Source organism: Paramisgurnus dabryanus, chromosome 1, assembly GCF_030506205.2.
Source record: "Paramisgurnus dabryanus chromosome 1, PD_genome_1.1, whole genome shotgun sequence".
Lineage (NCBI taxonomy): Eukaryota > Metazoa > Chordata > Actinopteri > Cypriniformes > Cobitidae > Paramisgurnus > Paramisgurnus dabryanus.
Window position 1 is genome coordinate 25498934 of NC_133337.1, and position 144179 is coordinate 25643112.

Sequence of the window (144179 nt, forward strand, 5' to 3'; positions counted from 1 at the left end):
ATGTTTATCATCCTCGTTTAATGTTTGTTAATGAAGTTGAGAGAATAAACTGATCTGAGAGTTTTTAGACACACGTGCGTTTAGTTTGCTGAAGTTTCCGTGGATGTGAGAGGGAGAGTGGATGTGTTAAACATAAAGGGACACTTCACCCATTTGCATTAAGCTTGGAACCCCAGTCATGTTTTTGAATGGTCATGCATCATTTCCTCAGTTGCCGCTGAGACAGGAGAAATACAGATTTCAGTGTTGAACTTCCTTTATTCTATAATGTAAAACTCATCATTTTACATCAATGAAAGAAGGAAGTCTTATATCTTTGTTGAGGGGGTGAGACTACAAACACCCCTTATCTCGGGCAAATAGGCACCAAATTCTAAATGTATGTTACATTTCGAATACAAATATGACACACTTTCAATAAAGATTACTGTTTCTACGGGTGAAATGCTCCTTAAACGGCTGGTGATGGCACAGTGGATAAGATACGCACCTGTGGTGTGAGAGACCCGGGTTTGAATTCACTGTGACACACCATTGTGTCCCTGAGCAAGACACTTAACCCCTAGTTCCTCCAGAGGCGTGTGACCTCTGACATATATAGCAATTGTAAGTCACTTTGGATAACAGCTTCAGATAAATGTAAATATAAACTCACATGATATTTGTGTTTCTGTGATGTTTATTATTGTTGTCTTGTAAAGTTTACATCTGATGATGTTTTGTTAAGTGAAGGTTTGATGTTATTTTATGAAGCTTCACTCACCATTGTAGCAGATGAATCTCATGTTCGTATTACAGCTCTGATGATGCCATGATCCATCTCTCATATAAACACAATCAACTGGACCATTTGAGCCTCCATTAGACCAGTTTGTATATTTCACAGGATCACCCAGAGACCACTTCCATTCATGAACACTTGATCTCATCAGTCCAATCCAGACAAATACATCATTACTGCTCATCAGCAGACTGTGATTTATCCTCTTCATCAGTTGATTCATGTCGTTCATGTTGTTGACTGTGGCCAGATCTGTGTATTTTTCTCTGCAGTATCTCTGAGCTTCAGTCCAGTTCTTCTTCATGTTTATGTGGTGATAGCGGCGCTGAATGCATTCAGATAATGAACAGAGAGCTATGAAAGAAAGAGTTTGAGTCAAATCTCATGAGATTATAAAACAAACATAAAACCACAAACACAAACTCACCGATGAGAAGAATGCTGAAATATAAAGTTTGAGCCATTTCTGAAAAACAAACACATTGAAAACATCAGATGTTGATTTATTCTGTTTGTTCATAATTCTGATCATCACAATAAATTCATTCATTTAAATGTCTAAACTATTTTAATGTGTAGTAAATAAAGATGAAAATCTGATATTAAAGCTGTTAAATGAAGCTAAAAGTTAACATCTCTTCAGTAACTCTTCATCAATTCTTTATAAAGTTTCATTAATAGTCATTAAACATTAATACACAATCCTTATAAAACACTGTGATATCATAAATATTATTTTAATAGGAATGAAACAATAAATAAATAAAGTTCATACTTTTGAGTTTGTGTGTTTCTCTCCTGAATCTTCTGTTTCTCTGTCTGTGTGTTTATCAGTATGTCATTGTATAATATCTGTGAATCATTTTCATATTTCAGTTCCTTGTTGATGTATTTTTCCACATACCCTTACGTTTCCTTGTTTTTAATGTAATTATAAATAACTCAACAGACAGAAATGAGGCACCAGTTCAGTCCCTGTTTTTGCATATTAACATGAGTGCCAGCCAAATGTCAGTTATATAACTTTATATATTTAACATTATTTCTGTATTCAATTCTTAAACATTAGCACTATTTCATTATAAAGTCAATGATTTTATTTCAGAGACAGTAATGTTGTTTTTATAATATCACACTTATTGATCTATCACAGTATAAATGAGTCTTCATACATGGACATACAGTAAATACTTTTGTAGGAATAATCGTCTCAAAGATATAAAGTTTGGGGGTCTTTGGCATCATGGCTGATTGTTGTCTACTGAAGTCTCACCTACAGGTGTTTTTTGTCAGAAAATTCAAAGGGGTTTTTGGATGCAGGATAAGTGTGGATTTCCTGGAAAGATATCCTTAAAATTCACTTTTTAGACAAACTTCATTTGAATCTCTTGCACACTAAACACAATGTGATGCCCAGATGTTGATTTCATTGTTAGTGTCAATTTTACCTTCACTCTGAATAAGAAATAAGAATATTGGTGATGCCCCGGCAAACATCACCCCATAATCTTTTAATTCTTTAATTGTGTGTGCGGCTACTTCTTATTGAACCCCAGAAAACATTCATTAATAGACAGATGCATTGTTCTCCCCTCCATTATCATCTACAAAGCTCTCAAAAACCATCTTGCTGCAATTGTTCCTTCAAAAAAAAAAAAGTCTGCTGTAGCCGTCTATGCTGTCGTGTATGATGATTCGTCACGTTCAAACAATGTAAAGATAAAGATAGCCTACATGATAGAAAGGTTATTAAAAAAATCCTCAACTCCAATAGAAACTTTAACATCAGCTCTAGATGCAGATCAACACCTTGTGCTTTTAAATATTGTAGGAGCGGACATCGTACACATATTAGAGCCTTTGATCAACCAAAACACTAACTCTCTGGGACAGGCCTGTAGGAAGGCAGAAAGGAAATGGAAAAAAGACAAACTACAAATTTCTCATGGCATTTTAAAATGGATATAATTGTTAAAGGGACATTACACTTTTGTTGAAAATATGCTTATTTTCCATCTCCCCTGGAGTAAAACATTTCAGTTTTACCGTTTTGGAATACATTCAGCCGATCTCCGAGTCTGGCGCTAGCACTTTCAGCATAGCTTAGCACAATTCATTGAATCTGATCAGACCATTAGCATCGTGCTAAAAAAATAACCAAAGAGTTTTGATACTTTCCTATTTAAAACTTGACTCTTCTGTAGTTACATTGTGTACTAAAATCGACAGAAAATTAAAAGTTGCAATTTTCTAGGCATATATGGCTGTAGGACTATACTCTCATTCTGGCGTAATAATCAGTGACTTTGCTGCTGTAACATGGCTGCAGGAGGCGTAGTGATATAACACACTGCCTGAAAATAGTCCACTGCTATTGAAGTAACCAACCATTGCATCTAAAAAATACAATGGCGGCCGGTGACACATGACGCGCATCTCGTCAAAACATGTATTTAGTCCGTCATGTGTGTGGTTCGTCATGTCAAAATATGTGTTTGGCACATCATGTGAACCTATGTTCATTACAGGTGATGTCAAAATACTTGCCTACTGCAGATGCTTTGAATGGGTTTATGATAAAAGAGACGCTCACGTTTGCCAAATATACATTTAATCTTTTGTGTAATCAGAGTTTAGTGTTACTGTAAGTTAGTGTCTTGCGAGTATTTTGTGAGCGTTTCTTTTATCTTTTTTAGACACATATGCAGGTTCACATGACGCAACAAACACATATTTTGACATGACGAGACACGCATATAACACGCAAAACACATATTTGAATTTGCGCCCCTCAGAAGAGAACTCACCAACCGCCACTGTTTCCACATAATGGAAATGTAATGCTTTTAGATACAGCGGGTAAAAGAAATATTGAACACATTAAAATTTTTTCTGTTAACATATTTCTAAATGTGCTAATGACATGAAATTTTCACCAGATGTTGGCCACAACCCATACAATCCACTCATTTAAAAAAATTAAACCATAGACGTCAATAATTTAAGTTATGGGGTGGCTCAGTGGGTAGCAAGTCAAGTGGCGTTTCTGTGTGGAGTTTGCATGTTCCCCTGTGTCAGCGTTTGTTTACTCACATGGGCCAAAAACATGCAAGTTAAATTAATTGGAAATACCTAATTTATTTTTGAGTTATTTTTGACCCATAATGGGTAAATATTGGACAGAACACACTGCTGGGTTAAAAATGACCCGGTGAACTGCTGGGTTATTATACTTCATGGTTGCATAACAGCAACCCAGCATTTGCGTCTTTTTTTTAACCCACCATGAGGTCATTTTTAACCCAGCAGTGTGTCCAATATTTATCCACCATGGGTCAAAATAACAAAGCCAGTTTTAGAGTGCACCCTTCTTAACTTATGTATGTGGATCAACTTGTTTATGGAATAACCAGTTCTCATACGAATATAGCCATAGATGCTGGAATGGCATGAAGAATAAATTAATAAATAAAGTTAATCATGTAAAAAAAGTTTATCATGTAAAATGACACAGGATGTACAAAGAAAAAGATGTGCAAAAGGTATGGAAAGCCAAGTAAAAAAAAGCAATCCAGACTCTTGTCAGTGAAAATAATAACAGCTGGTTCAGTCCCAGATGTTTTCAATACTTATTTTACCCGCTGTATGTTTGTACTGGTAGATTAAAGGGATAGTCCGTTGAAAAAAATCTAAATTCTGTTATCAAATACTCACATTGTTCCCAACCTGTGTGAGTTTCTTAATTTTGTTGAACACGAGAGAAGATGTTTTGATATAAAAAAGGTAAAGCACACAGTACGCATTGACTTCTATACTATTTGTGTCATGATCTCAGTCTTTGGTTTTGTGTTTTTCTTGTGTCTGTGTGTTTGTGTTTTGACAGTTTGTCACTTGGGCGCTCCTCCTCCCGCTTCATTTCTTTAACCTGCGTCCCACACCTGATGATCATTTTCTCCCCTTCGCTTTGCTTTTTAGTTCTCTACCTCCCTCTGTTCCTTGTGAGTTCGCTATGTTATGTGCTACGTCATTTGATTCATGTCAAGTCTTGTTTTAGTTCTTTAGTCTAGTTTTCTTTTTCGTAGTTTTATTTTGTCATCTGTGCGCTCTGCTGTTGCTCTGTGTTGCCTGGAGTGCTCTGTGTGTGTTCTCTGTCTTCAGGATTACTTCATCTGCTTCGGACAATCTCTCCGCCTGTTCAGAACTGTCGCTGTCCAGCGGTGTAAGCTGACCCTCCTCCGCTCCGTGTTACAGAACTCTACAGACTTCATTGGTGTCTTCACCCTGTCTATGTACAGCGGGCACCTCTTCTAGATTCCAAGCAGTGGATATTTCACCCTGTCTTTGCACAGCGGACCTCTCACCCTGTCACCAAGCAGTGGATCTCTTCCTGTCTTCTATCAGCATTCTTGCTCTCTCTCCTTATTAAGTCCAACAAATCTTTTCATCTGCAATTGGATCCGTGTTTGTGTTTCCTGACAATTTTTTTTTACTACTATGGAAGTTACTGTCAACCTTGTGCTTATTGTTGAGAGTTTCCGAACAGTCCGCCCAACAAAAAAAAAATATTACTATCCTCATTTTGCCAGACACGGAGCAACTTTAAAACTATGGGAAAGTGAGGAAGGTTCTTTAGTTTCTGTTTGTGTTGGAAACCCACGTCTGTCAACTACCCACCAACACTGCTGTAACCTGTGTACACGTGATGTACAATTTACACTTGAATAGACAAAGTTAAATGCTGGGACTGACCCCAAAACTGTTCAGGAACAACTCAGACAGAGGGATACAGACTGAAGAGTTTATTAACAGCACTGAGGTAATGGCAGTATGATGAAGACGCAATGCTTCATCAGATATTGTAGTACAGATTCAGTGGAGATCTCTGAGAAGATGGAGAGACGGTGAAGAGCTCACAGCTCATGATGAAGGGAAGTAATTAAACTTCATAAAAAAAGAAGAACAGAGTTCCATTTATTTATTTATTAGCATAGCAGGAAAAACAAATACTATAAAAATTAATGGGTAACATCAGCTGTTTTTATACCTCCATTTATCGAAATATATTTTGTGTTCAATGTTCTCTCAGACTATTTTGTGTATTTTAGAAACATTTTTGAGAAGACATGCCCTGCCTCTGGTTTGGTAACAATGGAAAGTCTGTGTCAGAGATTAAAAAAATCAGAATAAACTGAACGAATCTAAAGAGAAGAATCAAAGGAATCTAAACTCATTTGATTCACTTAAGATAAAGAAATAAATCTCATTAAACTCTGATATGAGCTCATAATCTTTATTAATCACACATAAAACAGAACAGAAGTGACATCTGATGAGTAAATATCATGAACTTTAACCCACTCCCAAAATATAACTAACACATTCATTTCATATAATTCAACTGTTTTAAAGAAGCATAAAAAAAGATCAAGCGTGTCAGGAGATTAACATAGAAAATAACATTTATAATAATAATAATTATTATTATTATTTATAGTGCATACATGAAGGAAATCAAAGTGCTACAGGTACACAAGTAAAAACAATACATCATAAAAACAATCAAGAGGAGCATTTAAAATAACATTTGGGGCTCTATCTTACACCTGGCGCAAGTGTCTTTTGCTAGTTTTCACCCTGCACAATTATCATTTTCACGATTAGAGCCACATTGTTTAAATAGCAAATGCATCTGCTTCACCTGTAGCCTGGTAAGTAAATAAATGCTTTGCTTTAAACAAATGCATCTGTTTTTAAATGTTTTTAAATGCTACCTCACAGATTTACTATATATGATGACTCTGTACCTGTGGATATGGTGAGATGAGAAACATTTTTAAGTAATGCTTAAAAAAGAAAAACTCATGACGCTGTCCAAGTGCTGAAACGTGCGAAGAGACGTTTGTAAATTATTTTTCTCCTGTTTGTTACAAATAAAGTATTTTTAGAGTACAAACCTTTTCTTACATGTTAATTATGTTTTGATGATATTGGATAGCCATACATTTAAATCAATTAAAAGCCTGCTTTTTCACTTCCATGACTAACAGAAAATGGCTTTTAAAGGTTTTAATAAAAAATAACAATTTCAATATTAAAACTGCAAGCAGTGAAGGAAGGACCCTCGCACACATGACACCGCCACGCCGTGGCATAAGAATTAAAGGTAACAGTAGTAAATAGGCATTTAAGCATGTAAACATAGGTGAACCATTTAAAAGGATAGTAATGTGCCACATTTCCTGTTGCTAATTACAAATGACAGCAAGGTCAGTAGCATTGTGTAAGATAGCGTGAGAGAGAGAGAGACAGAGAGAGAGAGAGAGAGAGAGAGAGAGACTAAGGGCTCTATCTTACACCCGGCGCAATGCAGCGCAATGCGCGACGCAAGTGTCTTTCGCTAGTTTCCATCCCAATTTTCACGTTTAGCGCCGCGTTGTTTAAATAGCAAATGCATTTGCGCCCCCTTTTGCGCCCATGGGCGTTCTGGTCTGAAAACAAGGTGTGTTCAGGCGCATTGTTGGCGCGTTGCTATTTTGAGGCAACTAAAATAGACTACGCCATTGACCAACAAAAACCTGCGCAATGTGTTTTACGTTATTTAAAGAGCGCATTAGTAAAATGCGCCTATAAACGGGAGGACAACGCGGTTTTGCTTATCACAAAGTACATGAATGCGCAACAGCACAAAAATGCTTGAATGTAAGGATTGAATGTAAAAGATTATTATTGAGTCTCTTGGACATAAATGAGGAGTAATTATGAGACGTTAGAAGGCGCAAAGAGCTGCTTCACCTGCAGCCTGGTAAGTAAATAAATGCTTTGCTTTAAACAAATGCGTCTGTTTTTAAATGTTTTTTTTAAATGCTACCTCACGGATTTATTGTATATGATGACTCTGTACCTGCGGATATGGTGAGATGAGAAACATTTTTAAGTAATGCTTAAAAAAAACTCTTTGCTAAAAAAACGCTCTCCAAAGTGCTGAAACGTGTGGAGAGCCGTTTGTAAATTCTTTATCTCCTGTTTGTTACAAATAAAGTATTTTTAGAGTACAAACCTTATCTTACATACTTGTAAATTATGTTTTGATGATATTGGATAGCCATTTATTTAAAGCAATTACAAGCCTGCTTTTTACTTCCATGACAAAAAGAAAAAGGGTTTAATAAAAAAAAACAATTTCAATAGAAGTGAAAAACAAGACAATTATTTAACATTAATCTTAAACTGGGGATCTTCTTCCTCCGCTTAGTTTTTCAGTTTACAAAGTTCGTCATCTAAATAGGGATTAGACATAGCTCCAGAGCAACTTGCTTTTAAAGGGGACGAGAGCTGAGTCTCTCATTGGTTTACTGCACGTTACGCCCAAAATACTCCCATAACAATAGGATCTACCCTTTTCGACCATGCGCTCGGCGCACAAACCATTTTCCCTTCGTTAAATTAGCAAAAGTGGATTCGGACACGCCCATTTAGACGTTGCGCTGTGCGCTTTAGACAATGCGCTTAGATCGTTAAAATAGGGCCCTATATGTAAATATTGGTACGTAGATGTGTTCTGTCCAAGACTCTTATTGATCATGTCAAATGTAGGGCAGATCTGACATTAAATAATCAGTGTTAAACATGTCACTTCCTGTTGACAGCTGGTGGCGCTATAACGACAAGTGACTTTTGACATGTAAATGTGTTCAGGTCAGGACTCTTAGCAATCATGTGAACTTTGTGACAGATCGGACACTGTATGCTAAGTTCCAGAAACCTGTTTTATAGCGAAACCTCAAATTTGGGGGCCGGAACAGACACAAATTTTAACAAAGAATCAAATCCTTCGCAATTTAGCATCACAAAGGCCATAAGATGAGACTCACCAAATATGATAATGATCCGACAAAAACTGTAGGAGGAGTTAGTTAAAGTATGACTGCTGAAAATGAGAAAAACTGAGCCAAAATCTGAGAAAAAATTAAAAATAGCTGACTTCCTGTTTGGTTTAGGGCATTGCTCCAAGATACTTTTTTGTCGGGCTTGTAATAATACATGAGCATACTGAAATTCGTACATTAAACACAGTCCAAGCGCTGCTTCGTTGAATATTTGAAAGTGGCAATAAAACATGTCCCTTCAGGTTGCCAGCTGGTGGCACTATGACTATAAATAAAAATGGGTATGTAGATGTGTTCAGGTCAGGACTCTTAGCAATCATGTGAAATTTGGGACAGATCGGACATTGTATGCCTGAGTTCCAGCAAGTTCCTGTTTCATTACAAAACATCAAACTTTGTCAGGCCAGAACCGACACAATTTTTTACGTAGAGTCAAATCCTTCATAATTTAGCATCACAAGAGATGACACTCACCAAATATGAAGATGATCCGACGAAAACTCTAGGAGGAGTTCATTAAAGCATGACGCCTGGAAATGACAAAAACTGCGCCCAAATCACAAAAATAACTCAGAATAGCTGACTTCCTGTTTCCTGTTAAAAGAGACTTTTTTGTAGGTCTTGTCATGATACAGAAGCGTACCGAATTTCGTATTTGCAGGTCAAACACAGTCCGAGGGCTGCTTCGTTGAAAATTTGTAGGTGGCGCTATAGAGACATTTTCCCATGCCTAATTCCAAATCTTACAACACATGTAAATTTTCATCAATCTTGACATCTGTGCAAAATTTCATAAGTTTTCGAGCATGTTTAGGCCCTCTAAAGTCCCGCTGAATCTGGAGAATAATAATAATCATAATAATAACAACTCCTTGAAGAACAATAGGGTCCTCATACCCCGGTGTGCTCGGGCCCTAACATGTGAAAAACAACACAATTATTTAACATTAATATTAAACTTGGGATCTTCTTCCTCCACTTAGTTTTTCAGTTTACAAAGTCCGTCATCTAAACAGGGATTAGACATAGCGCCAGCACAACTGGCTTTTAAAGGGGTTTATTGCACATTACGCCCAAAATACTCCCATTACTCATTAAAAAAATAGGACCAACCCTTTTCGACCATGTGCACAAACCAATTTTCCCGTCGTTAAATTAGCAAAAGTGGATTCGGACAAGCCCATTTAGACAATGGGCTGTGCGCTTTAGACAATGCACTTAGATTGTTAAAATAGGGCCCTTTGTATACATAAATTTATTCTGAAATAAGGCATAATGTTGTATTTAATCTGTAAAATGTTTATAAATGGACCCTACTGCTATAGAACAAAACTAAACTAAATGAAAACCACAAAAAATAACATAGAACAAATAGGAAGTGATGAACACAAATTATTTGATTATTTTCTGATGCAGATGAAGTTGAGTTGTTGAGATTGAGAAAGGCTGATCCAGCGATGATCTCCTCCAGACTGAACCGCTCCAGATTTCACATTAGGGTCACAGTCGTCCACTGCGGTTTCATTCCCTGGAGCCCAATTCTGATAGCAGACCATCTCTCCATTCACCCAGAACCAAAGACCAACAGCACAGGAGTGACGTAACCCCATCCATACGGCGTCAGTAGAGGACTGATGAATCACTTTAGTCACCATAAACTGAATCTCCTCTGAATCAACTGAAACCAGATCCACATGATTCTCTCTGCAGTATCTCAGAGCTTCAGACCAGCTCAGATTCATCTGGATCAATATCAGATTATCTGAACACACAACAAACACAAACTACACATCAGATCAAAACATACATACACAACAAACACTGAACTGAGATCATTGTAATAATGAACAAACTTCTATGAGGGTAAAATAACATCAAAAAGATTTGCATGCGCAGGATCATATTTGTGAGAGTTTACGTGACATTGCAAGCATAAAATAAATTTGCGTGCGCAAAACCAATTTTGTGCAGGTGTAAATCAAGTTGCAAGCGTAAGAAAACAAGTTTTGCATCATTGTACTGTTAATCCTAAGTGTAATTCATGTCTTGTAAAACTGAAACTTCATATTTACACTAAGGTTGTTTTCACATATGTTGGTGCGCACCGTGGTGCGACCTCGGAGCGCACCAAATTACATTGTATAATTTTTCAGTTAGTGCGGTCTGTGTTCACATATATTTATATTTTACTTTACTCGAAATGCCGCACTGCACACCATGTGACAACGGTCAGCGCTGTCATTGGTCTCTGACAGCTCTTACTGTCTCATGACCACCCCCACGTTTCCACGACAACCAGCTTGACAGGGAGAGCGCAGCTATCAAGATGTGGAGATAAACATTGTACGTCTTTGCGAAGTTTCTTTGCTTTAACGTGAAATTGCGTAGCTGTTCTATTAAAGCCTTTCTCACGGAGCCGTTTGCCAAAAGCCCGTAATGTCACTATTTGTGTGTGGAGGACAGCTATGCATTTATAAATCATCAGCTCAAACGTAAAGGAGACAGCGAATCTCTATGCAACGGACCAGGATTGGCTTGTTTGTTGTTAACCCACAATATAACACCCGGCTCACGTCACAACGAAAGCCCAGTGGCTCAAACATGTGGAGAACTTCCTGTATTTGGTTCGGCCCGAGGTCCAGCAGTGTTCACACGACAGGTGGGTCGCCCCAGAGTTCGGCAACAGCCGCTCCGAGACCACCTGTTTAGAGCGGTCTCGGAGCGGCTGTTTAGTGCGCACCCGAGTGCGGCTGTTGTGTTCACACTGACCCAAACGCACCGTACTCGGAGCGACACGTCATTTGGGCCGACCTAAACAGTGTATATGTGAAAACACCCTAAATAAGTATGAACTGTATGCATCTGACCTCAGTTTTTCCGCGCTTACACTTTTGGCACGGTTTTTGCACTGAAATACTGCCAAAAGCATTGCAGGTCTGCAAACAGTGGTGTGCAATGAAAAACACACGTTCATGAACGGCAAATATGAATTAATCGTGCAGAATCTGTCTCTGTGTGTAAAATAAACCAGTTGTGAATGACTTGTAGCATACGAAGGAAAACTATTTCCTGAAATAACCCAACATCTACTGGTCCCTGGGAAGGCGGGGCTATGAAATGAGGCTCCTGATGAATCATTGTTTTCTCTATTCTGATTGGTTCAATATAACGCCCGTAGTTCTCTCAGTATCGTCCACGAGGCTAATTCATTTTGGCGGGTGTTAATAAAAACTAACTAGCCAGTTTGGCCGGTGATGCATGAGGCATTGTATGCAAGATACATAAAGCTCCGTTCTCGGTCATTTATCCCTCTGGCAGTACTTCCTACATTTCCCATGAACACTGTGCCGTAATGCTACGTGATGATGTTTAATACGCTGCGCGCAGTTTGTAGCGAAACCAGCGCGAGAAACCACAGAAACGAACTGAGCGTGTCCACCAGAAAACTTAAGGAAGAAGGAGAACGAACGGGCAGAGCAGGGAGGATAGACTAAAAGACAGCGTGTCGCCACACCCCTTTCCTGGGGCATGTGATCCAGTGTAAATCTTTCGTGCCCAGGTGTAAATCTCAAGTTAAAATTTTAGTAGTTAACTAGTGTATTCCTTTACAAAGATAATAGCAGCAAAAACAGATCTATATTTAATGTAGTTACCCAATTTACGCTTGTAAAGCAACGAAACATTCGCACTGATGTGTGCACGCATGTATCCATGTCCTCGTGCGTCTTTGCGTTCATCCGCGAGCGCAACTGCATTCAAAAGGGGACGCCACGCGAATGAGTAATGATGAAAACATGACGAGAAGTAAGTTTCTAAAGAATAATGCTAATCTTATTTTGACTCGATCATTATTCTCCTGTAGAAGGGCATCAGAAATGTTTTGTGCAAAGCAGGGAAAGGGAAGCCGAAAGGAGAGATGATGAGTTTATGGGAGGTAAGACAAATTACATCCTCACCCTGTCAAGTCTCAAACATTAGAGAAAAAATCTCAGGAAAACCTGTTGTCAAGTCTATGGGATTGCATTGTTGCTGAGAAAATCAACAGATGTATGTGTTATACTGTTCTATATTTTCAGATATGAAAGTAATATTTAGTTTACTAATATATAACTCAAGATTAATATGTGCCATATTATTATGGTCTAAGATGGAGTATATGGATGTATTCATTAATTTTGTTATGTAGCGTTTTTAACAATTATTCATCATACCAAAGCAGCTTCAAATAAAATAGAAACAAAGAAAACAGAGAAAGAACAACAAAGCATGGCAGTTTTTTAGTATAGACCAGAATGGAGTATTTGGTGCTACATTGAGTCATTTCATTTCTTATTAAGTAATGTTATAAATAGTAGGCTACTCCTTGCCATATTATTATGGTCTAGGATGGAGTATGTGGATGTATTCATTATTTTTAGTAGAATAGTGTAGCATATAATTCCAAATTCAAACTATATTCTAGTTAACGTATTTCCTTCAGAAAAATCAAACAACAACAGAAGTAACAAAATCGCTACAGTTATGAATGAAGCCATATTAATGTGAGCAGTTTTACTGTAATGTATAAACAAAATTTCTAAGTAAAAACTAGCAGCAGTCTCCTAGTAAGCAAGACAAAGCAAAGGTTGAGAAAAAAGAACTGGCGTTGAACCAATCAGAATAGAGAAAACATCAGGAGCCTCATTTCATAGCCCCGCCTTCCCACCCGCGCTTGCAAACTCAAATCAGTGAGAGAATCGTGACAAAACTGCCAACGCAGAGGGACCAGTAGATCTTGGGTTATTTCAGGAAACAGTTTTCCTCCGTATGCAACAAGTCATTTACAACTGTTTTATTTTAAAGAGACAGATTCTGCGCGATTAATTCATATTGCCGTTCATGAACGTGTGTTTTTCATTGGACACCACTGTTTGCAGACCTGCAATGCTTTTGAAAGTATTTCAGCGCAAAAACCGTGCCAAAAGTGTAAGCGCGGAAAAACTGAGGTCAGATGAACTGAGGTTCATACTTATTTAGTTTAAATATGAAGTTTCAGTTTTACAAGACATGAATTACACTTACGATTAACAGTACAATGATGCAAAACTTGTTTTCTTACGCTTGCAACTTGATTTACACCTTCACAAAACTGTTTTTTTACATGCAAATTTATTTTACACTTGCAATGTTAATTACATTCTTACAAATTTTATCCTGCACATGCTAAATTACCTTTATAAACTTCTGTCATCAAACACATTGACTTTTATTACTCACCTTCATGACACACAAAGGTCAGATAGAAACTGCAACTCAAATCATGCATTTGTCCCTGCTCTTTCATTTTGACTGCTGTACAATCTTCAGAACTACCATTATTATTAGGTTGATTAAGACCCCAGTATCTAAATGTGGAGTCGCTCTCATCTGACCACTCCCATGAGTCTCTGAACAGACCAATCCAGACTTCAGATATGTTTGTGTCATTCATGATCTTCTGAATCTGTTGATTCTCAGTCTGATTCCTCACACTGGTCAGATCAGTATGATGCTGTCTGCAGAAACTCTGAGCGTCTCTCCATGATACTGAAGAACCATCAATGATGAATCCTTTACTGCTCTCTGTTTAAGAAAATAAAGATTAATTCATGATTTACTTTGACTCTTAATACACTTACAGTATAGATGTAAATCTACAGAAACTCTTATTTATTAAACTCTTGATTCATTACAAAACTCTTTCAATGTTTGTTAATGAAGTTGAGAGAATAAACTGATCTGAGTGTTTTGTAGTTTGCTGTAGTTTACAGAGAAGTGAATGTGTCAAACATAATCTCACATGATATGCGTGTTTCTGTGATGTTTATTATTGTTGTCTTGTAAAGTTTACATCTGATGATGTTTTGTTGAATGAAGGTTTGATGTTATTTTATGAAGCTTCACTCACCATTATAGCAGATGAATCTCATGTTCAAATTACAGTCCTGATGATGCCATGATCCATCTCTCATATAAACACAATCATCTGGACCATTTGAGCCTCCATTAGACCAGTTTGTATATTTCACAGGATCACCCAGAGACCACTTCCATTTATGAACACTTGATCTATGCAGTCCAATCCAGACAAATACATCATTACTGCTCATCAGCAGGCTGTTATCCACACTCTTCATCAGTTGACTCAGCTCATTGATGTTGTTGACTGTGGCCAGATCTGTGTAGTTTTCTCTGCAGTATCTCTGAGCTTCAGTCCAGTTCATCGTCATGTTTATGTGGTGATAGCGGCGCTGAATGCATTCAGATAATGAACAGAGAGCTATGAAAGAAAGAGTTTGAGTCAAATCTCATGAGATTATAAAGCATGAATTTGCATGTACGTCGTGGTTTGAAGGCCTTACGGTCTGACTTAAAGGTAGGCTGATAAAGAAAAGATGGTGTATCATTTGTGTCTATCTGTGCTATCTGAGGCAGTTCACACTCAAGTTTCCCATATGTTTACAAAAGACAATTTTTTACCTCATTATTCATTCGACGATTGTTGGATATGTGATTGACAATAGAACAAAAATAAACTGTCACGGTGTGTTATACACCGAAAAAGGAAAACTAAAGACGAACCCAAACGCAAGGAATGTATGAAAATAAACTATGTATTTAATTAAACAGAACAAAACAGACCCACGTGGAGGTAAACAGAACATGAAATAATAACACTGTGGTGGAACACAGATACAGAAACAACTGGAACAGATCTCGACACGAAGCACATGAACACAGAGTTTTCAACAACAATGAACGCGCACACGACAGAGAACAAGAGGATAAAGACTACACATCAATGGGGAACAGGTGAACATAATTAATTACGTAAGACACGAGTACATAAGGGAGCAGGGTAAAAGTGACGAGACACTGGGAACACGTGACACAGATACATAATGTGAAAAACACGTGTTCCCACTTAGACCACAATGCTGCCATGACCTTGCCCTCGGAACATAGACCTGAACCTATACTAAGGTCTGGCAAGATCACGACAGCGACAAGACACTGGGAACATGTGGAAGCAACACACACAATGTGAATCCACATGTCCCAACACAGAACATAATACTGTCATGGTCCTGTCAGATGCACTCAGACATAAATCTAACACAGATGTCTGACAAGACCATGACATAAACAACAGTATCTCATATGTGTTACTGGGGTCCATGACAGACCATTAAAGATTAAAAGAATATTTTATATTAAGTCAAATTAAGAAATTTTGGACCCGGGACAGGGTCCTAGGGTTGAAGGGGTTAACATCGTAGGACTGTGGTGAGCGGCAAAATGAAAAATAACACACAAGGTGTGTAAGTATAGGGACAAGTTAGTGTCGTCCCTACACTAAAACACCTTCTGTGTTATTATTCATTGTGCCACCCACCACGGTCCTGCAACATTAGATCAGAAATGTCTTGTCTGCAAGTGTTCATTTATCACAAAAGAGTTCGAGTAACCAACTCATTTAAATTTCACTAATTGTAACTGCGATATTTGATTTAAAAAAAAAAAAACTTCGTTACAGGTTTATTACCGCTAAAAGTAGTGGAATTACAGCAACGGAATTACTTTGTAACCGTTACTCCCCTCACTGTTTTTAACACAACTTGTGTTGTCCCTTTCATTTATTTTAACATGAAATAACACCTTAAATGGCATGACACACACAATGTGTTAAAAATTAACACATCATTTTTTGCAGTGTATCTGACCTACGTCCTTACTCATGTAAGAAAGGAGCCTTTGCTTACATAGGGCCAGTTCAATGGGACAAGTTAGATCAGCAAATTAAAGTTATTCCTAGTTTGAATACTTTTAAAAGGAGCATCAAATCTTGGTTACTAGATAGGGCTGCAGAATAGACATGATAATTTTATTTTCTATTCATAAATGAGAAATTGTTTTTATGTTTTGTTATTGTTTATGTGTCTTGGCCTGAGGACCACAATGGAAATAATCTTGGACTTTCTTGTGTTTTTATCCTCAATTGTATTTGATGTCTTTTTTGTGGTTATGTGTAAGACAATGTGGTCGATACAATTAAATAAATTCAATTAAATTCAACCATAAAACCACAAACACAAACTCACCGATGAGAAGAACGCTGAAATACAAAGTTTGAGCCATTTCTGAAAAACAAACACATTGAAAACATCAGATGTTGATTCATTCTGTTTGTATAAATGTATTCATTTAAATGTCTAAACTATTTTAATGTGTAGTAAATAAAGATGAGAATCTGATATTAAAGCTGTTAAATGAAGCTAAAAGTGAACATCTCTTCAGTAACTCTTCATCAATTCTTTATAAAGTTTCATTAATAGTCATTAAACATTAATACACAATCCTTATAAAACACTGTGATATCATAAATATTATTTTAATAGGAATGAAACAATAAATAAATAAAGTTCTTACTTTTGAGTTTGTGTGTTTCTCTCCTGAATCTTCTGTTTCTCTGTCTAAGTGTTTATCAGTATGTCATTATTTTATATCTGTGAATAATTTTCATATTTCAGTTCCTTGTTGATGTATTTTTCCACATACCCTTACATTTCCTTGTTTTTACTGTAATTATAAATAACTCAACAGACAGAAATGAGGCACCAGTTCAGTCCCTGTTTTTGCATATTTATGCTGCGTTCCAGGCAACCCGTAACCCGTAACTCACGAGTTCAAAACCACGCCTCACGACTCTGAACTGGGAGTACATTGATCTAGTACGAGTTCACGGGTGGGAAGTCACGGGTTTGACTGCCGTTCCAGTGCACTTTCACCGGTAGAAGGTTGTAAAAACACGAGTTACGGGCTGCCTGGAACGCATAAGGTCGTGAGTCGTGGTTTTGAAGTCGTAACTCACGGGTTTAAAAACCTGCCTGGAACGCACCATAACATGAGTGCCAGCCAAATGTCAGTTATATAACTTTATATATTTAACATTTTTTTCTTTATTCAATTCTTAAACATTAGCACTATTTCATTTTAAAGTAAATTATTTTATTTCAGAGACAATAATGTTGTTTTGATAATATCACACTTATTGATCTATCACAGTATAAATGAGTCTTCATACATGGACATACAGTAAATACTGTTGTAGTAATAATCGTCTCAAAGAGATAAAGTTTGGGGGTCTTTGGCATCATGGCTGATTGTTCTCTACTGAAGTCTCACGAACAGGTGTGTTTTTTTTCAGGAAATTCAAAGGGGTTTTTGGATGCAGGATGAGTGTGGATTTCCTGGAAAGATATCATAAAAATGCACTTTTTAGACAAACTTCATTTGAATGAGGAAGAGAGCTGAATGTGTGAACACAGTATGAAACTTTACACCACGCGTACACTACATGCTAAATACTCATAAATGTGTTTTATTTCCTCATCTCTTGCACACTAAACACATAATGTGATGCCCAGATGTTGATTTCATTGTTAGTGTCAATTTTACCTTCACTCTGAATAAGAAATAAGATTGGTGATACCCCGGCAAACATCACCCCATAATCTTTGAATTCTTTAATTGTGTGTGCGGCAACTTCTTATTGAACCCCAGAAAACATTCATAAATAGACAGATGCACTGTTCTCCCCTCCATGCAGTGAACTCTTGAAGTTAATCCATTTTTGCCAGCAGCATCTACAAAGCTCCCAAAAACCATCTTGCTGCAATTGTTCCTTCAAGAAAACAACTTTATCGATCTGCTCTGAGGCTTGAAAGGTTTAAGGTTTATTTGAGGGATAAGCAAAAGGTAATACACAGGAGAGCAGACATGGGCAAAACAGGTACATATCAATCAAAAAAACAGGTAAAGATCAGAAACCAGAGAACATGGAATACAGGCATCAACTGTCTTCGCAATGACCGAGAGTTAGAGAGCAGGGCTTAAATAGTTAAGATAATGAGTGGCAGTTGTTTCAGTAATCAGTTTGTTGCAGGGGGTTATGGGCAATTAATTCCTGTGGGTAGGTAAAGCCTCTAAAGGCCAGCAAAAGGAGCCCGTACCCCTACGAGTGGCTTCCAGACACTTCTAAAACAACAGTCCAGGCAGGTGGTGGAGTGGAGGCGGATCTGGGGGAGGGAAGGTGGGCCAAGCCCATGTAGAGACACAGGGCCTGAAGACCAGAGCTGCAACAGCAAAACAGGAGGCCAGGGAGGAGTCGGCAGAACCAGAGATCAGGGCGGAACAGGAAACCTGGATGGAGACAGGGACAAAGAACATGGAGTGGCCTCTTTGTCCACGTTAGAGAGTTCAGAGATTTCAGGATTAGCTATCCTGGGCAAGGCGGACGGTTCAGGGGTGACTATCTTGGCTGACCTCAGAGGTGTCAAGTAACGAAGTACAAATACTTCGTTACCTTACTTAAGTAGATATTTTGGTTATCTATACTTTACTGGAGTAATTATTTTTCAGACGAATTTTTACTTCTACTCCTTACATTTTCACGCAATTATCTGTAGTTTCTACTCCTTACATTTTAAAAATCGCCTTTTTACTCCTATTTCATTTCCCTTTGTTTTCATTCCAGCTTGTCATCCTTAAAAAAACACATATCTTGATAATTGCGTCATCCGGATAAAAGCGATTGTGGTTAGAAAAGAGTATAAACATACACCATTCCGTCACCCTATTGCAGGGGTCGGCAAGTAACTTTGGCCGAGGGCCAATATTTTTTTTAGCCAGTAGATGGCGGGCCAACTGCTGTTGGCACACTTACGTCTTATTTTGAATTAGCCTAGTATAGGCTATCTGATCTTTTGTCAAGAAATATTGTCTTTATTTCCTATTTAAAATACGAAAGACGGCATTAAAAATGGCTAAAAACATGGTTATGGGTCTGTGTATCATTCATTCGTTCGTTTTTTTAAATTAAAAACAAAAATGAAAAAATTAACCACCACGGGTTTTCTGATTGTGTGCTCAGATAAAAAATTAATTACTGGATTAGACAATTTTTTTATTTAACACCTTTATAGGCATAATATATAAATGAAATCATTTTAAACAGATCAAGTACTATTAGTGGTAACATTACAGGCATTTATGCTCTCATGAAAGACTCTTACAGTCCGACTTTTGAACTGTATTCCTTTTTTTATTAATATTTATCCGGGACACACACATACACACCTAAGGTTTAAGGAGGTCTCCGCTTTTTGTCCAGCTCCGACAAGGTTCTATTCAGTAAACCGCTTAAAATACACTCTGTGTTCACCCGCTTTATTTCCCGACCTGACGGGTCCGCAAAACTTAACGTTAGATCTCGTTCCCAGAATCTCAAATTCAATGTCTCTAACGAAAAAAGAGAGATGAAGTAGCCTATAACAATTATAAATGTTATACAAAAATTGTGTTCGTGCCAATATAAATATTATTTTAACATTGTATTGTTAGCAGAGAAAAAATGTCACCGAAAAAATAATGAAATATAAATAATAAATTAAATAGGAAGAAGCCTCTCACTCAAACCGAAACCATTGGTTGCAGAGTTGCTGTTCAAACAAATTGCTGAAAATCCTCCTTTGCCAAATTTATTTTTAAAAGGAGGTAAAGATCAAAGAACTATGCGTTAGGAAAATTAATAATGGCTTTATTTTAATAGACATGTAAAACCATATTTTGGCGGATTACTTTCATTTTTTAACGAATTTACCTGCCCATTTAGTCTTAATAATTAACGGTAAACGAACTTGACTTGCTGTCGAACCTAAGGTCGGGCTCGAGCCCCAAGTTCAAGTAACAGAACAGTACAGTAGATTCCTTTAAAATCTACGTTAAAAGTGTAATAGTTAAAATATTACTGCAGTAAAAGAGTTTATTTTATCATATTTTGTGTAGTGGTTTCTAATTGCCTGCAATTACTTTTCAGTAATTTGCAATGTCACGGAGTTTAACGTCTTCACGCGTGACGCATTGACATGATTTACGAGGTAAATTTGCAAATGATTCATGAAGTCAAACCTCTGCAATTATTTGATTGATTGTGTTTTAGAAGTATGTTCAAAATCTAATGACAGTTATGATCGCGGATGCGCTGGTAGAGAAAGAGAACGAGAAAGAGCGGCCGGTTAAGATTAAACTAGCTATTATACGCATTTTTTTCAGGACATTCTTGCGAGCCGGTGGCAACTTGTCCACGACGCAAATATTTTTTTATCAGGTAATACATATTATTTGTCACTGTGTTATACGCGAATAAATAATAATGAAAAAAGTTCAAAAGTCGGACTGTAAGCGAATGAGACTTACCGGAAAGGTTTCTATTCAAACCCTTATTAAAACCCTTATTAAAATGTAATCTGTTAGTACCTGATCTGTTTAAATTTATTTCATTGGTCTGCTAAGGTGTTCAATTAAAATTTGTCCGAACCCGTTTTCATTCATTTTTGTTATTTTTGATCTGAGCGCACATTCAGAAAACGAGTTGTTTGATTTTAGTTCAGGAAATAAATAATAGAAAAACAAGTCGTTTTTCTTTCTTTCTTTTTTTTTGGTTTTGATTTGAAAAAACGAATGAAGGAATGATACACAGGGCCATTTTTGTAAACTGTTATTTTAAAATAAAAAAGTGTGATTAAAAAAAAAAAAAAAAAAAACGGATTTCAAATTAATCCGACGGGCCAGAAAATATTACTGGCGGGCCACTTTTGGCCCGCGGGCCGCCTGTTGCCGACCCCTGCCCTATTGGTTTGTATGCGATCCCCACGCCCCCACCTCACTGCAGATGATCAAAAGTTTGTTCGATAGCGCTGCACAGATAAACATAAAAGTACAGCGAGAGTGATTAAAAAAAATGCAGAGCAATCCCCTTTCATGATGCTTTGATATCATCCGCCATTTGCTTGTACAGGAACACACGTCAAAATTGACATCTGTTGTATTGTATATGCTAATAACTACACTTAATAATTTTTTGCATTAACAAAACCTACTTAGCTGAATGCTGTTAAATCAATCAAATGCATATCCATACCAACATTTGTTTTTGTTAATAGACATCAGCTGTTTTCTTAAAGATGACTTTTAATTTACCTACAAGAAAGACATTTATTAATTCTCCAAAATTACTTGGATTTATACTGACATGTAAGATAAGCTTTGTCACATTAAGCTACACATTAGCTACACAAGTACAGATGCAGAAATATAATATATAATTGCATATTTGTATAATTGTAGTTTGTGTTGTCAAAATACAATTAAAAATGATAACAATAGCATATTTCTATTCTCACACATACTATAGTTGTGTCTGATATTGTTGTTCCCTTTCAAAAGCTACTTTTAATGCTGGCTAAGTCCTGTGTTTGTTCTCGCGCTATGCCAAAGGACAACACACACACTTACTGTTTTGTGTTTTTGGAGGAGGAGCATGCGGTCACGGCATTACAGTCTGCTGAGTGCGAGCATTGTGAATTATTCACAATAAAAATGCTTAGTGCTTGCCGTGATGATTTTCTGACCGCACCGTCAAATTTAAGATTTATTTCTTTGCGTGATCCCGAAGCGCACTCCGGTGTTTCTTTGGTTCATGTGGGGGATAATTATAATGATGACGTTGATGATATCTCTCTCGGTTCTGCGGACTTTGATAAACCAGCCTCCGAGCGTTCCAGGTTGCAGATTGACTGGCCTCGCGAGCCAGAGAACACCAAACAAAGCAAACTAGGGGATAGGTTTCTATCTAGTGACAAAGGGGAGAGGACGAAACATGAGCCTCTACCCTTCTTTGAGGATATCCATGGTGAATTAGATAAATCATGGGAAAGACCATACTCATTGCATGTTTTCATGCCTACAACGTCAATTTATTCAAATCATGGGTGTGAAGACGCGTGGATATACCAAGATGCCACAGGTGTAAGAGACGTTCGCGAGTTCTCTCTCGCCTGGCCTCATTAAAGAAGCCTACCCTGCCCACGAAGCCGAGTAAAATAACTTCAGCTCTCGTGGGCAAAGCTTATCAAGCTGCAGGTCAGGCTGGTGCTGCGCTGCATTCTATGGCGATAGTACAGGCATACCAGGCTGATCTGTTAAAGAATTTGAGTGCAGGCGAGACGATAGACATAGAGACATTTGACGAGTTGCGTAGGACTACAGATCTGTCTCGTGTCATTAAATAAACGGCTCGCGCTATCGGCAGTTCTATGTCTGCTCTGGTAGCACAGAGATAGCCTGGCTCCGCCCTCCTACGTGCTTCCGCTTAATTTTCATTTCGCTTTAGCAGTACGTCTGGGATTGCTATAGATGGGGGTGGCTAAGAACGATGACGTTGAGGCCGTGCGTCAGTTTGAGTTGTAGTTCAGTAATGGCAGCGGAGAAAGACGTGAGAAAAGCTATTCGGTCCGTTGTTGCAAAACTGCCGAATATACAGAAGTTAAAGCTGGAGCAAGAACCAGGTTTGCTAAGTTTTGTTTGTCTGATTATTCTGACTTGTTGTTTCCGGACGGTTTCGGTGCATGATATACGTCACGACCACACGTTAACGATTGGCTTTGGCAGATCCTGAGTGACTCTGGGCAGATCCAATAGTTTTAAACTTCAACAATGGACCCTCCTTAACGGAAGTAACGCTTTGCAATGTAGCGTGGCCAGACTCTCTGTACAAATGAAATGAATGTACGAGAGTCTGGTTGGACCAGGCTAGCACAGAGAGGCATTTATGGCTAAATCTGTCAGGCATAAACGAGAAGGATAAAAACTTTTCTTTTAGATGCCCCTGTTTCCCCATTAGGTTTATTTGGTGACGCGGTTGACTCCGTTGTCAGGAAATTCACTAAAGTTAAAAAGCATGAGGGAATATTCAAACAGTTTTTGCCTCGCCATACGCAAGGGGAGGGACTGTCAATCACGGTCACCCGACCTCTTCTTGGTCTTTCAAAGCCGAGGAACATTAAAAAGGATAGCGTAGTGAATCTTGTTTCCCCACTAAGAGCTTGGGGATCGACTCGTCACACTCAGCAGCCCTAAGGGAGGACCTCAGCACTTTCATGTATAAATAAAACAATCCTGACGGTTCCACTCTTTACAGTAGGGCTCGCCGGCAGGGCGGGGCATATCATATTACATCAAATCCCTCCATCCCGCTGCCTTTACGAAGCCTCTCCACATCCGCCGCCTCTGGGCTTGCTGGGGGCGGCGGTTTCCAACGTAATGTTAAAGACCCCCCGTGCAGGGTTTTTTAGCATTCCCCCAAGAGGAAATAATAAAATTAATACCATTATCAGAGAGTCTTGCAGCGTGGAAACTCCTGCTAGGTGTTTCTGCTTGGGTAACAAGCACAGTACACATAGGATACATAATCCAATTTATTCGTCATCCTCCGCACTTCAATGGCATGATATTCACTTCCGTGAGACCGGAATGAAGGCACATACCGTTGCAAGAAATACAAACTCTACTGATGAAAGGGGCCATAGAACATGTTGCCCTTTCAGAGAGAAGGTCAGGCTTTTACAGCAGATACTTCCTGGTTCTTACAGTCGTCCTAGCTTTATCACCCCGCACATACACAAAATGTATGGATGCAGCACTGGCTCCATTGAGACTCCGGGGCATCCGCATTTTAAATTACATGGATGATTGGCTAATACTAGCAAAATCGCGAGAGATGGCGCTCTTTCTCATCTGATTTCCCCATAGCGCTTAGCAGCACAGCATCTCCTTCCGCTTTTTCAGGTAACAAGGTTACACTCAAGTAACCTCTCAATTCTGTACTAAGAGTGGCACCCCACATCATAAAAACTCTCAAATATCTCATTATATTATTTAAAGTTTATTTTCACAGACAGGTCTTAAGTCTAGTCCTTGACTGAAATGCTTGTTTGAGCTGTCCTAGATTGAAAACTACTTGATCTGACATTATCTTAAAATATAATAGTGTCATTGTTTTGTATTTTTCTGTTCCACATCATATTTATAAAAGCTACTTAGATGTCCTAATTTAACTAAGCCTAATCCTGGTTTAATTTAAACCTGTTAGTGAAACCAGACCAAAGTGTTTGTCAGTAGTCATCATGGCTCCCTCTGCTCATTCATCCTACCACCAGGTGGCACCCTCTTCACCAACCAGACATTAGACACTCGATCTCTCTGCTTCTACTTCACTTCCTGTTTGTTTTCTATAAAACTGGTTTTATCTCATCATCACATTGTGAAGCATTGCCAGGTGTAACTTTCTTTAACAAGGTATTCTGTGTTTATAGTTCCTGTTCCTTGTTATGACCTGTTTGCCTGTTCATTGGATATTGTTTATGAATTACCCTTTTGTCTTGTTTGTAGTGATGGCGAAGTGAAGCTTTCTTAAAGCAGTGAAGCTTTCAACCCAATTGTCTCGGAAAAAGGTTCATTACTCGAAGCTTTTCACAACATAGCTCGATGAGGACCTCTGCTGGTAAAAAGCGCTGTATCACAGAATGTTCCACAACCAAACAACGTATGAATTAATGTATTGATAAATTAAGGATAGATTAATAAATAAATGAATCAATATATTAAATACATGACCAAAGCATGTTCCATTGCATACGCATGGTAACAAAAATGTAATTAAGCTACTGTAACCGTCTTATTTCTAAGTGTGAGCTCATAAAATGGACATTATAATTGTTGTTGAATGAGCAATGCTTAAAGTGTAAATGACAGATGAAAATGAGAATGATATTGCTTGAAGAAATGCATACATCAAATGTAAACTCACTATACAGTAATCGATTCCGTGTAACGCAATACTCCATTACAAACCACGTCAGTTCATTCTTGTTTCATTTCCATTTTCCCTTTGTTCTGTCCTGAATGTTCTGGCATTTGGTTTCCGTGATACCAGGGAGAGACGGACAGGTAAGATTGTCACGCAAAGTACATTATACACAAGGAGTGAAGACGCTTTTGTTTATTGTTATTTTCCTTTAGTTAGCTTAGAAGGCTTAAAAATAGATAGTATGTATGTATACGCCGTCGTGGCTACGCCGTAGGAAGTACCCACAACTATAATGAGCCCTTAAAGATCCAGAAATAAATCTCATTAAACTCTGATATAAGCTCATAATCTTTATTAATCACACATGAAACAGAACAGAAGTGACATCTGATGAGTAAATATCATGAATTTTATCCCACTCCAAAAATATTACTAACACATTTGTTTCATATAATTCAACAGTTATTAAAGAAACAAAAGAAACATATTGTATCAGGAGATTGAAATATATATATATATATATATATATATATATATATATATATATATATATATATATATATATATATATATATATATATGTGTATGTATATACAACTTTGATATAAATATTCTTATATATTCTAAAAAAAATAAGTCATAACCTTAATATGTCAGAAAAGTACAGTAAATACAGTCCAGTAAGGTTGTCTTTAGGTTGATTGGGGCACTTATAACATTCATCTCAATGCCTGAATTTACCCTACATTTAGCCAACATGATCCCATAGAAAGTCGTGTTATGGTAAAGAAAAACTATTAATTAATTTGTGTCCATGGCACGAAATTTAGCTTTTTCGTGTCACTTGCACAAATTTTTATAAATAGTTTTTTGTATCTGTGGCACGACTTTATTTTTCGTGTCGTTTTATGTATTTTTTCCTCATTGTTTTTTCCCAGATCTTTCTCCTGTCTCAAGGAAAACTGAGGAAATGATGCACGACCATTCAAACACATGACTGGGGTTCTAACATTTAAATGTCTAAAAAATTTTAATGTGTAGTAAATAAAGATGAGAATCTGATATTAAAGCTGTTAAATAAAGAAAGTAAATTAAAGTTCTTACTTTTGAGTTTGTGTGTTTATCTCCTGAATCTTCTGTTTATCTGTCTGTGTGTTTATCAGTATGTCATTATTATATTATATCTCATCATCATTTTCATATTTTAGTTCCTTGATGTTTTAATACACATACTTTTTGCATGTTATTACTGTAATGACAGATATGAGACTCAAGTTCATACCCACTATTTGCATATTAACATCAGTGTCAGCCAATGTAAGTTATACTGCCTTATACATTTATTATTATTACTCTATTCAAATCTTTAACTTTTGGCACTATTTTATTATGAAGTGAATTATTTTATTTCAGAGACAATAATGTAGTTTTCATAATATCACACTTATTGATCTATCACAGGATAAATGAGTCTTATAAAAACAATAATTGACTTTGCTTTGTGTCGTTCCACAATATTTATTTATTTATTTTGAACATGTAAATGCAATTTCAAAATAAAAAATGGAAAGGAAAAAAAAGAGAAAACAAAACACATGGTAACAAAAATAAAAACTTGTAGATATAAAACAACTCAATTCACATGTCCAAAAGGGAGTAGGAAGAAGTAAAACTTATGTACTCCTACCCCTTTAAATCCCTACTTTACTTTTTTTCTAAATGTATAATCTGTAAATCTTCATGTTCACATACAAATATTACACATACACAATATTATTTATACACATATAAGTTATTACAAATACACTCAAATTATTATTAACACCCAATGTCTTTATACCTCTGAAATATAATTTCTTTACACATCTTTTTAAAATCTAATATGTTTGTACATTGTTTTAATTCATTATTTAATTTATTCCACAATTTGACATCACTGACAGATAAACAAAAACTTTTCCTTGTAGTTCGAAAACTGGGAGTCTTAAAATTTGACATTCCCCTTAACCCATAACCCCCCTCTTTTTCAAAAAACCTTATCTGTATATTGCCTGGCAATAACTTTTTTTCTAGCCTTGAACATAAATACAGCTGTTTGAAATTCAACCAGATCAATTAGTTTTAATGCTTTAGACCAGTGGTCTCCAACATGGTGCCCGTGGGCACCAGGTTGCCCACACAGAGTCTGTGAGGTGCCCGCCAAAGCACATTCTTCTAATAGTCTCAATTGTAATATTTATTTATTACATATTTTTATATTAGCTTGGCTTCTTTTATGTGTTTACATATAAAACAATAATAAAACAATTTAAAAAGTAAAATAAATAAAACCAACAAGTAAAACTAAAAATTTTTAGTAGACTATATCAAAAAGTACCCCTTCAGATTGTTTTATCCATTGTGGTAGCCCTTGCTCACAAAAAGGTTGGAGACCCCTGCTTTAGACTATAAAAATAATGAGTTGGTATGCTCCAAATATCCTGTGTTATGAATTGTTCTTATTGCTCTTTTTTGTAGTATAAATAATTTATGCAATGAATTTTGATATGTGTTTCCCCAAACCTCTACACAATATATTAAATGCGGTAACACCAGTGAACAATACAAAATGTATCGTGATCTGTAATTTAGAATGTACTTAGCTTTAGCCAAGATTGAAATACTTCTAGACAGTTTTGGATATATTTTATGTGAGATTTCCAGCGGATCTTGTCATCAATAATCACTCCAAGAAATTTTGTTTCATGGACCCTTTCGATGTCCACATTATCGATCTTTAGCTGACATTGCTTGATTGAATTACTATTGCCAAATATCATAAATTTAGTTTTGCTGAAGTTTAATCATAACTTATTTATATCAAACCACTGTTTTATTTTTTTTATTCTAAAGTGATTGTGTCTACAAATTTCAGTAGATCAGATACCTTACATATATCATTTATGTAGAGAATGAATAATTTTGGTCCTAGTACTGACACCTGGGGGACACCACACTTAACCCTAAGAGCCCTAAGGTCATTTTTACAATGTATTGTCCGTCTGGTTTTATTTTCTTAAAAAGCTTGTAAAACATCAACCCTGTTGTGCACAGACAATCTACAAACATCATGATGACGCACACATGCGTGATGATGCACACAAACAGAAAGCATCAGTGGACATTGTAGCATTGAGCTAGTGGCAAACCCGACAGAAAAATTTATAAATTATGGACATCAAGTGGATAAATCTAGAATGTAAGAGTTTGGATGCATTGCTGAACAACTCCGAAAAGAGGGACAAGTTTCAGGCTGGATAGAAAACCTTTTGTAAAAGCTAGAAAGACACCAAATATATCCCCGTGATGGCTAACTCCTCAGCTATTAGCAGAAAAACCGGTAAGAAGCTACGTTTTACGGTTATTAAATTATTTAAATATGAATCAGAGGTGCCGTTTTCAATCGTCGACGATTGATTAGGTTTCTGAGGGTTAACATCCAAACAATCAGATGCATAATCTCCCAACTTCACAAATTGTTTCCTATCTTTTAAATAACTGCTTAACCAGTTCAACACTACCCCCTAATCCCTAGCCTTTCCAGTTTATTGATTAATATTTCATGATTAATTGTATAAAACGCTTTTTTTGAAATCAATGAATACCCCAACTCCATATTTCTTTTTGTCTGTAGAATTAGTCATTTCTTCAATAAGTTCAGTTAATGCTAGTGATGTTGACCTTTATTGTGGCAATAAAGAAACTGGCCTATAATTTGTGAAGTGGTGTTTGTCTCCAGATTTGTATAGAGGTATTACTTTTGCTATTTTCATTTTTGTAGGAAGGTGACCTGTTTGAAATGACAAATTAAAGATGTAAGTTAATGGTTTTGAAATCCCCTCAATTACATTCTTTACTATCTTCATATCTATTTCATTACAATCATCTTGGGTGTGCATTATTTTCAGTTTGATTACACAGTTACACTTGCGTAAGAAACACATATGTTTATTTAGGTAGGCTAAATAGATGATTTCTGCATATCGTTTAATTTACATTCTCTTCCTATTTGCACTGACAGTTATCACACATAAGGATATTTTAATGTAAGAGATTGGGGATTCACATTTAATAACTGTCTATCAATGTATTTCTGAGGTGAAATCATTGTGAATTTCAGTGAAATGCATATGGACATAACATAAGCTGCCTAAGTAACTATATACTTTCTCACCTTCTTACTTCTGACGTCTTTAAAAATATAAATCATATATCCATCTATAAAAAAGAATATATGCAACAATGAGCAAGTTTGTTCAAAGTTTTAATTCACTGTGATTAAATGTACTTTAAATACAATGTTACCAAAGACAGTGTGCAGCAGAGGAGGCAGACTAGATCAGAGCGCAACAGTAAGTTAGGCCAGTGTTTCCCAATCTTGGTCCTTGAGACCCCCCTCCCAGAAAGTTTTAGATGTCTCCACACCTGATTTAACTCATCAGCTTGTTAGGGAGACATGTTTACCATTTTTCAAGTAGGCTGATAAGTTGAATCAATTGTTTTAAATTAGGTGACATCTGGGTCATTCTACAAAAAAGGTGGAAATGCTTGTCCCTTGCTTTTGCAGACCCCTTAATCATTTAACCCAATTTTTTTGACCCAATAATCCCATAATGATATATATTTAATAAATATAGACTGTCCTTAAAATGATGAGAGAGTTTATTTATTTAATTTTCTTTTTTTCCTTTTTTAAACTTTTTTTTAAATGTCTGGTCCTGAAAATGGACTCTATGCACGGCGGTGCTTGACGTATTTCCGGTGAAATCTCAGGATGCTGGACTACTTCCGCCAGTCATAGAGCTCGATATTCAGGAACGTTGGTTGCCAAAATAGCCAAAATAACACTGCAAATTTTGTTGATGGTTGTTTAATTTACATAGAAATAACTTATACTTCACATTTAATACCATAATGACATTTAAACGTATGAAAGTATATTTTTTTAAACGGGAGAACCGAACTTCTAGCCACCACTGGTGTGTGTCATAGTGTTTACAGCATTAGACTCAAGCATGACAACTTCTACACTGCTAACCTGTATCTGCATTAACACTAGTTTTAGATAGAAATTGCACTGATAACAGTGCTATTCATCTGTTGTTTATATACTTATGAATTTTGTATAAATGTTATCATCAGTACTAGCGAAGATAACATCTGTGGTTATACAAAAAAACAGTAAAAAACGTGTATTTTGCGCATTTATGTATGCTTTATTAATAACAAATGCAAAAGACAAATAGAAAATTCATATCAATAACAACAAGAATAACTTCAGAGAAAAATAAAACACACACACAACAAACTAAATACACGGGGTATTAAAATAAACAAACAGCACAAGAAATAAACAAATAATGGAATAGATTTCTTAAATGGACTTTACCATAGTCAATAGTTCTTTTTGCGTTGTTATTTATATCCTATTAAGTTCCAAGATATGACTCAAAAATATCCAAGTAAAAATGTTTTGACAATCGACGTGAATATACAAAAAAAAAAGGTATTAAACGTCACATTTAATATAAGTCCTGCTGCAGTTCGTGTTGCTTTTTCCTCATATAGCAGTGAGATTTAATTTACGTCTTTTAATTTACCTGACACTTTAAGATAACATTACAAAGACATTAATCCTGAATCATAAAAACAGCACAATGTAAGCTCTGCTAGTATGATGAACATATCATAATGATTACAGAGATAAGACGACTTGCAACCTTTCTCGAGTTTGCACATCTGGACAATTCTTCACACATCACAGGTTGTAAATTTGGGTAAATCCAGCAAACAACGAGTAAATTTAGCGATTCTGCCGTCACTCCGCTTTAAAGGGCCCATGTCACAGGACTTTTTTAAGATGTCAAATACATCTTTGGTGTCCCCAGAGCACATGTGTGAAGTTTTAGCTCAAAATACCATATAAATAATTTATTATAGCATGTTAAAATTGCCACTTTGTAGGTGTGTGCAAAAATGTGCCGTTTTGGGTGTGTCCTCTAAAATGCACATGTGCAGATCAAGTGCAAACACTGATCACAATGATGGTGGTTTGTTGAATTAAAACTCAATTGTTCTGTGAATTATTTTCTCTCTGCACTAAATGGCAGTGCTGTGGTTGGATTAAGGGGTTGGATTATTATAATAAGAGCTCTTTATGACATCATAAGGAGAGCCAAATTTCAACGACCTATTTTTTCATGTGCTTGTAGAGAGTGGTTTACCAAAACTAAGTTACTGGGTTGATCTTTTTCAAATTTTCTAGGTTGATAGCATCACTAGGGACCCAATCATAGCACTTAAACATGGAAAACATCAGATTTTCATGTCATGGCCCCTTTAAATCTCCCGTACCGGAAACTGAAGAGCAGCCTTGAGTCAAACGCGGAAGTTAAGCGTGCATAGAGTCCATTGCCCTATCCCTTTGATCATACATGGAAGTTTAACTGTGTACTTATTCTTCAAAACCATGTTTTTTAAAAAACAAATCTAATTTACATGTACCTTTAACCCTGTATGAATTTACTACAACACTGAATGGTAAAAATACACTATTAATATGAATAATATCAAATACATATTTTCCCCCAAATTTATGTCATTGGTGTTGCCCTACCCAAAGCACTTTTATTTTGAAACAATGCATCAGCTCTTTCAAGTTTTTCATGGGTCAAGAGGTCAGTGGAAGAAGTGCAGTGGAGGAAGGCAAAAGGTTTTTGAGATGTCTTACCTTATTTGTCTAAAATATCATGATATATCTAAGAATTTTGAGATAAGATTTTTTGGATGTCATTAGTTTTACTCTTTTTTTTATAGCTGGGAGTGTTAAGATCTTTACATAAAAACCCATTATACTGAATAAGTATGTGATTGTTACATCTCTGATGAAATAGCACATGGCTAATGGCAGCCATTTTTTTCTGTAAATTGTCATTGGTGTTACCGTCATTAGTGTTACTTCTCTTATGAGTACTTCCTTAGCACTATTCCTTTAACTGACCAACATAAAAGCATAAAAACAAAACAAGATGGAAAATGTTATGAAAGTTTTATCATATTCATTATCTATTATTATATTCTAATTTTGTCATTGGTGTTACATTGTGCCACGTTTTGGTGTTATGAATGTATTTTCTTGTACTTTCTAGTAATATTTTGTTGTTGATATGGGATGTAAGACATTGTTGATATTTCAGTCTTTGCATCAAAGCCTTTTTGGTTGAATATTTTTTAATATTTAGTTGGTTTTAAAGAAAAAGTCAAACTGAGAATCAAATAATTTCATACAATGCTGGGTAATGATGAAGAATTTAATTAAACAAATATTAATAATCATTTTTTTGTCTTGCTGTTATCATTCCTCTCCTCAACCTTTAACTAAATACACAAGCCGTAATGAGAAAAAATATTTAGTATCAACATTAATGTTGTTTAAATCACAGGTAACAACAATGACAAATAAATGACTCATTGATTTTTTATTAAAATATATTAAAAAGTTAAAAATAGATTAAGCTCCCTGTTTTGCGGATTCATAGATTTGAAGTTAATAAATGCTATTAAAGAAGTCTTGGGTATGTTGAAAGAAGTTCATTTAAGCAAATTTCCATCACCCAAATTCCACCTTTTCCGTAGAATGACCCATCTAAAACTTTCTGTCAGGGGGGCCTCAAGGACCAGGATTGGGAAGCACTGGGATAGACGTTAGCCAGTCAGATAATATATCAGTTGACGCTCATTAACAGTATTTAAATCACATAACTATAAATATACACTTACAGTAATAATGGAGGCACTGTAATAATAAAGAAACTTTGAAAAATTCAGCATATTAATTTGCCTTCAACTCGCATCTCTCATTCATTTTCACTGAAGTATGTGGGACAGGGGCGTAGCCAGTAATGGGCCAGGGCGGCACTGGCCCGCCCACATAACTCCCTGGCCCGCCCAGGCAAGTTTAAACAAAATACATTTTTAGTTTATTTTTATTATTCACGTGTATTTAATAAAATATATTAACATAAACCGGATTTATTGTTGACTGGTGTGTGTTTAATTTGCTTTCTAAATAAAATGGAATTGTTGAAGCAAGTTGTAGGAAGCTTCCGAAACGTAATTGGTTGCTTGGTTGCTAGGAGTTCTGACAGATAGACTCTGTGGGGGGCGGCGGCCGGCGGGCTCTGGCAGTCTGCCAGCTAACTTTGCTAACTGCTTTTTTAGCTAATATTAACATTGCCACAATAATGGCTAAAGTTTCTTTAATGTGTTATTTAAAAAAGCAAGATTTGATGACGAAGATACGCCACTGCCTCCATCTACCGAGTCTTACCAGCCCAGTTCTTCAGACGCTGGTGGCGCCGGCTGCCGCTTGCTTCCTGGCGGCAGTTCCAGTGCTCTCTCCCGGTCAGTCTGACACAGGTTACCCGCCGATCTAACTGCAATTGATGAACCACCTTCACAACCCAATTTGCATCCATGAGTTACTACCCGCCTCAACAACCTTTTGTTTTTTGAAAAAGAACTCTGTGACTCTTTGGACTATAATGAGATCATTTCTGTTTTCAACATCAAACCCAGGCGTTTGCGTCTTGTTTTGTAGAATTAAAACAACAAAGGTAGGCATGTTGTTTAACGTATTTCCTTATTTTTGCCCGTGAAGTGATTTAACTAAGTGGTGTGTTGTGTATAGATGTATGCCAGCCTTATAGGTTAATTTACATTGTTTAATTTAAATGAGTTGCTATTTTTGGCACAAAAGCTTAATTTCCAACAGGCTGATTGCACTGTATATGGTTAATTTAACATAACTTAGGCAGTGTGTTGTTATTTATTTCAAACCGTGCTCTGCTGAGAGTTTTCGTTATTTCAATTTATTTTTAGCCTACTTTATTTCAGGTGAACTGTTTTTGCACTGCTGACTAGCCTGAATAACCCTGGTTTGTCCAGCCTTTATTGAGCTCTGTTGGTTGAACATGTTTAGACAGTGTTTTATTATTGACTTCGCCAAAAGTTGAAAAGTAAAGATGTTACTGTTTTTGCAGTTTGTCTATTCTTTTTTCCACTCTAAGGTTTAATTATTATTTAAGTAATTTTATTCGGATAAACTATAGGCCCACTCACTTTTGCTCCGGCCCGCCCAAAATACAATTTCTGCCTACGCCCCTGATGTGGGAACTGAAGAGTTTAAGATGAATGCCGCCACCTAGTGTCCTGGATGAATTAATTTTACAGATCTGAAAAGATTTGGGGCTTTTGACAAAACATTCGGGGCTTGAGCCCCAGAAGCCACCCCGTCGCTCTGCCCCTGGTTGCCAGATTTGCATATCAAAACCATTCAAATGGACATTCAAAACTAGCCCAAAAGCATCCCAATGACTGTCCACAGCCCAAATATCAACAAAATTATTTCATCTTTAACCTGCAGAAAAGTTTAAACAGTAGCCCAAATCTAAACTTGAAAAAAGCAGAGAACTTTACAACGCACAAACACTTTTTAATATGGTTACACTTTATTTTGATAGTCCACTTTAGACATTCTACTAACTATAAACAACTTTGCACCTACATGTCAACTAACTTTCAATAATTTGCAACTATACATCAACTAACTGTCATTAGAGTATTAGTAGACTCTAATGGTTGGGGTTAGGGAAGAGGTTCGGGTTAGTGGAATAAGTTGACATGCACCTGCAAAGATACTTATAGTCAGTTGAAAGTCTGTTGAGATATCATCACAATAAAGTGTTTGTAGATATAAAGCAGACAATCTACTAATTCTCTAAAGATTGGTAGTTGATAAGTAGTTGCAAAGTTACTTATAATTAGTTAAATGTCTAAAGTGGACTATCGAAATAAAGTGTTACCTTTAATATGATTGAGCCATCAATTCGATTACAGATTATTTGGTTGCATGTAAACTTACCTAGTTTGTCAGGGATTAAAGAATCAGATTCAACTGAACGATTCTAAAGAGAAGAATCAAATCAGTCTAAACTGATTTAATTCACTTAAGATCCAGAAATAAATCTCATTAAACTCTGATATATGAGCTCATAATCTTTATTAATCACACATGAAACAGAACAGAAGTGACATCTGATGAGTAAATATCATGAACTTTAACCCACTCCCAAAATATAACTAACACATTCATTTCATATAATTCAACAGTTATTAAAGAAACATAAGGAAATATTGTGTCAGGAGATTAATAGAATATAGAAAAAACAGAAATTATTATTATTATTATTATTATTATTTGTATACATGAATGATTCTGAACTAAGGCATAATGTTGTATTTAATCTGTAATATGTTTATAAATGGACCCTACTGTTAAAGAACAAAACAAACAAAATCAGAAAATTAACAAAGAATAAAAAGCAGTGATAGACACAAATTATTTTATTCATCATATCTGATGCAGATAAAGTTGAGTTTGCGAGATTCAGGAAGGCTGATCCAGCGATGATCTCCTCCAGACTGAACTGCTCCAGATTTCACTTCATGGTCACAGTCGTCCACTGCTGTTTCGTTCCCTGGAGCCCAATTCTGATAGCAGACCATCTCTCCATTCACCCAGAACCAAAGACCAACAGCACAGGAGTGACGTAACCCCATCCAGACGGCGTCAGTAGAGGATCGATGAATGACTTTAGTCACCATGAACTGAATCTCCTCTGAATCAACTGAAACCAGATCCACATGATTCTCTCTGCAGTATCTCAGAGCTTCAGACCAGCTCAGATTCATCTGGATCAATATCAGATTATCTGAACACACAACAAACACAAACTACACATCAGATCAAAACAAACATACACCACAAACACTGAACTGAGATCATTTTAATAATGAAGAAACTTCTGTCATCAAACACACATTGATTTTTATTACTCACCTTCATGACACACAAAGGTATAAGAGTCACTGCAACCCACATCATGCCATTGATCCTGATCTGTCACACTGACTGCTGTACAACAATCACGAGTATTATCAGGTTGACCAGAACCCCAGTATCTGAATCCAGAGTTGCTCTCATCTGACCACTCCCATGAGTCACTGAACAGACCAATCCAGACTTCAGATATGTTTTTGTCATTCATGATCTTCTGAATCTGTTGATTCTCAGTCTGATTCCTCACACTGGTCAGATCAGTATGATGCTGTCTGCAGAAACTCTGAGCGTCTCTCCATGATACTGAAGAACCATCAATGATGAATCTTTTACTGCTCTCTGTTTAAGAAAATAAAGATTGTTTCATGATTTCCTTTGACTCTTAATACACTTACAGTAGATGTGAATCTACAGAAACTCTTTACTTATTAAACTCTTGATTGATTACAAAACACTTTCAATGTTTGTTAATAAAGTTGAGAGAATAAACTGATCTGAAGTTTGTTGAAGTTTACAGAAGAGTGAATGTGTCAAACATAATCTCACATGATATTTGTGTTTCTGTGATGTTTATTATTGTTGTCTTGTAAAGTTTACATCTGATGATGTTTTGTTAAGTGAAGGTTTGATGTTATTTTATGAAGCTTCACTCACCATTGTAGCAGATGAAGTTTAACGTCTTATTACAACTCTGATGATGCCACGATCCATCTCTCATATAAACACAATCATCTGGACCATTTGAGTCTCCATTAGACCAGTTTGTATATTTCACAGGATCACCCAGAGACCACTTCCATTTATAAACACTTGATCTATGCAGTCCAATCCAGACAAATACATCTTGAGTGCTCGTCCACAGACTGTGATCTATACTCTTCATCAGTTGTTTCATGTCGTTCATGTTGTTGACTGTGGCCAGATCTGTGTAGTTTTCTCTGCAGTATCTCTGAGCTTCAGTCCAGTTCTTCTTCATGTTTATGTGGTGATAGCGGTGCTGAATGCATTCAGATAATGAACAGAGAGCTATGAAAGAAAGAGTTTGAGTCAAATCTCATGAGATTATAAAACAAACATAAAACCACAAACACAAACTCACCGATGAGAAAAACGCTGAAATATAAAGTTTGAGTCATTTCTGAAAAACAAACACATTGAAAACATCAGATGTTGATTTATTCTGTTTGTTCATAATTCTGATCATCACAATAAATTCATTCATTTAAATGTCTAAACTATTTTAATGTGTAGTAAATAAAGATGAGAATCTGATATTAAAGCTGTTAAATAAAGAAAGTAAATAAAGTTCTTACTTTTGAGTTTGTGTGTTTCTCTCCTGAATCTTCTGTTTCTCTGTCTGTGTGGGTCTGTGTAACGCTGGGACCTGTGTGTTTATCAGTATATCTTTATTATATTATATCTCATCATCATTTTCATATTTCAGTTCCTTGATGTTTTATTACACATACCTTTTGCATGTTATTAATGTAATGACAGAAATGAGGCGCCAGTTCATTCCCACTATTTGCTTATTAACATGACTTTCAGCCAATGTCAGTTATACAGCTTTATATATTTGACATTATTACTCTATTCAATTCTTTAACCTTTAGCACTATATCATTATAAAGTCATTTTTTTTATTTCAGAGACAGTAATGTTGTTTTCATAATATCACACTTATTGATCTATCACAGTATAAATGAGTCTTCATACCTGTACTTATATCACAGGTCTGTTGAATGCTTCATTCTGATTGGTTGAGAAATATTCCACAGGTGTTGATTGTTTTTCTGTAAACTGCACACCTAACATGTCAAGTGTCTTTAAAATAACCACCAGAGCAATGTCTATGGTAACCATGGTATAAGAGGAATAATTCAATAATTCAACGGCCCACCCATGGGCGGAAATCCCGGGGGGGTCGGGGGGGACAGGACCCCCCCTATCTGAGGGTTGTCCCCCCTAAATTATCATTAGAATATGTGTATTGAAAATAATTTAATGATTTATAATACTTAAACTAGTTGTGTAAGAAGTGAAACAATACAAATGCAAACGGAGCAACAACAAAAAAACGTTTTAAATATTTGGATTCCCCCTCCCTTGCCTCACAGTGGTTTGGTCCACTGCCCACGCCCCTTTTACCTCACCACCACACATTCCGGTGGTAGAGAAGTGTACGGAGCCGACGCGTTAATAAGCTATATACAATACAACGTTTCCCATCACTTATCAGTTTATCCTCATATGTTTTAAAACTGGACTATTTTGACATATAAACATGAACATATTTCGTTTTCTGAGAACAGAAGCAGATAAACGATCAAGAAAACATTTTTATGCATTCATGCAGAGGTGAGGCAGAGCTGAAAGTAACAAATTACATTTACTCACCTTGCTGTAACTGAGTTTTTTGTGTACTTTTACTTTGAGTAGTTTTTAAAATCTGTACTTTACTTTTACTTAAGTATGTTTAAAGTATTGTTGGTTACTTCGCTACATGTTAAATCATATCCGTTACTGAGTAAAAATAAATAAAAAAGTAAGGTGATAAAGACGCGCCACGGTCGGATGATTGATTGATGGGCGGGGGAACGCGCAAAAAGAACCATGGAGAGGGACGAGACAGGCGCAGGCTAATGCAGACCCTCAATTCAATTCTTACGAAAGAAACCCCTGGCCATTGACGCAAAGCGATTGTTTCATTCAGGTAGGGTTCATGCTCTTGAGTACGGAGTTTGAGAATTGCCGACCGTGTTTAACCGCTAATTTGCACGATGCATTTTTAATACATGCGCATTATCTTCCGAGGTCTAGCAGCTTCGCGTCAAGTCAAACAACTTGAGAACGTCCTCGAGAATGCGCAGATCATTAGACATTGCAGAGAGAGAGAGAGCGCGAGAGAGATAGATTGAAAGACATCAGGTACACAGGTCTGGGAGCTAATAAACGTGTAAAGGATGTATAGTGTATAGCCATGGCACTCATCTCATTATATGTTCATTTATGTATATAGTTTAATAACAATGTATGTTACCAGCAATACATCAATTACAACCTTCATATAATGATTGTATTTACTAGCTGCTGACCTCATATTATTTTTGCTTCAAAAGTGCATAACTCACCTGTAAAAATCATTAAATAATTCCATAAATGTTTCTTAGTTATAAAAAGCTTTTTATTTTATTAACATTTGTTATTGCACTTTAATTGTAGAGATGTTTACAATTAAAAACATAGTTTGAGATGTATATATCCTTCCTTTGTGAACTATACTAGAAACCTCTCCCCGCTGTAAAAAAGTAACTCTTAAAATTAAAATGACTTTTTACTTGAGTAGATTTTTAGACCAGTAACTTTACTTTTACTTAAGTAAAATATTATTAAAGTAACTTTACTATTACTTAAGTAGAAAATTGTATTACTCTTTTCACCTCTGCATTCATATGTATTAAAATTAAATTTGCGTCCGTTCATAGAGAAAGAGAAACGTTTTCTATCTGTACCCATTTCCTTGCAAGTACAATTTTGCCTGTATTATTGGTGTCCCCTTCAAAAATTGTTCTTGAAAAATTTTATGTTTATTGTCCCCCCCAACATTTAGATGAGATTTTCGCCCCTGGGCCCACCACAATTGTTTCTTACAAACAGTACAGTATCATCATGTTGGTAGATGTACGTTTAACTTTTCAAAAAGATAGTTTGGGGATCTATGTCATCATGATTTTTTTTCAGGAAATCCAAAGGTGTTTTTTTTATGCAGGAATAGTGTGGATTTCATTAAAATGTATGTTTGACAAACTTCATTTGAATAAGAAAGAGAGATGAATATGTAAACACTCAGTTCATTGTTAGTGTCAATTTTACCCTCACTCTCCAAAAGAATGAATAAGGAATAAAAGTGTTGGTGATGCCCCTCCAATCACCCCACAATCTTCTTTGATTGTGTGTGCATCAACTTCTTGTTAATACAGACTTTGTTCTTCCCTCCATTATTACAGTGAACTCTTGAAGCTACTCCATGTTTGCCAAAGCTTTTTTTTCAATGTACTATATAGTATGGCAGTATGCGGTTTCGGATTCTGCCACTGTGTCAGAGATTAAAGTGCCCCTCTCCTAACAGATGTAATCTTACTCCAAATTTTTTATCAAATTGAGAGGCCTGACAGTGAGATCAGGTGAGATTGTTTGTGTGTGGCACATATCATGATCATTTTGAGTTTCTGAACGGTCCACCAAACCAAAACATTATTGAATATATCCTCATTTTACCAGACACTGAGCAACTATAAAGCTAGAGGAGAGTGAGGATGGTTTCTTGACGATTGTTTGTATTGGAAACCCACATCTGTCAACTACCCACACACACTGCTGTACATGTGATGTACAATTTACACTTGAATAGACAAAGTCAAATGCTGGAACTGACCCAGCAAATGCTACAAGCGACTCAAGACAGAGAGATACAGACTGAAGAGTTTATTAATAGCAAACAGTAATGGCAGTATGATAAAAAGGCAATGCTTGATCAGACATTGTATTTACAGGTTCAGTGGAGATCGTGAACAGGATAGAAATTGTTGGAGGAAGGCAGAGATAGTGAATCCATATGCAGGGTTTTATTAAATAAAAATGTAAAACAAAGTAGATCAATAATAATAATAATAATAATAATAATAATATATTTTATTTGTAAAGCACTTTTCATAGTAAAAACAATCTCAAAGTGCTACAGAGTATACACAAATTAAAACATAAGTATAAACATAGTTAAGAACATGAGTGAAAAGATAAAAATATTAGCAAACAGTAAAAAATGCTTGATTAAAAAGAAAGGTTTTCAGTTCTTTCTTAAAAGAATCCATGGCTTGAGGGGCCCTTAGATTGTCTGGAAGGGAATTCCAAAGGCGTGGCGCAGCTGAGCAGAAGGCTCGATCTCCCATAGTGCGAAGCTTACATCTGGGGGGTTGAAGAAGGGCTTTGTTTCCAGAGCGGAGGTTGCGTGAAGAGTTTTGTGTAGTGAGTAGTTCCTTTAAGTAGGGGGGTGCGTTTCCGTGGATGCATTGATGAGTAAGTAGGATGATTTTGTAATTGATCCTGTATGATACAGGGAGCCAGTGGAGTGAGTGAAGTATGGGTGTAATATGATCATACTTTCTTATCCTCATTAGGATTCTGGCAGCACTGTTTTGAATATATTGAAGTTTTTGAAGGCTTTTTCCAGGAATCCCATAGAGGAGAGCGTTGCCATAGTCCAGCCTCGAGGATACAAAAGCATGGACAAGTTTTTCAGCATCTGCCAGACCAAGTGTGGGACGGAGTTTAGCAATGTTCCTAAGGTGATAGAATGAGGTCTTACACAAGTGTTTTATGTGGGCATCAAATGTGAGTTGAGCATCAAATCTTACGCCCAGATTGGTGACTGTCGATGATAGTGAGATGTTTTGACCAGAGAATGTAATATGGGTTATATTTGATGACTGAACCTGATGTGGTGTACCGACTAAAATAGCTTCTGTTTTGGAGCTATTTAGCTGTAGGAAATTAGTCTTCATCCATGCTTCAATCTCCTCAAGGCAGGAACTCAGTGATGACAGGATAGCTTTAGATGAATTATGATTGGTCTTTATATATAGCTGAGTGTCATCGGCATAACAATGAAAAGATATTTCATGCCTGTTGATGATGTGGCCAAGGGGAAGGGTATAAATGGTGAACAGGATTGGTCCAAGAACCGACCCTTGAGGAACACCGCATGTGACTGTGTGCTTTTTAGATTTTACATCTCCCAAGGAGACATACTCTGTTCTTCCAGACAGGTAGGACTGGAACCAGCTCAGGGCAGTGTCAGAAAGATGAATAGTGTGGTGAAGACGCTGAAGGAGGATATTGTGATCAACCGTGTCAAATGCTGCAGATAGATCCAGTAGGATGAGTAGCGATGGCGATCCGGAGTCAGCTGCCATTAATAGGTCATTTGTGACCCTGACCAAAGCTGTTTCTGAACTGTGGGCGGAACGGAAACCGGACTGAAATTTTTCAAAAAGGAGGTTTGATGTTAGGTGATCCTGTAGTTGGGCGGCAACAACTTTTTCTAGAACTTTGGACAGGAATGGTAAGTTGGAAATAGGCCTGTAGTTTTCGAGAGCTTCAGGGTCTAAAGTAGGCTTTTTTAGAAGTGGTTTAATGACACCAGTTTTGAGAGCCGATGGAACATGTCCAGTGTGTAAAGAAAGGTTGATGACATTGGTTATCAGGGGACTAAGAGAACTGATGTTTGTTTTCACCAGAGCTGTAGGAATTGGGTCCAGTGTACAGGTGGATGCTTTCATCCTGCCGACGATGTCCTCAACTTGTTGCTTTGAAATTTCAGAAAAATAACAGAGAGGCTGGAAAATCCCAGACTGTGGGTCAGCAGTAGGGACAGACAGAGCAGGGGAGCTGGAGAGAAGAGAGCGGATGGTGTCAACTTTTTTCCTGAAAAAATTGATAAAGCTATTGCATTTCTCTTCTGATGTGTCACTGTATGATGCAGTTTGTGGCTTGATGAGATTATTAATGGTAGAGAAAAGCTGCTTGGAGTTTCCCTGATTTTTACTGATGATATTTGAGTAGAACTGTGTCCGTGCTTTCTTTAATGACAATGAGTAAGCATTTTGATGTTCTTGATAGGCTATTTTGTGAACAGTAAGTCCAGTTTTTGAGACACGCCGCTCGAGTACACGCCCAGCTTTTTTCATTTTCCGTAGTTCTGAAGTGAACCAGGGGGATGAACGTGAGAAAGTGACTGTTCGTGTTTTTACAGGTGCATGTAAGTCCAAAATACTGCTCAGAGTGTTGTTATAAAAATCCAATGATTCATTTACTGATGTAAAATTTGCTGATGGGATTTGCAGGAGGTCCAAAGCCATAGAGTCAGTGTTGATATTTCTTATGTTTCTGAAGGAGATTTGACGTTTTGGTTTGGTGAAATGAGAGAAATTCACCTCCATTGAGATAACTTTGTGATCGGACACTCCAAGATCGTATACCAGCAGGTTTTCAAGGGGGACAGAGTCGGTAATAACCAGGTCAAGAGTATGTCCTCTGTTGTGTGTTGGGACGTCAACATGCTGTGTGAGATTTAAACTGTCCAATAGCTGTAGAAAATCAACCGCTGGATGACAGGAGGGGGTGTCAACGTGAATGTTCAAATCTCCAAGTATGACAATATTTTCAGATGTAGTACAGAAGGAGGTGAGAAATTCATTTATCTCTGAGATAAAAGCTGGATTTTGCTTAGGAGGCCGATAAATAAGAAGAATAGTCATATTGAAGGGTGGTTTACATCTGAAAGCAAGGCATTCAAAGGTGGACAGCGTATGCAGAGACAACGGGGTGAGTTTTAAGTCACTGCGGTGTAATACTGCTAGGCCACCACCACGACCAGAGTGGCGGGCTTTTTCCAAGTATTGATAACCAGGGGGACAGGCTTCATTTAGTGTAAAATATCCCTCTGGCTGATGCCAGGTCTCAGTAAGACACATGATGTCAATATTCCTGTCCAATATGTGCCTATGTATAAGACAAGATTTATTTGACAGAGACTGTGTGTTAAACAGTACTATTTTGATGTTTGATGGAGTGGTGTGCTGTAAAGAACGAAGTAGACTGAAATCCACTCCACGTTTTATATTCCGCTCCGTATTGACAGGTCTATTTATTCCACGTAGAGAGGCGTTCTGATGACGTAGATGCCGTGCGACAGTGCGCTCGGTAGACCAGAGAGTTGGAATGGAGTCCCCAGACTGAGAGAAAACAAACTTTCTGCGTCGGCTTCTATGGATGTAGCGGCGTCTGTGTTGAAGTTTCAGTTGTTTAATGGCTGAGATATATATTGGACTGCTGTTATTTCTCAAACTAAGCAGTTGCGGGATGGAGTATTTCAGCGTCATGTCGCTTTAGCGAGGAGACCCGCAAATGTTGTCCAGGCTGTCGGCAAGTGGCTACTCGCCAGCCGGGGAGATGTCACCCTGTCCAACGAGGACCAACTTAGCAGTGAAGTATTGTTCGTTATGGACGATATTTGGCGAAGATGTCGACGAACAACATCAAAGCCACAGGGTCAGCAAACAGTAGTAATACTGAAAAACGGCTCAAAACAAAGTAAACGTTGCACGGGGAAGATTGGCAGCAACATCAGGTACGACACAAAAATCCATAAATCGAAATATTCCATTCAGAATGACATTTCTTAAGACGTTAAGACGTTTTCTAAAGGGAGAAGCGGCAACAGATAGTGCCAGCGTCCTCTCCCCCTCCTGTACTGTCAAACAGTAGATCAAACAGAAACACAATAATCCAAGACACAGGGAATCAACACATTACATAGACAACAACTGACAAAAGACAACTGAAACACTGGGGCTATATTTACACAGGGTAAACTAGATAACAAGACACACCTGAGAAACAATCAGCACGAGGACCAATGAACAAAAGAACTACACAGAACTACAAACATGGACCACAGAATACAGGACTTCAAAGTAAGGCTGCGTCCGAAACCGCATACTGTATTGTAGGTACTGAATTAGATGAAGTACCTACTTACTTGGCGTTAAAACAGTAGGTACTGTGTAGTATGAATCCTGGTAGTATGAATGAGATTCGGACGTACTACATCCGCCATGTTGCTAGATCACGTGACATACGTCGTCATCACGTCATGTCATTTCAGCGCGAAAACAGCCGCATGCCTCTTCTTCTTCGTTGGATAACTCCTCTCCCGGGGCATCATGGGATAGTGAAGTGTCCATCGTATGCACACTGCAAAATCTAACCGGAAGTAGTAGGTCATCCGGGTACTTTTCGCATACTGTTTTTCAAATACTATGTATTCAGACATACTACTCGCCTCGCCTACTGCTTTTCGCGTACTATATAGTATGAAGTAGGCGGTTTCAGACGCAGCATAAGAGACATGACAAGTGAAAACACAGAACTGGATCAATACAGAGAAGACAAGGAAGTATCCTTGAAATTGAGAAACGCCCTGAGGTTTCGGACATACTATTAATTCGCCCACTTCTATTCGCCTACTATATAGTATGGCAGTATGGGGTTTTGGATTCAGCCACTGTGTCAGAGATTAAAGAATCAGATTCAACCGAACAATTCTAAAGAGAAGAATCAAAGGAATCTTAACTTACATGATTCACTTAAGATGCAGAAATAAATCTCATTAAACTCTGATATGAGCTCATAATCTTTATTAATCACACATGAAACAGAACAGAAGTGACATCTAATGAGTAAATAATGAACCTTAACCCACTCCCAAACAGTGTTGGGTACGTTACTCCAAAAAAGTAATGAATTACTAGTTACTAATTACATCTTCAATCATGTAATTAGATTACTTTACAAATTACTCTCTCCAGTATTTAAGTATTTAATTACTTATTACTAATTACTTTCTAAATCCTATTTAGTACATGATACAAGGAGAGGCTTAAAATGGCTCTAACTATTAACTACTTTTGCCTCAATATACTCCAACTACTGCTTATTAATACTAAAGTAGTTAGATTACAAGAAAATTAAGAGTAATCCCTTACTCTACTTTTTCAATGGAAAAGTAATTTAATTACAGTAACTAATTACTTAGTAACTAGTTACACCCAACACTGCTCCCAAAATATAACTAACACATTCAGTTCATATAATTCAACAGTTATTATTAAAGAAACATAAGAAAATATATTGTGTCAGGAGAATAACATATAATTTTTAACCCTATTGCTAAAGAACAAAATGATTTATTGATTTAATGATTTACTTATGGATAGCCCCTTGAGATGCATCATCTCATTTTCAAGAGGGTCCAAATACACACAACATACAACCACAACAGCACCCACAACAACATAAAAAAACCCTACTAGGCAGTCTACACCAATTCCCTAAACACAAGATACAACATAACCCTAACATGTTTCAACTGTCACAGAAAGCACATCACCTTTCCACAATACACAATTGACATTTTACACAATAGGAACCAGTAATAGAAGAGATCCATTGCAAAAAAAAGTGAATCACAAAAGAAGATTAAATCCAGTCAGTTAAACAGTTAAACAAAAGAGTTTTAAGCATCACTATTCAATCCAACATCAATAACATGTGCACACATTGTTTAGATATTGAAGTAAAGAAAATGAAAATCTACGAAAAGATGAGATAGACCTCAAAGACAAGGGAAGTTTATTCCAATCACTAGAAGCTTTATAATGAAAAGCTTTACGACCAGCGACAGAAAAAATTCCTGTAACTAAAAAAAAAGGACAGACTGCATATCTCTAAGAGGATACAAAGATGTATGTGGAACCAAAAGTTCTCTCAAATGTGGAGGACAATCAAAATAAACACATTTGAAAATAAAAAGGAACCAATGTAAGTTTCTTCTTGAGTTAGGCTGAAGCCAATTTAGTGATGCAAACAATACACAATGATATGTTTTAAAAGGACGCCTTAGGACAAATCTACATAAAGAATTGAAAACAACATTAAGAGGCTTAAGAACAAGGTCACTAGTATTCATGTAGATAATGTCAGCATAATAAATAATGGGCAATATGTGACCAGTCACGGAAAGTAGGGACACAAGTCGGATCTGGGGCATTTTGAGTTATTCGCCGATTCTGAAAGTGCAGTTTCTAAGCTTTCCAACGATGTGTAACACATGGAAATCTGATAAGATTTGGAGAAGTTGTGGCCATTTGAATATAACACATTCAAGAAAGAGAATGCTGAGAAAATTAAGAAAAAAGAGTTAGCACTTTTCCCTGGCTGCAGAGACAATAGTGCTCATTTACATCTCATTTAGCTAAGACATACCCCCTGTAAAGCCGTTTTGAGATCCAGATGTTCTAGCATCATATGTATTTTATGACAGAAGTCCGAATGACAACATGCAAAAATAAACAGAACATTTTACCTTTGTGGGGATCACAAGTCCAATCCAGTCTGTTTCATCCAATGACCATTTTTGTCCACAAATGCGTATAATCCATGAAATATAGATATATAGAATATTATTTACATCAGATTTTGCATTGTAACATGTAAGGTTATATGAGATTACACTCCGGTAATTTACGTTCCGTTAAACACATGAACCCGCCTTCAAAGTTTTTATTTAAAATAGGGAGGTAGTATAATAGATAATCCAAACAGCGCTGTCGAAAACGTGACGTCCTTTGTGATCTCAACTAACAGATTCTGCAATAAAACGAAAATCACAAATTTTGAAAAAAAAAAACTTTCTCATTTTCTCAAAAGCTGTGCTGCCGACTTGTGTCACTGGTTTCCGTGACGGGTCACATATTAACTGAGAAATTAACCTTTTCCTGACTTCCAGTGTAAAACATTTAACTGATCTATAAAGTGTACTGAGGCAGCCATATATTCTCTTCATGATATAATCAATGTGAGGTTTAAAGGTCAGGTCAGAATCTAACCATAAGCCAAGATATTTAAATTTTTGGAATTTCACCATAGAAGAACCATTAGCAAAAAACAATTTTAAGTTCAGAACACATGGTTGTCTGTGCCTCATCCCAAACAACATACAACAGGATTTTTCCATATTCAACAGTAAATTGTTACTATTAAGCCATTTTTGAATCAGCATAAAGTCAACATGCAAATTTTTCTGGATCCGATGAATATCAAAGTCATCAGTATAAATTACAGTATCATCAGCATATAGATGAATCTTACACATGGAGCAAATGTGTGATAGATCATTGATAAAGATCGAAAACAAAATGGGTCCTAGAGTGGAACCCTGAGGAACACCCTTATCCACCTATAAATAATCAGACAATAAACCTTTAAAAGCAACACAATGCCGTCTATTATGAAGATAAGAATTAAACCATAATAGAGCATTTTGATTCAATCCTATTGCAAAAAGCTTATCAAGAAGAATGTAATGATCTACCATATCAAAGGCTTTTGAAAGATCAATAAAAATAGCACCAGTTAGATGTCCCTTATCACAAGCAGAGAATATATCGTTGGCGAACTTTAATAAAGCTGTGGTAGTAGAAAAATTAGGCCTAAACCCAGATTGAAGTGGAGATAAGATGTTATTCCTAATAATAAACTTTGATAATTGATAAAAAATAATTTTTTCAAATATTTTGGCAATGGTACAGATAATAGAAAAAGGAAGAAAATTAATCATAATATAGAAACGTCACCAGTTTTGAATAAAGGAATTACTTTCGCACATTTCCAAGTAGCAGGTACCTTACAAGTATTCAAAGACATATTAAATAGCAAAACAAAACTAAATTAAAACCAGAAAATTTGAAAAATGAAGTGATAGACACAAATATTTGATTATTTTCTAATGCAGATGAAGTTGAGTTTGTGAGATTGAGGAAGGCTGATCCAGCGATGATCTTCTCCAGACTGAACTGCTCCAGCTCTGTTTTCAGTGTTGCAGTCCATAAGTCCTGCTCCGTTCCCTGGAGCCCAATTCTGATAGCACACGACCTCTCCTTGTATCCAGATCCAGAGGTTCATTTGGCAGTAATAGTGTAACCCCATCCACACGGCGTCAGTAGAGGACTGATGAATCACGTCTGTTACCCAGCGCTGAATCTCCTCTGAATCAACTGAAACCAGATCCACATGATTCTCTCTGCAGTATCTCAGAGCTTCAGACCAGCTCAGACTCTCATTGATCAATATCAGATTATCTGAACACACAACAAACACAAACTACACATCAGATCAAAACAAACATACACGACAAACACTGAACTGAGATCATTTTAATCATGAAGAAACTTTTGTCATCAAACACACATTTGGGCCCTATCACATGGATCTGCAGCAGCACAAAAAAAGCTTTTAAATATAAAAAAATTAGAGGATTAAAATGTAAAAGATTATTATTGAGTCTTTTGGACATAAATGAGGACCCATTATGAGACGTTAGAAGAGCTGCTTCACCTGTAGCCTGGTAAGTAAATAAATGCTTTGCTTTAAACAAATCCATCTATTTTTGAATGTTTTTTAAATGCTTTCTCACGGATTTATTGTATATGATGCTCTGTACCTGTGGATGTGGTGAGATGAGAACCTTTTTAAAGTAATGCTTTTTAAAAAATCCATGGCGCTGTCCGAGTGCTGAAACGGCCTCCGCACGTTTGTAAATCTTAACTCTGGTTTGTATTTTTAGAGTACAAACCTTTTCTTTTATATTTGCGAATTATTTTATGAGATTACAATGATTATGTAGGAAAATTGGGTTCGGACAGGCCTGTTTAGACCATGCGCCGTGCAGTTTAGACAATGCGTTTAGATTGTTCAAATAGGGCCCATAGACTTTTATTACTCACCTTCATGACACACAAAGGTCTGAAAGGAAGTACCACTGTAGTCATTAAATTGTCCCTGTTCTGTCACAATGACCGCTGTACAATCTTCAATACCACCATAATTATTAGGTTCACCAGAGCTCCAGTCTCTGAATGTGGAGTCACTCTTATCTGACCACTCCCATGAGTCATTGAACAGACCAATCCAGACTTCAGATATGTTTTTGTCATTCATGATCTTCTGAATCTGTTGATTCTCAATCTGATTCCTCACACTGGTCAGATCAGTATGATGCTGTCTGCAGAAGATCTGAGCGGCTCTCCATGATACTGAAGAACCATTAATGATGAATCCTTTACTGATCTCTGTTTTAGAAAATAAAGATTGTTTAAGGATTATCTTTGACTCTTACTACACTTATAGATTCATTTGAATAAGTCGGTAAAATGTTTTTAAATCTTTTTGCAAAAAAATTTCAAGACTTTTTGGTTTGTGAACAAATTTTTAGTATGTGTTCCTTGGCCTTATTTCAGTAACTTTTTACTAACCATGCAAAAACATAATTTCGTTAAGAATACAAACATGTACACACACGTTACTCACACATTATTTTAGCACCGTTTGTACTGAATACAGTGTTATGTGATATTAGCCACTAATATGTTTTAAAGGTGACATATTTTTAACCTTTCTAGAGTTTTATTTTAGGTTATGATGTCCTTAAGAATATATATTTGCTGTTTAAGTACCAAAAACAATCTCTATATATTTTTTACAGCTCCTCTTTCAGGAGCTCTGCTAAAAACAGGTCGTTTTGGCCTGTAATAAGTAATATTCATGAGCCTCTCTTCTGTTGAGGCCTGTTGTTTTATGAGTGAAATACGCAGTTGAAATAAAGTTACCCACGGAATTACACTATGTGTTAGTTTCTGGACACTAAATGTTAGTAAACCAATAGACACAGAGACTAAGAGATTTTAACCTTACCATGTTTAACTCAATAAACAAACTGACACCAAAAGGGCTTGTGTCTGTAACTTAAGAAAACAAACAACGTCTGATTTCCAACAGATATTCTATCAAAACAGGTGGCTACCAAAGACTTTAACGTTACAAAACAACACTTTAGCATCTAGTTAGCAACCACGTTAGCGTTGCATAACTGTTTACAATATATCACTTCAGTTTTCTCTGGCTCCATAATGTAACTTAAAAGTTAGGACTGCTGATAAATCGCATGCGATTGTCTCGCTCACCTCTTCAGTAAAGCCGGGTCATTGATTTGTAGTAAATCACCATCAGCTGCTTTCAGAAGCGGCAGCTCAACTTTATGGTAATAAGATATGACGCGGTTCGGCGGCAACCAATCGGAAGGGGGAAATGTTCACCGGCAACCAATCGGAAGGCGGAAACCTCCGCCTGAGAGGAGTTCAGAGAATGCTTTCGAGCGTCAGAGCGTCCACTACAACTTTTCTTTAGCGTCGTTGTCAGGGCAGCCAGAGCTTTTATTGAAGCTCTCGCCGGTGGCGGTCTGAATGCACAGTGAGAGCAGGTGATGCCGCTTTACTACTAACGACCAGATTCGCGTGACTATCGCGTGCAAGTTATCGTGCAGCCCTGCTTAATATGTGTTTACTTACGGGTTGTGGATTTAAGGTCGGATCCAACAAAGTAAGGACTGCAACATCTTTGATGAGTAGATTCCTGGAGAAACCAGCATTGAACTCACAGACGCAGTCACTTGTGAAATGCTTAGATCAGACGGCTAAAGTTGAACAAATTGTTGAGGAATTTCTAATTAAATGTATATTAGCCATTGTTCTCTTATATTAATGTTTTTCAGAAGTCTTTGCAATGATTTAGTTTCCTGACATCCATCAATTGAATAGCATTTTCTCACGTGGTGTGATATAACTTAAGAGTTTGTTTAGCAACAAGGGGGTGGGGCGGTGGACGGTTGAGACTGAAGGCGGTGACTGTCTCACGGTGACGTAGCAACTTCACGGAAGTACAAACAAACTTTTTTAACACACAGCTACTTCAAGCAGGCTGTGTGAATTTCACTCTTAAATGACTGTTTTGAAACTTATATGGTACTTACATAGCCCCTAGACCTCAGTTATCATGAAAAAAGCCACAAAATTTCAGTTTTTACCATATGTGACCTTTAAGCAGTTGAAAAAAGACCAAATGTAAGAGCATGTCAAAACCTCTGCCAGTTAATGTCCGAGTATGGTAAGGTGTTTTCCTCCAATGTTAATTTTTATGGCTCTGTTTTAGACTCTCTATAGACATTATAAGGATGCACTTTGGTGTTAATGAAGTCATGTTTTTAACCCTCTTTTAAGTACATGTCAACATTTTGTTGAATAAAGGTGTATCCACTTTAGCTGATCTAATCTACCTTCCCTCCAAATCATGGAGGATGGCTGAGTCTATTTGCTCTCAGACAGGCATTAAGTCTGCAAGGATGGTGCAACGGATCTTAAATGAGATAAATTTGCTTTCCCGGCTACTATACTCCTTTTTTTAAAGAATGCATTTTCTAGAGGTTCTTCTGATCACTCTTGTCCAATGGTGACTGTGTTTCCGAATGTTTCTCTGGATGGTGAGTAAGATACGAAACGGCTCACTTTTAACTCTTTCCCCGCCATTGACGAGATATCTCGTCAATCTGCAATACCGCTATTATTCCGCAACTTATAAAAACTGGAAATGTTGCCCTAGGGCAAACAGCTGTATGTCCGTGTATGTTTTAAAGATCCATCTGCATCTGATCTCTATCAAAAGTCCTTCACAAAAATGGAATTATCTCAGCTTTTTGCTCAAAATTTGGTGTTTTTGATGAAACCTACACATATTTGAGAGGTGATAAAAACAGAACACATGAAGGTAGGATGAAACGGATTTTTTTGTTTGAAAGCAGAGGGTCTGTTCTTTTATTTCATATATTGTTTGTTTATATATTTAAAAAGGAGCATTTTCTGGAAGGCATTAAACTTTTGTGAAAATCATGAAAAATGCTGGCGGTGAAAGAGTTAAGTACTTGGAGGGAATTGCTCTTCGTGAGGCTGGGAGGGATGTACTCTTTTAGACTTGTTGTTTTAAAGTCAGGATTTCCCAAGGAATCATGAACAGGGAGGACTCAAATGGGTGCATGTTTTTTTATAAAGGCCCTCTGCCTAAGCGTTCGAGGGACTTATAGTAGAGAATTTATATTGTATCCTTCCTACCAATACTCATGTGTCAAAATTTAATCTTAATGTTCTACCTAGTTGCTCGTTCTTTGCTGCCCCTGGAATTTTCTTTCATGTTTTCTCTAAATGTACCAGATTGTTACCACTCATTTGTGTTCTGGCAAAGATTCTTAATGATTTAGGGTTTGTTTTTGACATGAGACTCTTCATTTTTTATTTTAAATATTTTAAGGGCACTTATGTAGCATTGTACTGTTTCAAACTTTCTAACTGGTCAAGCAAAGTTGGGCATTTGGAAGTCTCCTAAGCTACCTGTAGCAAATGAGGAAACAAATGTGAACCTCCTTCAGCTTTTTCTGGCTTGGTTGATAGTTCTGTAATACAGAAAATAATATAGGTACCTGTAATAAATAAATGAATAAATAAACTAAAAGGAGCAGGTAATCAGTCACAATTAAGTATAGTGTGGACTAGGGGTGTGCAGCGGAGTAAGTATTTGTATCTGTATTTGTAACAACCTCAATATTATTTGTATCTGTAGTTCCATATGTGACCCATGCTGTCTAAATGAGTGGAAAGTTTTCATTAAAAATATAAGTAGCCTACATTAATTCCTCATATAGTGATCCCAATACTGTTGTAATTAAACATCTAAAATGACCGTTATTTGTACGTTTTCTGAGAAGTGCGAAAGTGTTAATCCTAAATGATTAACCATATTCTACTAAGAATTGTCCATCCACGTCTGACATTTTGGTTTCGGTTTAAAAACATGCAGGAATTTGAAAATAAAATGCAGGACTTGCTTGATGTTTAAAGAGTTATTAAGTTTGGGCACTGGTTTATGTTAGAAAGTTATTAAAATCGACAAGACTCACACTGACTGGCAGATACGAAACGCACAGACGCGCAAGTCCACGCACTGATATATACACAGAATAGTGCAAAAACATCTGTTTTGACAAAAAAAATCACGAATCATTACAACAAATTTGCTGAGCTTATTATTATCTATGTCCATACAGCGTTTGCGCAAACATAACAAAATGTTTATAAAAAAAAAATCTCATTAATCTTCATATAAATAATCAGATATTTGTTTACAATTTCAAATAACAGTATGTTCTATTTTTTTTAATCAGTTTTGACCATTTGTTCAAAACAAGCAACATGATTTTAAACAATAAGGTAATTAGAAACATTTGATTCAAATGTTTTAGTTGTTATTTATTTACTTTATTTTTATGTTAATTGCAATTCATGTCATAGTAATCTTCAGTTTAAATTTGCAAGTGGGCCAGGGCGCGATTAACCAAACCATGCCTAAGCACATATGGAGCAGTCCCACTAGTCAAACGAACCAGGCTTTGGTTTATCAGACGTGGTTTGGATAATGTGAATGCTCCCTGGGTGAATAGCTTCACTCACCATTGTAGCAGATGAATCTCATGTTCATATTACAGCTCTGATGACGCCATGATCCATCTCTTATATAAACACAATGACCTGGACCATTTGAGTCTCCATTAGACCAGTTTGTATATTTCACAGGATCACCCAGAGACCACTTCCATTTATAAACCCTTGATCTATTCAATCCAATCCAGATATAGTCAGTCAGGCTGTTATGCACACTCTTCATCAGTTGATTCAGGTCGTTCATGTTGTTGACTGTGGCCAGATCTTTATAGTTTTCTCTGCAGTATCTCTGAGCTTCAGTCCAGGTCTTCTTCACGTTTATATGGTGATAGCGGCGCTGACTGCATTCAGATAATGAACAGAGAGCTTTGAAAGAAAGAGTTTGAGTCAAATCTCATGAGATTATAAAGCAAACACAAAACCAGAAACACGAACTCACCGATGAGAAGAAGTCTGGAATATAAAGTTTGAGCCATTTCTGAAAAACAAACACATTGAAAACATCAGATTCTTTAGTTTGTTCAAAATTCTGATCATCACAATAAATTTAACATAATGTGGTGTGGTGGCGTGCGTAGAAAAGTTGCTTGTTTTGGGCTTGTTTTCACAGGCTTGATTCCTTATTTGTCTTGCGAGATCTGGCAACACTGATCATAAGTTAAAATAAATCAATGATAATGTCATCCATTAATGCAGGATCGGCTTTTAGCTGGTTCCCAGATGGCTGTGTGTTGCAGTATTCGCAGCTACAGGTGGGTTATTTTGGCATTGCGGAAACCTAATGCGTTTAAAGGGAGATTGATTGTTTGTGTGTTTAGAATGCTGCACGTGCAATCTGGTAATACACCTCGGATGATTGATCTGGCATGACAGTTTCATTAACCCCTCGGTATGTATTATCGTTTTTACTTGTTAAAATGATTGTCTTGCATTAAATTGTATTTTTGTTGGCAGATAAATGTAAGTTCCTTTTGGATGAGACTACATTGCTGCTTTGCCTGCAGTTCATTTATTTCTTGTGTGTGCGTGTGCGTGTGTGTGCGTGTGCGTGTGCGTGTGTGTGTGTGTGTGTGTGTGTGTGTGTGTGTGTGTGTGTGTGTGTGTGTGTGTGTGTGTGTGTGTGTGTGGATTCGTCTAGTGGCACAACCTCACCCTTTATTGGACTGCATCCATTCAGGGGTTCGGGCTGGGAGGTGAATAATCTGAATTCAGACTTGCCCATAACGTTTATTGGAATGCAGGAGTGGTTGTCTGTGTGACGTATCGACCAGTTTTAGTTCTCTTCTTTTTGTTGTTTTGTTATTTAACTGTGGGTTGTATTTATTCACTTCCCTAAAGTGGGAGATATCGCCGGAACGTACACTATTTGCTGTGAGGATTTTGTGGTGTTTCTTGAGTGACTCCTTGACTTCCTGTAGGCGAGTTGTATTTTGTTTGTGTACTGTCAATACATGTTTTCTATTTATTGTTATTATAATAAAATTATATTTTTTTATAATTCATTGTTTGTATCTTTCCCACCCCACCCACGACTATTGGACCTGTGTGTCTTGGTTAAGATTTTCCAGATACCACAGGTGGCGTAGTCGGAACATTAGTATTTAAAAATTCGTAATTCACCGCTCTGCTACAATAAAATGCAATATTAATCTTCACACCTCACCACCAGCTTATAACCAACATGATCTCGTGGAAATCTGTGTTATAGTCACAGAAAATTTGATCACTTTATCCGTGTCCGTTTCACTGAATTCAGCCACTGATTTCTTGTGCCATTTTATGTATTGTTTTTTCATTGTTTTTTTTCCTATTTTAAAATTGTTGTTTGGGGTTAGATTTGGGGTTTGAGTTAGGATGTCTAAAAATGTAACAAAGTGATTCTAACCCCAACCCCAAGCAACAATGGTAAGAAAATATAAAAAACAATGAGAAAACGATACATAAAATGACACGAGAAATCTGTGGGAGTGACACGGAAAAGACATCCGTGCTCTCGTGACTATAGCACAGATTTTCGTGAGATCTGGTTGTTTTAACAGTTGGTCTATGTGAGACAAATTATGTTTTATTGACGTAGTTCTGGAGGAAGATGTCAAAATAAGCTACTTAAGTGTCACCAGGTTACTTCCTAAACCTGGGGGGATACTCTGCATTCGGGCCAGTTACCAAGCTCAGAGCCCTCTTCCTGGACAGCACGCCAAATACATTTACCAATTTAACCTAATAGGGATCACTGCTTTACAGCACCCCCTCCTCGGAAGTGAGGCTGCATAAACTTCATTGTAACTTTGAAGCATTAAATCTTTAAAATATACAGTCCTGCAGCACATCGTTTGAAAGCTTAGACTCTCGGGATTCCATTAAGCCCACACACAAAGCATAAGATGATTTATAGCAGTCATAAAACTGTAATCTAGTTGTTACCTGACCCGGCAGTGCCAATTCAGTTTCAAATTCTTTCCTTTATCCACTTCGGTGAAATTGTCCATACCAAATTTTTTTATAAATCCCCAAGAGTCCAAGGAAATGGAATATATAAGCCGAAACCAAAATGATTTGTTCGCCCCACAATCTTGACGTTTCTGTACCGCTTTTAATTTGGGTATGTTGTTTAGACAAAAACATTGAATTTCAGCCATTTCATAACAGGTTAATATATCCACCTTATTTGTAAGTGTGAATTGTAAACTGAACACAGTTTAGGAGCAAGCATGTGTAGTAAATAAACATGAGAATATAATATTAAAGTTTGTTTAGTGTCTGTTATATTTTGTAAATTTTACTGAAGTTAAAAGTCAACTACAAAGTAAATAAAGTTCTTACTTTTGAGTTTGTGTGTTTCTCTCCTGAATCTTCTGTTTCTCTGTATGTGTTGTTTAGATGTTGTTATATTATATCTGATCTTCAACACCTCTCATCATTTGTATATTTCTTTCGAAAGACTCATTTTCATATTTCATTTCCTTCTAATTTGTATATTACAGGTCATTGTTTAGGGAAGGCCATTGCTGTTGCTTAAGAAAGCAGTTTCCCTATGTAACACAATGGCTATGTTTACATGCACAAAATTTTGTCAATCCGACTGAATTTAATACAATTGAATGTTACAACGATAAAGTTCATATGCACCCTAAACACATTCTACATTCTATATAATCTGAACCAAACATCTGTGCAAGCGCAAAGCCAGGGTTGCCAGTTTTGCGTAACAAAACCATCCCAATGGACATTCAAAACTAGCTCATAAAGCCTCATAAAGAATATTGTAGCTTCTGGCTGGGGTGCCATGACTTTTGGATCTGATTCAAGGTTGCATTATGATATCATAACTACATTTCTCTCTTAATCTGCTAAGGTTTCTTGATATCAACCTGTGTTCCTAGTAGGGTCAAACTCCCCCGAAAGCATCCCAGCAATCTCATTTATGGCCCGTTTTGAAGCTCAACAGAGAGCTGATAAGGTGTGAATGGTCCTAAAGAGATGCAAGGAATGTCTTTGATGAGACCATATGAAAAACTCCTTTAGGTCTTGTCTGTAAATACATTTATGCATGTGTGATGTATGTTGGTCCCCTCTTTTCGAAACATTTTTAAATAACCTGTATTCTCATGTTCAATTGGGTTTCTATAACTAGTCTAGATTACCTATGACAAGTAGAGATGCTTAGTGTATTAATCATACATCTGAATGAATCACAACTTAATGCTAGTTTAAACCATTCATATTTGGTATCAAAGTGATATTGTACAATGGTAGGACATTTCATTCTCTTTATTCAATGATCGGGACTGATATTTTGCAAAGGAGTCTGGAGACAATAAAAGATGCAAAATAGTGATGTTAGGTTCTTGAACTAATCGTTCTTTTGAGCCGGTTCTCGGGAAGTAACCGGTCGAGCCGGTTCGCAAATCGAACTGAATCGAACTTTAGTTTTGGGCATAGGTTCCGGGTTGATGACGCAGGACGCACGGCCGAAATAGCACGTTGGACTCATAAAGAACCGAACGAAGTTTGTCGATGATTGCCGAGGCGATGATTGCCGACGATGAGTTGCTGACACTGCGGCTGAATCCCAAACCGCCTACTTCCATACAGTATGCAAAGTAGCGCTTTTTAAATACTATATAGTATGGAAGTAGGCGGTTTGGGATTCAGCCTGCGTGTGAATCACCGAGGATTTGAATGAGCCTGATGCGCAAAGTTTATTGTTTTATTAGTTTCTTGATATGCTTGTTTTATTAGAAAGCTTTAGTTTTGATACGATTTATTTTGCATGCAAATCATATTGTAGTTGTTTAAGGAAGACCAATGAGTTTCACACACAAGTTTATTTATTATTTATACTTACACACATCTTATTTAATTTGTGCAATTGATGCACAATTGTGCATCAGTGTCTTTTAGGAATCTTATTCAAGTTGTAGGCTTGTCAAAACTGGTCAGTTATATCTGGCATTTACGATTTATCTATTATTTATGATCCGCGCGATTTAAACTGTGACCACAAACATTACTAACTTGTGAATGCAAGGCAATAAATCAGCTATGCCTTCACAAAAACAACTTTTTATTTAAATGTTTTAATGTGTTGACACAAACGACTTTATTTGAATGTTTCATTGATACAATAAATGCGTATACTATAGTAATGTCATTTATTGATGACGTCAGGAACCGGTGAATCGGCTTTTTGAACCGGTTCAATGAGCCGATCTGTCCGAAAAGAGCCGGTTCGCGAAAATTAATCGGACTTTGCATCACTAATGCTAAAGTTACAGTTAAGGGGACAAACATCTCTCCCCTGCTCAGCTCTGACTGGTCGATTCAAACTTGGATTGGAGTCAGGCAGAGGCAGTGAATCCATATGCAGGGTTTATCAAATAAAAACATAAAACAAAGTAGATTAAACAGAAACATGATAATCCAAGACACAGGGAATCAACACATTACATAGACAACAACTGACAAAGGACAACTGAAACACTGGGGCTATATGCTGCGTTCCAGGCAACCTGTAACCCGTAACTCACGACTTCAAAACCACGACTCACGACTTTGAACTGGGAGTACATCGATCTAGTACGAGTTCACGGGTGGGAAGTCACGGGTTTGACTGCCGTTCCAGAGCACTTTCACCGGTAAAAGGTTGTAAAAACACGAGTTACAGGCTGCCTGGAACGCATAGGGTCGTGAGTCGTGGTTTTGAAGTCGTAACTCACGGGTTTACAAACCTGCCTGGAACGCACCAATATATACAAAGTGTAAACCAGATAACAAGACACACCTGGGAAACAATCAGCAGGAGGACCAATGAACAGAAGAACTACACAGAACTACAAACATGGAACACAGGACTTCAAAGTAATAGACATCTGTAATGTTGTTGCCTAAGAAAGCAGTCAGAGGCAGAGGATCCAAGTGCAGTATTTAATAAAAGGTAAATCCATACAAGTAGATAACATAAACCAGAATCGACAACCATGAACAGAGCATTACAAGAAACATTACATTGAACAATCACCAACACGAGACAATGCACACACGCTAGCTGTGTCTGAAACCGCTCCCTATCCACTATATAGTGCACTATATCGGGTGTCGGCCATTTTGTAGTGGTGTCCGAAACCTGAGTGAACAACTTCATTCCCTACATTCATTCACAACTTTTTACCCACAATGTACTCTGATTTTGAGGGTACATTCGATGTACACTCGTTCACTCATATTTCCCATGATGCAACAGGAGACGAACGCTTAACTTAAATCAGCTGAAGGATACTGACAGTAAACACCAAACATTTACGTTTATACACTTTTGTTACTTCTTGTTGTCAGTTATTTTCTACTTTTTGAAAATAAACAAATGAAAAATAATTGTGTTATCTTTTAAAATCTAATACACATTTTTATTAAACAAATAATAAATAAATAAACAGCAGTAAATAAATATTATAAGCAGTTGTTTTGCTCTCTTTATTATCAACTAACAGAATAAACATGACAAATGTGAAAAACAGTAAGAAAGTAAACTTTTACCATTTCACAGCACAATCAATAAAGCCACACAGGTGTTTATGATGAATCTCTGCGACAGCTCTCTGACGCATGATACACTGGGTAATGGAAAACACCTGGGGGAACAATCAGCACCCAGACCAATGAAACAAAAGAACTAAACAGAACTACAAAACATGGCAGACACAGACAGGACTTCAAAATAAGAGACATGACAGGGGAGACACAGACAGAGTTCATGACAACATGACAAGGGAAAACACAGAACTGGATCATTACAGAGATGATGAAGAGCACACATATTGTGTTGAAGGGAAGAACATTTTCATAGCAGGAAAAACTATAGTCTATAAACGTCAATGGGTACCATTATCTGTGTGTTTACCATTATTTATCAAAACATCTTTTGTGTTCAATGATCTTGTGTTCAATCAAACATTAATTTAAAACAATATTGCCTTATTATAAACTTTCTTGTCATCTGCATATCAAAACTGTTTTTATGAATGGACAGAGAATTTAGATGTTGATGTTTTGTCATTTAAAGTCACCATTATGATGATCAGTGTTTGCTTTAGTTGCACACTTGACCTTTACTGTGGAAAATGCTGCTTGTAGATGAGTTTATTAAGAGCTGATATTATCAAGTATTATTTTACATTAGTCAACACATGGAGGAAACTAAGCCCTCACTAAGTAACATTACACAAACATCTATCACTGTGTCAAAGATTAAAGAATCAGAGTCAACTGAATGGTTCTAAAGAGAAGAATCAAAGGAATCTATAAACTCATATGATTCACTTAAGATCCAGAAATAAATCTCATTATTACACGGCTCTCTGGAATGCTTGATTCTGATTGGTCAGTTGAGACATTTGCAGGTTCGTTCTTTTCAAATAATAACCTCTCCAAAGTAATAACGCATAGCTGGTACTACTTGTGCGAGTAAAATCGCTCCGCGCCAATAAAGATCAATAAAGATTACTGTTTGGCGCCATCTTGTGACAAACACTGGACAACCACGACAAGACACAGACAGCTTACTGAGACTGAACTTGACAAAATAGAGCATGACAGCTACGAAGCCAACACACAAAAAAATACAGAATGGGCATTAAAACTTCTCAAAGACTGGTTAAAGAGAAAAAATGGAGACAGACAAGTATGAAGCAGAGGATCTTAATGTGGTAAGACGCAGTGTTGCGTGTAATGTCGAGGTTCACGCACATTATTGATGAGCTTGTGAGTGAACGTGTATATAAAGGCGTTGCTAAGGACACGGGAGGCTGCGTCATTCCTCAGCTGACTGAGGGTTCCGCTTTCCGGTGTGTCGCTGCTTTGTGGTAAAGGTATGTGTTTGGCGTTTGCGTCTGTTTGATGTAGTTTCGTTTTTAACTGCATTGTTTGTTCTGGAAGGCTGGTGTCTGTTCAGTGCTCTCCCGGGTCGCATAGTGCTACTGTTTCCTGTTTCATGGGGTGGTATCTCGGCGTGTCTTTGTTTATTCATAACGCTGAGTGCGCGAGTGACTGCTGTCCTACTGCTCGGTAAGTAAATGATATTGATTTAATAACGCAAAATATCGAGACGTTCTCTGATTATGTTTATTTGGGAAATAGTGTTTAGGCTGTGAGCTGCCGGATGGGAGATGTAGTTCCTGCATTCTGGTAGGAAAACCCACTTGTTGTTCCTATAATCGGTTTACAGGTATGTTTATTTATTGTATGTGTTTGCTTTTGATCTAGATGTAAACTAGGCAACTAATGCTCTTTCCAGTGCTGCTTTTTGCTGAGCTCTGTCGCTGCATGGCTTGACGCTTCAACACTGCTGTTTTGCTTCGCTTGTTCTTTTTTTGTTTTTGTTTTTCCTTTTGATTTGTTTGTGCCAGCTGGTGGTCGGGGGGGTGCTATTGCATCTTATCTGTTACTAGCATTCCCTTGGCTACCTCGCTATTTGCTTTGCTTTCTGGGACTGTGGCTTTAATAACAGCCTTGTTGTGCTATTAGTGCTGAACTTTGTTTCTGTAGCACATTCCAGCGTTCCTTTTCGAAGGAGTTAAAGGGCTTATCGCCTGAGTTGGGTTGGAATTGCTTCTCGCAAAGCTAAGTGTCCATTTTGTGATTTTGTATTTCTTAATTTTTTCTTGTTATATTTGTGTGTATTTGAACCTAAGTTTCTTTTCATAATTTGACTTTGTGCTTTTGCCCATCATTCTTTTGTTTCATTTTGACTACGTGTATTTTCTTTTCTCCCCAGGAGCTGGGTGTTCCAGGGTGGGCAGGTTGTTATCGGGTGCTGTACCTCTCGTACTGATTGTGTAGTTTTCTTTTTTTGCTGTGACGTTCACTAGTGTGAGTGATTTTTGGTGCACATTTATATTTTTTTGCTGTGGGTCTCTTGGAGGTCCAGCACTCGGCCTGGCCTATTGCTGGGAAACCTCAGCTCCTTGAGTTGGTTGGTGTCCTTAGATCTTTGAGCAAACTCGGTGCATGTTTGCAATTTCTAACTGCCATTTAATTGGCATTTTATTATTACTTGGCCAATTTTTAAGCTTTTGAATATTTAATAAAGTGTATATTTTTCAATAAACATTGTGCATTGCCATATCCACGTCTCATTGTTCATTTTTCAGGTCAGGAGAACTGTGAACTTGTGTGTCCTGTATTAATAGGTCCCCAGACATTAATACTGGGGTGGCGTAGTCATGTGTTTGTTAAGATCAGTGATAAGTCTTTTATTTAGTGTTATCACCAAACCTTTCTCATGCCACACAGTGGCGTAGTCGGCAGGGCCGTTTTTTTATGACCTGGTGACGGGGACGTGGATATTGGCTTTGTTTTTTTCTCTGCCTTTTTTTCTTTCAGAAGCAAAACAGCAGTGTTTGAGGGTGATAACGACGCATTGCTTGGATAAAAGACGGTTCATTGTTTCCTTCCTCAAGTTCTGGTAAGTCTTTAGTATGGAAGACGAACTTCAGGAATTACGAGACTTAGTGGCGCAGTTAAGAGCGGACAATTTACAGTTGCGACAAGGACAGGCCCTGGTTAGTTTACCAGCAACTAGTGATAATTCTTCCAGTATACCTGGGCCCTCGCAAGTTCCACCTCAACCTTTGGATGCCGGTGTTGGACTGGCCGAGCGACTTGTTTTTATTCCTAGGGATCGAAAATGTCCGAAATTTAATGGCAGGTCCGGTATTGGAATTAATGAGTGGGTTGAGGAAGTACAGGCTTGCATGCGGGCTCGACATCTCTCAGTGGCAGATCAAGCTTTTTTGTGTTTGATCACTTAGAGGGGGAGGCGCGGGAAGAGATTAGGTATCGACCGGCTCAGGAGCGAGAAGATCCAAATAAGGTCTTCATAGCCTTGAAGGAATTGTATGGCTTTTCTCAGTCATACATTGCGTTGCAGGAGGCTTTCTTTTCCCGAAGGCAACAAGAGGGGGAGACTTTGCTAGAATTTTCTCTGGCCCTCATGGGGCTTTTGGAAAAAGTGAAACAGCAGTCACCGAGCGTAATACCTAATTGCGAAGTACTTTTGCGAGATCAATTTGTCGAATATGTGCTTGATGCCACCCTTCGTTGTGAATTAAAACAATTGGTGCGCCGTCAACCTAATATGACTTTATTGGATGTTCGTAGTGAGGCCATTAGGTGGGAGTGTGAGGGAGTGCCAGGGGGGGCAAGAAGTCGTAGCTATTCACTCCCACTAGCGCAAGGTTTTCAGTATGGAGTGCAGGGGGGGTCGTCTTCACCAGGTATTCAGCAGTCTGAGATGGCTGAGCTTAGGGAGATGTTAAAATCACAGCAAGAGCAGTTAACTCAGCTTGCTAAGAATGTGGCATTGTTACACGAACCATCACGTAATGCACGTCCTGTTCGAAATGATTCTATTGTGTGTAGGCGATGCCAGAAACGCGGTCATTTTGCCAGGGAGTGTGATGGAGAGCGCGTTCCTTCTCGGCCTCCTTTATCTGACCGAGCAGACACCAGGGTACCAGAACATAGGCCATCACGTTCACAGTCTATGTCGGAAAACTAGTTCCCACTGAGTTGTTGAGTCGCAGCTCAGGTGGGGACAATATAGGCTCTGATATGTTGCAAAAGGATGGGCATGTGTTAAATTTGATGTCATCCTGTCCACATTTGGTAGTAGTAATGGGTGGTGTATCTGTACCGTGCTTGGTTGACACTGGCTCGATGGTGTCTACCATCACAGAAAGTTGTTTTCGTGAAAATTTTGAGCCATGGGACCAAGAGCGTCTTAAGACCTGTCAGTGGTTGCAGCTCAGGGCGGCCAATGTGTTGTCTATACCTTATATAGGTTATATAGAGCTGGAGGTAGAACTCTGTGGTAAACTGATTCCAAGGTGTGGTGTATTGGTTGTCCGGGATCCTCCTGGTGGCATCATCAGGCTTTGCAGCACTGCCATCAGGTAAGCTTGCAACCTCTTCCCGAGATGAGGGGTAATGTGAAGGTGCTTGGTCCTCGAGCAGGTCGTATACCTGGCGGGATGATTAAGTTGGTAGCCGCCACTTGTTCTGAAAAGTTTTCTAGTGGTGTAGCACTTTTGAGCCTTTGGATTCAGGACTTCCAGTGGGTTTATTAGCTTCTCCTGCACTTGTACGCGTGACCAGAGGTATAGTTTATATCCCAGTTGTCAATGTAGGGACCATTGATGCCCTTCTATTTCCTCGCCAAATGCTTGGCACACTAACTAGTGTGCAGGTTATTAGTCAGCCCCCAGGAGTCACAGAGATTGGGTCTACCGGAAGTTAAATGCTAAAACTAGGAAGGACGCATTTCCATTACCTCGTATAGAGGAGTCACTGGATATGTTAACTGGTGCCCGCTGGTTCTCCACTATGGATTTGGCCAGCGGGTACAACCAGGTTCCAGTTGATGAGGTGGATAAGCATAAGACTGCTTTTTGCACGCCCTTCGGACTATTTGAATGGAATAGGATGCCGTTTGGGTTGTGCAATTCCCCCAGTACGTTCCAGCGGTTAATGGAGCGCTTGTTTGGTGATCAGCAGTGTCATTCACTACTTTTGTATTTGGATGATATCATTGTGTTCTCTTCTTCTGTAGAACAGCATCTAGAGCGGTTGGAGGTTGTGCTGGGATGGTTGGAACGTGAGGGACTTAAGGCAAAGCTGGAAAGTGTGCATTTTTACAACCAAAGGTAAGTTATCTGGGTCATGTGATCTCCTCAGAGGGGGTGGCAACTGACCCTGGCAAAATCGAGGCTGTGGCCCAGTGACATCGGCCATCTAATGCCACAGAGTTGCGCTCGTTTCTAGGCTTCGAGAGTTACTATCGCCGTTTTGTGGAGGGGTTTGCCAAAATCGCAACCCCTCTGCATAAACTGGTAGCGGAGTTCTCTGTTGGTAAGGGGAAACTTAAGAAACATTCTGGCAAGGTGTTTGCTGATGCTTGGAGTGCACAGTGTGAGAAGAGTTTTGAGGAGTTAAAGGCACGACTCACCTCGGCCCCTGTACTCGCATATGCTGATTTCTCGAAGCCGTTTATTTTGGAGGTGGACGCTAGCCATGGGGGATTGGGGGCAGTCCTCTCTCAAGAGCAGGAGGGACAGGTGCACCCTATCGCGTATGCTAGTCGTAGCCTGAGGCCCACTGAGCGAAATATGACAAACTACAGCTCCATGAAGTTGGAGTTTGTAGCGCTCAAGTGGGCTATGGCAGAGAAATTTAGAGAGTACTTATTGGGCAGTCGGTACATGGTGTATACAGATAACAATCCTCTAAGTCACCTGTCCACTGCGAAATTGGGGGCTACTGAGCAGTGGTGGGCAGCTCAGCTCGCTGCCTTTGATTTTGAGATACGCTATCGATCAGGTAGAAGTAATCGGAATGCAGACGCCCTGTCCCGCCAAAATCCTCCAGAGAGTGGGGTGATGGGGTGACTAATACCGGGGACTGCCATACCAACATCTTTGCAGCAGGCCCTGGAGATTGAACCTTCAGTGGAGGTACTTCAGTCAATGGTCACTACTGTGCCTGGTTATTCTGTGGTAGACCTAGGTTTATTGCAGGCTGCTGACCCAGTAATTTCTGAGGTTTTGCCGTTTTGGAGGCGGAAAGCATGCCCTGGAAAAGAGGAGCGCCAGCAGATGTCTCAGTTGGCTTTGACTTTGCTCCGTCAATGGGATCGCTTCGTGGAGAAGGACGGAGTACTCTATCGGCGGGTTTACTGTCCAAATGGTGGAGAGGAAGTCTTGCAGTTATTACTTCCTGCTGCTTTGCAGCTGGAGGTGTTCACCTTGTTACATCAGCAACATGGTCGTCAGGGCATAGAGAGGACTACAGAATTGGTTCGAAGGCGGTGCTTCTGGCCAGGCCTTGCCTCAGATGTTGCTCGTTGGTGTCAGGAATGTGACCGGTGTCAGTCTGCCAAGGACACTCAGCCATTAGCCCAGAGTTTTATGGGTCATCTGTTGGCTTCACGGCCAAATGAAATTCTGGCCATCGATTTTACAGTGTTGGAGCCATCAAGTTCAGGTGTTGAAAATGTCCTTGTCATGACTGATGTGTTTAGTAAATATACCCAGGCTGTTCCTACCCGGGACCAACGGGCTGAGACTGTGGCACACGTCTTGGTTACAGAATGGTTTTACAAGTTTGGTATCCCAGGTCGTTTGCACTAAGACCAGGGCCGTAATTTTGAATCTTTGTTGATCCGCCAGCTGTGTGACATGTATGGGGTGAAGAAGTCTCGCACCACGCCATATCACCCAGCTGGAAATGGCCAGTGCGAACGCTTCAATCGGACGCTACACAATTTACTGCGTACCCTGCCATCCTCTAGGAAAAGAGATTGGGTTGCTTGTTTGCTCCACGTTCTATTCGGTTACAATACCACCCCGCACCAAGCCACGGGTGAGTCGCCACATTTTTTAATACTTGGGCAGGAACCACGGTTACCAGTGGATTTCTTGCTTGGTAGGGTGAAGGAGCCAGTTGTAGGCAGTGGGCACGATTGGGTGCAGGAACATCAAACCAGGTTACAGGTGGCATTTGAGGATGCCAGAGAACGGTTGGAGACTGCTGTGAATAAACGTAAGGTGAAGTATGATCAGTGTGTTCGCGATGCACCGCTTCAGGAAGGGCAGTTGGTATATCTGCGTCACTGTGGCCATAAAGGCCGGCATAAGATCCAGGACATTTGGAGTCCAGTAGTGTATCAGGTAGTGCGAGCACCGAAGGGTGGTGGTGCGGTGTATTCTATCGCACCAGTGGAAGATTTGAGTAAGGTGACCACTGTACATCGGTCATTGTCAAGAGTAGAGTGCAGAAAGATCCTCCTGGCCGCATACCCGTGGAGGAGACTGCAGAGTCTCTGGAAATGTCATGGTGTGAAGAGGATGAGATGGATTTGGGCGTGTTGCCCGTGAGAGATCAGAATGGACATAGGGAGACTGAAGTTTTGGTTTTACTTTTTAAAAAAAAGTCTCAGCTGTGTTGGGGGCCCTGTCAATATTCTTTTCATGGGGCCCAAAATCCTTAGCAGCGCCCCTGGAGATGCCAGAAGAATTGCGGTTGGGCGCGGAGGCACGGGACTCGCGTTAATGCTTTTTGATGTTTGACACATGACTGTTTAGGTTCCTCTCAAACCTACATTAAAAGTGTATCTGTTAAAATATTATTACTGCAGTAAAAGAGTTTAAGTATAATTAATTAAGAGTTTAAGGGTAATTTTTAAGTTTTTCAAAAGCCTGCAATCAGTTTCATTTGCGATATCAAATGAACGTCTTCATTTATTCATAAAGTCATACCTTTGCAATTCTTTGATCGATTGTGTTTTAGAAGTACTGTATGCTTGAACTCTAATGACAACAATGTGATCGCCGATGCGCTGGTAGAGAGAGAGAGAGAGAGAGAGAGAGAGAGAGAGAGAGAGAGAGAGAGAGAAAGAAAAAGAGGGAGCGCGACCCTGTAAGTGGATTGATATGTTATTTGAAGTTGGCTCGTAAAGGACAAAACACCTGATTAAACTATAACGTAGCTATTATACACATTTTTTCAGGATGTTCTTGCGACCGGTGGCAACTTGTCCACGACCCGGTGGTTGGGGACCTCTGTGTTAGTGGTGGTTAGTGGTCCATTGCGAAAGCGTGTGCACTGTTTATTAATTGTTTATGATTTTGTGGATTCGGATTGCAAATCTGAGAGCACTGATTGTTTAATTGTGGGTATGGTTTATTAATCCGCCCGCACGATTTGTAAATTGAACAGTTTAAAAATCTGAGTATGGTTTATAAACTAGGTGACGAATTACAAAACCGTGTTCGTTTCTCGTAGGCATAAGAAGAAGGTAGATTGCCACCAATAAAATCTACAATCAACTTAGCTTTTGAGAAACAAAGCCAATAGCAGGCTCCATTTAATTTATATGGCATTTAAAAACCGTTTAGTATCCTTTCAATAACATAACCAAACAATACACTCTCTGTATGAGTGTATTACAGTTGTTTTACTAAAACTGAACATAAAAGCCAACATTCATCACTGCTGCAGTGGATAAATCATCTTACATGTACAAAGTCTTGGCGAACACGTGCACCACCTGCTGGTCAGATCGATTAACAGCCGATGAGATTATACTCGGTACTCTACTGCTTTTCCTGCAGTTCCCGGATGTTAAATGTTGAAATCTGTACGACTGAATTTTTGGACTTGAATTTTTGGACGCGAATTTAAATGGACTGAAACTTGCCTGCTGAATATTTTACGTTGTATTTTTAAACAGACCGAATATTTTAAAGTGAAATCTAAAAGGTGAATGTGGACTATTGAATTTTTAATACAGAAAATATACACGCATGTTGAATTTCAGCCCTTAAAAATGCAAAACCTAAAAATACAATGCATTAAAATTCAAGCACGGTTAATACAATGCATTCTTTTCAGGTAGTACAATTCAACAGGCTGTTTTAATTCAAAAACATAAAAATACAATGCATTAAAATTCAAGTATGGTTAATACAATGCATTTTTTTTTCAGGTAGTACAATTCAACAGGCTGTTTTAATTCAAAAACATAAAAATACAATGCATTAAAATTCAAGTATGGTTAATACAATGCATTTTTTTTCAGGTAGTACAATTCAACAGGCTATTTTAATTCAAAAACTTTTGTCATTATTTTTCTTCCATACTACTCCTACTCCTTACTAAGAATTTTTTGACACTTAAGTCATAGCTAAAGACTATTCTTAAGAGCATTTTTGAGATGTTTTATACAATAATATTCATGAGCCTCTCTTCTGATAGGCCTGTTGTTTTATGAGTGAAATACACAGTTTAAATAAAGTTACCCATGGAATTACACTAAGTGTTAGTTTCTGGACACTAAATGTTAGGTTAGTAAACCAATAGACACAGAGACTAAGAGATTTTAACCTTACCATGTTTAACTCAATAAACAAACAGACACTAAAAGGGCTTGTGTCTGTAACTTAAGAATACAGTAGACATATATTTATATGAGTATAGCAGGATGGGGGGAGGGAAATGTGCTTTTTTCAGCCTTCATGGGATGTAGAGACGCTGCTGGGCTTTCTTGCTAATGGAGTTGAGTGACCAGGTGAGATTATCCGCCAGATGAACACAAAGGAACTTGGTGCTTTTGACGATCTCCATGGGGATTCGTCGATGTCCAGGGAAAGGTGGTCACACTGTGCTCTTCGAAATTCAACAACCATCTCTTTGGTTTTGTCTACGTTTAGAGACAGGTTGTTGGCTCTACATCTCTGTATGCTGACTCGTTGTTTTTGCTGGTAAGACCCACCACGGTTGTGTCATCTGCAAACTTGATGATGTGATTCAAGCTGTGCATCACTGCACAGTCGTGAGTCAACAGTGTGAACAGCAGGGGACTAAGCACACAGCCTTGTGGGGCCCTGGTTCTCAGTGTGGTGGTAACTGAGTAATTCTCGATCCTGACTGACTGAGGTCTCCCAGTCAGGAAATTTAGAATCCAATTGCAAAGGGAGGTATTCAGGCCCAGCAGGCTCAGCTTCTCAATCAGGTGCTGAGGGATAAATGCTGAACTGAAGTCAATAAACAGCATTCGTACATAGGAGACTTTATTGTCCAATTGCATGAGGGCCAGATCCAGGGTTGTGGCAATGGCATTGTCCGTAGAACGGTGTGGATGATACGCAAACTGCAGGGGGTCTAGTGAAGGAGGTAGTTGGGTCTTGATGTGCCCCATGACAAGCCTCTCAAAGCATTTCATCATGATGTGTAGGGGTGCTACAAGACAAGTGTCATTCAGGCAGAAAACCTTTGGCACTGGGATTATGGCGGTTGTTTTGAATCATGTAGGAATAATGGAGCTGTTCAGAGAAATGTTGAAGATGTCAGTGAAGCACTAGCTAGCTGTTCTGTACATTCACTGAGCATTCTGCTAGGATTGTTATCTGCTCAAGCAGACTTCCATCGGTTTACTCTAAATAGAGATCTCTTCACATCAGCAGTGGTAAGACAAAGTTCCTGGTCGTTGGAAGGAGGGTTGGTCTTCCTCGCCGCTACATTGTTCTGTGCCTTAAATCAAGCGTAGAAGCCGTTCAGCGTCACCATCACAAACAGGTGGAGTTGACTTGTAGTTTGTGAGCACCTGCATCCCCTGCCACATGTGCAGTGTGTCTTTGATGTCATGGAAGTGAGTGTGGATTCTTTGGGCGTGTGCGAACCTGTGGTGATGGTCTTGGAGATGGTCACGTCATCAGTGCACTTCTCAAATGTAGCTGGTCACTGATGCTGTGTACTCCTCCAAGTTGATTCAATCACCATTTTTAGCAGCCTCCCTGAACATGTCCCAGTCAGTTCACTCAAAACAGTCCTGTAAAGTGGAGATGGCTCCTGTTGGCCAGGCTTTCACCTGCATTAGATCTTCTGATGAGTGGTCTGTATGCTGGCAATAGCATAACAGAGATGTGGTCTGAGTATCCGAGGTGGGGACTGGGCTCCGCGCAATACGTGCCGGGAATGTTTGCATATCAAGTCCGTCTGGCTGAGCATTCTGCAGATCGCTAATAGCCCCACAGACAACACATAAAGCCTCCTTAGCATTAGCGCTGGGAGGAATGTACTCTCCAAAAATGAAGACAGTGTGCAAATTCCCATGACAAATAAAATGGCCTGCATCTAACAGTCTCAAACTCCACTAGCGATGAGCAGGAATTAGAGACAAACACAGAGAACTTGAACCATTCCTTGTTGATAAAATGCACAAGCCACCGCCGCGAGTCCTACCGCACAGAGCTGTATTCCTGTTGGCACAAACGAGACTAGCCCATCTAGCTGAATGGCAATGTTTGGAACTCTGTCGCTGAGCCAACGTGTCCTTTAAAATGAAAATGAGTTGATCTCTGCACTAAATTACAGTGCTGTGGTTGTATAGTGCAGATGAAGGGGGGGTATTATCCCCTTCTGACATCACAAGGGGAGCCAGATTTCAAAGACCTATTTTTTCACATGCTTGCAGAGAATGGTTTAACAAAACTAGGTAACTGGGTTGATCTTTTTCACATTTTCAAGGTTGATAGAAGCACTGGAGACCCAATTATAGCACACTTATAAGAGTACACTTTTTGCAATTTTGACCACGACTGATTACGTTACACAAGTCCAGACAATGCATATTGAAAACCACTGAGCACACGTGTCAAACTTAGTTCAGAAAACAATAATGAATTTAACTTAATACATTTTTAAGTTAAACTAATTAAAAATTATTTCAGATAAATGTATTTAGTTGAAATGTATTGCTTTCAATTCAGTTTAATTTTATCTGTGTTTAACACATTAGGATTGGAATATATTTAATATATTTTCTGTACAATATAAATATAAATCAGATTACATTACACAAAGACTTTAATTTCAAAAGAGGTAAAACATTCAATACAAGAAAAAAGACAGAATCTAAGTTTAAACATTCTAGATGGTTTTTAATTTCTTATTTTAAGAAAGATACAGAAAATACCTCAACAACAGAAAATGAGATGGTGTAAGAATGACACAAGCCTATCGATTACTACTGTAGTTGTACAAAGGTCATTGGACCTGAAGATGTTTGGTATAACTTGTAAATAAGTTATTAAATAAAGACTTTTATCATTGACGTAAAATTAAAACGAAGCTTTTAGAGATTCAACATGCACAACACCATCCCAAATGAAACGGAGAAGCATCAGACAGTTAGGAAAATATCAGTTTGTTTTAAGATTGAGTGTCAGGTCTCCATTACTTTGCCAAAGTGAATATAATGAGCTTGGGTCAGTCTGGCATTTACATCCTCAAACACTGCAATGGCCTGGGAGCGAGTGGCATTTTAATAAAGTTTTTCTATAAGAAACCGTGTTAAAGAAATTATTTCGCAGACAGTAGCAGATGGGTGTAGATGTGGGAGAAAAGGAGTTATCAGTCCCGATATGGTAAAATGTAAATGTGATTAGCCGGATGAACAGCAGCCTCCGGCGGCCATGGCAGTCTGGGGTTCGTCGTCGACGATCTGTACGCCTCTCCGCGCTGTGCTTGTGTTGTTTGCGCCGTTCCCCTTCGACCTCTCGTCCGCTTGAGCGCTCTCCATCATGCCTACAGAGACGCCAATGAGGTAGACAAAGACTTTCAGACAGACATCAATCAAACAATTCAAGACAAAATTAGGTCACTCTCAGAAAACTCTGCCAACTTGATTTATTTATCTTGCTCACTTCAACGAAAAAAAAAAAAACTGCAGGATTTGATAATCATACTTGAAGGAGTGACATCATAATTTGGCATACACACCATACACGAATTTAACAATTTACGCGAGCAGATTACATATGCAATGCAAAGACATGGATTGACGCAAATTGGGTGGCGCGAAAAACCCTATTCGCCTCAAAATAGCGAGGAATGCGATTCTTTGCATTCGGTGTTTACGCAGCACAATATTAGGATTTTTTGATCGAGGGAACTCGCGTTGCATCACTGCGGTGACACTTTGGTTACGCCTCCAGGGGTAAGTGCGTCTGAATGTGTATATCAAATTCAACCAATGGTGAGGCTTAATGACAAAGACAAGGTGACGAGGGAGCAGGAAGTATATCGCTATCTGAAATATTGCCAAAGACGGCATTACAGGGATGCAGGAAGTATGGCAAGGGAGACGCAGCGTCTCGTTCCCTTCTCAGTGAACAACAGTTACATACGTAACCCGAGACATTTTCATGTGTCAAACACAACTATGCAAAAAAGCTGTTTGGTATGAATCAACACATACAGGATATATAAGCATTTAAAGCAAACAGTTTAGCACGTGTGCTTAAAAAGCCTAGTATTTATGTTGGCTTGAGAAAGCCAACATACTGTTGTTGCACTTAAACTTATTAGTGGTGCTTGCATTTATGCAAAGCATCACTATTACTATTGCTCAGGGATATTATTAGTGGTGCTTGCATTTATGCAAGGCATCACTATTACTATTGCTCATACTTATTAGTGGTGCTTGCATTTATGCAAGGCATCACTATTACTATTCCTCAGGGATATTATTATTATATTTTATTCTTATGTCTGCACGTTTTTTCGGCGCGTAACTCGTCCCGCACGGTTTGCCGTAGTCCCATGAAAGCGGGCTCAAATCGACCGATTTATTGAGGAGAGGTGTGCTATGACTTTTATAAGGGATCGGGTGCAGGATTTCCGAAAGGGGGGCAAAAAATCACCCAAAAAATCCCATTGACTTAACATTGCGCCGAACTTTGACGGGTCATAGCTCCGCTCGAGGATTTTGTAGAAACATGTGGGTTATAACATTTGAAGAGGGTGGTAGGCTCTGTAAAAACATGGATCACAATGGGGTGTAAGTTGTACCCCTGGGGTGTAAGAGGTGCCCAAAAGTGCCCCAATGAAAAGTCAATGGGGCAAAATCCCATAGACTTACCATTGCAAAAATTTTGACGGGTCATAGGTCCGAGCCAGGATTTCATAGAAACATGTGGGTTACTAAATTTGAAGAGGGTGCTAGACTCTGTCAGGACGTCCCCCACAATGGGGTGTAAGGTTACCATAGCAACCATTTTGGGCACCCTAGCAACCTATACCATAGACTGCCATTATAAAATGCCCGGATGGATATCTTTGCAGCACAGTGTCATAGAGACATGGGGGTGGGCTCATTTTACTCAGGCATCCAATCAGTCTCTCAGGATCCTTACAGACTTACTAAGCCACGCCCCTAGCAACCACTTTTGAGCACCCTAGCAACATAAAATACAAACAGTTATATCTCGGCATCAGAACATCGTAGAGACACGGGGGTTGGACCGTTTAACTTGTGACTAGGGGTGTAACAATTGGGCACATCATTGGCCACTCCCAAGCCACGCCCCTAGCAACCAAATTTGAGCACCCTAGCAACCGAATAAACAAAGCCTTATATCTCCGCATCAGAACATCGTAGAGACACGGAGTTTGGACCGTTTTACTTGTGACTCGGAGTGTAATCACTGGACACATCATTGGCCACTCCCAAGCCACGCCCCTAGCAACCAAATACAGTACCCTAGCAACAGAGTAAACAAAGCCTTATATCTCCGCATCAGAACATCGTAGAGACACGGGGGTTGGACCGTTTTACTTGTGACTCGGAGTGTAATCACTGGGCACATCATTGGCCACTCCCAAGCCACGCCCCTAGCAACCAAATACAGTACCCTAGCAACAGAGTAAACAAAGCCTTATATCTCCGCATCAGAACATCGTAGAGACACGGGGGTTGGACCGTTTGACTCGTGACTCGGAGGGTAATCACTAGTGGATGCCAATTTTCTCCCTAGCAACCAAATACATTACCCTAGCAACAGAGTAAACAAAGCCTTTTATCTCCACATCAGAACATCGCAGAGACACGGGGGTTGGACCGTTTGACTCGTGACTCGGAGTGTAATCACTAGTGGATGCCAATTTTCTCCCTAGCAACCAAATACAGTACCCTAGCAACCGAATAAACAAAGCCTTATATCTTCGCATCAGAATATCGTAGAGACATGTGGGTTGAATTGTTTTACTTTTGGCTTGGAGTATAATCATATATTGTCCCCCGAAATTTGCCACGGCAAGCACCACTTCACATTTTCTTCAGGAAATGTACCTATCTAGTTATTATTCTTCTTTTTCTGGACACTTTTTCGGCGCGTAACTCGTCCCGCACGGTTTCACGTAGTCCCATGAAAGAGGGCTCAAATCGACCGGATTATTGAGGAGAGGTGTGCTATGACTTTTATAAGCGATCGGGTGCACGATTTCTGAAGGGGGGGCGAAAAACCACCCGAAAAATCCCATTGACTTAACATTGGGCCCAACTTTGACGAGTCATAGCTCCGCTCGAGGATTTTGTAGAAACATGTGGGTTACAACATTTGAAGAGGGTGGTAGACTCTGTAAGAACATACATCACAATGGGGTGTAAGTTGTACCCCTGGGGTGTAAGAGGTGCCCAAAAATGCCCAATGAAAAGTCAATGGGGCAAAATCCCATAGACTAACATTGTGGAAAACTTTGTCAGGTCATAGGTCCGAGCGAGGATTTCGTAGAAACATGTGGGTTACTAAATTTTAAGAGGGTGGTAGGCTATGTAAGAACATACATGACATTGGGGTGTAAGTTGTACCCCTGGGGTGTAAGAGGCACCCGAAAATTCCCATTGACTTATAATGGGGCAGGAAACATGCCCATATAAGGGAATAAAACAGTTCCAGATGGGATATCTTTGTATTACAGTGTCGTAGAGAAAAGTGGGTGGGCTCATTTTACTCGGGCATCCAATCAGTCTCTCAGGATCATCCCAGAGCTATTAAGCCACGCCCCTAGCAACAATTTTGGGCACCCTAGCAACATCTCCCATAGACTGCCATTATAAAATGCCCAGATGGATATCTTTGCACCACAGTGTCATAGAGACATGGGGGTGGGCTCATTTTACTCAGGCATCCAACCAGTCTCGGAGGATCCTTACATAGGTATTAAGCCACGCCCCTAGCAACCACTTTTGAGCACCCTAGCAACATAAAATACAAACAGTTATATCTCGGCATCAGAACATCGTAGAGACACGGGGGTTGGACCGTTTTACTTGTGACTAGGGGTGTAACAATTGGGCACATCATTGGCCACTCCCAAGCCACGCCCCTAGCAACCAAATTGAGCACCCTAGCAACCGAATAAACAAAGCCTTATATCTCCGCATCAGAACATCGTAGAGACATGGGGTTTGGACCGTTTTACTTGTGACTCGGAGTGTAATCACTGGGCACATCATTGGCCACTCCCAAGCCACGCCCCTAGCAACCAAATACAGTACCCTAGCAACAGAGTAAACAAAGCCTTATATCTCCGCATCAGAACATCGTAGAGACACGGGGGTTGGACCGTTTTACTTGTGACTCGGAGTGTAATCACTGGGCACATAATTGGCCACTCCCAAGCCACGCCCCTAGCAACCAAATACAGTACCCTAGCAACAGAGTAAACAAAGCCTTATATCTCCGCATCAGAACATCGTAGAGACACGGGGGTTGGACCGTTTTACTTGTGACTCGAAGTGTAATCACTGGGCACATCATTGGCCACTCCCAAGCCACGCCCCTAGCAACCAAATACAGTACCCTAGCAACAGAGTAAACAAAGCCTTATATCTCCACATCAGAACATCGTAGAGACATGGGGGTTGGACCGTTTGACTCATGACTCGGAGGGTAATCACTAGTGGATGCCATTTTTTTCCCTAGCAACCAAATACAGTACGCTAGCAACAGAGTAAACAAAGCCTTACATCTCCGCATCAGAACATCGTAGAGACACGGGGGTTGGACCGTTTGACTCATGACTCGGAGGATAATCACTAGTGGATGCCATTTTTTTCCTTAGCAACCAAATACAGTACCCTAGCAACAGAGTAAACAAAGCCTTATATCTCCGCATCAGAACATTGTAGAGACACGGGGGTTGGACCGTTTGACTCATGACTCGGAGGGTAATCACTAGTGGATGCCATTTTTTCCCTAGCAACCAAATACAGTACCCTAGCAACAGAGTAAACAAACCCTTATATCTTCGCATCAGAACATCGTAGAGACACGGGGTTTGGACCGTTTGACTCGTGACTCGGAGTGTAATCACTAGTGGATGCCAATTTTCTCCCTAGCAACCAAATACATTACCCTAGCAACCGAATAAACAAAGCCTTATATTTTCGCATCAGAATATCGTAGAGACATGTGGGTTGAATTGTTTTACTTTTGGCTTGGAGTATAATCATATATTGTCCCCCGAAATTTGCCACGGCAAGCACCACTTCACATTTTCTTCAGGAAATGTACCTATCTAGTTATATTTTATTCTTACATCCGGACACTTTTTTCGGCGATTAACTCGTCCCGCACGCTTTGTTGTAGACCCATGAAAGAGGGCTCAAATCGACCGGATTATTGAGGAGAGGTGTGCTATGACTTTTATAAGGGATCGGGTGCAGGATTTCCGAAAGGGGGGCGTAAAACCACCCCAAAAATCCCATTGACTTAACATTGGGCCCAACTTTGATGGGTCATAGCTCCGCTCGTGGATTTTGTAGAAACATGTGGGTTACAACATTTGAAGAGGGTGGTAGGCTCTGTAAAAACATAGATCACAATGGGGTGTAAGTTGTACCCCTGGGGTGTAAGAGGTGCCCAAAAGTGCCCCAATGAAAAGTCAATGGGGCAAAATCCCATAGACTTACCATTGCAAAAATTTTGACGGGTCATAGGTCCGAGCCAGGATTTCATAGAAACATGTGGGTAACTAAATTTGAAGAGGGTGCTAGACTCTGTCAGGACGTCCCCCACAATGGGGTGTAAGGTTACCATAGCAACCATTTTGGGCACCCTAGCAACCTATACCATAGACTGCCATTATAAAATGCCCGGATGGATATCTTTGCACCACAGTGTCATAGAGACATGGGGGTGGGCTCATTTTACTCAGGCATCCAATCAGTCTCTCAGGATCCTTACAGACTTACTAAGCCACGCCCCTAGCAACCACTTTTGAGCACCCTAGCAACATAAAATACAAACAGTTATATCTCGGCATCAGAACATCGTAGAGACACGGGGGTTGGACCATTTTACTTGTGACTAGGGGTGTAACAATTGGGCACATCATTGGCCACTCCGAAGCCACGCCCCTAGCAACCAAATTTGAGCACCCTAGCAACCGAATAAACAAAGCCTTATATCTCCGCATCAGAACATCGTAGAGACACGGGGTTTGGACCGTTTTACTTGTGACTCGGAGTGTAATCACTGGGCACATCATTGGCCACTCCCAAGCCACGCCCCTAGCAACCAAATACAGTACCCTAGCAACAGAGTAAACAAAGCCTTATATCTCCGCATCAGAACATCGTAGAGACACGGGGGTTGGACCGTTTTACTTGTGACTCGGAGTGTAATCACTGGGCACATCATTGGCCACTCCCAAGCCACGCCCCTAGCAACCAAATACAGTACCCTAGCAACAGAGTAAACAAAGCCTTATATCTCCGCATCAGAACATCGTAGAGACATGGGGGTTGGACCGTTTGACTCGTGACTCGGCGGGTAATCACTATGAGATGCCAATTTTTTCCCTAGCAACCAAATACAGTACCCTAGCAACAGAGTAAACAAAGCCTTATATCTCCGCATCAGAACATCGTAGAGACATGGGGGTTGGACCGTTTGACTCGTGACTCAGGGTGTAATCATTATGGTCTGCCAATTTTTTCCCTAGCAACCAAATATAGTACCCTAGCAACAGAGTAAACAAAGCCTTATATCTCAGCATCAGAACATCGTAGAGACACGGGGGTTGGACCGTTTGACTCGTGACTCAGATTGTAATCATTATGGGATGCCAATTTTTTCCCTAGCAACCAAATATAGTACCCTAGCAACAGAGTAAACAAAGCCTTATATCTCAGCATCAGAACATCGTAGAGACATGGGGGTTGGACCGTTTGACTCGTGACTCAGAGTGTAATCATTATGGGATGCCAATTTTTTCCCTAGCAACCAAATACAGTACCCTAGCAACAGGGTAAACAAAGCCTTATATCTCCGCATCAGAACATCGTAGAGACATGGGGGTTGGACCGTTTGACTCGTGACTCAGAGTGTAATCATTATGGGATGCCAATTTTTTCCCTAGCAACCAAATACAGTACCCTAGCAAAAGAGTAAACAAAGCCTTATATCTCCGCATCAGAACATCGTAGAGACACGGGGGTTGGACCGTTTGACTCGTGACTCAGAGTGTAATCATTATGGGATGTCAAAATTTTCCCTAGCAACCAAATACAGTACCCTAGCAACCGAATAAACAAAGCCTTATATCTCTGCACCAGAACATCGTTGAGACACGGGGGTTGGACCGTATGACTCGTGACTCAGAGTGTAATCATTATGGGATGCCAAATTTTTCCCTAGCAACCAAATACAGTACCCTAGCAACCGGATAAACACAGCCTTATATCTCCACATCAGAACATCGTACAGACACGGGAGTTGGATCGTTTAACTTTTGGCTTGGAGTATAATCATATATGGTCCCCAGAATTTTGCCACGGCAAGCACCACTCACATTTTCTTCAGGAAATGTACCTATCTAGTTATTATTATGTTGGCTTGACAAAGCCAACATACTGATATTGTATTTAAACTTATTATTATTATTATTCTTCTTCTGAGCGAAATTTCTGCGGCTAACTCGTCCGACAGCTTTCAAGCTACATTCACCAAATTTTCCACGGACATTCTAACTGGTCTGAAGAAGTGTGCTATATCTTTTTGAAGGGATCCGACATACAGAATTCCTAAAACGGGACATTAAAATTCCGAAAGTCCCATTGACTTAACATTGGACAAACTTTGATGGGTTCTAGCTGCGAGCGAGAATTTTGTAGAAACTTCTGGGTTACCACATTTGAAGAGGCTGGCAGGCTCTGTAAGAACATACATCACATTGGGGTGTAAGTTTCACCCTTGGGGTGTAAGAGGCACCCAAAATTCCCCATTGACTTATAACGGGACAGGAAACATGCCCATATAAGGGGATAAAAATGTTCCAGATGGAATATCTTCGCTTTACAGTGTCATAGAGACATGGGGGTGGGCTCATTTTACTCGGGCATCCAATCAGTCTCTCAGGATTTTTTCAAAGCTATTAAGCCATGCCCCTAGCAACCATTTTTGGGCACCCTAGCAACATATCCCATAAACTGCCATTATAAAATGCCCAGATGGATATCTTTGCAGCACAGTGTCATAGAGACATGGGGGTGGGCTTATTTTACTCAGGCATCCAATCAGTCTCTTAGGATTCTTATTGAGCTATTAAGCCACGCCCCTAGCAACCAAATATGAGCACCCTAGCAACATAATAAACAAAGCCTTATATCTCTGGATCCGAACATCATAGAGACATGGGGGTTGGGTGTTTGGGTCATGTTAGCTTCATGCTAGCTCCATGCTAAGTCATACTAGCTTCATGCTAGTTTCGTGCTAGCTTTATGCTAATTTCATAATAAATCTTGCTAGCTTCATATTAATTCATGTTAGCATCATGCTAACTTCATGTTAATTCATGTTAGCATCATGCTAGCTTCATGCTAATTTATGTTAGCATCGTGCTAGCTTCATGCTAATTCATGTTAGCATCGTGCTAGCTTCATGCTAATTCATGTTAGCATCGTGCTAACTTCATGCTAATTCATGTTAGCGTTGTGCTAGCTTCATGCTAATTCATGTTAGCGTCGTGCTAGCTTCATGCTAATTCATGTTAGCGTCGTGCTAGCTTCATGCTAATTCATGTTAGCATCGTGCTAGCTTCATGCTAATTCATGTTAGCATCATGCTAGCTTCGTGCTAATTCATGTTAGCATTATGCTAGCTTCATGCTAATTCATGTTAGCATCATGCTAGCTTCGTGCTAATTCATGTTAGCATCATGCTAGCTTCATGCTAATTCATGTTAGCATCATGCTAGCTTCATGCTAATTCATGTTAGCATCATGCTAGCTTCGTGCTAATTCATGTTAGTATCATGCTAGCTTCATGCTAATTCATGTTAGCACAATGCTAATTCATGTTAGCATCATGCTAGCTTCATGCTAATTCATGTTAGCGTCGTGCTAGCTTCATGCTAATTCATGTTAGCATCATGCTAGCTTCATGCTAATTCATGTTAGCACAATGCTAATTCATGTTAGCATCATGCTAGCTTCATGCTAATTCATGTTAACATCATGCTAGCTTCATGCTAATTTATGTTAGCATCGTGCTAGCTTCATGCTAATTCATGTTAGCATCGTGCTAGCTTCATGCTAATTCATGTTAGCATCGTGCTAGCTTCATGCTAATTCATGTAAGCATCGTGCTAGCTTCATGCTAATTCATGTTAGCGTCGTGCTAGCTTCATGCTAATTCATGTTAGCATCATGCTAGCTTCATGCTAATTCATGTTAGCATCATGCTAGCTTCGTGCTAATTCATGTTAGCATCATGCTAGCTTCATGCTAATTCATGTTAGCACAATGCTAATTCATGTTAGCATCATGCTAGCTTCATGCTAATTCATGTTAGCATCATGCTAGCTTCATGCTAATTCATGTTAGTATCATGCTAGCTTCATGCTAATTCATGTTAGCATCATGCTAGCTTCATGCTAATTCATGTTAGCATCATGCTAACTTAGTGCTAAACATGCTAACATGGTAACTTTTGGTATCATGTTTACAGAAAGTTATAATCCTAAACTAAACTTGTTTTAAATTTCTCTCAATCTGTTTTAAACGTTCAGGCTAGGCTTTGTCAAGCCAACATAAAGTTTGTTTTCAAACTTTTCTATCTAGTTATTATTCTTTTTCTTCTGAGACTAAAATTTCTAACTCTAACTCGTCCTAGAGCTTTCAAGCTACAGCCATCAAACTTTGGACATACCTTCGGTCTGATCTGACTCGAGTTGCTATATCTTTTCTAACTGATGGGACCTTCCGAATTCCTAAACGGGGCGCTGAAACACCCCAAAATTTCCATTGACTTAACATTGAGACAAACTTTGACGGGTCAAAGCTGCGAGTGAGAAACTTGTGGCTTACCACATTTAAGGAGGCTGACAGGCTGTGTAAGAACATACCTCACAATGGGGTGTAAGCTGTACCCCAGGGGTGTAAGAGGCCCCCAAATTTTCCCATTGACTTATAATGGGGCAGGAAACATGCCCATAAAAGGGAAAAAAGCGTCCCAGATGGAATATCTTCACTTTAGAGTGTCTTAGAGACATGGGGGTGGGCTCATTTTACTCAAGCATCCAATCAGTCTCTTAGGATCACCCCAGAGATATTAAGCCACGCCCCTAGCAACAATTTTGGGTACCCTAGCAACATCTCCCATAGACTACCATTATAAAAAGCCCAGATGGATATCTTTGCACCAGAGTGTCATAGAGACATAGGGGTGGGCTCATTTTACTCAGGCATCCAATCAGTCTCTTAGGATTCTTATTGAGGTATTAAGCCACGCCCCTAGCAACAAAATATGAAGACCCTAGCAACATAATAAACAAAGCCTTATATCTCTGGATCTGAACATCGTAGAGACACAGGGGTTGGACCGTTTTTCTTGTGGCTTGAAGTGTAATCATTATGGGATGCCAATTTTTTCCCTAGCAACCAAACTTAGTACCCTAGCAACGGAATAAACAAGCCTTATATCTCCGCTTCAGAACATCATAGAGACACGGGGGTTGGACCGTTTTACTTGTGGCTTGAAGTGTGATCATTATGGGATGCCAATTTTCTCCCTAGCAACCAAACTTAGTACCCTAGCAACGGAATAAACAAAGCCTTATATCTCCGCATCAGAACATTGTAGAGACACGGGGGTTGGACCGTTTAACTTGTGGCTTGAAGGGTGATCATTATGGGATGCCAATTTTCTCCCTAGCAACCAAACTTAGTACCCTAGCAACGCAATAAATGTTAGCTTCATGCTAGCTTCTTGCTAATCATGCTTACATCATGCTAGCTTCATGCTAATCATGCTAACTTCATGCTAGCTTCATGCTAATCATGCTAACTTCATGCTAATCATGCTAACATCATGCTAGCTTCATGCTAATCATGCTAGCATCATGCTAGCTTCATGCTAATCATACTAGCATCATGCTAGCTTCATGCTAACTTCATGCTAATCATGCTAGCTTCATGCTAGCTTCATGCTAATCATGCTAGCATCATGCTAGCTTCATGCTAATCATGCTAGCATCATGCTAGCTTCATGCTAATCATGCTAGCATCATGCTAGCTTCATGCTAATCATGCTAGCATCATGCTAGCTTCATGCTAATCATGCTAGCATCATGCTAGCTTCATGCAAATCATGCTAGCATCATGCTAGCTTCATGCTAATCATGCTAGCATCATGCTAGCTTCATGCTAAACATGCTAGCATCATGCTAGCTTCATGCTAATCATGCTAGCATCATGCTAGCTTCATGCTAATCATGCTAGCATCATGTTAGCTTCATGCTAATCATGCTAGCATCATGCTAGCTTCATGCTAATCATGCTAACATCATGTTAGCATCATACTAGCTTCATGCTAATCATGCTAGCTTCATGCTAATCATGCTAGCATCATGTTAGCTTCATGCTAATCATGCTAGCATCATGCTAGCTTCATGCAAATCATGCTAGCATCATGCTAGCTTCATGCTAATCATGCTAGCATCATGCTAGCTTCATGCTAATCATGCTAGCATCATGCTAGCTTCATGCTAATCATGCTAGCATCATGCTAGCTTCATGCTAATCATGCTAGCATCATGCTAGCTTCATGCTAATCATGCTAACATCATGTTAGCATCATACTAGCTTCATGCTAATCATGCTAGCTTCATGCTAATCATGCTAGCATCATGCTAGCTTCATGCTAATCATGCTAGCATCATGCTAGCTTCATGCTTATCATGCTAGCTTCATGCTAATCATGCTAGCATCAAGCTAGCTTCATTCTAATCATGCTAGCATCATGCTAGCTTCATGCTAATCATGCTAACATCATGCTAGCTTCATGGTAAATCATGCTACCTTCATACTTAAACATACTAACAGCCAGATAGCCTACTAAACTAAACTTATGTCAAACCGTTTTAAACGTTCAGGCTACGCTTTCTCAAGCCAACATAAAGTTTGTCTTCAAACTTTACTATCTAGTTTTATGATATTATCCTACACGACACAGGGAATAATATGGATTTTTTTTCCAAAAAACGTCTTGCATAAAATACATTCAAGCACTTTCCATGACCTGTATCTTTGTATGTATATTTTCAAAAACTTCCCAGGGCCTTGAATATTTTCACCCAGATTCACAAACTTTCAAGGATTTCGAGGACCCGTGGGAACCCTGTAGTTTGTCCTATATTGTATTCTGCACTGTCTGGAACATGCAGCTAAGACTTTGCACATGTGCTATTGGTGACAATAAAGTGAAGGACCTCTGTACACAGCTCTGCGTTATGGGAAACAGTCTGACAGCATATCATGGGCGAGGCTAGCCCCTTTTTAGGGGTGCTTCAGCACCCCTAAAAAGGAGCTCAGCACCCCTAAAACTTGGAGCAAGAAATTTATTTATTCTAAAATGTTCGTTCGTCTTTGACAAGGTTAAATAATGTCCAAAACATACTCCGTAGTTTGTGGTTTAAAATGTATATGTTAAGGTAGAAAATGCAAACCTCCCCGCTTAGCAAATGGTGTCATCCTCTTCTTTTACTTCTCTGTACCATCGCTTAGCCCATGCGCGAAACACACGCAGAGAGAGAATCAGTTAAAAGTGTTGTGATGCAACTTTTTTGTTCAAATCGTACAAAATGTTTACGTTATGTTTATAATGAGCGAGTACATCACGAATCAACCTTTCAAGCCGTGTTTTTGTCTTATACTGAATCACCATGGTACACGTATAATAAGTGTTTATTTTCGGATTATTTTAGTCCGGCGGGTACCCGCGCGCTGCGGAGTAGTACAGCACCTGGGTGACTCGTCCATAGACTTAAACGGAGAGAAGTAGCGCCGGTTACAATGTTCTTCCGCAAGACGCATGCAGTTTTGTGCGTCTCAGTGGGTAGTTGCATACAGTACGTGTGTCTCCGTTGTTAAAGTTTATTGTATGATTTATCGTTAATTTTAGACTTATTTTAACAATCGGGATGAATGTAAACATGACATCACGTGCGTCTTTTCTGGTCAGTCGTCATGAAAACATGGCGTTTGGAACAGAGTGAAAACAAACTACATATCACTGTATACCACCAGTACCGGTAAGTTATGTGTGAAATCACTAACTGTCTGACTATCAAACTAGACAATAAATATTTTTTAAGTTTGTCACATGTAGACTAATATGAAGGGGATAACGTTTTTAACCCTTAGTGTAGGAGTCACAAGTGTTTTGTTTTAGACATATAGTAAAGGTAATGGTTCAATTAAAGGACTGTTAAAAGAAAAGCTGCAAATTAAACTATAAATTAACCTACCATATGTTGTAGGCATAAAAGTTATAAATTAGGAGATTTGTCATTTTGACAAAGGCTTAAAACGACACACTGTATATCCACATAAAACCATACCCACACTGCTGCTGTAGCCCACCTTTTGTCCTGATACTTTAATATGGCATTAATGGCAAAAAAGTGCTAGCTCGCCACTAATTAGAAATAAAAAGGTTGGCAAAAAAATGCATCTCAAAACTCATCAGATTGATGCTTTAAAATATGTAATTTTAAAAAAAATTCTAAGGGGGAGCATGCTCCCGGACCCTAGAGGGGTAATATTCTTCTCATCTTTTTCACCCCTGACCTATTTTCATGCCTGAAAGGTCTCCAAAAAATCTGGATTTTGGAGTTAGTTGAACCAATGTTAAAATGATAGTTATTTTACAATAGACATATTATTGGTTTCTGTAGGAAAAAAGAGGGGGTGGTGGCAGCGGAGCTCATTGGGTGCTCAGCACCCCTAAAGCTCTAACCCTAGAATCGCCTCTGCAGCATATGAAACAAACTTACGTTTACACAGGTCCAGGAACAGCTCCTCTATTCCTTTGTTTAATTTGGCTGATGTGTGATAGTGTTTTGCACCAACTGACTCTGCATACCTAAAAGAGATTTGATTTAAAACACTGTTAGAAAGACAAAGTTCAACTTATGTTTACTTAAAGGAGAGGGGAAAAAAGGTAAAAACAGCGAAATTGCTTTTAAGCCAATCATTAACACTCTCTGCCTGTCAATCATATGATGACAGTGATAGGGGAAGAAAAAAACACTACACTATTAAACAACCACATATGCAAGATTTGTTTGATAAAATATCCACAAACAACTTGCAGTTTGATATATTTGATGCAATGGTTTACTTACATTATCCTAAAAGTAAATCTGTAAATTTGTAAATCTAGAGAAATGTCTAAACACATTTTTATTTATATAGCACATATTGTTTAAAAACAACAAGTGTTGACCAAAGTGCTTAACAAAAACCCAGGCAAAACCTATGCAATTAATCATAAAAAAATAATAAAAATCTATTTATTAGAAAATAAAAATATTAAAGGAAATTGAGAAAAGTTTTGGATTAAAAAATTGGGCGAGTTTGGGTGGATCTAATCTAAGCCGGTAGGTTATTTAATAGTTTAAGTCCAGAAACCACAAAAACATGATCACCCCTATTTTAAGTTTAGTTTTGGGATTAGATAGTAGATCCGAATCCCCCATCTAAGTGATCTTGACTGAGTGGGAATAGTTCAGATAAATACTAAATATAATTGCATAAAGAATATGATCAAATGTACAGATAAAAAACATGAATTTATATCCTCATATGTGAACATGATTCGTGAATTCCACTCAAAATGTCATTAAGCTTCACCTTTTTATTGTTTTAACATGTGACCTCTAGTGGTGAAAGATTTATGTTGGAAACATCTTGGATAATGTAAGTATACCCAAATAAAGAAACAAACACACAACTGGACACCATACACCTCAACTTCAGATATACACAAAGCAATTAAAAAATAATAATATCTGCTTAAAAAAACTTACAGAGATAAAAGATATATACATACCCCTCTGCATCCTCTACTGAAACATGCCTGTCTTTTTCCAGGTCAATTTTATTGCCTTTAAAAAAAAGAAAAATGTACAAACATGGGATGAAATACAGATCTTGTAAATATAAAAGTTGTTGATGTCATTTTAGGTCCAAACTGATTTCAACAGAATTTAAACGGTCGAGTATTACTCCAGGTATTGACCAATCATCTTCATCCATTTAATAATCAATTTAATATTTTAATCATTCATTTAATACATGTGTTATGGTAATTAATGTTGAATGTAATGAATGTAAAATGCTCACTCACCTACTATACATAAACATATTTCATTTCCTAACATTTTCCTTAATTCTTTAACCCAGTTTTTCACCTGTAAAAAAAGTAGAAAATTAATAACCACATTAAACTGTTAACCTCTACAGTAGAACAAAGTTTGGTGCATGTTAATGTGTTTTTTACACAATATAAACCACAAACTGAGACATATACTTCACTTGTATATGAATAACTGTCTGATTACAATCCTAAACATAGTAATGATCTACTAATGTGCATCTTTATTGTGCCAATTACTTTTATACTTAGTATTGTTTAGGTTCATCATATGACCACTTTTCATCATCAGCATGTATTCTTTATATTTCACAATTATTCTATAACTTTTCTTATTTCTAGTGTGTTTTTCTTTACGTTTCAAACATCTTTATATTCAACAAAGCTGCCTTGCAACAATGCAAAACTGCGAAAGCATTATATAACTTTTTCCTCTGCCTGCTTGATATTAAACAAGATTCAGATGTCTCATCTTTAGTCTTCACATAATTTCACCTTCTGAAACGAGTCCTCGTCTGTGACGTCGTAGACCAAGACGGCCCCATTGGAGTCTCTGTAGTAGATGGGTCCGAGTGCATGAAAGCGCTCCTGACCGGCTGTGTCCTGTGACAAACACATAAACATGCTGGGTATAAAGCATACTGAACTCCTTTAGTAGATGCTTTTATCTGCCGAGTTTTGACACTGACTTAAGTTTGAAACACCGGTCTATGTCTTTGACAGACAAAACGAGCAAAATCTGTAAATAACTGCACACTGTGAATACCAGTAGAGTTCAAGATGTACTTCATGTTCACAGATAAATTAAATTTATAAAAATAAACCACTGAAATTTGTAATGAATTAACCCTTTTCAGACGCCTGGAAGTTGAATCACCAAAATCTGACATTAATATATCTACATAGTACAAATAATAAAGCGAAGATCCACACACAATAAGCTCCCTATTTACATGATTTTATATGGTGACGTTTCGGGTCTTTTCGGCCCTTCCTCAGACTGACCCAAAACGTCACCAAATAAAATCATGTATGTTGGGAGCTCTTTGGTGTGCAGATCTTTGCTTTATTATTAATATATATAACTTTACAAATATAGTTTTCATGAGCTTTTGTCATGACATTCTTTGAATAATACATGCTTACCATTGTGATCAGTAAACACATTAAAAGCTAAAAGAAATACAGAAATCCACACACATGCCACACTTAATTCTCTAAAGACTATAGGTTAATATTTTTAAATTCAAGAATAACCTTTAAAAGTTGTCACTTACCCAAATAGCCAGATTGACTCTCTTTCCTGTAATGTTTAGCCTCTTTGTGAGAAATGAAGCCTGCGAAGAAAAACACGCAAATAAAAACAATTTATACTTTATGTTCTCTTTGTAATAATTATTTATATCACAACAACACTTGTGTAGTTGCCCTACTATATAACACACACATAAACATTCAGAATCACACGTAACACATAACCTTGCTAATGTATATGCTTTAAACATGCACATTATATACTGGTTCAATTTAGTTCATAGAACTAGTTGGTTTGGTGTATTCAGTGACTAACTGGATTTACGTTGTATACTTAAAGGGACAGTTCACAAAAAAATTGAGCGCATTTAACTCTTTCCCCGCCATTGACGAGATATCTCGTCAATTAAGAGAAAACGCTTCCCCGCCAATGACGAGATTTTCCGTCTTTCCGCAATACCGCTTTTATCCACCAGGTGGCGCCCTTCCGCAACTTTTTAAAACCGGAAGTATTGCCCTATGGCAAGCTGCTGCATGTCCGTGTCTGTTTTAAAGATCGCTCTGAATGGGATCTCTATGAAAAGTCCGTCACAAAAATGAAATTATCATTGCTTTATGCTCAAAATATGGTGTTTTTGCAAAAACCTACCCATATTCAAAAGCTGATTGCAAAAGAACCACTAAAGGTAGGATGAAACGGTTTTTTTTTGTTTGAAAGCAGAGGGTCTGTTCTTTCATTTGGTATATTGTATGTTTATATATTTAAAGAAGAACATTTTCTGGAAGGCATTAAACTTTGGTGAAAATCATGAAAAACGCTGGCGCTGGCTGGCAACTTTTTTTAAAAACGCTGGCGGTGAAAGAGTTAAATGCCCAGTCTAATGCTGATTACGGTTAATTTTACCACGTGTCTGTTGAATGCTTTATTCTGATTGGTTGTGAAAATGTTCCACATGCATGCATTATTTTCCAATAAACGCACACCTGACGTGTCAAATGTGTAAGGAATATTGACGACGGGACGCTGAAATAAGAAAATAATGCGCACACAAGGTCGCGGAGTGTCATTACACCACGGGTGTGCATTATTTTCAAGTAATTCAAAGAATCGGAATCAATTATTCTGCTTATACCACAGTTACCACAAACATTGCACTGGTGCCTATTTTTAAGACAAGTTAGGTGTGCGGAACATTTCTCAGCCAATCAGAATCAAGCATTCAACAAGACCTGTAGTATAACTTAAAATAACCACCGGGGCAATGTTTGTGGTATTACTACCTTGTAGGGGTGGCACGGTTCACAAAACCCTCGGTTCGGTTCGTATCACGGTTCTATGGTCACGGTTCACGGTTCAGTACGGTTCTTGTTGTTCTTTTTTCTTTAAATTTTTAACACTCCAGAAATGTATTATCTTATTAATGTATTAATTATCCATAATTTAGGATACAGTATTAAAAAAAGTTATATCATGTAATCATGCACAAACTGAATTTGACTTTAAGCACATTGGACCATCTCTGAGGAAAGCCAGGTGAGATTTTGATAGAGCAAGAGGGAAGACATTGATGATTTCAACATGCTTTTCATTTAATTGGCAAAAAAGAGAATGTGTATTGCCATCTACATAAACTTTATGTGCATTTTTAGCACACAAAGATAACTTGCATTTATTAAAATGCCAACTTCAGTGTAGCTCTTAGATTTATCACTGAGAGGCTTTCTTAATACTGAGAGTATATGTGGACGAGAGAGAAACATAACCTTTACACCTGTAATATTTAAATCTCTTTAAGTCTCTTTTGTCCACTTTTGACCACTTCTGATTACTTTGAGGGGCAATTTCTGAAATAAGATCGCACAACTTTCACACGCTAGCAAAATGAAACTACGCGGAAATCAGCCGCTTTAATTTTATCAATGAAAGGCTAAAAATAGCGCTGAATATGAAAAGACGTAAAACATTGTTGTCAGTACCTCAGATTAGATAAATGGTCGGAGAGAAGGCGATCTCCTGTGGCTGTTGGAGCATATTCAACCCATAGACTGCAGTTCTATCTATTGTTTTATTTCCGCTGTCATCATAACATGAAATAAAAATATGTTTCCACACACCAAACTTATACGACGCTGGCGCATCCTCCAACTGCGGGCAGACTTCCTTTTCTCTCCCACTTGCCATTTCTACACGTAACATAACCTGCAGTACTTATACTCCAAACCAGTCACCTCTTCTTTCGCGCGAAAGGGAAACACGCTATCTGAGGTCACATACAGGGCATGAGACTACATTGCGCATGCCATGAACCGTTGAACCGTGCGGTACACACGCGCTCCGAACCGAGACAAGCGAACCGAACGGTTCGGATTTTTTTCATGGACCGTGCCACCCCTACTACCTTGAGTGTGCATTATTTTCAAATAATTAAACAGCCTGTCATCACTTATTCCTTACTAAACTGACAAAACACAATGTAATGTAAACGCGTGAAGCGGTTTTCTCTTATGGCTCATAAACGGCTTAAGCAAAAATGAATCGGCTCATTATACCGATTTTGCATATATTCTGAACTCTTATTGGCTGCTTTCTCTGCATTATTCAGTCAAGCTAGCTTTTCGAAAATATTTTTTATAATACAGTTTTAATTTCTAATGGAAAAATGAATACACGGACACAATTACAATTTTGTATACAAAATAATTTCAAACTCATACATAAAGCACCTTCAGATAAAAAAATTAAGACCAAGAGAAAATATCAGTCTTGTAATCCTAAACTTTTGAATGGTAGTGTATATAGTTATGTTTACACTGATTTTACAGTGTTTACATCTCATTACATTTATTTTTCTTCTGAAATCTGAAATGATTTCTATAGCAAGAGCTTTAACTTCTGATCCTCTGTTTCCTGATGTTGGTGGATCACATTTGTATGAAGAATGAGTGGGCGTGACCAGATTTTGTCAGGTAGAGTACGTGAATTTGTTTAATTGGTAGTCGATAACTTTTTATGATGATTTGTAAGTTTAGATACGCGCTTAAAAATTAACTTTCACGATCTACGTCACTGCTGCTGCGTCTTACATACAGCAGACTTTCATCATACTTGACTAAAACTAAACAGGCCCGTAATGAATTGCGAAATTGTAATTTGATTATTTACGTCTACACGACTAGCTTACCTATATAACAAACAAATAGTTTATTTTAAAAACTAACAATTTGCTAAATCTATCGTTTATTTACCCATAATGATGCATGCCATGAACTCAGGATGATTGAGCAATCTCTAGAATGATTGACAGGTGTCATTAAATAGATTGCGTTACCTGTAGAGTTGTGATGTGTTTGTCATTGAATTTATTTTCGCAATATCGCAACACCAGCGAAGTTTTGCCGACGCATCCCTCCCCGAGCAGCACCACCTTGAACGAGTAGGTCTTCCCTCCGGCCGCCGCCATACTGACACAACAACAGAACCTCAGGTCCGATCCTCTATCCGATCACAGCGGCCATAGACTCTCAAGCGTGAAACCGATGCGTGGAGAGACCCACCGGAACGCGAATCCGATCAACTTCGCGCGCGGATTCCTTGATAAAAACTGAACGGCTTCCCGATCAATCTCTGCGATCTGTCTAATGGCGTTTCGTTCCGTGTCGTCACAGGGCACCGATCATGTGATTTACGGGGCAAATGCTGCTGGTTGATGACGGTCTCATAATGGACGATTTCTTGTTATTCCTGCAGGGGGCGCCCTGTGGCCCAGCTATCTGAATCCCTCATCGAGTTGCATTTATATTTCGGGATGCGTTTTAGTCGTATTGTCATTTATACACTGTTAACATTTTAAACAATCATTTTAAAGATTTAAACAAAAAACATCCCATGATATATTTGGTTGATTCGTAATATCAAATGCTGCAGAATGTCACCAGCACCAGCAATCAGTACAATGGACAATAAAAAAAACAACAGATATTTTATAAGAAAATGAAAGTAAAATACTTCATAAAGAGTCAAAATAGGATAAATATTATTTAAATTCAATGCATCTATCTGACAATATCCGGACAACAAAGCCCCTCCTGTTGTTTTCATAATATTTCCCGTTCATTCTACTGACTGATTGTATTTCTGTTCAGAAGTGAAAGTAGTTGCTGGAAAATCATATGACTTTTTAAAGCAGCAGATGCAATATAATTATCAAACTTACATAAAAAATACATACTGAAAAATCCAGCATAATTTTTAAAGGGATAGTTCACACAAACATGAAGTTCTGACATCATTTACTCATTCGCATGTTGGTATAAACCTGTATATATTTCTTTGTTCTGATGAACACAAAGGAAAATATTTTGACGAATATTTGCAACCAAAACGATTATGAGCCCCATTCACTTCCATTGTGGAAAAAAGAATATGCTACTATGGAAGTGAATGTGGCTAATGAACTGTTACAAAGATTCATCAAAATATCTTCCTTTGTGTTCATCAGAAAAAAGAAATTTAATGTTTGTAACAACATAAGAGTGAGTAAATGATGAGAGAATTTTTATTTTTGGTGAACTATCCCTTTAAGACGACAGTAGCTGGTTTAGGCTTGTCCTCCCAGTCTGGGAAAGTCGGTCAAGTTGCTGGGTCAGCTGTTCTTGTAGCCTGACCAGCTAAGTCCAGATAGACCATCTTAAAAAGTGACCAAAACACAGCTAGGCCAGCTCGCTACACTAGCAAAACCAGCTAATACCAAGCCGGGAGACCAGCTAAAACTAGCTCACCAGTTTATACCGGTTTTAGCTGGATTTTCAGTAGGGCCTTATATTATACTTATATTTTATATTCAAGTAAAACTGCATAAATAGATCATGGCTGTAATTGTGGCCAAAAAGTAGGGTAACCTACTAAAACAGGATTAAACTAAATAAAATATTATGAGGCCAAAACAACATGCTAACAGTTCTGCGTCATGGCTGCTATAATGGCTTATGTACATATATACACATATATACATACATACACATACATATATAGAGCTTATCGACCAAAATATTCAGATATGGATTCAAGTCCAGAGTGGCAGTTTCCCTTCAGACTAATCACGTAGAATAGATCTAATCTATTTTGGGTGAAGCATTTTGGCAGCGATTCTTGTTTCTGCATGGTGAATGTCAGACATCAGATTGCCATGGCAACAACAGAGAGCTGCATGTTTGTCGAAACACGAAGCAGCAGACTGACTTTGCAAATTTTAATGGCTTAAAAAATCTGATCTAGACCTGCAAATAATTAACCATAATCACTGGAAAATAATAAGAAAAAATGTTTTGGGGCAAGTCAGCCCCACGGCTCCAAAGAACACTGAACTACCAATAAAAGGCCATTACAATTTCTGATGCATGAATGCTTAGCTGAAGTTTACAATGAACAGACCTGGCCTCAAAGCTGTCTTTGAATCATTGGTCATATGAGTGTCATGCCCGTATAAGAGAAGAGAAGGTTTGGTATGAAGAATCATGATGTAAAACAGTCTGAAGGTTACCAAGAGCTTTGAAGATTACGAGCTTTGTGCATACTTTAGTAATACTAAAAAAAGATTTATGAACATCGGGGTATTTGATTGTAAACTGTGTGGCCATCCATAGCACACAAAAAGGAAAGTACAAACATTCTGCTGGCTTTGTAAAGTCAACATAATTTCAAATAAAGAGAATATTAATTGTAATTGTAAAAATAAAATAGATGACCTTCTCCATTTATAATTTGTAACTCCAGGCAATGCGCCTGGTCACAGAAATAAACATTATTACAAGTACAATATAATATGTTAATAAAACAACTGAGTAATTGCTTTAATATTTAAATGTTGCCTATAAAAGCTTTATTAGTTTGTGTGTCTTTGTAAGTGTGTGCGCTCATGTTGGCAAACAAGGGTTATTAATTTTTCATCTTATGTTTCTCCTCCCACTTATTCTCTCTTCCAAGAACTAGTGATTCACTAGCGAATTGTTCATTTCAACCGGATCTGATCTAATGATTCCTTTGAAGTGATTCATGGAGTGAATGATTGTGCTTTGTTTGTGACATGTGAATCACTCAACATTTGAAAAATTATAAAAATACTAAATATAGTATAGCCTATAATGACGAACAGCAGTTTTTTATATAGATGCAAAAGGCCTGAAAAAAAGAAAATATTTTTTATATTTAAATTTACATTCAATTCAGTAGCTATATTATTCAGTATTTTATTGAATGTAGTAAGTACATATATAATATAATAAATAAAGTATAAATGTAAGATATATATATTTGTGTTTCAACAAATATCAGATAATAAGCTTTGACTTTGCTAATTGAACTGAGTCATCTAAAAGACTCGGCTCGCTAAAATGAATCAGCTGAGCGCTACAGAAAGCAAACAGGGTGTGTGATGCTCAGTCGATGCAGATTTATTATTGTATTAAAACAGATAATATTGCATTATTGTCTGAACTACAGGCCTTTCTTGATCAACATAAAGCGATGTCTTCGTAAAACTGCAGGAAGGATTGTTTCATCATGTTGGGAAAAACGGCGTTTGTCGTTATTTCTTCATTGCTTGGATTGCACATCACAGGTACGGGGTTTAAACGATATCGATATCGTTTGCTTTTATGTCTGCTAATGTATGCAGCGGTAGGATTGTTCAAATATTAATGGCAATAACAACGTATGGGTGAAACAATCGTTTATTTGACAAATGCATGTTGCATATTTAGATACAATTAGATACAATTAAACATTGAAAGTTGGCTTGTTTTGTTGCATTTTCAGAGCATATAAAAGTGATATTACACAGAGAAATGTTTATTTCTGCAAAGGGTTCTGAGGAAAATTTTATTATGGTTTAACTAAATTATGTTTGCTATATTGTAGGCTCGTGCGCTGTTCATCTCAAAACGTAATTTGTGCTATTGATCTGTTTATGCTTTTATAATTTATACCAGGTATGCATTTGCTAATTGCATGCTTTTTGCATACATTTTTTCCCTATTATTCTGTGAAATACTGGATTTAACAAAACACAACACAACAGAAAGATTAGACATTGCACGAACACACATTTACCATTAGTGTGCATGTCTCACCATAATAAACACCAAAAATATCATTATACAAAAAAATCGTCTGATCAAGGCTAAACTGAATTACTCTTGCAGACATTAGGTCCATTCAGGTCTGTTATATAAGTGGTTGCCAACAGATGGTTTTTGGTGAACCAAAAGTGGGCCACAGGTCTGTTCTGATGGGTCACAGCAGGAGAGAGAAAAACAAATAATAAAACGCGAATTTGCATGTAATTGTGTAATTATTTTACTGTAAATTATGGTAGAAGAGCTAGCCAATAGTGGCACGCCATTCATGTTTCCTAAATTTAAACCTTGAACAAATAATTCATTAATAATTAATTAATAACGAAACAATGAAAAGAAACATGGTGAAAAAATCCATACTTTATCAGCGAGGAAGCGCTGGTTTTCTAACACGTATAGGAACAATATGATTAGCTTTTATGTGAAATGCTTGTTCAGATACAGGCACCGTGTTTATCACAATATCTGTAGAGATAAACACAAGAAGGCAGTTTAGTAATTTGCTGTAGTTTTTGTATCACTAACAGTGTTGGGCTAGCCTAGTTAAAAATGAAATATATAAATAGTTACTCATTCCAAAAGTAATATTATTACTTTACTTATTACTCCCTGTAAACAGTAATTAATTACACTACTAGTTACATTACTTTTCCATTACACCCCAGAATTGCATAATTTTTGCAGAATCCATGAAAGTTACTAGTTACCAGGAAAAGTAATATTATAATAGTAACTAGTAACTAGTGAGTGCCCAACACTGATCACTAATGGCTTTATCATGGATGACCTATTTTGTGTATTTATTCACCTTACCTAGCAAGCAATAGCAATCATTTCACAGCTAAGGTAAACTATAAACCTGATATAGTCTAGCTTTGAGTAACCCACTTTTAGCCAAAATAAACATAAATTAGGTTACATGTAATTTTTTATTAATTAATTAATTTTATTTGATTTATTTTTGGGCTAAGGTTAGACATCTTTTAAATGTTTTGACAGGCCAATTTTTGCCTTGTTTTAGTCTAGACGTCTGGGCAGTGTTTGGATGGCTGCTGGATGTCCAAAATTGCTTGCTGGGTTTAAAATTAACTTATGTGCTTCCTGTTATTGCTTTAGAAAGCCCCATGCCTCTATGAACTCTATCTGTCCTTCTCTTAGGAGCTATCTCTGCAGAAGATGATGTTTATCATGTCCGTACAGATGGGCTCCCCAGGCCTGTGTACCAGCGGGCGGGTATCGTCGGTCATGAAAAGTTTCCAGATTTTAATGCTGAAATATTTTACGGGCAGTCTCGTCCACGGGTAGCCAAGTTGAAGCAAGGCATGTTTCTGGAGTCCCACTTTCCAAAAGTCCATCAGAGGCGTTCAAAACAACACTTTCTGCCCAGATCCAGATCTAGTGTGGAGAGCAAGCCCTTATCCGCCCACCGTACGCTCACAATGGTGAGTGCCAGGCTGTTAACAAGGCACAAAATGTGATGTGTTATATGAATAATAATCCCTAAAAAAGAATAACAGTAATTGTAAAATGTTGACTTTGGCATCGAGCATTTGGCAACTGTCTACATGTAAAATGAAATGATGTATATGTGCCTTTCGAGTATCACAGCAATGTGAGGTGAATGATGACCTCTCTCACCCACAGAGCCAATTACACTAATGCACCTGATGCCAAACTTCCCCTCTCTCATGGGTGTCCAAAAAATCAATCACCGCACTTATATATCACCACTTTGGCACACAGCACTGCCTCTGAGAGCTGCACATTTATATATTTATTTGTGTTAATGCCAGCGAAGCTTAATATGGGATGTGTTGAGTACACAAAGGTTGTTGCCCATCACAGTTAATACAGGTTTTGAGAGCTGTGTCTGTGTGGGCGGTCATTGAAATTCAACATCCTGTTTGCTTTTTGCAGTTAAGTACATTGAGTTTTCACATTTGATTGTACCTTTTTATTTCCTTTTCATTTTTTAATCTTGCTAAGGTAAGGAAATATGCATAATGTGTAACTTTCCTTTATGTTTTAGGAGGAAAAGAATGACATTGAACTGTACGTGTCGTCCGTGGGAGTATCAGAAGCCGTGTCACATGAGGAAATGATACGTTTGCTTAACATCAACACATTGCACCACAGTTCTGGACTGTTTAGCACCACTGAAGCACCCACTGAGGTTTGTGTGTTTGTAATGTGAAACCAACGGTGTCAAGCGGAAGTCATTTATCAATAACAGGCCATGTAAAAAACATTTCTTTATTCATAAGTCCCTATATATTTCTTACATTTTAGTGCAGCTTAACCTTTAAAGCTCCAATAACACATGCTATTTCTGCTAATCTCATGGTAATCTTGAGTACTTACAGAGTTGCGTTACATACTTCATATCTCTGAAGAGTTTTTAGTTTTATCAGATTTATAAAAAAACTGATCAGCTCGGAAATAGATCGTTTCCGGAAAAACATGACCCCTTCGAGGCGTACCGCCGGAGGAGCGAGTCATGAGTAAACAACACAGACAAAACAAAATCCCACTATGTCTGGATAACTTATGATTAACTACATGTTCGTGTCGCTTACATTATATGCACTTACGTGCCGATTGCCAAGAAAACACATTTGATTAATTTTTACTTAATGCCTGCGACTCATGACCCATTTGGGACCGCCCCATTTCAACAAAATCTAGCCTTTAACAAACACACATGCAAAACTTCACTGCTACCCCGGATAAACAAACTAAATCCATTGTTTCCATCATGCTGGGTTCTTTGGGGAGCTGAACAAGTAAAAATTTCTCTCACAAACAACAACACACTTTTTGTGTGAGCTCTTGGTTGGTGTTTGCATGCGCTATTCAGGTTAAAGTGCCCATATAAGGACTTCCACTGTACTTCCTGCACTTAAATTGCCCATAAAATAACTAAAGCAAGATGGTTACATTAAAAGCTTTTTATGTTCGAAAAAACTTTCCAAAACTTGTACGAACCTCTGTCATACATCTGTCCTATAACCTACTTATGTTTAGCATAAGGAATCCAACTCTGCTGCATACACACCAAACGTAAAGCATCGCATACCTCGCTCTAGAATACTTGTGGGATTTAACTTTGAGTCATTACAATTATTTGCTTGAGTTGAAAATGTTTACTTGCACAAAGATGCGTTTCAGACGAAAATTGCTTGTCTTTGCAGCAATCACGCCACCTGCATCACGTCATTCGCATCACATCTGTTTGCGTCTTTGCATTGACTTTGTATGTATGTAATCTAATCACGCAAATCATTGAATTCGCATTTGGTGTGTACGCCCCATTAAACAGTTTGTTTACGGTATTATGCTGCGTTAACACCAACCAGGGTTGAGGCGTCAAAATCGCGTCTACCGCGCCTAGTTTGCCGCTCGAACAGTTTGAATGCATTCGTGCATATAGAGCGAAGTAGACGCGCGGAAAAAGCAAGCATTTGATGCGCATCAGAGGCATAATCCGCTTCTTGTGGGAGGGGCAAGTGCTATGCGGTTGTCTGTTTGCAAGATGGCTGATGTTGATCTTGCATTTATCGAGAGTTACCGGTTGGTATTTGGTCACCTTACTATAGGGGAATAATAGTTTAAAAAACGGCAGAAATTGCCGTGGGTCAATAAATGTCACGTGACTCAAAAGTCAAATGTGTATTTACACCTTACCAGGTTGCTCAATGTCCTCACTGAGACTCTTCCAAGCGAGGTCCTTTTTATTCCTGTCTCTATAGAAAAAGAACTTGTGTCATATAGCTCCGGGTGACTGCTCACGGACAATATCAAGCGTTCCTTCATGTTGAATGACTGACTCTGGGCGGGGCTGCCGCCACAGTAGAATTGCACAAACGAAAATTGCACAAAAATCACCATTCGCACATACCGCGCCAGAAGCTCATTTCGCGCCATTGCGTCTACTGCGCTAATTCGCAGCATTAGTCAGAATGCATTAAATAGCTTTAGACACCCCCTTTATTGAAACTACACCTGAAAAAAATACTTTCTTATTTAATATTTTTGTCTTGTTTTCAGTAAAATATATTCTAGTATTTTCTTTATGAGCAAAATGACCTAAGAAAATAAGAAACAAAATATATATATAAAGTAAAATTGAATTGGTGTTTAAAACAAACAAAATATTCTGCCAATGGGGTTATTAGGTCATTAAAATTAGGTACATTTTTATATATGTTTTCCTTAAAACAAGACAAAAATATTAAGTAAGAAAGTTATTTGTTTCCGTGACTGAAATATTTGAAAATATTACATGTGTAGAAATCCCATACAGACTCACCTTATAACTTTGTCATAAAAAGCTTGTAATGTACTTGTAATGTAATGCATTTACTGCCTGTATAATGGCAAGTGCAGTAATATCTTTGTAATTTCATTTTCTATATGGGATGTTAAAAGTAAACCTTCGATACACATGGTGTTCAGATATTTAAGGAAGGTAAAATGGACATCCAGACAGTCGTTACTGCTCAACAAATCTAATCGAATAAATTCTAATGCATGTTTCCATTCAGGTGTAACACATTCAGTGTGTGGGTGACTGCGTGTGCATGTGTTTGTGTGTGCGTGCGCATGTGTGTGTATTTAGGGGCGGAGTCTGTCATGTAGAGCTCAGTGTCAATGTCTTCCTTGAGATTGCACTTGTTGATCATGCATAAACCACACAGGAAGCTTTTCGGTGTGTAACTGTGTGACGGATCTCCCTTGAGATTTACACAGCAGATCGGTCAGCTTTTAACGCTCTTCTGATCTGTCTGTGTCTAAACAGAGCAATGTTTTTAAAGACCATCATGAGAAGAACAACGTGTGGGACAAAGAGGGCTTCTGTGTGCTGGTCATCTGCATCACGATACTCATCATCATCTTTACCTGTTTAATGGTACGTATATATATATATCACATACTGTTACATTAAGATTAGATATGAAGTAATGTGTAGGAAGTTGTGATTCTCTTAATGTGCATGTGTGTGTGTGTGTGTCAAATAAATGTTGCCAAACTTCCCTTCACATATCTGATGTATTTATTTTACTGTAAATGTTTATTTTACGGTTTTTAAGCATTGATATATATAGATGCAAATGGTTAAGTTGGCATACAATGTGAGTATACAGCTTTAAAAATGAATGTGGACAGAATATTGTAGCTCTGATCACTTAGTAGGCCTGTTAAAAGTATTTGAATTAAAAACAATATCTTAATTTTAACGGCAGACTTACATTGGCGAATCCGAGCACATTTTAAGATTATTTGTCATTTAAGATTTCTATATATTTTTCATGGGAAACACATCTGAGAAACTGGACACTTTTATTTGCTGTCTACTAAATCTTAAACCGATAAAAGTAAGATAGGAAAGAGATGTGTCTCATATGTAATGGATCTACACGCTAAAGACAAATGTGCTTTAAATGAAGGATTATTAGATGTAAGAGACGAAGAGAGCAGAGCAACAGGATGTTATAGAGAAACAGAAAGAGAGATTGTGAAACGGATGTAGTGTGGCAGAGGAAATTGCATGGCTTCCTTTTGGTGGTTCAGCATTTTTTAAGAAATCATCTTGGTCACACTTGACTCTGCTCTCTGATTGGTTAATCTTCTCTCTTGATGTTTTAAGTCATGATAGCGTATCCTCAGAGCACCTGCGCTCTCGTTTACCCTAACTGACTGAAGAGATTAAGGAATAATTACCTGGTAAGCTGCTGTCAGCTCAAGTCCTCTGTCGGGATGACTAATATTAACAGCACTAATACAATAAACACAAAACATTTACATATGCGTTAGAAGAGAGATTGTGTTGTCGTGATACAAGTTTTTTCTAAATATATAATTAGCAAACATTATTAAATGGTCAACTGTCATACACGTTTGTGACACTGAATATCAAAACCTAATGTTTTCAAACGAATTTTTGCCATATAATGTAAATATGATAAAAATGTAAAAACAAAAGTAATTGAGGTTAAAGGACATGAACTAAGGGCTGGACAGTATATCATATTTTGGTAACATATCAGGATTTTTCCCAGTGGGATACAAGATAATACACGCACACAAAATAATAAAATTCATTATTTAAAATTATTTTGTAAATTATATAAATTGATATTTATATGGTGCGACATTGTAAAAAATCTTTGTTAAAATATTTGCTTTCCCCGTATGTCCCCTCTGCCGGTCTGTTCCTTCGCAAAATTGCCCTAAGGAGGAGGGTCTTTATAGAATTTTAGCCAATAGCTGAATCAGGAAATAAATAAGTTATGATGACGACATTAAATTTATCCAATCAGCGTCCTCAAATTTGGAATGAGATGGGCAACTTTTCTGTTGCCCCAAACTGCTAAATTTAGGACTCAGAGATGGGGCTGCAAAACCTACCTATTTCGGGCAATCTCGTTTTTTTAAAATATATTTTTATTTTTACAGAAAAAGAAAAGATGCATGACCTAGCATCATTAAGATGACTATACATTGTGGGACATAAAACAATAACAAGAAACCAAAAAAGAAGGGGGGGGGGGTGTGGCTATAAAAAGAAATACACAATTTAAATACAGTACATACAATTGAAAATAATTAAAATCTATCGGGCAAACTCCTTCAATGTACGTTTGAGAAAATTACTTGTTTATGCTTATGTTTCTCTCCCGTTCTTTTTTAACAAGGGGCTGTGTACACGTGGATCCCTAAATAATGTACTACAACCATGGATTTACTACAAATAAAACCTTAAACCTCTTTTGCTTAAGAAATCCTAGTTTAAACATGGTATTTATAACTGTGGTAATACAAATAATAATCAATCCTCTATGGTATTTTAAAGCATTTGAGTATCAGCTGTGCTTTTTAACACCCAAGATTGCAGCATTTAAGAAATTGATGATCAAAAGTTCTTATATGAAGCAACATCGGATCAAACCCTAAATAAATTCTTATGAAATGAGTAAAAGCACAAAGCATATATTCATTTCATAATCAGAAACAATTGCAAAAGAACAATAAGCAATTAAAGATAAATATGAAAAATATTTGAAGAGTTTCTTTGCAAAACGAGATAACTTTTGGTTGTGCATTCCAATTAATATCAATTTAACTGCAGTTGGTTTGTTTTGATTTAAACCTTTATAACTTTAAAAATACAGCTAAATAGCACCATATAACAAAATAATAACACGATAACATAATAATAAACATGTTTTCACAAAAATGTTAAAAATGGATTTATCTCGTTTTGCAACGAAACTCTTCATTCTTAGATTATTAATATTGTGTTTTTGTTAAATATACCAGTTCCCTATGCAATCTTTAGTTAATTTTTCTGAGAATTTATGTAACTTTGTTTACCTTTCTTGTAACATTTTAAATGAATATTCAAATGCAATAATACTACACTATGTATAAATAATTTTAGAACCTAAAATGTATAAAAATTAGAATCAGTCAACCTCAGAGCGCCACCCTCAGGCTGATTTGCGTTAGGACACTAAATGTCTGGCAAAAATATGTTCAGTTATCTGAATGTAACACTTATAGATTGTTGGGCCCCCAAAACAGATTAGCACCAGCTGCCACTGCTAATGTGATCAATATACTATAATCAATATGATCATTTTTTAAACAAGTTCTGTGTGATTTTAAAGTATTATTAATGGTATATAAATCACTCAGTGGACTAGGACCTCAATACATTGCTGATATGCTCATTGAATATAAACCCAACAGATCATTCAGATCATTAGGATCACATCAGCTAGAAATACCAAGGGTTCACTCAAAGCAAGGAGAGTCAGCTTTTAGCTATTATGCCAGTCGCAGCTGGAACCAGCTTCCAGAAGAGATCAGATGTGCTCCAACAGTAGTCACATTCAAATCCAGACTCAAAACACATCTGTTTAGCTATGCATTTACTGAATGAGCACTATGCTGCGTCCGAACTGATTGCACTATATTATATATGCACTATTTTAATTATTTTTCTCTTGATTTTATTCTTAATTTTTAACTGTTTTATACTTTTATTCCTGTTTTATTCTTTTTCACACATTTAAACAGTTTTTATTAAAATCACATTTATTTTCTTTTAATTGATATTTTAAATTCATGTATCTTTGATTTTTGTTTTCTCATTTCTATGTAAAGCACTTTGAATGACCTTTGTGTATGAAATGTGCTATACAAATAAACTTGCCTTGCCTTGCCTTGCATTGAGGGCAGACACATACAGAAAATACAGAGGAAAATCTTTGAATTTTATTTTCATCATATCACATGAGGCTTTGACTTTCATGTAAATATTTATTCCACTTATTCGAAAATACAGAGATTTTTTTGTAAATTGACATTTATTGAAATGATCAAGATATGATTTTCAGTAAATATTGCCCACCCAGCTTAACTCACAATGCAACCTATTTTGATGAGATTGAGACCTCTTGTGTTTAACTTGGGAACCTTTTACTTATTCTTTTGAGTGAACGGTGAATTTTTAATGTTTGGGATCAAACACACACACACACACACACACACACACACACACACACACACACACACACACACACACACACACACACACACACACACACACACACACACACAACGTTTGAGAAAATGGTTCTGATATCCTTATTGTTATTTTTCTTTCATTTAAATGTTATTTTTATTTAGATATTTTGAATATTAAATATATTACTACTGTATAATATAATATTAGAAAACAATATTTTCTTTCCTCAGGTGCTTTACCGACTAAAAGAGAAGAAATTCTTGGATCAACAGCTTAAAGATCCATCCCCAGTCATCCGGGACCTGACGCCAGTCCCTGTTCAGGGTGCTCAGCCCTCTCTGACCCTCAAGAACAGCATGGTACAGGCCAACCAGACATCCACAACCAGTGCCACAAGCATCAACAGCACGAGCGTCCCATCCTGCAACATCAACATCCATCAGACTCAATCCAGTGTCACCTCAGAGCCGCAGTGCTCCACCTCTCACACCGTCACTGAACTCAAACCCTACTGGTCCTCCACACATTCACCGTTTAAGATGAAGCCCGTCGCGGGCCTGCAGGAACGGTATGAACTTTTTAGAGTCTTTGAATCCAGAACCAGCACTTTATCCATAATCACTGACCCTCATATCAGCTCCAAACCTTCATGAGTTTTCTTGTTTGTAATTTTTAGATTTCTTTTGAAAAAATCCTGTGATGTGAGAATGCAAACCAAATGCATGTTTTTATTTACTAATGTTCTTCTCTCGCTGACACTAAATCTGAACATGAATGCAAATGTGAATAAAATAAGTGAATGATAAGTTACATTTTAGTTTGTTCCTCATACAAAGCTTTTTTTGATAGTTTTATTGTTTCCTTGTAGCTTAGGTGAATTTATAGAGTCTGGTTTATATTATGATTATTAGACCAAACATCTGCAAACTATCAATATTTGTTTGCTGTATTTGTTTTTTTCTATAATCAGCATAATTCATTCCTTTTAATTCATTTCAATATTTGTTTTGGCAATGCTTTATTTATTGTAATTTGTAAGTCATTTCTGGAAAATCGAAATCTTCTTCCATTTAGTTAAAAATGATAAAAAATCATGCATACCTTAGAATGCTTGCCAACCAATCGAAATTAAGCATTTCCCATCCCCGAGGTATAAAGGTGCGATCTCATATTTCATTTCATTGACCTCCTGTCATGCTTTCAAATGCATCAGACCAAAAATGCAAGCACGGGCGAAAACTTTTACATTTTGTTGCTTTCCAAAGTTCAGATTTGGAAGTTCAGATATGACCTGCAAAGTCGAATCACATGAAGGCTTGTAACCAATAGATAAATCGATACGTAAAAGTGTGACCTCATTTAAAAATAACAGTATTGTTTAATCCATTTTGTAAAATAATTTTTGCAAGCACATTATAATCCATGATGTGCAAATAAGAACACACTTTAGTGCACAACATCGTATCTGGTTGTTGCAAGGGTCTGCGTAAAATTTTTGCATGCTGAATGTCCAGTGTGACCACGACTCTTAAAGCTTAATATCATACCTCTGTTAAGATTTTAAAGGTGATGATTTGTATGTTTCCTCTCTGTGTTCAATGCAGACGGGGCTCTAATGTATCACTGGTGCTGGATATGAGCGCATTGGGTTCGGTGGAGCCCATGATTTGTGGGGTCGTGACCCCACGTGAGCGCGTGACTCAGGAATACCTGCAGTCAGCAGGTCGTGCCCTCTCGCGGGAACAGCTGCGTGACATCACAAAAAACATCCAGATGCTGAATGCTGAGTTTGCTGTAAGTGGCCATTATACTAGCCTTGATGTTATTATTACTGTTTAACCACTAGATGGCATTGCTTCCTGAGTACTATATTTTTTTTGCAGGCCTATATTCTGGAATGTTATGCAAAGAAAAATATTAAATGTAAATAAATGATATATATCTTTTGCCAATTAAACAAAAACAAAAAGCTTGTTGAAAAATTCTCGTAAATATTATTCAGGAAGTTAAGACCTTGTTTGAGTTCAGTCTATGTGTGAAGAAAATCTTATCTTATTAAAGTATAAATACATTAGGCTTAACAAGAAATATAATCTGGTATGGTCCTAAATTCCCAACAGAAGATATAAGCATTTAAAACATACAGTTCGGCACGTGCGCTAAATAACTCATAATTCTCATCACATTTCTGTCCAATCAAATGCTCTTAAGATGCTGAAGTGTCCCATCCTCTACGTTTTGTTACAGTATGTCTTTGCTGAACCGTGCCATAAATGAAACGCTAACGGTTATTTTAAAAAAAGGGAGGATCTTCTAGATATTTAAGTTGTTTCAAGGCATGTGTTAGTAAAAATGTGTTTCATAGATGTTTTGTGTGATATCTAAATGGTTTGTATACCAAATTCATGCTATACATTTTGAATATACGGCATTGATAATTTTCATTGCATTAATTTTAGATATATTTTCCCAAACAGGAAATTCCCATGAACTTTGTGGATCAGAAAGAGTTGGATATCCCAAATCATGGATCAAAAAACAGATACAAGACCATTCTGCCAAGTTAGTATCTGGATTTTTTTTACTTGAACGTCAATGGCATATAATTGGTCTGAAACTAAACTCCAGCATTAATCCTGAAGCATCTAGGATGAAGTTTTCAAGTCCAACCCAGTGTCTCCTTAGTGTTGCCTGGGCTGATCAAGTTGTCATAAAAAATTTGAGATCACTGCCTCCTTAAATTCAATTTGATCTTTTTAATTAATACCTAATTTACTATACGAAGTAAAAAGCTTGAAATGATTTAGCTTTCTTTTGAAAACCGATATATTTTATTGAATTCATTTCTGTTTCAGATCCACATTCCCGAGTTCTTTTGAAGACCAAGAACACAAATGACCCGCTCAGTAGTTACATTAATGCCAACTACATACGAGTGAGTTTATACTCATCACTTTAACCTGATCTCAACTTAAGTATTTTACAAGGTGACAATTTCATATCAATTCCTATGAGGTGAATCTTAAAACAGTTATTAGATAAACAAGAATGAAGCTCCACCCCTAAACCCAACATCACTTGGATGAATGCAGATTGTAATTAAACGATTAGACACTGGTCATTCTGTCTTGTTTTCTCTCTTACACACCAAATGTGAAGCATTGTGTGCCTCGCTGTAGATTACTCGTGGGATTTAACTCTGTGTCATACGGATTTTTCCCTTGAGTTGAACATTTTCAAGTAAACAAAGTCGCCTGAGGTGAATAGTGCATTTTCATGCCATTCGCATCACCCCACGTGAGTTTGTGTCTATTTGCATCTTTGCATTGACTACTCACACAAATCATTGAATTCACATTTGGTGTGTATGTCCCATTAGGCTATGTTTACACGACAGTCTTTCCTTTGTGTTTATGAAAAATTTCACGTACACACAACAACAGTGTCAAAAAAACCGTCTCTACATGGATCCATGTAAATGACAAAATCCACTGTATTACATGCTCCACACCAGTAGATGGCGATGTTACCCTTAAATTAGCGTAAAACATGCTAAAAAGGCATAAAAACATAGAGAAATGCCTGTGCACATACAGATTTGTCTACAGAGCAATAAATACAAACAATCAAGACCATTAAGCAGTGTTGTTTAGACCGACAATAATTTTATTTCTACAAATGACCCTTGACTATAACGCACTAAAATTTTGTAGACTTTGCAGCACCACCAGTGCCGTTTTGGTTATACTCGCGACAGAATTAACACATGAACATGATCTCATCCCAGATTCACTTTGATGTAGTTCACATGGAGACAAGAAGAAGATGATATAAAAAAAAGTTTGCGTCTTTAGGATCCCAAAGTGCAGTCATCAGGAAAAATAAACATCCAAGCCGCATAAAAAAACTTTACTGTTGACAATTGAAATTATTGTCGTGTAAAAGGCTCCTTAGCCCTGGTGGTGATATATGTTATTTAATAGCTCAAGGTGTTTATGTCTTTTATTTGTCCAGGGCTACCTCGGAGATGAGAAGTCATTCATTGCCACTCAGGGTCCAATGATCAACACAGTGAACGACTTCTGGCAAATGGCCTGGCAGGAAGACTCTCCCGTCATTGTTATGATCACTAAACTGAAAGAGAAAAATGAAGTATTTATCACTTAATGTTATTTATTTGACTGTGTGTGTGTATATATATAAAGTACTTACACTGTTATGTGGTTTCAGAAATGTGTGCTGTACTGGCCTGAGAAGCGAGGGATTTATGGGAAGGTGGAGGTCTTTATTAATAATGTGAAGGAGTGTGACCATTATATAGTTCGCACCCTCATACTGAAGGTATGTGCACTAATGCTTCATTCTATTCGAATAAATCAAATACCTTTTTAATGATTGACTAAACAATTGTGATATTATAATCTGTTGCAAGTTAACTGCTTTGATCAAGGATATCTTGTTACTCCCATCTTGTTACACTTCAGGACCATAAACATAGACTAAAATGTGATGTTATTTATGTGGTTCAAACTTAAGCTTTGTGTTGTTGTCCCTAATAGAGATGCTTAGCAAAATATTGGAATGAATAATCTTAGACACCATTCACGTCTATGTGGATTTTTATCCACTGAGGCTGTCAGACACTAATATTTTGCTAAGGACCTCCATAGACAAAGAAAGTCATTAAGGTTTGGAATAATGTCAAGCTGAATAAATGAAAGAATTATTATTTTGGGGTAAACTGTGCCTATTTACCTTTTTCCCCGCCTGCGTTTTAAAAGAGGTTACCAGTCAGCGACAGCATTTTTTATCATTTTTATAAAAGTTTTTGCCTTTCAGAAAATGTTTTTTAAATATATAAACATACAGTGTATCAAATGAAAAACAGACTCTCTGCTTAAAAAAAAACATTTAATCCTACCTTCATTTGTTCACTTTTTATCACCTCTAGCTGATATAATTGCATTTTTGTAAAATACTTTTGTTAGAGATCAGATTCAGAACAATGATCAAAACATACACAGAGTTTTTACTGTTTTTGGATCAGTGGATGCTTCAGTGTTTTATAACTTGTGTTAGAGCACCATCTTGTGGATGATACATTATGGTTTGCCTTAAACACTTGTAATTGGGAAGGGAAGCGTTTTCTCTTAATTAACGAGATAACTCCTCAATTGCGGGAAAATAGTTAATGTTTGAAAAATTAATCTGATCCCTTGCTTTATTGATTCAGAATGGGGGCCAGACCCGCAAGGTCCAGCACTACTGGTATACGTCATGGCCGGACCATAAGACCCCAGAGAGCGCTGGAAACCTGCTGCAGTTAGTCAATGATGTTGAGGAAGACAGAAGAGATTCTTCATCCTCTGGACCTGTTATTGTACACTGCAGGTATAAGATCAGCACATATCAGATAACCTTTTGTCATTTCCATTAATTTATGTGTAATAATAAAAAACGACATGTAACCAAATGTAAAGCTGTGTCCGAAACCGCTCCCTATCCACTATATAGTGCACTATATCGTTTGTCGGCCATTTTGTAGTGGTGTACGAAACCTAAGTGAACAAATTTGTTCCCTACATTCGTTCACTACTTTTTACCCACAATGCACTCTGATTTTAGGGGGAAAATTTGATGTTCACTTGCTCACTTATATTTCCCATGATACAACGGGAGATGAACGCATAAGTGGAATCAGCGAAAGGATACTGACAGTAAACCCCACAATTTACATGTATACACAATAAAAAAAAAAAACTGCGCATTATTTGGAGTAGCACCAGAGGAGTCATGGCTGTCGACATCTATATGCAAAGTCCTTGCTTTTTCTTCCTTGTTAGCACGTAGAGCGATACTATTAAAATGGAAAGATCCTCTCCCACCCACACACACCCAATGGATTAGGGATATGATGTCTTGTCTCTCCCTGGAAAAAATTAGGTATTCATTAAGAGGGTCGGGAAAAACTATTTGTCAAGTTGTGGCACCCTTTTATTGACTATGTTAACAAGTCTGTTTGAATAATGCCCTTTTATAGCTTTTTTTCTCCCCATTTTTTTTTTCCTATTATTATTATATTATTATTATTTTTATTTTTTTCCTCCCAAGTGTAAGTGCATGTATACTATTTTATGGCTGGATGCTGATTGTTGATGTTTATGTTTGCTCAGTTTTTCTATCTGAACCAATGGACAGTATGAACGCTACGCTAGTTATGGTGAGGGTTGGGGGATTGTTGCATGTGATAATACAAATATCAATAAAAAAACTTTGAAACAAAAAAAATAACTACAAAAACTTGACTGTTTAACAGTTAAATCAATAAAGCCACACAGGTGTAAGGATTTATGACGAATTCCCTTCTTCCCCATATAGTGGACTCAATTGTCATTTGCTGTATAGGGAATAGTAGAGCGGTTTCGGACGCAGCTTAAGTTTTTTTTTGGGGGGGGGGGGGGGTTACTCTATATTGGGTCTATAGTTTTAAGGGGGTGGGGTCAAGACTTAAAGGCAGGATAGGCAGGAATTGTCTAAAAAAAAAATCAAAATTTGTTTAAACTGTCTTTATATACCAATACATAAGTAAAATGTAAGTACTCTGAAAAAGAGAGTATAAAACTCCGGGACGAAACAAATGATTGGCTTGCGCGACTGTCACTCTCTCTCGCGACCATGGCACCACCCCTGTTGCTATGGGATCTGCCCACACATGCGTACACCCGATTGATTTGAACGTGCACGAGGCACTCTAGGAAGAGCAAAAGTACGGCAGTGAAAGAGCATTCAGAACTCACAGTACCTGCATATACAGTCAGAGAAGGCAAACAAGGAAAAAAAGGAATAAAACGAAGCAATCAAACGAGAGTAAATATCGCGTGGCTTTTCCTCGAGTCGACGATGTGGTAGCGATATTGTCTCCGCAGTGTAGTCCTCATCAGAGTCAACAAAGCTTTCATCAGGGAAATTCTTACATGCAAAACACCGTTTATGTTATGAATCTTCCACGAAATTCACCTTCATCACAGTGTAACTGATGGAAATGAAAAAACTTGTATAAATGCAACCTGTTTTTAGCTTTGTCTTATAAATATAACTAGCTCGTTTGTTACCTAATCAAACAAAATATATTTTAAACTTTACCAGTATCGATATGCTAGCTTAATAGTGAGTACTAAAAGCCATCCTATTTGTTTATATTCATAGTGATAAAGTTAGGTGTATTATTACATATGATTCTGACATGATGTTACTACATAAACCGTGCTCCTTCCCCTCCGCTCGTCTCAGGTAAATGCTTCTCCCAGCAAAGCAGTCGCGCGTTTGTGTTTTGGGGGCGTGGCTTTAGAAGAAACCCAGAAGGGAGGGGGTGGAGTGAATGGAAATAATGAGCTGTGTTTAAAACAGTCGTGAGAGGTCTACAGACACTTGATTTTTATACTCTCTTTTTCAAAGTACTTACATTTTACTTATGTATTGAAATATAAAGACAGTTCAAACAAATTTGGAAAAAAGTGTTTTAAACTTTTTTAGACTTAAACCTTCCTACTCTGCCTTCAAGACATGAGAGCATGAGGTACACAAAACATAAACACAGGCCACGTGACTCCCCACACAAAACAAGACAACATTGAGGGCTGACGTGACCTTGTCACATGAAACACATAAAAAGACATACAGGGCTGTCGGGATCATGACAACTTAGACCATGAAATGATGGCTATTGCTTGTTGGGTAGGAGCATTCATAACAATATCATTATGTTGTTGAACTTCACTTTATCTTTTTGTTTGAAGTGCTGGAATCGGTCGGACAGGGTGTTTCATCGCCACAACAATCGGCTGTCGTCAGTTACAGCTGGAGGGAAGCGTAGATGTGCTGGGAATCGTTTGCCAACTTAGGACAGACAGGTACGACTGAAATGTTTAAGAATTCTTATAAACACGTTTATAGTTATTTCACTTTATCAGTATGAATTCACACAGAAATGAAACAATTACGATTTTTGGTAACATTAATAATAATTGATAACAAGACTACTAAATACATATGATATGAGATATTATGAATGTTTAATATGTTTAAAGGTGCAGTGTGTAACTTTTAGAAGGATCTCTTGACAGAAATGCAATATCATATACATAACTATATTATCAGTGGTGTATAAAGACCCTACATAATGAACTATTATGTATTTATTACCATAGAATGAGGTGTTTTTTTCTTCATACACCGCGGGTCCCCTTACATGGAAGGCGCCATTTTGTGCCGCCATGTTTTTACAGTAGCCCTAAATGGACAAACCGCTTTACAGAGCGCGTTTTGTCACTACTGTATTTTGTCAGTATACAACATGTTTGTCCTGTGGCGGCTACTGTAGCTTCCTTATGCGTTTCGCTGAACAGTGGACTGAGCCATTGGTTGCAATTCACAATCTCACTGCTAGATGCCGCTTAAATCTACACACTGCACCTTTAAGTAGCCTTCTCATATTTTATTGGGGGCTGCAATTATATTATATTTCTGGTCTCTAATAGCATGTTTTTTTATTCTCAAAGGGGTGGTATGATCCAGACTGAGGAACAATATGAATTTGTGCATCATGCCTTGAGTCTCTATGAGAGTCGACTTACTGAAGATCCTGGACAATGAGCTTTCAAACAAGAGGAGTTTTCAGACCAGTTTTACCTAAAATGAGCATCTCTCAAGAGATCTGATAGTGACGCAGAGTTTCTGAATCATGAGAGAGACAGCAGATGATTGTTTGTGAAGATGGATCTTCATGGATTTGTGAAAATCTTGCCTTTGGCGTTGTCGTTTGAAATCCGGTGTCATCAGCGAGCGTAACTGTTATCAGTTCTAATTCTTATCGTAAACTTTCATTAGCTTACTGCGCTTGTGAGTCCTGTTTTTTATTGTGGGTTTCAGCTTCACTAATAAGTGTTTTTAACACTGCGTATACAGCATAGGGACCGGACCACTTATATACAAATGAGTTTTTATTTGTTTGTTGTTTACTGGTTATGATAACATTATCTGGGCATTTCACAGGTACAACATCAGGTACAAATATTTTACTGTAACAATGATTTATATTCATCTCAGTTCTGACGGGGTTTTTAAAAGTACATACTGAATCTACAGCACCACAGTCTAAGAAATTTTGGGTTGGAGTCAAAGTCGTATCCAGAAAGTTCCTTGTGCATAAATATTCATAACCATTGACAAAAACCTAAACACACTTGGAAAAAACCATACAATTAATACGTCGTAAAATCTTGTAGGATAATATTGAACTTTTTCTCAAATCCAGCTGTAGTGTGAAGTTTCATATATCTCGGGACCACCGGGGTCTTGCTGCTATCTATTACGTCAATGGTTCATGTTGTACGAGAGTGAATATTTCTAGGGCATTTGTTTTTCTATTGTATTTATTTGTATGATGATTATTGTTATTTCTTGATACTTTTATAAATGATTGATATTGTCAGTGCAAAATGTTGTGCTACAGTATATAACTTCCACTATGTGGCTTATTGTTAGGCAGTAAGTGACTTGTTTTCCTATTTATGCTTATTGGTTATTAATGTGAAAACTGTAAATAATCAATTGTCTATTATAACCACAAAAATAATATAATGTTTAGATATAGATTACTTGAGGCTTCAATTAAGTATAAATATCCCAAACTGATGAGATGTGCTTTATGTAAGTAAATTAATATATGTGTATAGAAAGAGATGCTTTATAATGGAGACATCTTCTGAAGTTCAAACCAAGCATCAGAATTGAGAATAAAGATGAGTTAAAGCTATAGATGAGTTATTATCTTCTATAACCAATGTTAAACTCTTATCCATAAGCCATGATTACATTTCAGCCCTTGCACGTTCGTCTGCTTCTTTAAGTCAATGATGTACAGAAACAATGGTTACAAAACATATTGTCATTACTGCCACTAAATGAAGGTAAAAACAACTGTGTGTGATTATGCTGTATAATTATTTTAATGTAAATGGTTAAGTTTTTGACTCTACATATGAAAATTCTATAACTATAAAGGAAGAGTTTACCCAAGGGTTACCTCATCTGAACATGAGGTTTTTAAAAGCAACAGTAAAAAAAAAACTAATTATTCAGCGTTGCACACTTATATAAGAGTTTAAGTTAAGTTAAAATAACTTTAGAGATTTATTTAAAACATTACTTTAGATTTTGATTAAACTTCATCAAGTTAACATGAAGAATATTTCTTTACTTTGAACAGCTTTTCTTCCTCTGCTTTTCTCTTTATCCTGTTTTTCATTTTGGTGCCATATTTAGCCTACCACATTTTTTATTGATGTATTGTTTCTTCTTATTTTCAGTCATTTAGGATGCGGTGTATTTCTTGGTAGCTTATTTCAACACTTTAATTTTGCAGCTAAGCTCTCGATTAGAGTGAAACATTTTGAAGCGGTTTCCCAGACAGGGCTTAAAGGGACACTCCACTTTTTTAAAAAAATATGCTCATTTTCCAGCTCCCCTAAAGTTAAACATTTAATTTTTACAGTTTTGGGATCCACTCAGCTGATCTCCGGGGCTGGCGGTACCACTTTTAGCATAGCTTAGCATAATTCATTGAATCTGATTAGACCGTTAGCATCACACTCAAAAATAACCAAAGAGAAATTTTTCCTTTTTAATACTTGACTCTTCTGTAGTTACATTGTGTACTAAGACCGACGGAAAATTAAAAGTTGTGATTTTCTAGGCAGATATGGCTAGGAACTATACTCTCAAACTGGCGTAGGACTTTGCTGCCGTAACATGGCTGCAAGAGGCACAATGATATTACGCAGTGCCTGAAAATACTCCCTTTGGTAACTTTCAATAACAGAGGTTTTAAATTGTAAAAAATATTGATTTTTAAATCATCGTAAATTATCGGTTGTTTTTTTGCGCGATGCTAAATGGTCAAATCAGATTCAATGGATTGTGCTAAGCTATGCTAAAAGTGGTAGCTCCAGACCTGGAGATCATCTGAATGGATTCCAAAACTGTAAAAATCTAATGTTTAACTGTAAGAGAGCTGAAAATTTAGCATATTTTCAAAAAAAGTGTAGTGTCCCTTTAAGTCTAGTCCCAGACTTAAGGAGTAGTCCACTTTAAAGATGGGGTCCATTGACTTTTTATAGTAGGAAAAAAAAATACTATGGTAAGTCAATGGGCCCCATTTATAAAGTGGACTACTCCTTTACTTAAATGTAGGTGCTGTCTTGATCAAAAACAACTCGCTCTGAAATATCTTCAGTATATCAGTATATATTTATTTATTTATTTATTTCCAAAGATTTATTCCTTGGAATTTTCTTGGTGAGCTCATCCACAATAGTGTCAAACATTTAAATACTTTGAAATACATTGTTACATACACATACATATACAACTGTATATTTCTAAACAATTATAAGGAATGAAATACAGTTGCAGAAGAGTTGAGAGCATGAACAATCCTACAATAGGTACTATTCAAAAAACGTGTAGTCTTAGTTTAAATTGCTCTAAGGCGTCTACCTGAAGGAAGAGGCCTAAGGAGGTGACTAGCTGGATGTAGGGGATCTTTCAGGATCATTAATCCCTTTTTCTCCAAACGTGAAACATAAATCAGTATATCAGTGCGAGTATTGTGTCTTAAGATGCACACCAGTAGTATTTATTTATAAAGATGCTTTTAAAAGTGACTTAAATATCCTAATTTAGGCCTAGTCCTGGCATAAACTAATCCCTGCTCGGGAAACCACCCCTTTGACTTACAGTATTAACACATGTTAAATAACTATAACACTTACATCTAGAACTGTAATTTTCAAGCCCAAAGGAAAGTTTTGGATTCACTGATTTACATTTGCCTGATTAGGGCCCGAGCACCGAGGAGCAGGCCAGAATGGCCTGCACCGAATGGTGCGAAGCCCTATTGTTTTTGCTCGGATTTATTATTTTTTTTTTTTTTTTTTTTTTTTTTATTTTTTTTTTACATTTTGGGGCATTTTGGGTCCCTTAACATACTCGAAAACTCTTGGAATTTGGCACAGACGTCAGAGTCGTCGGCCATTAGGACCTGGCAAAGGCTGGAACTCGGGCGTGGCAGGGGGGCTCTGTAGCGCCCCCTGTAATGCAAAAACAAACATTGTTGCACAGATCGGACAAACATGTACGCACATGTACGAGAGTTGGTACGCATATAGTTCTCATCAACCCGAACAACTTTCGCACTCTAACATTTAAGCTCCGCCCAACAGGAAGTCGGCTATTTTGGATTGTTTAAAAAATGCATGCGGTGTACTTTTAAATACTCCTCCTAGGGGATTCATGCAAATGACACCAAACGTGGTGATCATGATGTCGAGACATTGGACTTGCTAAATTGCGAAGGGATTTTTGATATCTCGAACGGTTCTGCCATGGCGAGCCGACAAATTTATGGCGAAATCAGAGAAACAGGAAGTGTCTAATATCTAAGGCAAAAAATATCTTATTGTGATGCCATGCGGGGTGTTTGTTCGCCTGAAGATTCCGATCGCATCGATGTGCCTATTGTGACTCCCGGGTATAGCGCCACCACCAGGCGCCAGGAAGTGTGTCAGTCACAAAGCTGGATTTTTTTGACAGTTCCATGCGATGTTCTCTTAAATACTCCTTCTGGGATTTTCATGCGATTGACACAAGAAGTGGTCAACATGATGCAGAGACATTGTAGATGATAAATTGCGAAGGGATTTTTGATATCTTGAACGCTGTTCCCATGGCAACCTGTCAAACTTTACTTTCATTTTAAAGGCATATTTAAGCCTTACAGTTCCATGCGATGTTCTTTTAAATACTCCTTCTAGGATTTTCATGCGATTGACACAAGAAGTGGTCAACATGATGCAGAGACATTGTAGATGATAAATTGCGAAGGGATTTTTGATATCTCGAACGCTGTTCCCATGGCAACCTGTCAAACTTTACTTTCATTTTAAAGGCATATTTAAGCCTTACAGTTCCATGCGATGTTCTTTTAAATACTCCTTCTAGGATTTTCATGCAATTGACTCCAGAAGTTGTCAACATGATGCTGAGACATTGTAGATGTTAAATTGCAAAGGAATTTATGACACATCGAACGCTGTTCCCATGGCAACGCGTCAAACTTTACTTTAATTTCAGGCATGTTTAAGGCTCTTGGCGTGCTTAGTTGAACTTTAAAGTCGGCACACACATCAGAGTTTTCGGCTGTTAAGTGTTGACAAAAACGTCAGATAAAGGCGTGTCTATTTAGTGACTGACTAGCGCCCCCGTTTGTCTAAAATATGGGGTTTCTTTAACCTACTGTACCTAAATGGGTCAGTAGCAACATGAAATAGTACACTGATATATACCCACTTGATGCACATGCCCACCGTGCATCGTTTTCTCGTAGGCACCGGGTAGCGGTAAACAAACGTGCGAGGGCCCGCCATCGCTGCTTGCAGCTATATTTAGGGCTCGAGCACCGAGGAGCAGGCCAGAATGGCCTGCACCGAAAGGTGCGAAGCCCTATTGTTTTTGCTCGGATTTATTATTATTTTTTTTTATTTTTTTTATTTTTTTTATTTTTTACGTTTCAGGGCAATTTGGGGGCCTTAACATACTCAAAAACTCTTGAAAATTGGCAGAGATGTCAGGGTCGTCGGCCATTAGGACCCGGCAAAGGCTGGAATTCGGGCGTGGTAAGGGAGCTCTGTAGCGCCCCCTGTAATGCAAAAACAAACATTGGGGCACAGATCGGGCAAAAATTTACGCACATGTACGAGACTTGGTACGCATATAGATCTCATCGACCCAAACAACTTTCACCCTCTAACATTTAAGCTCCGCCCAACTGGAAGTCGGCTATTTTGGATTGTTTAAAAAATGCATGCATTGAACTTTTAAATACTCCTCCTAGAGGATGCATGCGATTGACACCAAACGTGGTAAACATGATGCTGAGACATTGTACTTGCTAAATTGCGAAGGGATTTTTGATATCTCGAATGGTTCTGCCATGGCGAGGCGACGAATTTATGGCGAATTCAGAGAAACAGGAAGTGTCTAATATCTAAGGCAAAAAATATCTTATTGTGATGCCATGCGGGGTGTTTGTTCGTCTGAAGATTCCGATCGCATCGATGTGTCCATTGTGACTCCCGGGTATAGCGCCACCACCAGGCGCCAGGAAGTGTGTCAGTCACAAAGCTGGATTTTTTTGACAGTTCCATGCGATGTTCTTTTAAATACTCCTTCTAGGATTTTCATGCGATTGACACAAGAAGTGGTCAACATGATGCCGAGACATTGTAGATGATGAATTGCGAAGGGATTTTTGATATGTCGAACGCTGTTCCCATGGCAACCTGTCAAACTTTACTTTCATTTTAAAGGCATATTTAAGCCTTACAGTTCCATGCGATGTTCTTTTAAATACTCCTTCTAGGATTTTCATGCGATTGACACCAAAAGTGGTCAACATGATGCCGAGACATTGTAGATGATAAATTGTGAAGGGATTTTTGATATCTCGAACGCTGTTTCTATGGCAACGCGTCAAATTTTACTTTCATTTTAAAGGCATATTTAAGCCTTTCTGTTGACGCCGATGTTCTTTTAAATACTCCTTCTGGAATATTCATGCGATTGACTCCAGAAGTGGTCAACTTGATGCCGAGATATTGTAAATGATAAATTGCGAAGGGATTTTTGATATCTCAGACGCTGTTCCCATGGCAACGCGTCAAACTTTACTTTCATTTTAAAGGCATATTTAAGCCTTTCTGTTGACGCCGATGTTCTTTTAAATACTCCTTCTAGAATATTCATGCGATTGACTCCAGAAGTGGTGTACATGATGCCGAGACATTGTAGATGATAAATTGCGAAGGGATTTTTGATTTCTCGAAAGCTGTTCCCATGGCAACGCCCCAAACTTTACTTTTATTTCAAGCATATTTAGGGCTCTTGGCGTGCTTAGATTAACCTAAAAGTCGGCACACACATCAGAGTTGTAGGCTGTTAAGTGTGCACAAACAGGTCAGAAATAGGCGTGTTTCTTAAGTGGCTCACTAGCGCCCCCGTTTGTCTAAAATATGGGGTTTCTTTTACCTACAGTCCCCAAATGTCTCAGTAACAACATTAAATAGCCCACTAATATTTACCCACTTGATGCCCTTGCCCACCGTGCATCGTTTTCTCGAACGCACCGTGTAGCGGTAAAAAAACGTGCGAGGGCCCGCCATTGCTGCTTGCAGCTATATTTATTATTATTTTTTTTTTTTAATTTTTTTTTAATTTTTTTTAACACTTTTGGCCATTTTGGGTGCCTAAACATACTCGAAAACTCTTGCAATTTGGCACACACGTCAAAGTCGTCCGTCATTGCGACCGGGCAAAGGCTGGAACACGGGCGTGGCACGGGGGCTCTGTAGCGCCCCCTGTAATGCAAAAACAAACATTGTTGCGCAGTTCGGGCAAACATGTACGCACATGTACGAGAGTTGGTACGCATATAGATCTCATCGACCCGAACAACTTTCGCCCTCTAACATTTAAGCTCCGCCCAACAGGAAGTCGGCTATTTTGGATTGTTTAAAAAATGCATGCGTTGAACTTTTAAATACTCCTCCTAGAGGATGCATGCAATTGACACCAAACGTGGTGAACATGATGTCGAGACATTGGACTTGCTAAATTGCGAAGGGATTTTTGATATCTCGAACGGTGTTGCCATGGCGAGGCGACAAATTTATGGTGACATCAGAGAAACAGGAAGTGTCTAATATCAAAGGCAAAAAATGTCTTATTGTGATGACACGCGGTGTGTTTGTTCGTCTGAAGATTCCGATCGCATCGATGTGCCTATTGTGACTCCCGGGTATAGCGCCACCACCAGGCGCCAGGAAGTGTGTCAGTCACAAAGGTGGATTTTTTTTGACAGTTCCATGCGATGTTCTTTTAAATACTCCTCCTACAATGTTTATGCGATTGACACCAAAAGTGGTCAACATGATGCCAAGACATTGTAGATGATAAATTGCGAAGGGATTTTTGATATCTCGAACGCTGTTCCCATGGCAACCTGTCAAACTTTACTTTCATTTTTAAGGAATATTTAAACCTTACAGCTGCATGCGGTAAACTTTTAAATACTCCTCCTGGAGAAATAATGTGATTGACTCCAGAAGTGGTCAACATAATGCTGAGACATTGTAGATGATAAATTGCGAAGGGATTTTTGATATCTCGAACGCTGTTCCCATGGCAACGCGTCAGATTTTACTTTCATTTTAAAGGCATATTTAAGCCTTTCAGTTGACGCCAATGTTCTTTTAAATACTCCTTCTAGAATATTCATGCGATTGACGCCAGAAGAGGTCAACATGATGCCAAGACATTATAGATGATAAATTGCGAAGGGATTTTTGATATCTCAAACGCTGTTCCCATGGCAACGCGTCAAACTTTACTTTCATTTTAAAGGCTTATTTAAGCCTTTAAGTTGATGCCGATGTTCTTTTAAATACTCCTTCTAGAATATTCATGAGATTGACACCAGAAGTGGTCAACATGGTGCTGAGACATTGTAGATGATAAATTGCAAAGGGATTTTTGATATCTCAAACGCTGTTCCCATGGCAACGTGTCAAACTTTTTACTTTCATTTTGAAGCCATATTTAAGCCTTTCAGTTGATGCCGATGTTCTTTAAAATACTCCTTCTAGGATATTCAAGCGATTGACACCAAACGTGGCGATTATGATGCCAAGACATTGTAGATGATAAATTGCGAAGGGATTTTTGATATCTCAAACGCTGTTCCCATGGCAACGCGTCAAACTTTACTTTCATTTTAAAGGCATTTTTAAGCCTTTCAGTTGATGCCGATGTTCCTTTAAATACTCCTTCTAGGATATTCATGAGATTGACACCAGAAGTGGTCAACATGGTGCCGAGACATTGTAGATGATAAATTGCAAAGGGATTTTTGATATCTCAAACGCTGTTCCCATGGCAACGTGTCAAACTTTTTACTTTCATTTTGAAGCCATATTTAAGCCTTTCAGTTGATGCCGATGTTCTTTAAAATACTCCTTCTAGGATATTCAAGCGATTGACACCAAACGTGGCGATTATGATGCCAAGACATTGTAGATGATAAATTGCGAAGGGATTTTTGATATCTCAAACGCTGTTCCCATGGCAACGCGTCAAACTTTACTTTCATTTTAAAGGCATTTTTAAGCCTTTCAGTTGATGCCGATGTTCCTTTAAATACTCCTTCTAGGATATTCATGCGATTGACACCAGAAGTGGTCAACATGATGCTGAGGCATAGTAGATGATAAATTGTGAAGGGATTTTTGATATCTCAAACGCTGTTCCCATGGCAACGTGTCAAACTTTACTTTCATTTTAAAGGCATATTTAAGCCTTACAGTTGCATGCAGTGAACTTTTATATACTTCTTCTAGAATAATCATGCAATTGACACCAAAAGTGTTCAACATGAAGCCGAGATATTGTAGATGATAAATTGCGAAGGGATTTTTGATATCTCAAACGCTGTTCCCATGGCAACGCGTCAAAGTTTACTTTAATTTTAAAGGCATATTTAAGCCTTTCAGTTGACGCCGATGTTCCTTTAAATACTCCTTCTAGGATATTCATGCGATTAACACCAGAAGTGGTCAACATGATGCCGAGACATTGTAGATGATAAATTGCGAAGGGATTTTTGATATCTCGAACGCTGTTCCCATGGCAACGCCGCAAACTACTTTTATTTCAGGCATATTTAAGGCACTTGGCGTGATTAGATTAACCTTAAAGTTGGCACACACATCAGAGTTGTCGGCTGTTAAGTGTGCACAAAAAGGTCAAATATAGGCGTGTCTCTTAAGTGGCTCACTAGCGTCCCTGTTTGTCTAAAATGTGGGGTTTTTGTTTTACCTACAGTCCCCAAATGGCTCAGTAAAAACATTAAAAATAGCCCCCTGATGTTTACCCACTTGATGCCCTTGCCCACCGGGCATCGTTTTCTCGGACGCATCGTGTAGCGGTAAAAAAACGTGCGAGGGCCCGCCATTGCTGCTTGCAGCTATATTTTTCTGTTGGTATCATCTAGAGACACTTCTAACTAAAAGTTAAAGATTTTTCAATAAATCTTTTGGATGTTCTTTATTAAAAGCATTACAAGGTGAAAGGAAAAAATCTAACATATAACATTTAAATATATATTATATTAAGATATAATATTACAGTAAGTACTACAACTACAATGTCAAAGCATACTTTATTCTCTTTATTCAAGAGAAGTTTGTCAATTTTGATGCATTTACATGCTCAATTCAATAGAACATTCACTTTAAGATTATGTATTGTGCACAGTGCATCTTTACTATACTACACTACCATCCATGCATGCATGTGGTAACTATAGATTACTTCAGTGCAGTGCATTTAACAATATAAATTAAGACACATTATTACATTTCTCAGATAAAAAATTCTTAAATCTTCCAAACAGTATCATGGGATTATAAGACTTGTCTGATCTTTTTTCCTTCTCTTGTGTGTGCCTTCTCCAATCCTCTGGAATGACTTCCCCTGTTGAAACCTTACTCACAATTTCAGCTTGCTTCCTGACGTTCATTAAAGACTGGATGCGATCTTGAAATCCAGACTTGGCTTCTTGTTTCTCTGCCTCAATCATCAGGTCTATGTAGTCAGGTGTGGAAAGAGGGTTGGGTTTGAGTGCAATTTCCTGCAGTCGCTCCAAAGATTTTTGGGAACTGTCAATGAGTTGGAACACAATAATCTGCACATCTTCAAACTCCTGTTCAAGCTTTTCAAAGATTTTTTCTTTTGACATGACTTCATCATTTGCCATCTCAAATCGCTGTTTTAATTCGTTGTAGGTATCTTTTCTCTTTTCTTGTTCATATTCCCATTTATATGCTTGATTGAAGTGAACATTCCAGACACACTTTCCAGGACAGACCTGACACTTGCCATCTTTCATGGCACAGCACTGGTTTTTATCCTTGTCATCTGCATACGCACAGTTATCATGACATGTAAAATGACATATTTGGCAGTTGGTCAGGTATGTGCCTGGTTTGGTTTTGATCTGTTTTGGAACAGTTACTTCAAATTCATATTCAAAGTCCTTGTTTGAATCCATTTCAGCCTTGTGCTGCTCCAGAGCAGCATTTGTCTTCTTTATTTCCTCCAGTTTTGTCAGGCCAGCATTAATCTGGGGCTGGAGACCTTCAACAAGGACTTCAAGCTGTTGCCGCTCTTTGAGGACCTCCTGGGTCAAAGTCAAACTCTGTGTTTTCATCTGGTTAAGGGATATAAAGAATTTGTTCAAGCTAAAAATTCCCAACTTCCAGAACATTTGGTCAAAGTTTCCAAAATCAGACTCATCATCCTTGGCGTCCCCAGATTTATTGTTAGCAATAAACAGAGCAGAGTTATTAAACTTGAAGTGAAGCGGCTCTCCAGACTCATCGGTAGCACAAGGCACCTGAGAGACTTTGATGGCCTCAAGAACTGGAGGTTTGTTCCCATCTGCAAATGTGACCAGCATGAGGATGTTATCAGCAATGTCCTTACCAAATATGGAAAGAATGGAGTCAAAGATGTATTTCTGTGTGTGCGTGAGGCGGGCAAGTGAAGCCTGTACTACAAAGCATACAGCGTCAATTCGGTCGATCCCTCCGGGTTGAGAAAAGAATTCATGAATCTGCTTTGTGATTTTCTGGTCGTGTGAAATCCCTCTTGTGTCACCGAAGCCTGGTGTGTCCACAATGGTCAGACTATATGGAACCTGGAAACCATCCATGTGATTAATGTTATATGCTGTGATTGCTGATGTCTGACTTTCAGCCTGGGATTTCTGCTTTCCTTCATCTATTAACATAAACCTGAAGTCGTCTTCCCACTGCACTCCCAGAATGTAGTTAATCATGCTGTTTATAAGAGTGGTTTTCCCTGCACCTGTGGCTCCAATCATCATAATAGTCTTCTTCTCTTTTGCAGTCTTTTTTCCAAATGTGCACCTTCTGCAGTATCCATCACTGTTCTGCCAGGTCTCATCCAGGTGAAGTTTAAAGATGGGCAGACCTGCACTCGTTCCATCTTCTATTTTACTGCTCATAGTCTTCTTAATAAATTGTGCAAAACTTGAGCTGCTCATGTTTCCTCTTGAGCTGCTCATGTTTCCTCTTGAGTTGCTCATGCTTCCTCTTGAGCTGCTCATGCTTCCCCTTGAGCTTCTCATGTTTCCTCTTGACCTTTTCATGCTTCCTCTTGACCTTTTCATATTGTTGATCACAACAGACTACAAATCCCAATAATCACAATTCTGAAATAATCAATCAGAAAATAACAATGTAAATGATCAATATATCATTAACAATGTTTAACCAAACCATAAAGGACTAGTTTCCAAAACAGGGCTTAAGTTTAGTCAAAGACTATGCTTGTTTGAGCTGCCTTAACTGTAAACAGCTTGCACTTATATATTTTAAAGGAACATGGCCACATTTGGGAATTTAGCTTATTCACCGTATCCCCCAGAGTTAGATAAGTCCATACATACCTTTCTCATCTCCGTGCGTGCTGTAACTCTTTCTGACGCAGCCCCGCTAGCTTAGCACAAAGACTGGAAGTGAATGGCTCCAGCTAGCAAACTACTCCCAATAAGTGTCAAAATAATGCAAACATTTTCCCTTTTGATTTGTATAGTCACACCGTGTACAAACAACAAGGTCATATGAGACACAGCCATCTTTTAACAGTATACATACTGGGAACTATATTCTCAGAAGGTGAGGTACTGCTACTTGGGGGGAGTGATTTGCTCGTAGCACCCGAGAAGCCCCTGGTGAGGAGCAGAGAGTTCGGTCAAAGTTGTGCAAATCACTCCGCCCAAGTAGCAGTGCTTTTTCTTCTGAGAATATAGTTCCCAGTATGTATACTGTTAAAAGATGGCTGTGTCTCATATCACCTTGTTATTTGTACACGGTGTGACTATACAAATCACAACACATAAATAGGAAAATGTTGGCATTATTTTGACACTTATTGGGAGCAGTTTGCTAGCTGGAGCCATTCACTTCCAGCCTTTGTGCTAAGCTAAGCTAGCGGGGGCTGCATCAGACAGAGTTACAGCACGCACGGAGATGAGAAAGGTATGTATGGACTTATCTAACTCTGGGGGATACGGTGAATAAGCTAAATTCCCAAAATGTGGGCGTGTTCCTTTAAAATATATCAGTCTTAAGATACACACCAGTAATGTTTTTTGTAAAATTACTACAATGCCATAATACAAGGCCTAGTCCTGGTTTCATCTAAACCCTGTTCGGGAAACTCACCCAAAGTGCATAAATATCAAGGGATTAGTACACATCATGAATTTGGGGGTTGTATAATTCAAAGATTTAAGTTTAGGCCCTCATTACACAATGACACGCACTCAAAAAGGTCATTTTCACATTGTAGTGCATGGACTGGGAAAAAACTGAGATCGTAAAAAGGGGAAAGAAAAAAATATTTTTTTCACTAATATAATATTTCACAAAATAAATTCCAATAAAATTATTTATTTTGTGTTTTTTGAATGTGCGAACCAACTTAACAGTAAATACACTTTAGAACAGTAACAGTAGAGACATAAAAACTATAGAAATAAGAGGGAAATGATAATAAACAAGAAAAATATAAAATACATAGAATATATTAGCATTATAAACTGTGATAACGGAACTGTTACAGTCATAGTGATATAATAACTTACATGGTCACATAGTGGTTGCTAAGCCCCCAACAATGTTATGGTGAAAAGTCTACATCTAAATTTGGTTGAAAGTGAAATGTTAAAAGCCGTCCCAAATAGCAAGCAACCATTAAGTCAATGTTAAAGAGCACGTATTATGGAATTGTGAAAATTGCCTTTCATACAGTGTGTCGTGGTTGTAAGTGAATGTAAACAATCTGCAAAAGTGTCTGAAAGTGCACCGTAACTAAAGTTATTGTCTTTCAAAAGAAAGGGTCGATTTAGAGTCCGAGTCGTCCACAGTTCAAATCCCTTCCCTGGTGTGGATAACGTCATATGTAGGTTTACTTTTTGTCTGCGCTGTGATAGTTGTGTGCACTAACCAGAGAACTCAACCTAACTCAAGCTAAGAAGTTACGTTTATAGTTCTGCTAATCTGCTATCGGCCTTCTATTGTCTACAAATGTGTTGATTAATATAGTATATCTGGTGTTCTTATTACTTTGAGCAATACGCTGGTTTACAAACTGCAGTGCTTTATCAGTAACGTTACTCTGTGTCTGTTCAGCTCACATAATGTTATTGTTTGGGTGTTTACTATTGAACTGTTGGCCGAGTTCACTAACGTAAGTGTGAATTAACTTTTTCTTTTGAGTCTATATATAACAGTGTGGAACAGTATCATTTTCATTAAAAAATTAGAAAGATGCGAGCACCATACACTGTAATCCCCTTCAACTGTAAACGTAGCATAATGTGCAACTTCGACCAATCAGAGCAGAGTAGCGTCACACAAAAGGAGGGGTTTGGCAAGATAAATCTTTGAACATTTTAATTAAGAATTCAAATGAGGGAATCAAGGAATAGTAATAAAAAATGTTTTTTGACCTTGCATGCATGTAAACCTGTTGTTGGGGACTCCCAAAAGCACATATTAACATTTCTAATAGCATAGCATGGGCACTAATTTTTATCACAAATGTTGATTAATCATCGTTAAATGCAATATGATATCACTTTTGCAAAATCTCATCGAACAAAATATGTTAAGATTTCACAAAGGAGAATCATCTTTATTCTGTCTCCACCAAAGCAAACGTGGCTCATTAAGTCCGAGAGTAAAGTCCCGGTGGGAATGGGGGGGGGTTATAGTAGCATCTCAGTTGCAAGAATTTCTGAATGAAAATATGACCAAATTTGTAACATCAATTTTAAACTATTAAAGAAAATGGATGTACCTGTCATTACATCTTTAAATCTACCCTGTTGCTTTATGAGAGAACAATGTGTAAAGATACTGAGTATGGCACATACATCCTTAGACATTTAGTCATTTAGCTTGGTAGATGAGAGGTATCATTTTAACCGAAATGTCATTCCATCTTACATGGAAATGGTACAAAAAGATGACAATTTTGCAAAAATACCATAAAATGTACATTAGCACGTATGTACAAACTTCAAAGAATAAGTTGCTACAGTATAGTAATGTCTTAAATAAAAGGATAAATAGATTTAAAGATAAAGAGATTACTTACTGCAACTGATGTTTGTTCTTGATAGTAGTTCTTCATGAACTTCAGCTGCGTAAAGCCTCTACATTGATTTTTATAGTCATACAACCATTGCTCCACCCAGTCAGGGTGAAACTTTGATGCTTGGTTTCACTTTCGGTTTTTGGGAAATGTGGAGCTTCACAAGAAATGAAAGGTGGAGAGCAGGAGGCAAATGTTGGTTAGCTACTGTACTACTTACCAAAACCTTTTTTATACTCAAGGATTAGTATAATATAAATAAGAATAATAAAAAATAAGAATTGTGTCTTTCCCATTGTATCATTTAAACCCCCTGATTACTTTGTGTCATTTGGTTTTCTTCTGTCCATTGTGAATTTTACAGCAGTTTTGAATTAGGCTTAGTCATAGTGACTGTTACTGACTAAAATGCAATTTAGTTTTACTCATATTTCAGTTATATGAATGGTTTTTAGTTTTAGTCTACTAAATGAGATTTTACTTTACAAAATCAACATTTGATGTAGTCTACGTAATTGAATAGGTTAACATGTAATTTAGTGTCATTATGTACTTGAATGTGCCATGTTGACAAATATGTAACGTTTGATGAATATTGTTACACTGTAAAAAAATTCTGTAGAAATTACAGTATTACTGGGTAACTAGCTGCCAGTAACTTACTGTAGATTTTACATTTATGTTATTTACTGGCAACAGTTTGTTCAAAGTTAAATGAACATGAAACATTTTCAGTCTTTATCTTCTACAGTAAGTTACTGGCAACTTGCTGCATAATTATAGTTAATTTTTTTTTAGTGTATATAGACCTATCCTGAAAAAAGTCATAACCTCAATATTTCAGAAAAATCCAGTTTTAGAGTCCAGTAGGTTGTATTCAGTTTGATTGGGACAACAATTGTGCCCACCTCTATACTATCAGAAAAGTCAGACCTGTTGTCTGATTAGTTATGTTTTCATGTGTAATCAAATGATGCTCAAAATTGAAATAGCCTATTGAATAAAACATTTGCAAATAAAGCGTTTGAGTTGAAAAGAGCATTGCTTCTAACAAAACTAGTCCTAAATGTCAGAAAGAGAAGCAGGTGAAACCACTGTATATATTCATTTTTGTTTATAATAAATTATTTGAGCTTCATACTTTCCAAGGTAGATTCCTGCTGTTTGATAATGCAGTCATGTAAGAGGCCAGCTCCGTCATCAAAATAATTTAATAGACGAGTTCCACTGTATGAGTTGAATTACTGAAATATATAACCTTTTTAAAGACATTCTAATTTATTGAGATACACCTCTATATGCTAATACCTTGCTAACAAAAAACATAGGCCCTGTTCCAAATGGCACACTCCGGACTTCCTCAGAGTCCACACTTTGATGACATCAAGTAGTGCAGACCTTAGGGACCATTGACGCGAGTCCACGAGGGCACACCGGAGGTGTTTTTTCGGAAAGACTCGAGCCCCACGTCGGAAATAGGAAGAAAATTTGCCCATCAGTGTGAACTCCTCACATCCGTAAAGTGTGTGAACCCACGTCAAGGGTGCAAAGGGGGCGCTGATAAGCAAACTTCGGAGCGTAAAAATGACAGATAGGACACCCAACGGACTCATAGACTAAGCGAGCACACGCAATTTAAGGCCATGAGATCGAAAGTCCACATGAGGTGCACCATTTGGGACAGGGCCATACCTTGCTGAACGTAAATTCCCATCCATCCTTGCCACCTGCACCTGCATAGACTAATGATAAGATAGGAGAACACCACAGACATAGATAATGCCACAGACAAACCATTTTGGCTGTATGGTTCTATAAAGAACCTTGAACATCTGCAGAACCTTGTTGAACAAAAGGTTATTTGTATAGCCTATTGTAAAAAGGCTCTTATGACTAGAAATAGGTAAAAACAAAATCTTTCTTTTAAACACCTTTGACAAAATGGTTATTTGGTTATCCCTTTATTGAATCATAGTAAATCTTTATAAGCATCTTTAATTCTAAAATTGCACATTGCTGTAGACTAGGGTTCCCCAAATCTTACCCTGGAGGGCCGGAGCACTGCAGAGTTTAGTTCCAACCCCGATCAAACACACCTGATCAAGGTCTTCATGATCACTAGACAATCACAGGTGGGTTAGTTTGATTAGGGTTGGACCTAAACTCTGTAGTGCTCCGGCCCTCCAGGGTAAGATTTGGGGAACCATGCTGTAGACTGTAGGCCAGTTATAGTCTTTTGTTCAGTGAAGTTAAATAAAATAAGCTGCTTAACTACAATTCACTTGCATATATTTTTTGATTAATATATTTTTGTCTCCTCTCCTCAGCACCATCTTCTTAATGAAGTTTTAGTGAGAACACATTTCCATCTGGCTGAACTCTCCATCTCAATCTTATGTCCTCCTCTATCCCCTGATCCTTCAGTATCTGCTTTATCTAAAGAAAGAAATCATGTTGTTAGATACACATAGACCATTAGATTTAGTTTGTTTATTAGAAATGTGAGATCAGGTGTTTTGTTCAGTACTTATTTATTCCCGTAGGGAAATTGTGTTTGCAGTGAACACTAACACAAACATTCGTCAGATTCACATTTGGAATTGATTTATGGTTTTTTGATTTAATGGTATTTTCTAACCATTGTTGCTTGGGGGTTAGAATCACTTGGTTACATTTTTAGACATCCTAACAAACCTCAACCCTAACCCCAACCCCAAGTGACAATGATTTAAAAATAGGGAGAAAAAAAAAACGAGAAAACAATACATAAAATGACACAAAAAAGAAAGTTGTGCTATTCATAGAAATTTGTGTGAGTTACACAAAAAAGACATTTGTGAACAAGGCACGAAAAAGCTAAATTATGTACCATGGACACAAATAAATTAATCAAATTTTTGTGACTATAACACAACTTTCCGTGAGATGATGTTGCGTGGACCTAGCAGTTCAAAAGTGGGTGCCTCTTATTATCCACGATGATGTTAGCTTTATTTAACACTCTTCATTTATATCCTTCATATATGCTAATTTTCATCTGCACACTTATTAAAGAAATACTATTGCAAATACACCTGGTAGAAATTATAGTTTAGGTAGATGTAACATATTATAATTAACTGTCTACTTAAACATATGTCGTTTTTTAGATAAGAAGAAGTTTTACTATTTTACTAATTCTTAAGTTAATTTGTTTAGTGATTATTTTCTTGAGTATGTTTTGTTTATTGTTTTCTTTAGTTTTATTCAAGTAAATATCTTGCGATAGTGTTTTACTCAGAACACTTGTGTATTGAAGAAGCCTCAACAATGGTAACAATCAATCAAATTATTCTGATCAACTGAAACAAATGCTGATACCCAGAATGCATTGCTGCAGTATGCATTTTTCTTTTATTGTCACCACTGTTCAGTTTCTTATGTTGATTTTGTAACATGGTGAGGCAGTCAGGGAGTCCAGGGAAGTGAATCTTGAATAAATTGTTATGTATTTTTTCTTAGACTATAGAGCATCACACAATATTTTGTCTCAGGGTTGTGTGTATATATTATGAATGTATTTGTTTAATTCACACAACACTGTTTATGTGTTCCAGGTTTAACACAAATACATTCATGCTTACCCACTGTAAGATGATCTCCATCACTGCAGGGTCATTTGGATTCAGACCAGATTTCACCTCCACTTTCACAACCTGTCTCTTTGCACCTGTAAGAAGTTGTATTTATTTTAGTCTGCTAAAAATGAGGAAAAACCAAACATTCAGGGCTTGTTGAGAATATCTCACCCAATATGAAAATTATTGAATATATTACTCATGCCAGATGAATGTTTTCTTGATGAACATTGTTTTTTTTGAAAATATTGGATTGGAGATTAAAAATATTCATTTTGGGTAAGCTATTTCTTTATACCAGAACATAAAATTATCTTTAATAATATTCTGTGTTCAATAGGCTCTCCTGATTTTGCCAAGTGGTTGATGTCCTCAGGGCAAAATTACGTTGACCCTGGGACAACATTTCAATCAAGATTTCAGAAATAAGTTTACAGTTTTGTTCAAGTTTAAATCTTATAATCAGGATTAGATGCTACCATTGTTTTTTTTACTTATCATTTCCCTGGGTTTAGGTTTTATTAACAAAAATACAATATGTTGCCCTGAGGCAAGGCAAGGCAAGGCAAGTTTATTTGTATAGCACATTTCATACACAGAGGTCATTCAAAGTGCTTTACACAGAAATGAGAAAACAATATATAAAAAAGAAAAAGAAAATGTAAAAATAAGATTTACACGATAAATAAGATTTACACTGAGGACATATCTCACTTAACAAAATCAGGTAGAGGATTTAACTACCACCAAAAGTCTTAATCCACTCAATAGCCATATTAGGAAAATCTCTAGGCATATTTTTGTTATGCAAATATGGTTCCTATCTACTTGAATGGGGGAAGAGCAAAACATAAAACCTTGTTTCTTATGTTGGTCCAGCCATCTTAAACAAAAGAATGATTGGTAAATACAGTAGGTTGGGCCCGTCTCACTATACGATGCCTGCTACTAACTTCTACTAGTCTCTATATGACAACTACAGATAAGCAGTCCAGTACCAGTGATAAGGACTGGGAATATTTCTTTTGATTTTTGCTTTGAAGGGTTGATTAATGAAAGTGTATTTATGATGCTTGTAATGTATGATGGGGATCAGAGATGAAACTTACGGATCCTACAGATGAAAGGAAAGGCTTCTGTGCAGAGCTGATCATACATCAGACCATCATGATTTACAGCACCACAGGGTGAGCTCTGGCCGGTTATGTCAGGTTGTCCAGTCATCCAATTCATGGCGGTATTGTTAAAGTTTGTTCCATCTGACCACTCCCACCAGTCCCTGAACAGACCAATCCATACTCTACCATGTCCTGCGGTCATTTGCACCAGATAGTCATTCTCAGCTTCACTCCGGATGGTAGCCAGGTCTGTGTAATGTTGTCTACAGTAGCTCCGAGCGTCAGACCAGTTCATAAACAAATCACCACTAAAAAAAAATCTGTTGCTGCCTGTTCCATTCACTGTAATAAAACATAAATTAAGCTGATTTAATTCGTGTCTTTCATAAGGATCTTTCAGTGCTGAGATTATCTTAGTTTAGTAGTAATTGACTATGCCAATATTTTAAGATTATTAGCATTTGCTTAACTGAAAAGGTTTTATGCCTGTGTGAAGACAAATTAAGATTTTAAATATTTTTAAATAAATGACTGGTTAAAGATGTAAATCAAAAGAATACATTGCAATAAACCCATGTTTATTATAATCACAATAAATGTTTTTACTATCACCAAGAGAATTTGTGTTGTTAAAACAGTGGCATTGAGATATGTCCATATGCAGGGATGTATTTAAAAATAGTATTTTGTAATTTGTATTTGATAGGATAAAAATACCTTTGTATTTTTACAGTATGTATACTGTTAAATACTTTGTAAAAAGTCTACATGATGAAAGCATAGAAATGCAGCCTCTGATTGGAGCTACTGAGAAGTTTGCCCATCCCCAGACTGGATAACTGATCCATATGAAAGGTGGTGGTCAAGGTTAGAAATGTGCAGGCTGCCAGCAAATGATTAACTAGTTAGAAACTATTGCTATGACTACAGGTGCCAGCAGTTGTCTTCTTATGAATGACTTGTTTGTCAGTGTTGCTAATGCAAAGTAGACCATTCACTACCGGTTGCATATGTCAGATTTGTGCATGACTCAAGAGTCAATGTAATGGTGAAGCAATAGATCAAATTGTCCAACTAATGGAAGGTTTGCAAAGAAATTTTACTCTCCCTTATAAAAGTATTTTTTAGTATTTTCAAAATACAGTAGTTTATTTTGATACACTTAAAATGAAGGTATTCGGTAATTTGGTGATCTGCATGAGGATACTATTGAGCAAATATGTCTTACCATTGAAGCAAAAAAACGGATTGAATTCTTGGCAGTCCTGATCATTCCATGTGTTTTTCTCAAATGCAACACATTCCTGATGTGACAATCTGTTGTTTGGTTGATTAATTACCCAAGTCACAAATGTCATATTTTCATTTTGATAAGACCACCGCCAGGCATTAACGTCATTGTACAGTCCAGTCCAGGCCAATGAAGTAAATACAGTGTTGTCTGCTTTTTGTACATTTGTCCAGTTTTCATTGCTCTGAACGGTGGCCAGATCAATGTGATTCTGTCTGCAGTAAGCTTGTGCATCATACCAGGTCTTTGTTTCCTCTACGACAAGATAATCACACCAGCTCATCTGTGTAAACAGTCCTGTTGAGATAAAAGTGTAAGAGTTTACATTGTTACCATGTTAACCTGTACTTTCTTTAAGTCCAAAAAAAGTTCTTTGTCTATCTAAAGATGTTGTAAACACATCTGGCATGAGAGTAGACAGCACTTTGGTAACCTGCTAGATAACAAGTTCTGAAAGTAATAGGGTTGCCCCTACTCAAAATGTGACCTCTGCATTTAACTCTGCGCACTTGAGAGTTTACATTTATTTCAGTCTTCAATCTTTTGGATTATTTTATTGCGAAATTGGGTCGAATAATGAACAGTAACACTTTGTGGCATTGCAGCACAAGAATTTTTAATTCATGTAGTATTTCAATTTAAATAAAAACCAGGAGACCCCATACTTTTGTGCTTTAGAGGGGGTCCCTCAATGCTTATTGGAGATCCAGGACCACCCCTGCCTCCTCTCAATTAGACCACTGGTTTTCCCCAGCAAAAACTTGTGGAAAACATGTCGAAATGACAACTTCTAACATCTAAACAAAGTAAAAAATTAAAAGTTGTATTTTCCAAGTCGTTAAAAAGACATCAGTATAAGACGTCCCTCTACCTCTAAATTTAGTAAACTCTATTGGGGCCGGGCAGGGCGGGGCAGTGGCTCAGTGGGTAGCAATGTTGCCTCACTGCAAGAAGGTCCCTGGTTCGAGCCCTGGCTAGCAGAGACGGACTGGGGCTAAAAACAGCCCTGGACTTTCTCCCAAATAGGCCCATCATCCGGCCATTCGCCACTAGCAGTGTGCAACAGACACAAGGATGTCCTGATACTATGACACAATACTGTCAGACTATCAGACAAGGTTATTTAATATTTTGTCAATGTCATATTACACTTTGATGTATAATAATGCTGTGATATAATGAAAATGGCTAGGCCCTATTAATTTTGCCTGTAAAGCTTTCACAAACAACCACCAGGTCTTTGCCAATTCCACAATACTAAACACAAATATGAAAGACAAGGAAAACTGGACTCTGATGGAAGAACGACAGAAAGTGCAAGCTAGGATTTTTTTGTTTAAACTAATATTTGGTCAATTATTTAGCCCCCTTTCTTGTATATTAGCACGTTTAGAGTGGTAGCAATGCATGCCTGATATTTTCCCATTTGATTCAATACCTAAATCTTCATTGTAGCAGAAAATGTGAGCTCAATACAACCTCTCATATACAATAAAGTCAGTGAAAGAAATGAAAACCAATGCAACACGATGAATGTCCACCCACAGACTGTTTTTAAGGTTGGGTAAATGTCATGGGATGATTCAAGAGCGGAACTAAAAGTGGCAACTAATGGTTCCGCCCGGACGAGAATCCGTGATGCACCACTACTTCCTGGTTGCTCTGGGCAACCGAATTTGGGCTTTATTGCATGCAGGTGTGGAAATAAACGTGGCGATTGATGATTGGGTGAATCAAGGAAGAGGTAGAGTATTAAAAGAGCATTGAAGGAACAGGAAGAGGCAGTTGTTATTCCGGTCGAGGCGGGAGGTGAGACGGAGCAACGAGTAGGCTGAGAGAGAGAGACGTAGTGATGGCCAAATGAAGCGTTTCGAAACATTACTGCTTTCCGATACGATTGTGTCGAAAATGGTTCATTACTCGAAGCTTCATTCAAACAGAAAATGCACACCATTAAATGTAATGCAACAAAGCTGAAAATGCAAGTAGACTAATGTTACTGCCCCATTTGGGCTGTCAGAGCTTTGACACTGTGTTCATGTTTCAAACCCTCAATAAAACATTGAGCATGAGATGTTTGTGTGTGAATATTTAGCTGTAGGATACAGCACTCTACAACTTACTAACTGGACATTTATGCATTTAAAAATGTATTTATAATGTGGCAGAGGGCAACTAGACAGGGCTTGGACAATGTGGAGGAGGGTATTCATTAAATTTTGTGGTTTTTTTCAGAAATATAATTTTATATTAATTATAATATATTTTTATATTTTTTAATAATTTTATAATATAGCCTAATAGGCTATACATTTGGTGATGTGGGCGATTTCTTTCTTTTATTTAACAAATTCACCAGCTTTGGAGAATATTATCTCGCATGAAACAGATGAGGCTGGAGTACACAAAAATTGTTTAGGAAGCTTTTCTATGGTTTGGCTTCACTTAAAGCCGCCAAGTTTCAAACCTGTCATGCCGGATTGGGCTATCAAAGCAGTCCTGTGGTTCACTACAGAAATGAACCAGTGTGTTTGCTTCAGACATCGTATTTCACGTGACTAGTGACGTAACGATACAAGCTCCTATCTAGCCATCCTTCACGTCAGCCTTTCTGTCTGCCATCCCGGGTCTACTCCCAGCTCTTGTGGCTGTGCGGCCTTAAGTCACCGTGAGTGTGTGGATTGCTGTGGGTGAGTCTTGTCATTGTTGTGTTTACACTTTAAGATTTGAGTGCAGTGGTGTGTAAATGTTGTCAGCACTCGCCCCTTAGGCCGAAGAGGAAGCTCTGGATGAAAGAGAGTGAGCTGGTGTCGTTGGATGACTGCTACCTTTATACATGCCCAGACGGCGATCTATAATCCATCCCTTCCAACTGTTGGTGCTGTGAACTCTGTAAGGAGAGGAGTTCGCTGTGAGTATTGTGTGAAGTACTAAGGCGTAAAAATTAGATCAACTACTGTGTGGAGAAGTGGACGTGCTGTATTGTGTGTGATTACATGCTGTGAGTGTTTCAGATGCCCACCCCTATCTAGATCTCTGGTCACGCTGTGGAAGAGAGGAGAGGGAAGCGTTTGGCCGACTCATATAGTACATCCTTGGTGCGGTGCTTCAATCTGGGATACCCGCCTGAGAGATCCTACCTGTGGCCGTGTGAGGCCCGACGTGCAGCAACCTGCCTTGTACTTCCACCTGCTCCCTTGGGCCAAGTCCAGTGGTGATGTATTCGTATTTATCTGCTCACTGAAGTATTGTCATCACTTATAAAGCTCTGTGTGTGTTGCTGCAAATACTTAGTTTCGAGCCAAGGGCTCTGCATCGATGAGGGACTGTGTCACAATACGTTGGGAGTCCCGTCTAAGTCTGTGGCCACCAGGAATCCATCCCAGTAAGGGGGATCCGCTATGTGTGTGTGAAACTACGTTCTCTCTCGGGGTTGAAGGTCTGGAGACTAAAGTCGTACCCCCGCCGTCTCCGGGTTGGTGATTTACATCCATAAGGTTGAAGTTATTTCCCCTTTACAATTACTTGTGCATTCAAGCTACGTGTCCAGTGCATTTGCCCCTTTACACCTACCTGTATATCCAAGCTGTGAGCCCAGCGCATTTGCCCCTTGACGCCTACCTGTATATCCAAGCTACGAGCCCAGTGTATTTGCCCCTTGACGCCTACCTGTATATTCAAGCTACGAGACCGGTTTATTGCCCCTTTACACTTACCTGTGCACTTAAGCTATGAGCCCAGTGTATTGCCCCTTTACACTTACCTGTGCATCCAAGCTACGAGCCCAGTGTATTGCCTCTTTACACTTACCTGTGCATCCAAGCTACGAGCCCAGTGTATCACCCCTTTCACTTATCTGTGCATCCAAGCTACGAGCCCAGTGCATTGTCCCTTTACACTTACCTGTGCATCCAAGCCACGAGCCCAGTGCATTGTCCTTTTACACTTACCTGTGCATCCAAGCTACGAGCCCAGTGCATTGCCCCATTACACTTACCTGCGTATCCAAGCTGCGAGTTCAGTACATTGCCCCTTTACACTTATCTGAGTATCCACGCTACGAGTTCAGTGTACTTACCTGGTTCTCCTGTGTTATTGTTTGAAGTTGTGAATAGAGTGTATTACCTTCTATACTTACCTGTAGAATTCCCTCGACGTCTGGAGACGGAATGCTGGACCCTTTGTACTCTTCTCAATAGCCGAATCCTCACCTGTGTGTTTTCTAGGCCGTTCGAGGCCGACCCCCGGAACCTCACCGATTCACTGGACGCCCCCGTATATGACCGCAGGATGTGTATCTGTTGGACTAAACAACCCCAGGTACCCATTCTCTTCCATACTTACCTTCATACTTACCTGTGTGCGTCCTTTTCGTCCAGGAGCCAGGAGTGGAGGAATTGGGCTGCAACGGCTGTGGACAAAAAGGAGCAGCTCGATTAGGAATACCCACTGCAAGACACGGACGGACACGGCCTCACAAAGGCGGAGAAACTTACCCCCTGTCCCCGTGAGAGTCCAGGCGACTCTGGAAACCCCGCTCTCCCTGGCCCGGAGAGTTATAGTTTTAGTGTCCCCTTTCCCCCACCCTTTCTTCATTTTAAATAATTTAATAAAGTTTGTTTTAAATGTTACTTACCCTCTCGTGTGTTTGGTCATTGGGGTGCTTTTGGGACCTCCTCGAGGTGGAAACTAGGGAGGGGCGAGACTCACGACATCTGTAGTCCGCTCCGACCTGTGACATAAATATTTTTTGCTTTGGTGTTTGTGTGTGTGTGTGATTTTGGTTAGATTAGTTAGGTTACAGTTTTACAACAGTTTACAGTTTGACAAAAGCACAATGTTTTGTTTCATTGCGACTGCACACAAATATAAGCAAACACTTTGCAGTTTGCATATGATATCCTTTCTGGACTTTTACAGAATGCACAGATTGCCAATCTGTCCCTGCTGGCTAGGTATATAAGCATGGGTTTACTCCAGGTAGTCTGGTTCCCTCCCACAGGCCAAAAAACTTGCAAGTTAGGCAGATTGGAGATGCCAAATTGTCCCTCCCCCAACTTGTGTAGGATCAACTTGTCTGAATAAAACTTGTGTATGGATTAACTGGTTCTTGCCATGAATATAGCCGTAGATGCTGGAATGGTGTAAAGAAATAAAGGAAGAAGACGACGTCAACTCTTTTGCCACCATTGATGAGTTATCTTGTCAATTATGAGTTAATATTTACGATAAGTATGCCTTTTTGACGAATTTCTTATAATAATAATGGTAGTAGTAATGCCGCTTTTATCCACTAGATGGCCAATACACAATTTATAAAAAATTGATTTAAAAAATGATTTAAAGAATTTTAAATTGCATGTAATTTGATAATCGTTCTGAGTCTAATCTTTAACATAAATTCCTTTGCATTTTTTAAAGCTTTTTGTTGTATTTTTGAAGAGAAATATTCATTTCAGTGGTTAAATTAAGTGGAAAAAGTAAATACAGGATAAAACGTCCCCCCCCGTTTTGTTTGTTTGTTTGTTTGTTTGTTTGAAAGCAGAGGGTATGTTTTTCATTTGATATATTTGTATGTTATATTTACAGAAGAACATTTTTCCTGCAAGGAATTTTGTGAAACTTTTGTGAAAATCACAAAAATGCTGGCGGGCTGGATGGTGCCTTGCATGGCTGACACCGCCGTTGGTGAATGTGAGGCAAATTATAAAGTGCTTTGGATGGCCATTGGTCTATGAAAGCGCTATATAAATGCAGTCCATTTACCATTGATCGATCTCAAATCAAACTTTGAAAGGTGTTTTCACTTTTTTTTGTGTGTAGGGTGCAGACGCCTGCCTCCCTTTATTGTTATTTTTTATTTCTCTTGTAAAACCATGGCAAATTGGTGGCTACTGTGGCTTTACCACCAATACCATATGAACTACATGATTACTGCACTAAAACCATGGTTAGCCTTTTACCAAGTCAGAACGTTTAACAAACTTTGCATAGGATTTTCTTTCATGTTCTCATGCGTGGAACAGCGTTCGCCTCCAGCTAAATTTAAATCAGTGCTCACATAGCAGAACTGCATATCACAGGACAGTCAAGCATTTCATTTTACAACTTGCACAACATTTGTTTCAAAAATAGCTTATTTGATCTCTGGTTTTATTTATTTATTGTAACTATATTTAGCCTGTTAAATGTATGGCCTAGTGAAACATGCCAAGCTGACACGTTGATATTAAATTATAGATTGGATTTACAGTAAGAAGTGTTTTATACACTCCTCTAACATACATTAACACCTGCTTTGTAAGGCTGTCATATCATATTTTATTTTGCGTATACCTGTCAAGTAACAACAGTGATGTCAATTCCCCTTAATTGAATTCAATTAACTTCAACTCATAAAAAATTTAAATAAAACCTCTTGCATTAACCATTTTATCTATTAACATTTAGATTTTTAAATAGTCACCACTAAAAACTTAAGATGTAAAGAAAACGATCCAAAGCCTCAAAATTGTAAAACTGCAGTTATGTAGGCTAATCACTCGTAAAAAATTTCACCAAGTGAAAGTTAATCAAACTTTTTAATATTTACATTGTGTTATTTTGTGTATTATTTAAAATTGTTTATTATATGACATACATATAACAGCTTATGTATTTGCACTGACCTGTGAAAAACAGCAAATGAAACAGTCTCTCCATTGGTGATGAATTTACAATGAATCTGAAAGAGTGGAAACATCATATTCATAACTAAATAATATATATAAATAAATTCATTTATAAACCGAGCGATAATAAAAATGCAAAAAAACAACAAAATTTTAACAATAATAAACTTTACCTGCAACACAATCTGTACCTGTACACTGCTTTTGTCAGTGGCGTCTGTCTTCTTCAGGGATTGCAGTACACTGCATCCTCGTTTCCCCTTAATTTAGCTTTATACAAATGTTAATGCGTTTCCTTTCATCAAACAGATTCAACATGCAAAGAAGTTTAACCCTTGTGCATCAATTTAAAAAAGTTACACATAGGTTCACAGGGGACAAAAATGTCCATGTCCAAAAAGTGTCATAAAATTTTTTTTTTAAAAAGATTTATATTTTTTTCCACTTTCACTGATGCCATTTTTTTTAACCAGCATCAGCTCTAATCACAATGACCAAACATTCATTAATTTTCAGAATGTTAACCCTTTAAATGCTGGTTTGTTTACACAATGCCACTGCTGTTTTTTTATGAAAAAAAGATTTTTTTTATTATTTTCAATTTACTAAATGCTAAGCAGATTTTTTTTCTTTGAGTATTACAGCCTTGGATATGTCAATGATTAACAACAACATTAATTTTTATGCATTCATATTTTTTATGCAGTATCAGATTAAAAAAAAGTTACCTCTCAGGTCCATAAAGGACAAAAATGTCCATGTCAAAAAAGTGTCATAAAAATATTATAGATTAATATTTTTTTCCACTTTCACTGATGACATTTTTTAACCAGCATCAGCTCTAATCACAATGACCAAACATTCATTAATTTTCAGAATTTTAACCCTTCAAATGCTGGTTTGTTTACACAATGCCACTGTTGTTTTTTATGAACAAAAACGACACCTCCTTTGCAGCGGTTGTAGTCTTGTGATATCCAGTACAATATTTTTTTTTTTCATTCAAACTGTTCACACACGCACACACACGCTCACACACACGCTCACACACACGCACACACACACGCACACACACACACACACACGCACATTCTGGTTTCCATGTTTTGTGGGGACATTTCATAGACGTAATGCATTTTATACCATACAAACTGTATAATCTATTCCACTTACCTACCCCATTCTCTAACCCCAACCATCACAGAAACCCTTCCACTACTTCACATTTTCAAAAAACATCATTCTGTTTGATTTATAAGCTTGTTATAAAATGTCCCCACAAGGTCACAAAAATACTGGTACTCCTATCTTTGTGGGGACAATTGGTCACCACAACGTGATAATTACCAGGTACACACACTGACATCCATACCAACACACCCACACAATTATAGCTTCATAATATATCTAATTGGCTCTATAATATGCATAAGCAGAAAACAACAATAAAGCGATAATTTGCTTTATATGCAAAACCTAAAAAAATGGCACCATCTGGTAAAAAATAGTAAAAATTTAAATTTTGAAGCCTTGCCAACAGAATGAAAGCCTGTTAACAAAGATTGCATCATTTTATAGTTGAATGGCACCGGGATTAAAAATTGCAGTTTTAATGGGTTTCAATGGGGACATTTTTGTCCAAAAGGTCCTGAGAGGAAGTATTTTGTGTACCTAGTAGAAAATAGATTTTTTTAAAGGAAATGAAGGTGAAATATTAAAATTCCAATAAAAATGCACACCTGTGGCAAATTTTATGCAGTTAGCATTAACGCAGGCAAAGTTATCAAAAAAACAAAACTGAAAAGGACAAAAATGTCCTCAAGGATGCACAAGGGTTAAGTTTAGAGAAAACAGGACTCGTTTCCATTTATCCTTTGCAATGTTATTTGAATGGTCATCTGGGGACAGAAAATGGAAATTGAGTGATTGGACATTTCAAATATGTGTGCATCTGCACCCGCCCTACACAAATCTACACACAAATGTGTCATGGGCAGATTTGTATGTTCTTAGTCATTTAGTCATATTTTCTTAGTCATTTATCCAAATACTTACAAAATATTTTTTTCCTACTATGGAGGTTTATGATTGCTTGCTGCTGTGTGTTTGCCATCATTTCTCGGGGTATCTTATTTTGTGTTCGTCAGAGGGGGGGGATGCGTGCGGGTTTGGAGCAGCGTGGGGATGGGTGGATGGTGGCAGGGTTTTTCATTTTGAAGTGAATTATCTTTAACTCAAGTCACTTTTACTCCTGTTTTATTCTTTTTAGCATTTTAAACTGTTTTTATTAAAATCACATTTATTTTCTTTAATTGTTATTTTAAATTCTCATGTATCTTTGTTTGTATTGTGATTTTATCGTGTATCTCTTATTTTTACATTTTCTATTTTATATATTGCTTTCTCATTTCTGTGTAAAGCACTTTGAATGACCTTTGTGAATGAAATGTGCTATACAAATAAACTTGCATTGCCTTGCCTTCTGTACAGTAAATCTCCTGTCTTGGCTTTCATGCACGTTCTTCCCCATATGGCTGTGCTTCAAAACTTTATCATGGCCTTGGAAAAAGGTTTTCTCCTGCACTTGTGTGATGGGTCAGCAAATGGATGCAAAGAATAAAGCTAGAAGTACACTGGTGTAGGGTTTTGGTAATATACAGGGTAAGGACCATTAATAATATATTTGATAGGTTTGATAGAGTAATTGATGGGTTCAACATTAAAGAAATGGGTCTTAAACTTAGCCTTTATATTTTTTTGCTAATAAAATCTAATTTATAAATCATTGCATTCAAATTACGCTTTTAAGATGGAAAAAAACACAAGCAAAAACAACTTGTTGCTATAGATCATATAAACTTGTATTTGGCCCCCTGAGTTTGTCTAATCGTATAATCAATCAATTAGGTTATCTTAAATCTAATATAGATAATCACGCAAGGAGTCTTGGAATAATTTTTGATGCAGAATTGAAGTTTGATAAAGCTGTGTTTTTTTCCAATTAAGGAATATAGTGAAACTTCAATCTTTTATTTCTTTATTCAAATTTAGGACTCAACAAGCTGCTAATTGTTTTTAAGGGCCTTATGGACTGGCACCAGGTTATATTAGTGATCTTCTTCAATATACTTCTAGGCCTTTACGATCTGGACAAAGATTTCAACTAGTTGTCCCCAAGTTTCGATTAAAATCAAAAGGGAACAGGGCCTTGTCAGTCGCAGCTTGTCGTTTATGGAATGATTGACCTCTCCATGTCAGATCTTGTGCTACTACTGAAGCCTTTAAATCTCATTTGTTGGCTTATTTGTACTCTCT

The 144179-nt window shown here is 37.9% G+C and overlaps 7 protein-coding genes across 8 annotated transcripts in view; 1 reads left to right on the forward strand and 6 right to left on the reverse strand.

The window, feature by feature from the left end:
• LOC135779255 (C-type mannose receptor 2-like) overlaps positions 1–1245 on the reverse strand; it is a 2138-nt gene extending 893 nt beyond the window's left edge. Inside the window, exons 1-2 of the mRNA XM_065289988.1 lie at positions 1209–1245; positions 764–1135 (exon numbers count right to left, since the gene is read on the reverse strand). Coding sequence (XP_065146060.1) covers positions 764–1135; positions 1209–1245 — 409 coding nt within the window. The remainder of the gene's footprint in view (positions 1–763; positions 1136–1208) is intronic.
• Positions 1246–10067: 8822 nt separating this feature from the next.
• On the reverse strand, positions 10068–16824 carry LOC135779009 (C-type mannose receptor 2-like). The gene is made up of 4 exons (XM_065289640.1): positions 16788–16824; positions 14590–14965; positions 13924–14261; positions 10068–10429 (listed from the first exon to the last, which is right to left on the reverse strand). The coding sequence occupies exons 1-4, from the start codon at positions 16822–16824 to the stop codon at positions 10068–10070; spliced, it is 1113 nt and encodes a 370-aa protein (XP_065145712.1).
• An 18900-nt stretch (positions 16825–35724) lies between these two features.
• Positions 35725–57187, reverse strand: LOC135779008 (C-type mannose receptor 2-like). 2 transcript variants are annotated; one of them, XM_073814175.1, is made up of 5 exons: positions 57155–57187; positions 54771–54809; positions 54341–54697; positions 49736–50080; positions 35725–36204 (listed from the first exon to the last, which is right to left on the reverse strand). In XM_073814175.1, exons 2-5 carry the CDS (start codon positions 54805–54807, stop codon positions 35837–35839), a joined length of 1107 nt encoding a protein of 368 aa, XP_073670276.1. In that variant the 5' UTR covers positions 54808–54809; positions 57155–57187; the 3' UTR covers positions 35725–35836. The 2 variants fall into 2 exon arrangements, with proteins under 2 accessions (XP_073670276.1, XP_073670278.1); XM_073814177.1 differs by lacking the exons at positions 35725–36204; positions 57155–57187 and adding an exon at positions 45837–49090 and having other exon boundaries at positions 54771–55041.
• A 15112-nt stretch (positions 57188–72299) lies between these two features.
• Positions 72300–92828, reverse strand: rab21 (RAB21, member RAS oncogene family). Its single transcript, XM_065289997.2, has 7 exons — positions 92472–92828; positions 89166–89225; positions 88384–88491; positions 87862–87925; positions 87565–87619; positions 86507–86595; positions 72300–72970 (listed from the first exon to the last, which is right to left on the reverse strand). Exons 1-7 carry the CDS (start codon positions 92601–92603, stop codon positions 72828–72830), a joined length of 651 nt encoding a protein of 216 aa, XP_065146069.1. The 5' UTR covers positions 92604–92828; the 3' UTR covers positions 72300–72827.
• A 2714-nt stretch (positions 92829–95542) lies between these two features.
• ptprr (protein tyrosine phosphatase receptor type R) lies at positions 95543–114623 on the forward strand. Its single transcript, XM_065289979.2, has 13 exons — positions 95543–95759; positions 97435–97718; positions 98306–98449; positions 101075–101185; positions 105040–105377; positions 106414–106603; positions 107287–107371; positions 107665–107744; positions 108824–108961; positions 109040–109150; positions 110043–110200; positions 112606–112719; positions 113368–114623. Exons 1-13 carry the CDS (start codon positions 95702–95704, stop codon positions 113459–113461), a joined length of 1905 nt encoding a protein of 634 aa, XP_065146051.1. The 5' UTR covers positions 95543–95701; the 3' UTR covers positions 113462–114623.
• An 8310-nt stretch (positions 114624–122933) lies between these two features.
• On the reverse strand, positions 122934–128275 carry LOC135752534 (uncharacterized). The gene is made up of 2 exons (XM_065271027.2): positions 128171–128275; positions 122934–125216 (listed from the first exon to the last, which is right to left on the reverse strand). Exon 2 carries the CDS (start codon positions 125172–125174, stop codon positions 123321–123323), a length of 1854 nt encoding a protein of 617 aa, XP_065127099.1. The 5' UTR covers positions 125175–125216; positions 128171–128275; the 3' UTR covers positions 122934–123320.
• Positions 128276–130404: 2129 nt separating this feature from the next.
• Positions 130405–134464, reverse strand: LOC135779262 (C-type mannose receptor 2-like). Its single transcript, XM_065289996.2, has 4 exons — positions 134131–134464; positions 132894–133244; positions 131791–131876; positions 130405–130603 (listed from the first exon to the last, which is right to left on the reverse strand). The coding sequence occupies exons 1-4, from the start codon at positions 134258–134260 to the stop codon at positions 130505–130507; spliced, it is 666 nt and encodes a 221-aa protein (XP_065146068.1). The 5' UTR covers positions 134261–134464; the 3' UTR covers positions 130405–130504.
• Positions 134465–144179: the final 9715 nt, after the last annotated feature.

Bases quoted from the DNA above. Each gene is read 5' to 3' on its own strand.
- LOC135779009 (XM_065289640.1), bottom strand. From the start codon at position 16,824: ATGGCTCAAACTTTGTATTTCAGCGTTCTTCTCATCG. The intron at 14,966-16,787 runs GTGAGTTTGTGT...TTTCTTTCATAG, and splicing joins TTTCAGCGTTCTTCTCATCG to CTCTCTGTTCATTATCTGAA. The intron at 10,430-13,923 runs GTGAGTAATAAA...TTGTGTGTTCAG, and splicing joins GACCTTTGTGTGTCATGAAG to ATAATCTGATATTGATCCAG.
- LOC135779008 (XM_073814175.1), bottom strand. From the start codon at position 54,807: ATGGCTCAAACTTTATATTCCAGACTTCTTCTCATCG. The intron at 54,698-54,770 runs GTGAGTTCGTGT...TTTCTTTCAAAG, and splicing joins TTCCAGACTTCTTCTCATCG to CTCTCTGTTCATTATCTGAA. The intron at 36,205-49,735 runs GTGAGTAATAAA...TTGTGTGTTCAG, and splicing joins GACCTTTGTGTGTCATGAAG to ATAATCTGATATTGATCCAG.
- rab21 (XM_065289997.2), bottom strand. From the start codon at position 92,603: ATGGCGGCGGCCGGAGGGAAGACCTACTCGTTCAAGGTGGTGCTGCTC. The intron at 87,926-88,383 runs GTGAAATTATGT...CTTTTTTTACAG, and splicing joins ACGAGGACTCGTTTCAGAAG to GTGAAAAACTGGGTTAAAGA. The intron at 86,596-87,564 runs GTATGTATATAT...AATCTCTTTTAG, and splicing joins TCAGTAGAGGATGCAGAGGG to GTATGCAGAGTCAGTTGGTG.
- ptprr (XM_065289979.2), top strand. From the start codon at position 95,702: ATGTTGGGAAAAACGGCGTTTGTCGTTATTTCTTCATTGCTTGGATTG. The intron at 95,760-97,434 runs GTACGGGGTTTA...TCCTTCTCTTAG, and splicing joins GCTTGGATTGCACATCACAG to GAGCTATCTCTGCAGAAGAT. The intron at 107,745-108,823 runs GTGAGTTTATAC...TTATTTGTCCAG, and splicing joins TTAATGCCAACTACATACGA to GGCTACCTCGGAGATGAGAA.
- LOC135752534 (XM_065271027.2), bottom strand. From the start codon at position 125,174: ATGAAAAGGTCAAGAGGAAGCATGAAAAGGTCAAGAGGAAACATGAGA.
- LOC135779262 (XM_065289996.2), bottom strand. From the start codon at position 134,260: ATGACATTTGTGACTTGGGTAATTAATCAACCAAACAACAGATTGTCA. The intron at 133,245-134,130 runs GTAAGACATATT...GTTTTATTACAG, and splicing joins TCCGTTTTTTTGCTTCAATG to TGAATGGAACAGGCAGCAAC. The intron at 130,604-131,790 runs GTAAGCATGAAT...TTCTTTCTTTAG, and splicing joins TGGAGATCATCTTACAGTGG to ATAAAGCAGATACTGAAGGA.